This window comes from Setaria viridis, chromosome 2 (assembly GCF_005286985.2).
Source record: "Setaria viridis chromosome 2, Setaria_viridis_v4.0, whole genome shotgun sequence".
Classification (NCBI taxonomy): domain Eukaryota; kingdom Viridiplantae; phylum Streptophyta; class Magnoliopsida; order Poales; family Poaceae; genus Setaria; species Setaria viridis.
The window spans coordinates 1,984,239-2,106,783 of NC_048264.2; the positions used below are offsets into that span (position 1 = coordinate 1,984,239).

General features: G+C 47.2%; 12 protein-coding genes, 3 non-coding genes and 6 pseudogenes across 16 annotated transcripts; 9 read left to right on the top strand and 12 right to left on the bottom strand.

Annotated features, from left to right (window-relative positions):
* The first annotated feature begins 6,817 nt into the window (after window positions 1-6,817).
* On the top strand, window positions 6,818-7,264 carry LOC140221777 (uncharacterized). Its single transcript, XM_072291737.1, has one exon. It carries the CDS (start codon window positions 6,818-6,820, stop codon window positions 7,262-7,264), a length of 447 nt encoding a protein of 148 aa, XP_072147838.1.
* A 7,593-nt stretch (window positions 7,265-14,857) lies between these two features.
* LOC117846281 (ABC transporter F family member 4) lies at window positions 14,858-17,107 on the bottom strand. The gene has a single exon (XM_034727421.2). It carries the CDS (start codon window positions 17,105-17,107, stop codon window positions 15,014-15,016), a length of 2,094 nt encoding a protein of 697 aa, XP_034583312.1. The 3' UTR covers window positions 14,858-15,013.
* Window positions 17,108-17,202: 95 nt separating this feature from the next.
* On the top strand, window positions 17,203-19,161 carry LOC117842987 (FBD-associated F-box protein At5g60610). The gene is made up of 3 exons (XM_072291738.1): window positions 17,203-17,343; window positions 17,665-18,717; window positions 18,796-19,161. Exons 1-3 carry the CDS (start codon window positions 17,203-17,205, stop codon window positions 19,159-19,161), a joined length of 1,560 nt encoding a protein of 519 aa, XP_072147839.1.
* Window positions 19,162-26,035: 6,874 nt separating this feature from the next.
* LOC140220120 (probable L-type lectin-domain containing receptor kinase S.7) lies at window positions 26,036-30,037 on the bottom strand (annotated as a pseudogene).
* Window positions 29,809-31,651, bottom strand: LOC117843404 (uncharacterized). Its single transcript, XM_072292023.1, has one exon. It carries the CDS (start codon window positions 31,543-31,545, stop codon window positions 30,316-30,318), a length of 1,230 nt encoding a protein of 409 aa, XP_072148124.1. The 5' UTR covers window positions 31,546-31,651; the 3' UTR covers window positions 29,809-30,315.
* Window positions 31,652-37,326: 5,675 nt separating this feature from the next.
* Window positions 37,327-39,261, top strand: LOC117845509 (putative disease resistance RPP13-like protein 1). The gene has a single exon (XM_072291749.1). The coding sequence runs from the start codon at window positions 37,389-37,391 to the stop codon at window positions 38,877-38,879; it is 1,491 nt and encodes a 496-aa protein (XP_072147850.1). The 5' UTR covers window positions 37,327-37,388; the 3' UTR covers window positions 38,880-39,261.
* A 2,377-nt stretch (window positions 39,262-41,638) lies between these two features.
* LOC117843308 (putative disease resistance protein RGA3) lies at window positions 41,639-43,953 on the top strand. Its single transcript, XM_034723877.2, has 3 exons — window positions 41,639-42,074; window positions 42,719-42,974; window positions 43,045-43,953. Exon 3 carries the CDS (start codon window positions 43,097-43,099, stop codon window positions 43,811-43,813), a length of 717 nt encoding a protein of 238 aa, XP_034579768.1. The 5' UTR covers window positions 41,639-42,074; window positions 42,719-42,974; window positions 43,045-43,096; the 3' UTR covers window positions 43,814-43,953.
* Window positions 43,954-44,005: 52 nt separating this feature from the next.
* LOC117843306 (wall-associated receptor kinase-like 1) lies at window positions 44,006-47,613 on the top strand (annotated as a pseudogene).
* A 3,754-nt stretch (window positions 47,614-51,367) lies between these two features.
* On the bottom strand, window positions 51,368-53,661 carry LOC117843000 (ABC transporter G family member 5-like; annotated as a pseudogene).
* Window positions 53,662-56,819: 3,158 nt separating this feature from the next.
* Window positions 56,820-56,891, bottom strand: TRNAD-GUC (transfer RNA aspartic acid (anticodon GUC)). Its single transcript has one exon. It is a non-coding gene; the product is annotated as a tRNA-Asp (tRNA).
* Window positions 56,892-58,189: 1,298 nt separating this feature from the next.
* LOC117843010 (DEAD-box ATP-dependent RNA helicase 21-like) lies at window positions 58,190-61,403 on the bottom strand (annotated as a pseudogene).
* Window positions 61,404-66,018: 4,615 nt separating this feature from the next.
* On the top strand, window positions 66,019-66,936 carry LOC117843016 (uncharacterized). Its single transcript, XM_034723564.2, has 2 exons — window positions 66,019-66,372; window positions 66,480-66,936. The coding sequence occupies exons 1-2, from the start codon at window positions 66,019-66,021 to the stop codon at window positions 66,870-66,872; spliced, it is 747 nt and encodes a 248-aa protein (XP_034579455.1). The 3' UTR covers window positions 66,873-66,936.
* A 1,393-nt stretch (window positions 66,937-68,329) lies between these two features.
* Window positions 68,330-71,225, bottom strand: LOC117842900 (aspartate--tRNA ligase 2, cytoplasmic-like; annotated as a pseudogene).
* Window positions 71,226-72,252: 1,027 nt separating this feature from the next.
* LOC117842901 (protein PHLOEM PROTEIN 2-LIKE A10) lies at window positions 72,253-73,511 on the top strand. The gene has a single exon (XM_034723422.2). The coding sequence runs from the start codon at window positions 72,289-72,291 to the stop codon at window positions 73,378-73,380; it is 1,092 nt and encodes a 363-aa protein (XP_034579313.1). The 5' UTR covers window positions 72,253-72,288; the 3' UTR covers window positions 73,381-73,511.
* Window positions 73,512-80,592: 7,081 nt separating this feature from the next.
* On the bottom strand, window positions 80,593-81,448 carry LOC117845834 (uncharacterized). Its single transcript, XM_034726919.2, has 2 exons — window positions 80,981-81,448; window positions 80,593-80,868 (listed from the first exon to the last, which is right to left on the bottom strand). The coding sequence occupies exons 1-2, from the start codon at window positions 81,386-81,388 to the stop codon at window positions 80,743-80,745; spliced, it is 534 nt and encodes a 177-aa protein (XP_034582810.2). The 5' UTR covers window positions 81,389-81,448; the 3' UTR covers window positions 80,593-80,742.
* Window positions 81,449-86,904: 5,456 nt separating this feature from the next.
* Window positions 86,905-93,150, bottom strand: LOC117846350 (ATP-dependent DNA helicase DDM1). Of its 2 annotated transcripts, none has more exons than XM_034727491.2 (14): window positions 92,992-93,150; window positions 91,877-92,430; window positions 91,681-91,773; window positions 90,756-91,102; window positions 90,500-90,686; window positions 90,237-90,412; window positions 89,253-89,509; window positions 89,046-89,150; window positions 88,855-88,949; window positions 88,660-88,779; window positions 88,168-88,287; window positions 87,921-88,019; window positions 87,728-87,829; window positions 86,905-87,582 (listed from the first exon to the last, which is right to left on the bottom strand). In XM_034727491.2, exons 2-14 carry the CDS (start codon window positions 92,366-92,368, stop codon window positions 87,355-87,357), a joined length of 2,421 nt encoding a protein of 806 aa, XP_034583382.1. In that variant the 5' UTR covers window positions 92,369-92,430; window positions 92,992-93,150; the 3' UTR covers window positions 86,905-87,354. The 2 variants fall into 2 exon arrangements, with proteins under 2 accessions (XP_034583382.1, XP_034583383.1); XM_034727492.2 differs by having other exon boundaries at window positions 91,877-92,433; window positions 92,992-93,147.
* Window positions 93,151-98,512: 5,362 nt separating this feature from the next.
* On the top strand, window positions 98,513-98,606 carry LOC117846650 (small nucleolar RNA Z247; annotated as a pseudogene).
* A 6,731-nt stretch (window positions 98,607-105,337) lies between these two features.
* LOC117846665 (small nucleolar RNA snoR8a) lies at window positions 105,338-105,424 on the top strand. Its single transcript, XR_004638392.1, has one exon. It is a non-coding gene; the product is annotated as a small nucleolar RNA snoR8a (small nucleolar RNA).
* A 2,157-nt stretch (window positions 105,425-107,581) lies between these two features.
* On the bottom strand, window positions 107,582-108,766 carry LOC117843026 (uncharacterized). The gene has a single exon (XR_011897462.1). It is a non-coding gene; the product is annotated as an uncharacterized protein (transcript).
* A 2,946-nt stretch (window positions 108,767-111,712) lies between these two features.
* On the bottom strand, window positions 111,713-112,987 carry LOC117843028 (F-box protein At5g03970). Its single transcript, XM_072291750.1, has 2 exons — window positions 112,721-112,987; window positions 111,713-112,686 (listed from the first exon to the last, which is right to left on the bottom strand). Exons 1-2 carry the CDS (start codon window positions 112,917-112,919, stop codon window positions 111,761-111,763), a joined length of 1,125 nt encoding a protein of 374 aa, XP_072147851.1. The 5' UTR covers window positions 112,920-112,987; the 3' UTR covers window positions 111,713-111,760.
* A 2,701-nt stretch (window positions 112,988-115,688) lies between these two features.
* On the bottom strand, window positions 115,689-117,131 carry LOC117843032 (uncharacterized). Its single transcript, XM_034723589.2, has one exon. It carries the CDS (start codon window positions 116,909-116,911, stop codon window positions 115,709-115,711), a length of 1,203 nt encoding a protein of 400 aa, XP_034579480.2. The 5' UTR covers window positions 116,912-117,131; the 3' UTR covers window positions 115,689-115,708.
* Between the last annotated feature and the right edge of the window lie 5,414 nt (window positions 117,132-122,545).

The following is a 122,545-nucleotide window of genomic DNA, read 5'->3' on the forward strand; positions in this document are numbered from 1 at the left end:
TCTTGCACTGTCAAGACTTGTTTAATTACTGTGCAAATGGTGCAGTCGAGCTGTCTACAACTTGGGTTTATGCATCTTAAATCCCTAAATGTCCTCGACTCCGAGGCGTTGCACGCTCATCCTTAATTGTGGAACAGTGCGAGTATTTGAGGATTTGTATGGCCCTGCCGACCACCGCAGGCTGCCGGCTCGGGAGTCCAAAACTAGAGGCTGCGCCGTGCAGCGGGCCATGCTGTCCTGCCTCTGTCCGTGTGCGTACGGCCGGTTCCACCGCTGCCGCCGTCCCCATCGTCGTCCCCGCCGCCGGCGGGAGCGCGCCAGCGCTTCTGACAACTCTCCTCTCCTTGTTGCAGTATACTTTACAGGCGGTAGGCGCCTGCTGCAGTTGACTTTACCTCATCAGAGCATCCCTGACGCCTATTACTCTAACCTCTAAGCTTTCCTGATTGTTCAGGGCCGGCTATAGTAGCAGACTAGCGGTAATGCACAGAACCAAGAATAAAAGAAAAGGAAACGAAAAGAAAGAAAGTAGATAAAGATGTCTTTCAGTCTTTCTTCTCTTCGACGGCAAACGGATAGAAAGTCAAGCTTTGCCTGCGAAAGGAATATATAGTACTCTGCAATATGAACATGGAACGTTTTTCTGGATAATCCTGGAAACCGTTGGAGCGAGGCCGGGAGCCGCCGTTGACTTCGGTGAAACCAGAGCAAATTGTAGTAGGATACGGCGACTGCTCAGGGCGTCAGGCAGGCAGCTGCAGTCTGCAGGCAGAGAAGTAAACATCCACTTGACGATGCTGTGAGCAGGCGGCTCCCCTGCCGCCACGTGCACCGGCTCTGCCGTGCGTGCATACCGAGGAGTACGGCGATGGATTCTACTATTCTGCTAGTGCTGCTAGACCTGTAGGCCATGACCGCCATGACTCGGAGGAGAGAGGAAGGGTGGCCACAAGCCCCAGCTGCTGCTCTGCCTGCCACGTGCATGCGAAACAAACCTCTCGCCTCTCGGAGACTCGGATGGAGGAAGAAGCTAGCGAGCGGGCTGCTGCGGTCACACCTCCTCGATTACGAATTGGGTCGCGAACAATGTTCGGGCTAAATCCTTTAACAGCTAGTTTTTTTAAGCTACAAAAATGCAAACTCAGAGGATTATCCTGTGTCTCGGTTCTGAATTATCACAAATCGCTAACTGCAATACAAACCAAGCAAGAACAATGCAATGGTAGAAAGAAAAACACTAGAAACTTCCAGCTGGAAAATAGTGTTGAACTTAACTTGCTTGTCTTCCTCAGAAGTCAGGAGCTGCCATTAGCAGGATAGAAGCTAAATGAGGAGTCATTTAGCTTATATTATCCGGCTAATAGCAGCTATTAGCGGATAATATAGTTTAGTGTTAAATGGTGACTATCAATAGCTTCTCAGAGGCTAAATCAAACTATAGCGGCAGCTATATCCGACTATTTAAAACATTGGTCGTGAATCGCGATCATTGTCATCAGCAATCCAATGTCGGATGGGCCTCTAGTAAATGGACCGTGGAGGACGACGGACGATTCTCTGCGATCCAAATTAGCTCCCGGCCCATTGTTGTCACCAGATTCCCAGCCGGCAATTCAGCCAGCCAACCATATTGCTGTCAGCCTGTCACGAACGGAGAGAGCGAGATAGAGAGAGATGTTAGAAAAAGAACCGGCTGCACGGTCTAACACTATTTATATGTGCAAATACAGTTAAGCCTCATGTGAACGAAAATGCAATCGAATTGTTAATCGCGTGGCTTAATGGCCAACCATGCTGGCAGGTGGCAAAACTGAGAGACAAGATCAAACCTGATGATCATCGACGACGTGCAAGCACGCCCGGCCGGACAGCAAGCAAACCGGGCAATTATTCATTCTCGTTGTTGAGCAAGCTAATAAGCTATGGACGTATATAATCCAGCTTGTAATCCCCTACTACATACTATCCACAATGATATAGTAGCTAACTAGCTAGGTAGCTGGCTAGTCGGTCGTGATGGGCTGATGGCTGCCATGCCCGAGGCCAGGAGCGCCGTCGTCCTGCTTCTACTGCTTGTTCTGGCCTGCGCCGCCGCCGTGCAGCTGCTGATCTCCGCCGTGCCTCCCGCGGCGGCGGAGGCCGGCGGCAGCCGGCTCGAGGATGTCGGCGTCCCTGCTTTCAACCTCTCCGACCTCGTCGCGGGCTTCAACAACGACAGCGGGATCGACGTACCCGCTCCCGCTCTCACGGACCCCCTGATCTGATCATGCGCTCCTCGGCTCGATCCGTTGGTTTGTCGCTGTTGGGTTTGATTCCGTTTCGCGCTTCCTTCTACAATTAAGCTATTTGGCAGCTCAATTGCTTGCCCATTGCCGTTGCTTGAGACATCTGTCTCCAGTACGTTCAGTAAGAACATTGGAAGCCAGAGGGCTTGACGGTGGCGGATGAGGCCTCCCGACCTGCTCCTCCTCCGCCTCCACCCCCGCCCCGGCCCGCCGGCCCCACCGCTCCAGCATCGGCGGCCACCCAGCCCCCTATCTCACAGCCTGCCGACCTCGCCGCCCCGGCTCCGGCAGCCACCACCCAACCCCTCGTCGCGAGCCCCACCTCTGGCCCTGCTCACCGCGTCCCTGCTCGACGCTCTGGTAAGCCTCCCTGTCTCAGGTGAGGTGTCGTCCGCTTCCACCGCTGCCTCGTGCTGAACCTCCTTAGTGCCGGCATCCTCTCCTCCACCCCCTCCCCCGCCTTGCTGCCCCCCCCCCCCCGCGCCCGGTGTGCACCGTCCCACATCCACCCCACCGCGCATCCGCCCCTGCTTCTCGCCATGCGTTCACCGCCACCCCCTGCCCTGGCGCCCTCTTCTCCGACTCCATCCTCCGTGACTTCCATGTCCCGGTTGTCCACCCCTTCTCCCCTACCTCCCCCTTCGCCTCTCCCTCCACCCTTTGGTTCATTCACGCCGCCGACGCCCCCCATGTAACCTCCTCCTAGATGGCCGCTACCCTCACCTTCTTCTCCTCCCCGACTGACAGGTTCCGGGTCGCGAACCCCCTCCCCGGCATCTTCTCTACCTCAGTCTCCTACCCCTCCGTGGGTACGACCGTTCTCCGGCGGGGCGCCCTCTCCTTTAGCGGCGTTCCCCTCGCCACCTTCCCCTCTCGGCTGGTTGCCATTCAACGGGCCTTTTTTCAAAAGACTGTTGACCTTGGCTAGGTGGGCCCCACCTCTAATGGCCCACCGCACGTGGCCTCCCTCCTTTCTGCTGCACCGGCTCCTGTCATGGGAGCCCCTGCCCCTGACGTGACCGGCACCCCCCCTCGGGTCCTCCTCCTGCGCCGTCCCTGCCTACCCCCCGTCCCATCATGTTTAGGGCGCTGCTCAGGGAGGAGCACCTCTCCGCCATGCCCTCCTCTCCCAGCATGCTCTCTCCCTCCATCTGTGCCGTGGGTTCCGTGCCGGCTCCCCTACCGCACGCCCCGCTGCTCTGCCCGGCATCATTGTTCCCCTACTGCCGCCTGACGCGGGTGCCATGATGGGAAGTGTCCCTGGTAGCCCCTGCCGGCCGACGTTTGCTTCGGTCGCTCGCAACCAACCTCGGTCGCCACCCCCGCCCCCGCCATCCTCTTCAAAACCCCTTTTCCCCTCCCCTTCCTCCCGCCCATGCTGCTTCGGTTGCCTCACCCGCGATCACTCTGTCGCGGACTGCCGTGATCCCGTCCGCTGCCGGGGCTGTGGGTGCTCCGACCACCGCCTCTCCGGGTGTTCGGGCCTCCACCACTGATCCACAAGCATGCCCGGACAGCCTCTCCAGGGGAGCGCTTGCCCCTAGTCGCCACCGCGTCCACCCACACCCTTCCCCCATGGTTGGGTGTCGGCAGGCTCTCTTGGTGTGGGTGCCTTCTCCGCCAGCACCACTCCACCACCACCGTCCTCTCTAGGGATGCCTCCCGGCATGCCCACCTCGCCGGAGTCTCTGGCGAGCCCTACCACGCCCGTCGCTCCGGTCGACTCGGGGGCTCAGGACGACCCGCTGGCTTCGGGGTCCACAAGCTCCCCCCCATCTCGTCTATAGCCGCCACCGGCGACCTCTTCCGGGTGGACGAGCGGGACGTCTTCATGCCACTGGGCAACTGGCCGGCCCTGAACTGCTTCGCCTACGCCTTCGTCAGCCCCAACACGCCCCCAACCTTGCGTCCCTGGTGCGTCGCGCTCTCCTCCTCGGCGACATTCCCCATGGTGAGCACCACCCCATCCTTTCTGGGGCTCGTGGTGCTAGCGTGGTCGTTTTCAACTCGCCCACTGTCCGCGATGCTGTCGTCGATGGGGAGAACATCCCTGTGCTGTAGTTCATCGTCCACTTCGAGCGTCCCGATGAGACGGAGTTCGAGGGCTCCTTCGAGCACGGCGGCTTCACCACCCTCGCTCTGGAGCACTTCCTGCTCCAGCACTGAATAAGATGGACATCCACGTTGCTATGGGTGTCATAGTGAACCCATCTCACATTTCTCAGGTTTGCCTCCTTGGGGTTGACTACACCACCGTCATTGTCACTGCCAAGTACGAGAGCTACTCCGACATCCCCACCTGCCTGCGCCTCAAGAAGGAGGAAAACTCCTACTTCATCACCGACGTCTGCCATGTTCGTTGCTGGGGCGTGGGGCCGGACTCCCTCAGCGGTGACCTTTCTTCTAGCTCGGGCGTGGGCCCTGGCCCTGGCGGACTCCCTCCTCATGTTCTGGGGGTGGGTGGTGCTCCCGGGCCTCTCGCCTCGCGGGCGGCATGGCACCTCCCAACCCCACCCTCGAGGCCTCGCGTGGTGAGGGGGCTCACGAAGATGAAAAAAAATTCTCTACGACGGTGTCGCATCGCACCCTTGGTGCGACACCACCCAGGATGTTGACGCGTGTCCTGCTAGCTCCATTGGGAGTAGACCCATCCGCTTGAGCTAAGGCGTCGTTCCTCCACCGAGCTGATTCAGCGATTGAAGCCTGAGCCACCTACACCTTCCGCTATTGCGCAAAGACGAGGCCTGAGCGATTAGCGAACAAGCCAGCCGCCGTTGCGCAGATTGAATAGCACTCCGTGAAAAATGGACTGAGCCATCCGATTCCACATCGATGCCCTAGCTTTCCACTATGTCTGCAGTGACATACTATAACCAGGCCATCGTATGGAGGTTCTGGGAACATGATTCATACCCTTCTGTCATCATTGCCCACGGCCGAGTAGTGTCAAATGTCAATTTGAATCAGCAGGAGAATCCTACATAGATTAAAGCTGCGGGCACAATGGAAAATAAGGACGCATCCAATTGACCGATGATAGAATTCTCCACGAGATGACGAGGAGCGGCTAGATCCTATTTTGATGGAGCTACCTTCAATCTGCAAAATGGCAGAAGAAGCGGCAGGGTTGATCGCTTACCGGTTGGCTCCGCGGAACAGCAAAAGAAGCGTCGGCTTGATTTTGCCCAGGGCTTGGCTCTCCTCGCGTGGGGTACAATGAGTTCTACAGCCTCGGGCAGCTCGAGCGGACGGGCTACTCTCGATGGGACTAACAGGACACACGTCGATATCCTACGCGGTGTCGCACCAGGGGCGCGGTGCGGCACCACCGCAGAGAATTTTTTTCCCACGAGGACATCCCTGCTCCAGACTCGGCTCAGGCGGAGCCGGCTGTGGCCATGTTGTCCTGCCTCAACTTCCTGCGTCCCATGGCCATGAGGCGCATGTGACCATAGGGAACGTCTACGTCCTCATTGGTGGGCTAGCTGGGAAGCTCGCCTTCTTCAAGGTGCCTAGGCAGCTAGGCTTGTCCAGCCCTCGAAGGCCATCGACACGCTTGGGCTCTCGCTTGTCAACCTTATCGCCATCTCGGTCGGCATCATCAACAGTGCTGCTACCCTCCCTACTTGGCTCTGGGAGCTCGGGTGCGCCATCAATGCTCAACCCTGCGTCTGTGCCGCGGCCGACATGCTACGTGTCGTGCATGAAGAGGTCGCATGCACGCGTTGGCGCCCCTGGCATTCCGCACGTGGACGCTGCCCCTGCTCCCGCTTGACGTCCATGCGCTCCCCAAGCTAAGAAGAGGTTCCAGAAGCTAAGGCGGTGCTCTGGCAAATGCGCACCTCGAGCAGCCTCGGGCCGGATGGTTTCGGCCCCGCCTTCTAAAGAACCTTCTGGCAGGTGATCGGGGCGGCGGTCATGGCATTCCTTGATGCCTTCCACCAGGGGGGCGCTGAGATTGAGTGCATCAATCAGGCTCACGTCATCCTCCTGCCAAAGAAGACAGACGTCACCACCAGCGACGGGTTCCAGCCCATAAGTCTCCAGAATTGTGCCCCCAAACTCGTAGTCAAGATCCTCACAACCTGCCTCAAAGGTGCCATCCCCAGCCTCATCTCTGACATGCTGACCGGCTTCATGAAGGGCCGCTTCATCATCAACAACTTCCTCTTCACCTCTGAACTCCTCCAGTGCTACCACAAGCAGGGAGCCCCCACGATCGCCCTCAAGCTTGACTTCCGCAAGGCCTTCAACTCCGTCAGCTGGGAGGCACTTGACCGCATCCTCACTGCGCGAGAGTTCGGTGATTGGTGGCGCGCGTGGATGAGCAACCTTCTCTCGTCGGGGCGCGCAGCGATCCTGCTCAACATCGTCCCCGGCCCATGGATCCCCTGTCACCGCGGCCTCTGTCAAGGTGATCCCTTGAGCCCGTACCTCTTCATTATCATCGCCGACCTTCTTCACCACATGATCACCAAACCGCCGCCCATGTCGTGCTCCGCCACCCATTAGCGGATGACCTGGAGTGCCCCATGTTCCGGTATGTGGATGACACGCTCATCCTCCTCCGCACCGAGGAGCCCCAGGTTCACTGCCTCAAGCACATCCTCATCGCGTTCGCCGCCGCGACTAGCTTGGTGATCAACTACTCCAAGAGCACCTTCGTGCCCATCCATGTTGATGTGGTGCACGCCTCCTCTCTAGCTGCTATCTTGGGCTGCTCCATGGAGAGCTTCCCCCAGACTTACTTGGGCCTCCCGCTCTCCGACGCCAAGCTATCGGCGGGCGTCCTCGACGAGCTCACCATCCCCATTGAACGGTGCATTCCCGACTGGCGGGTTCACCTCCTCAACCATGACGGGTGCCTCACCTTGACCAACACGGTCATGTTGCTGAAGCCTGTGTACGCTATGGTGGTGATCCGCTTGCCCAAGTCCATGGTGGAGCGCATGGACAAGCCCCGCCGCGTCATGTTCTAGAAAGGTGCCAGCACGTGCTCCGGTGGCAACTGCCAGGTTGCTTGGACCACGGCATGCCGCCTCAAGGATGAAGATGGCCTCAGCATCATCGACATTGAGCTCCAGAACACGTGCCTCCTCCTCAATACCGTCGACAAGCTGATAGCCAGGCATAGCAACCCTTGGCCCAACTAGGTGCGGTACTGGTACACTCCCGGACGGAGGGCATCGCCGACGGCCTCTTGGTCCATGTTCCAAGAGCTCCTCCACACCTACCGGGCAATCACCAACGTCTCCCTAGGCAACGAGGGCTCTACCTCCTTCTGGTTCGACAATTGGTCGACAGCCAGCGCCCTCGCCATGGCCCTCTTGGCGTTGTTTTCACACTGCACCACCCCAGACATCACAGTGGTAGCAACGTTCAGCTCTGGTGTGCTGATGCAGGACCGCCTGAGCGCTGCAGTGGTCGGCGAGCTTGCTGGCCTATCCTCTCGGCTCGCCGGGCTCCACCTCGGAGGAGAGCCTGACGCCCGTCACCTCCTTTGGGGGCTGGAATGCGCCTTCCGTTCCGAGGCGGTCTACCGCATGCTGCAACAAACTGGCTGCTTCATCCCCTTCGTTGACGTCAACTGGGCAAACTTTGCCCAGGTCAAAATGCGCGTGTTCTTCTAGATCCTGCGCCACGACAACATGAGGACAGGAAGCTTCCTCCACCGCCACTCGCCTCAGGGTGGAATTCTGCCCCTTCTGCCCCACCACACCGGAGGATGCCACACATCTCTTCTTCGGCTGTCCCCGCATCGCCGCGTTCTGGGTGACTGTCTACCCTAGGGTTGTTTGATGTGTTTTTGGTTTAAAGTATTTTGAACCAAATCTACGTGAATAACTAAAACTAGATGAAAAGAGAAAACAAGGAAAAGGGAAAGAAGCTAATAGTAGGCTGCATGGATCCCATGCGCGTACTCGCAAGCCGGTGACTAGAGCTATACTGGAAATCGTCGAGCAGCAGAGCGTAGGTTGCATGTGTTAGTGGAGTAAGTCTTCAGGTTGTTAGCTGCATCAAGATAGGGTCGTGTCTCATGCAGATCGTGGAGGGCACGGCATGCACCAGTTGGCGGTTGTGCATGTGGATCGTGCGGCGTGTGCGTGAGACTCGGACTACCAGGACGTCGATCGACGGGTGCATCACGTCGTCGCCTGGGTCTATAAGATTATATAATCGTTTATTTGTTCAATGAGTCGAAATACAGAAAGCCAAAAAAGGACGTTCATGGCCGCAGAGTCTGTGTTTGTGTGTGTCCACTTCGAACTAGCTAGCTTCTCTGTGTGCTTCTTCTCTCTCGCATGAGTTTGTGTGCGAGCTGCTGATCCTGGACGGATCCAACATAACTGAAGCCAATGAACCCACCGACCCAAGGGAGGACGGCCAGAGGAAGAAGCCGAGGAGAGGATCGCTCCTTCGATCCATCCGGCGCCCTCAAGACCTGTATCTGCACCGACCCAGCGGCGCCCTCCACGACCTCCATCGAGCAAGCTTCATCCATCGTTGCCGCTAGCAGCCGGCGGCCGTGCTGGATCAAGGCGAAGCCGGGGAGCACGTCAAGCAAGCAAGAAGGGCGTCATGGTCCCTATCTTCATCGTCGGAGGTGAATTGATCTATTATCCTCCCTCTTTGCCATGCACAGGTGCATGCACGTACGAACAGGTGAGCGCCGGCCCGGCGACGGAGAAGCCCAGAGCTGTACTGGAAATCGTCGAGCAGCAGAGCCCTCATCATCTGCCAACCGACGACAATGATACCGGAGTTGTGGAGAACGACAAGACCGGGCATTGACGAGGCCGCGGCCGCAGAGCCGCGCCATCAGCCTGCTGCGGCGGAGCCATGCACGTCCCGGGTGCTCATCACCGACATCAGCAACATAGTACGTGCATGTGTGCGGCCACCCTCATGCATGGGGCTCGCATGCACGTATATGTGCACCACTGCTACAAGCCTATTTGCAAGGCACGTACCAGATGGAGTTCCCTGGTGGCTCGCGGTCTGCACGTCTACGGCCGCCGACACGTCACAAGGCCGCAGGACGGTGTGGATGAAGCGGACAGAGGGGGAGGGGGGCAGGTCGCAGAGGCCATCAGGCTCTGACGGACGGAGTCTGCAGAGGACAGCACTCGGCCGGGCGCGTCGCAGCCTTGGCACCGGCCGCGCCGCCGAGGCGCCGAACCCAGGACGTCCGTCTACACCGGGCGACGAAGCCCACCCCACCGGCCTGGTGTCCACGTCTACACCAGCGCGCCGCACGAGCAAGGCCTCCCTGCCGAGGACAGAGGGGAGGATCGACCAAGGAGCCGGAGAAGCCCTTCCACGATTAAAGCCGCCACGACGCCGGAGGTCACATCTACTTCGAGAAGGCATCACCTACGACAAGCACTATCTCGATCGCCAGTGAGCCGACAAAGACGAAGACGATGCTGTGAGGCTGCTCGGCTACGCCGGAGACGACAAGACGGAGGCTTCCATCGGGTCCCGGAGGAAGGGGAGCTCACCCATCCTTCGACGACGACTTGAGGCGCACTCCACCAGGATCAGCGTCCATCATCACCTAGTCGGCGGTGCTCCTCACGTCCGTCGTCGATGACTCATTGTTCGCTGTCGCTGCTAGAAGCCGGCGACCAAGCCGGAGCCGAGAAGCTGAGGAGAAGCACGGCGAGCAAGGCGAGCGGAGCTGTGCCAGGGCCATCACCTACCTAGTCCACGCCGTATGGCGGAGAAGCTGCGCTGCTGTGGGCGTCTCTGGACGGCGAAGGACGACGCTAGCGGCAAGGAGGACGGGCAGCGACGATGAGGCGCTGGGAGCTGACGCGGCTGGTGGAGACGGTGAGGACAGCTCCGATCGGAGACGAGCGTCATCAAACTTCACCACGTGCCGATATGCGTGCACTGGGTGTAGCTGCATGCATGTGTTTTGCACTTGCATATGCATGCACGTATAGGATGGTCATGAGCATGCAAGCACCTATACAGAAGACTTTCACGGAAGGAGCATCTTCTGCCCGGTTAGCTCATGCTCATACGGTTCTGTTCCGGTTAACAGAGCCATCTATTTCAAAGCGACCACGTCGATGATCAAGCTGCCACGATGTCGACCCGGATCAGCTACACCGACTGCGCATATGCTACCTCTACATCGACTACTACATGTTGTGTGGCGCCGACGAAGCGGACGACGCGGGAGGGGGAAGCTGATGTTCCAGCTCCGCGACACCCTCCTATGGGCCGGCGAGGCCCCTTCTTCAACAACTTCTACCTCGACGATGCTGCCGGAGCGTTCATGACAGTTCAGCTACACGTCTTCCTCATGCATGCTCTTCAACAACATCGACTACACTGACCGACAAGGCCGGACAGCACGGGCGGGCGAAGCTGATGCTCCAGCTCCGCTACAGTGGCTCACGGACACCGACGAGGCCATGGATGACGCCGACTTCCACATCTACACCAACACCACACATGCACGAAGAACGTGAAGCGAAGACTGAAGACGGCGACTACAGCCGCGGAATTGGAGGTACTTCACAAGCTAGACTTGCGGAGGTAATTAACCGGGAGCTTTCCGAGGGCCCGGGAACCAGAAGACCACATCGCCCAAGTCGGATCTGCCTAACGGCACGCTATGGAGCGCACATATGTGTATTAGGGAACTGGTGTTTGTATTTTATTAATAAAGTTTTTTCCCCTAACCTTTCTCTATTTATTTTGTGTACTTAGTACACTGGCACGCATGCACTGTTCCCAAGGTTAGAAAAATCTTCGTATGATTTTTCTCCTCAAACAGGGGTGCCCCCGCCGCACAACCTGGAGATGCTCGTGGCAAGTGTGCTGCTGCCTCCGGGTTCGCTCCGCAACACAGGCGTCCTCATACTGCTCTGAGTCGTCTGGAAGAGTCGAAACTGCATGGTGTTCGACGGATGTTCCCAAGACCTAGCGATGATGATGGCGGCTATGGTCTCCCATTCATAGCTCTGGACCGTTCGCGCCCCTTGTCGGCTGAATTGCGCTCCGCTCAACTCATGGTGCTCTGCCATTTCTGTGTAATACCATGTACTAGGACAACCTGTAAGCCGGAGGGTCGCGATCCGACATTTTACACGTAACCCCCTGAATTGGATCGTGATTATTAATTGCGATCCATTTATTTTCATAAAACCTCCTAAATTGGATCGCGATTAATAGTCGCGATCTAATATTTTTCATAAAGGTTCCTGGTAGTTTTCAAAATAGTCCCTGTTTTGTTCTACGCCGGCCACATCCGCCGCGCTCCTCGTTCCCTTCCGGCGATGGTGGCGGCGAGTTGCGCCGTGCGGGATCTCCTCCAGCTCTCCGATCCCCTCCCCCTTCCCCTACTGATCCGTGGCCCCGCCGCTGGATTTGGTTCTCGATGGTCCGTTCGCCCAGGAGGACGCTCGCTGTCGGGCAGGCCGCAGGGCAAGCCTCGCCGTCGACTCTTCCCTCGGAGAACAGCGACCGAGCTTCGCTCTGGCACGGTGTGGCGGCGGCCGTCTAGCGTCTCCGTCGGCAGAGGCCTGGCCGTCTCCTCACGCAATTCAGGCTTCAGTGGCATTGATGAATGGGCACCGTTCTGTCAGGATTCGCTGAGGAATTAGCACTGACATTGAGGAATTTTTCATTATATCCCTGTGGGCCATATACTACAGTGATCCACCACTCAATTGCTGACCTTGTTGCCTCTATTCTGGCAGAAACAGCGAAGTTTTCAATCAAGATCTGCTTGATCTTATAGTGGTCTTCATGAACCGCCAGCAGCACACCACCCCTCGTCTGTTGTGCAGGTAAACAGACAAAGTTTTCAGTGAATTGCTGTCCCAAGGTCTCATTGACGATTTGGGCATCCATCTGAGCCATTTTAGTCTCCTGAATGGTAGCTATTGTGCATTGGGTGTCAGCTACAAGATTTCTGACCACACTTCTTCTTGCAGGATTATTCAAACCCCTCACATTCCAATTTAAAATCAGACATCTCTGGTTATTCATGATCAGGGTAATGCTCACAATCTTTCCCATTGACAGCAGAACGAATACTGGAACCTGGCCTGCTGCTATTAGTCACCAACACAAACCTCCTGGCCATTACAGAGAGCACACATTTTTTCTCACTAAAATCAGAGCTGTGGCTGGAACCTGAACCTATGCTATCAGGCATCAACACAAGCATCCCACCCATTACAGAAGGGGGCCTCTCATACGCACTCCATACTACTAAACCTGGGGGCAAGGGCTTACAACACATGACACACACTCCCACATTGTCCCTCACACACGCAGCTACCATGTGAGGGCTCATAAAAGGAGGTACACTAACACCTTCCACATACACTGGACACACTAACATAGGAACACGGCTTCCAACGCAGCTTACAACACACCCCCCACTCCTACAAACTGAATCAGATATCTGCATCAATGGCAATTGCAGCAAGCTCATCAGCTTCCAGTCCACCTCCCAGACCAAACGCTTCTCTGAGTTCCCCAACTACCTGCTGCTCCAAAGGGACCACGAACTGCTCTCTGAATTTTTCGGATGTTTTTGGATCAGGCGTTTTCCCTTGCTGCAGGAACCCACTCTTCTTCATAAGCAGTGCTGTTGCCTGCTCCTCTATGGTCTGAGTATTAGCTCCCCTGCTTGCAATCCTAGCACTTTTCCGTGATGCTGGAGTGGCCGCCTTCCTGGATTGAGTCACTGCATCTTGTAATTTTGCGTTTGGGGCTGCAATCTCCATGAGTGGTCTTGGTACTGGTTTTACAAACAGAAGCTTCCTTTGCACTGTGCCATTCTGACTCAGCTGCGCTGTCAAGGGGCTACCTTCCTGTACTGATGCTGTGTCTGACGCTGCCTCGGTCCTTGCCGTCTTGGGAGCTGTAGGCCGTCCGGCAACGGTGTTCTGAAGGTTGTCGTCGCTGTGATCACCTGGATGCAGGAAGTCGCTCCCTACTGTAGCCGAACCGGCACCGGTAGCTGGTTCACCCTGGGCAATGTTTTCACTGGGAAATTGCATCTCTCCCCCTACTGTGGTCAGTCCGGCACCATACACTGCATCAACACACTCACTGTAGCTTAGCGTATCCTGCCCATCTTGCATTACCAGCCCCCCAATCTTCATTTTTGTCTGCACTTCCCTGTTCCCTAGCGCCTCAAGCACCATGGGGTCCATACTGAGTTGGTCAACCCTGTCTCTATCCCCAACGAAACACTCCACCCCTCCTGCCATCTGTCCTGCCTCCTGTTTGGAACTGTTCACGGACAGTAGCTGTTGGTCCTTGTCCTGCTCAACCTGCCCCCTCAGAAAGCTTGCTTCTTCAGACATTGGGTCCACCGGCGCGCCCTGCTGTGCCAGACTTTCACCAAGGAGGGAACTGACTCCTGTCGTGATGAAAGGAAGCCATTCCTCCTTCCCTTCTTGAACCTGAGCTGCTTCCCCGCCGCGCCTCGGCGTGATGCTGAGTCCGTGGCCTTGCTGGCGTGTGTAATTTTTTTGAAGGACAGGTTCCCACTAGCACAAAATCAAAGTGCCACTTGTGCTTTCAGTCCGTTAGGGTGAGAATTCGTTCCATTGTTATATATGCGACTCGTGCTTCAAACGATGCAGTGCAGCGGCCCTGTTCCTCATGCTGTTCATTCTACTTGTCGATGTTAAGGTTGGTTCTCAAGGTTATTAGGCAAACCACTTGTTGATGCCAAAGAAAAAGTACTCTGTTATTACTGTTAATACCAGTGCTTCAGGTTTTTTAGATGAAACAACTGAAGTATACTGGGTGCAGAGCCGTTTGAGATGCATACTATTCCAAGCTACTCTAATCAAGTGACAGCCATATAATGGTAATCCAGTAGCAATTACTCAATCCTGAGATAAGAACAGAAAAGCATACTTTTATGAGTCGGTGATCGAGCCCTAAAGTTGTCTCAGGAATCTGGTCGTTCAATAGTTTCTAGATGGATCACGAAAACAACCTTTTCTGGCGGGTCGTTCGCGTTCTCAGTAGCACCATGACACAAGCTGCCGAAATTTGTTTCTACCCTAGTTTTGTTTGGAGTGAGTTTGTAAGGTCGCGTCGGTCAGGATTTTTCCTGGCTGTTTAAACTCTTTGTAAATTTTCTCCGTTTTTTCTCGCTTTTAATTAAAAATGTGTCCAGACACATTCACGAAAAAAAAAACTAATTCCCACATGTATCAACACAAGTAAATAATGTCAAGTACATTCCACTCCAGTGAACCAGCAGTTCATGGGCCCTTCAGAAACTTGCCTCCGACGAATATTTGGCTCAGCACGGTCATCGAAATCCCGCACAGCCCCGGATCAGACACCAGCCAATTTAAAATCGGGAAAGGAGGATCGTAGTTCATTTTCCAGCAAATTCAGGGGAGCAAAATTTGTGGGGACAAATACCGCATACATAAAAGCCACAAGCATCAACAAAAAGCTCTGGTGTCTCCCATGCAAAATTCAAAGAAATAGTGAAAAACAAAGATACCATCAAATGATTCTGGCTCAATGAACAGATTATACTGCATGCTGAGAAAGCGGCATGTCAACTGAATGATTCAGACCACAGCAATACAGATTCATATAGCATTTAGCAAATTGTTAAGTAAACAAACACAAGGAAACGAAATTAAGACACACAGCAAGCAATCCTGCACAACCCACCCATTAAGTGAACAAGTTTATAACCTTTAACTTCCAAACAAACAACATTAGTCTTCCACTTCCTTTCTGATTTCTTCCATGAGCTCATCCTTGTAATTCTCGAAGGTTCCATCAAATGTGTACACTGTGCCATCTTGCACGACCCATATCTCGCTCTTAGTTTCATCATCACAAACTCGAGATATCAATCGTGAATCATGGCTAACCAAGACGATACCTCCAGCGAACTCATCCAGAGAATCAGCCAATGCATCAATACTTTGCATGTCCAGGTGATTTGTTGGTTCATCCAGCAGAAGAATGTGAGGATGTCCCATTGCAATCGAGGTAAAGACAACACGGGACTTCTGGCCACCAGACAATTTAGCAATGGAAGTGAGATGGTTCTCTTTCGGTAAACCAAACTTACCAAGCTTCGCACGGACAGCCTCTGCCTTGCTCATCCCCTCCTGATCAGGGTGCATCCTGAGCAGATACTCAACTGCATTCTCCTCCATTGTCAGCACGTCGATAAAATGCTGTGAGTACTGCCCGATCCTCAGCTTCTGGCTCCTCCTGACCTCCCCTTCAGTGGGTGCAAGATCACCGGCAAGAAGCTTAAGAAGGGTGGACTTCCCAGCTCCATTAGGCCCAACTATAGCCACTCGTGTTCCCATGTCGATGCCAACATCGACACCCGACAGCTTGAAGTCGGGACGACCAGGGTAGCTGAAGCCAGCCTCGACAAGCTCTAGGAGTGGCCGTGCAAGTCCAGTTGGCTCAGGAAAGTGGAACTTGACACTGTAATCGTGCCACTTCTGAGGTACTGTAATCTGTTTCTGGCCATCGTGATCATTTGATACACTCTTCCCCTTCCCCTTGCTCTTGTCGGCCCTTGACATGGCCTGCCTGATAACCTTCTCATGAGTAGCCCTGTTCCCACTTCTCTTTGCTGCATTCTCCAGCTTGACATACTTCTCATGCTCCCGGATCGCCCGTGCCCTCCTCTGCTCAAAACCTCCCTCAAAATCATCAAAACTGCCACGGTAGACATCGAGCTTCTTCTCGTGCAAATGAACTATCTCATTGCACACCGTGTTCAAGAAATCACGGTCATGGGACACAACAATGAGCGTCTTTTTCCACTGCGTGGACAAGTACTGCTCCAACCAAAGCACAGCTCGGAGATCAAGGTGGTTGGTCGGCTCGTCGAGGAGGAGCAATGTCGGCTGCATGAAGAGAGCCCGGGCCAGGGAGATGCGCATCCGCCAGCCACCACTGAACGACTCGGTGGCCCTCGCCTGCATAGCCTGATCGAATCCCAGACCTGCGAGTATCTTGGATGCCCGTGCCCGGGCGGCATCCGCACCGTGCAGGTTGAGCATCTCGTACAGCTCGGCGAGCCGCTCGTTGTCCCTCTGGTCGTCAGAGGCCTCAAGCTTGTCGCGCTCGCTGCGGAGCGCGGTGAGCTCGTCATCGGCCTGGATCACCGCCTCGATTGCCGGGCGGCTGTCGCCGGCGACCTCCTGTTCCACGAGCAGCACGTCGATGTTCCGTGGCACCGGGAGCCGCTGCCACGCGAGCAGTTTCAGCAGGGTGGATTTGCCCTTTCCGTTGGGCCCCACGAAGCCGTAGCGCTGGCCGTGCGAGATCCGAAGCGAGGCGCCGTCGAACAGCTTCACGCCGGCCGCGGACACGGAGAAATTCTCGAGGACGATGTCCCTGACGTTGTCGGCTGCGGCGGCGGCGGCCCCGTCGTCGGCCGGGACGCGCGCGCCGACGGCGACGGAGAAGGCGTCGCGGTCGTCGCGTAGCACCTCCCGGCGGACGGCCTCGGCGCGCGCCGCCGCCTCGTGCTCGCGCCTCTCCTTCTTCCTGGCTTCCTTGAGCGAGGGCGCCGCGGCGTTGAGATCGGCCGCGGGGCGATGCGGGCGGGGCCTGGAGGCACGGGCGGCGAGGTCGGCCTCGTCCTCCTCCTCATCCGAGGGGGGCAGGTCGGCATCATCGCGCAAGTAGGACGAAGTGGAAGCCTTGGATGACTTGGGCTTAGAGGGCTTCGTTGCCTTGGCCGGTGGCGCGTCCATGCTAGCGAGCATGGCGGAGACGGAGACCGGCTTGTCCTTCTTGCCGGCGGCGTGGGCGTCCCTGTCCTTGCGCCCCATCGATGCTCTTGCGGCGGCGGCGGCGGCGGTGGCGGTGGATTAGGGTTTGCTTGTCTCTACGCCTCCCCAGATCGGAGCGCGCATATATGAGCCGGATGGGTCGAATTGGACTCGGACACGACAAACACGCATGGGCCCCGCAAGAAGCCCGCTCGGCCCATAGAACTTGCAAAGCAGCAAACCCGGCTCGGGTGTCATCGGTTGGCGGCGGCGGCGGCGGCAGTGGACTAGGGCTTGCTTGTCTCCCCGCCTCCCCAGATCGGTGCGCGCGTATATGAGTCGGTTGGGCCGAATTGGGCTCGCGGACGACGTCGTCGTATTCTTCTTCTTGCTCCACAATCCTCCACCACTCCACTCCCTTTGCGCCAAAAGCAAAACCCCTTCTCCAAAAGAGAAAAAGGAATAAACCCTCCTCTCCCCTCCTCCGCTCCCCCCTCGAGCGTATCACCATGGAAGCTCGTGAGATCGTGAGCCTCGTCGAGCAATCCCTGCCTCCCGCGGACCACGTCGTCACGATGGCCGCCGCCCTCTCGGCCGACGAGGCCAGCGACGGCGAGGACCGCATCAGCGACCTCCCCGACGACCTCCGCCGGAAAATCGTCTCCCGCCTCCCCATCAAGGACGCCGTGCGCACATCCGCGCTCTCCACCCACTGGCGCCATTTCTGGCGCTCCGTGCCGCTTGTCCTCTGCGACGCCCACATCCCACGCACCAAGCATTTCTCTCCCTACACTGCCATCACCAGCGTCCTCACGCAACACCCCGGGCCCTTCCGCGCCGTCCACCTCTCGCGCTGGTCGATGCGGATGTACCCCAACTTGCAGCAAGTTGAGTGGGCCCGCCTCCTCCCCGAGAAGGGCGTCGAAGACCTCACCTTCGTCAACTTCCCGAATTGGCAACGTCTCGCCGCTGACGCGAGCCTGCGCCTCCCCGTCGACATCCTCCGCTGCACCAAAATAAGCCGCCTCCGCCTCGGCTTCTGGACGTTTCCTGGCACCACCGTGGCCGATCTCCCTCGCGGGCCCAATGTCTTCCCCAACCTCCTGGAGCTCGGACTCCACCACATCGCCATCGACACTGAATGCATCGATTACATGATGGAATGTAGCCCCGAGCTCAAGGTGTTCACGATCGTTGCCAACACCAACGGCCGTGCAAGCATCAAAATCCGCAGCCAGAACATTGTTCAGGTCGTCTTCTGGGCGTCCATCAGCAAGGACCTTGATGTGCGTGGCGCCCCTTCCCTCGATCGGCTGATCCTGTGGAACGGGAGCTCTGTTGGCATGTTCTGTTCGCTTATCAACTTATCTTTGGCTTCGACTCTTAGGGTGGTTGGATACCTTGAGCCAAGGATTCACAAACTGAAAGTTGCCGACATCGTCATCAAGGTCTTACTCAATTCCTCTTCTTGTCTTCTTCAAATGTTTGCAGTACCATTGATCTTGTCCTTGCACACTAAATTTCAGGCTGGAACAAGGCCAAGTCCTCTCACAGTGATTCCAAGTGTCAAGATATTGGCTTTGAAACTGCGGTTTGCAGTTCGCAAGGAAGCTGAAATGTTTTTGAGTTTCATGAGATGTTTTCCAAATGTTGAAACACTGCACATCGTGGTCTGTCCTATTCCATTTTCACACTCTCCTCCATTTGCATGTGCATGTACTTAAGCATCTAATTGTGGGTGTTTTCAGTCCGATGAAGCTGATCGCTGCAAGGGAAAACAAACTCTGCAATTTTGGAGGAATGCCGATCCAGTCGAATGCACTCGATCTCAAGTCAAGGAGATCGTGTTCAACAATTTCAGAGGGTATAACAGCGAGTTGTCATTCCTCCAGTTTGTTCTTGAGAGCGCGCACGTGTTGAAGAAAATGCGGATTGTATTGGCCGGTGGTGAACCGAATCATATCACAGAGTTAGTCAACAAGCTGAAACCTCTTGATTCTGCACGTCATGCCATTGAAGATGTTCTGTTGGAGATAGTCGAGGGCGACGGAGGTGATGTGTGGTGCTTCCGCCAAGCATCAGATCCTTTTGTGATTGATCCCTTCAGCTATTAGCTCCAGTCCCAAGGTGATGATATACATATTCCCACTGTTCCTAGTATACTAATTGTCACACATTTGTTATGCATCATATATATACTATGATGGAGTTTTAGCAACTGTTCAGTTAATGCAGCGATGAGGTGTTACTGTGAAAGACAATGGTCTGTGTACTCTGTAGTTCTTTAATCTGGAATATGTTCCTTCTTTCTTCTTAAAAAAAAGAACCTATTACTTCTCTTTCTAATATTGTCACAAATATCTGACATAGGCATGGATATAGCAGGTTGGAATTTTACTTTTGTTGCCCCTATATACTACTGGATATAGCAGGTCATTTCCAATATCTGTCCTAGGCATGGATGTTACTTTTGTTGCCCCTATATGCTTCTGGAATCTGGATATAACAAGTCATTTCCAATATCTGACATAGGCATGGATATAGAATCTTTTGTTAGATAATAAGCATGGATATAGAATTAGATGGGAATAACAGAATAAGCTTAGCTTGTTGACGCTTTCTACAAGTATTCAACTACTCTTACTTTTCTCATCCATAACCATTGCATGGTGTTCGTAATTTGTCTCACTGTCCTACTGATGACGAAATTTCAATTGATGATGACATAAAGAGTGGATTGCCAACAATTTATTTCCGAGCTCTTTGTTCTGCTTTCTACAGTTGCACAGAGCCAACCTTCGATGGATCACAACTTATGCACTAAGTACTTAGAAACTATATGACCCAACCGGGAGACTAACACTTATAGAAAATAGAACTTTATTACAACACAATAATATTACATAAGAGTGTACAATACCCTCTGTTTAGTGGCTAGCCTATCACTGACCCTTTACTTCTACCATACTTCACTCATATGCCATTCCCATAGTTGAATGGTATGGTAAGGAAGAGGGTCCCTATTTATAAGTCCAGGGAGTTCATAGAATAATGATACGTGTCCCCTTCTAAATTTTTCACTAAACAAATATCTATGTTCTACACTATTCTAATTTCTTCATGACAATAACATCTAATGCCTTCTTGGAAAATATCATGGATCATGGGTTATAGAGAAGACTTTAAAAATACAAAAAAATTGTATTGCTTTTCTTCAACAAACAACAACAGTTACTGCACCTGCACTAGCATCTAGTGCTCATCAATTGGCAATCGCATGGGTGTCACCGTGCTTGACATGCCGGAGATTAGATGGTCCAGCACTTTTCGTTGGCCTTTTCTGAATCTCCTGTGCAAGCAGCGAGCGATTCACTTTCAGAGGCTGCTCCCTCGTTCCCAGAATCCGCATTGAATCCTGTCGCGATTCCGCCTGTCGCAACGATGGATGAAGCTTGCTCGATGGAGGTCGTGGAGGGCACCGCTGGGTCGGTGCAGATACAGGTCTTGAGGGCGCCGGATGGATCGAAGGAGCGATCCTCTCCTCGGCTTCTTCCTCTGGCCGTCCTCCCTTGGGTCGGTGGGTTCATTGGCTTCAGTTATGTTGGATCCGTCCAGGATCAGCAGCTCGCACACAAACTCATGCCTATCACTGACCTGTACAGAGCCAACCTTCGATATGATGTTGTTCTGATTTTTTTTTTAAAAAAAGTTGCACAGCATATCATCAGTGAGCTAAGATGTTAAAGCATTGTTGCGTTGGATCTTACATCGTTAAGCATCACAGCTTCGCCGAAAACTTCGGATTTACTAAATGGTTTAGTAGCCTTGTCCATGCAATGCTAGTAAAGACTTTGACTGAAATATGATGTTGTTCTACAGGTTACGCTTGGTTTCTTTTAAGAAATAAGTACCTTTTTGCAATATCTTGGTGGCGTTGGCCTGAAAAACATGATGCTACTTAGTTATCTTCGAAAGTAGGCAGCAATGATATACATGTGTCCACGCTGCTTTCAGCTATGATTCGTATCATAAATCGTGATTCCTACTATATCCATCGCCTGACTATGTTGTATTAGTTCTTATGACATCTGTTGGAGCAAGCGATTTGAATTCGGGAAAATACAGCTTCTGTGTGCCAGGAAGATTTGATATGCTTCTGATTGATCATTTCCTGCTCAAAGTTTTTTATTGTCAGTTTTTTTCCTTACAAAGCTTATCGGCATGTGCATGGAGATATGAGTTGTTGTTGTTGCTCGATTTCGAAAAGTCTTGCGTATGCTTTTGCTGATTTTTTTTAAGCATCATAGCTTCACTGAAACTTCGGATTTACTAAATGGTTTAGTAGCCTTGTCCATGCAATGCTAGTAAAGACTTTGACTGAAATATGATGTTGCGTTATGTAACATCAGCATCTTTTGCTTGATGATAACAGTTACTAAAGATATTCAAATTAAATAAAGAATGCACTCTAGCTGATTGGTTCTTATCCAATTTGATAAGTGTAACTGCTATTTCCTAAGAAGCCACGTTCATGTCATATCGTCGTCTTTGTGAATGAGATGTTAGGGTGTTACTAGTTCACTAAGATCCATGCTTATGAGGTTGCTTTGGGCAATACATTGTCAGTTTTGAATAAAATGAAACCTTAATTCAAGCAAGCCTTGCTCACCGTTGAGGAATTGATGATGGTGAAGTTCTGTGGAATCTAGGAGCTTCTTCTGTGTTTGCTGTGAAGTCAACACATTATTCTTTGCTGAGGGCTAAACTTGTTGATTGCATATTTGTATTCTGAGAGTTAAACTGAATCTTTCTAGCTGGTTATTGTGCTGGGGAGTGATGCTAACTATATGAATCTTAAGTATTCCATTTGCTACTTTCCTGCACAGTTCATTTCTTCGGTATCTGCTCTGTTTCATTGCCTGTGAGCATTCATGTTCAGAATTTGGTTTTGCTGCTAAGGTTAGAATGGTTAAGGCTGGACCAAATGTTATATGGTTTAGTTGAGAAGGAAAGCCATGTTTCTTTCGCGTAATGTGTAATTTCTTTAGTGTCCATTTATGCCATTTTCCTGGGGGATATCTGAGGCAGCAGCGGAGAAAAGCTGGTGAATGCCACTGTCTGTCTTCAGCTGTTTCAGATTGCTAGGTTTCTAACAGCGAACAATTTGCCTTGTGTATGAGTTCTGAAGCATGACACTGAACAATTTGACTGTTCTAGAGTTAATTCTGCAGCCTATTGCACCTGTTCGAAGACGTACTTTTCTGATTCACCTTAACCAGGTTCAGTTATTTCTTTTGTTATGCAAATGGTGGATCGGTTTACACATGTAGTATGCACGTTTTGTCGGTTCCCTGGTATCATATTACTGTCATGTTTATATGCCATCATATTTCCTTCAACCAATGTACTCAGCCAACAATGTGAGTGTTTAATCCTTTCTTCTGTTGCTGAAATATTGGATTGGTATGTACATCTGGCTACCCGCACATTTTTCTGGTACCCTAAAGACTCTGTAAATCATGTTTTTTTTCCTTCGGAAACTCCATAAACCATAGTAATGTTGTTACGGACATTTGCAATCAGGTGGTCTTCGTCATCAAATGTATGCAATCAGCATTTGTCATGAATTGTTATATTATTTTTTTATAAAAAAAATCTCAGTGTGCAGAGGTAGTAAAATGCAGAGTCTGCACGAGTAAATGAAGTGTTCTTATTGTAGCAGGCAACAAACATCAATGTTCTGAAATGTTCGGGCGGGGGGCGGTAGCAGAGAGAATGTAAATGCTGATGTTGCCATTTTGACATCAGAGGTTGTATTCTTCAGGTTTCTCACATCACATGCCTTTCATCAAAAGAAAATATTTTTTTTGCGAGGAGTCATATAAAAATACTTTTAGGATGCCCACGTGGTGGCTCACAATGCTTTTCTTGCTCTCGCCATCGCGATTGAAATATTTTTATTTTAATAGTGCATGGCAGATCCAAATTATTCTTTTTATTTTCTATATATATGAACCTAAGCTGATTAACTTTTTGAGACGAAAAATTCCGCCCGCCTCAAGTACGTCGCGGGGGGCCCTTCAAGGCTTCAATCAAGCTGGCCGGAGATCCTTTCTTTACCCTCTCGCCCCGATCGTCTCTGCAGCCGCCGACGAAACCCTCGGCCGGCGTCCAACGCCACGCCATCGCAGGATGGCGCCGGAGCTGATGGCCGAGCTCGGGGACGAGGTGCTCCTCCGCATCCCGGCGGACGACCCCGCGACCCTCGTCCGCGCGTCGCTCGCCTGCAAGCGCTGGCGCCGCCTCATCCTCGACGACCCCGTCTTCCACCGCCGCCGGCGCGAGCTCCACCGCCCGCCGCCCCCGCTCCTCGGCTTCGCCTGCAACCTCGGCTCGGTCTCCGACTTCGTCCCGGCCTCCTCTTTCTGCTGCCGGCCCCACGCGCGCGGCTGGCGCGCCCTGGACGCCCGCCACGGCCGCGTCCTCCTCCACGGCGCGCCCCTGCAGGTCGGGCGGAACCCGCTCGACGCCTCCCTCGTCGTCTGGGACCCCGTCGCCGACGAGCGGAGGGAGCTCCCCAAGCTGCCGCACTACGCGCGCGCCGACAACCAGAGCTGGAACGCCGCGGTGCTCTGCGCACCCGCTGCCAGCGGCGCCGCCGGCGACCGCAACCGTCGCAGGCCGTTCACCGTCGTGCTGGTGGGCACCAATGCATGGCTCGCAGATGTTCGCATATATCTACTCATCAGATGCTAACTCATGGAGCGAACGGACCTACGCTCAGGGACCTCAATGCGTCCTCCATTTGGCGCCAAGCCTGCTCGTTGGGAACGCACTCCACTTCCTCGATGCGTCCTACCAGATGAATGCCACTACAAGCGCATTGTTCTCATGAGCACGGAGGACGGCAGGCTGGGATTCGCCACCGTGGTGGGCTCCAATCTCTTCATGTGCTCTAGCACAGTTGGTTCCGGTGGAGGCGCGCAACAGAGCAGATCCATCGAGCTCAAGGCGGTGCTCCCTGCTGCCGCCTACTCGAGCTCGGTTGAAGTGGTTGGCTTTGCGGATGGCGCTCGTATCATTTTTCTATGGACAGTTGATGGGATCTACAGTATAGATCTGATGTCGGGCCGTGTCAAGAAGGCGTACAAGGAAACTAGTATCATCATGCCTCCTATCCATGGTTCAGTGAGGGCAAACCGGTTCCTCAACCAGCTAATGCTATTTTCAAAATTTTCAGGCATTTGTGCAGCACAGGAGGGACAAAAACTTGGTGCATCAAGTGGTCGACAAATTGAAGGTGCTCAAGAAGAAATTTGATGCCGATAATAGTTGTGGTAATAGTGAATAGTATAGGCTTTATGGTGATTGGTGACAACTATTTGCTGTCTAAGTGTGCTTCGATGATTCAGTCAAAAAAAAAGTGTGCTTTCCATGCAGGCAGGGGTTTCTGCCTTTTTTCAAGGAATCTGTCCTCTGGTTGTTGTGGCCTTTTTTTTTCCCTAATAACCAACCTTATCAGGTTGCTTTTGTTATTGATTTGGTATTGACACCATAACTTTCAGATATATGGCACTCAAATTCCATCTTGGTTGTGTGCATGACCTGAGAACTAGATGATGTTTATTTTTGTTCAGTTTGACTAAGGGGCACAGTTATAATGCTTTCTCATTAATCAAATAGAGTACCTGAACTGTATGTCTCGCTTGCAAGTTGACCAAGTTGTAATCATGTTGCCTGTCTACTGTACATTGCCACAGGTGAATCAAGTGCTAACTGAGGAGAAGATCTGGGTTGAAGATGTTAACAAGTTTAATTAAGAACAGTGATAGTCATCTTGGTCATATCTTTCCTTTTTGTCGAATTCTTCGTGGGCACGTGTCAAACTATGTTTCAGTTTGATATCTCAAGCTGAAGTTATTTTTCAGTTCATGCTTATAGCACTAGGCCTGCTAATTTATTGTAATCCAACTCTAACCCACACCAATCCACATCATCAAGTTAATTTATTTTTTCAACCCAACTCACCTCATATTTATCTAAACCCAAGCCAATCCACCCTCCTAGCTGATAGAACCCATGAGTTTGCTATAAAAAACCATGGTTTGCTATATAAACCTATGGGCTCATATAAAAAACTCATATATATTTGAAATAAATATGAGTCCGACATGTGGATCCTACGTCAAGAGTCGGACTCTAAAATATCGTGTTCATACCTTAAAATTTTAGCGAAATTGATGAAATTTGTTGGAGATGACAGAGTTTGACTGCCCGCTACTCTGTGCTAAATAGTATGGCTAAACATACATTTGGACCCCGCATTAAGAGCCGGACCCTAGAATTAAAACCTCACGTCCACATCTTAAAATTTTAACAAAATTCATCAAAATCTATTGGAGATGACTCAATTTGACTGCCCACTACTTTGTGTAAAATAGTATGGCTAAAAAAAACATATGGGTTCCACGTCAAGAGCCGGACCGTAGAATTAAAATCTCACGTTCACACTTTAAAATTTTAGCGAAATTGATCGAAATTTGTTGGAAATGACTCAGTTTAAGTGCCCGCTACTTTGTGCAAAATAGTGTAGCTGGACATATATATGGACCCCACGCCAAGAGTCAGACCCTTGAACTAAAACCTCCCTTTCACACTCTTAAATTTTAACCAAATTGATTGAAATTTATTGGAGATGATTTAGTTTAATAATTAGCGAAAAAGTATGGTTGAATTTATATGTGGGCCCACATCAAGAATTGGATTCTGTTTTATGAATTAAACCAATGCAACCCACTCTAAACCACTCCCAAACTATTTCCTCTTAGGAGGAATCCAAACATTGATGAATCAGCCTATTAATAACCGATCTAAACAACTTTCAAAACAAACTCAATCCATTAAAACAATTAAACCCAATCCAATTAGCAGGTCTACCTGGAAGTGATACATACTTGAGTTTGCTTCTATTTCCTTAATCATGTATCAGTAGTATTCGATTCGTTCTAAGATTTCAGACCAATTTGTTGGCAATTACTCATCGCAAACACTAGATCATCCACGGGATCAATTTGTTAGCAAAATACTCATCACAAACACTAGATCATCCACGGGATCTCGTATGCTTCATTTCACTGGTACCAACCTATTCTGTTTCGGTAACCACCTAATTCGTACATAACATGGCTGTACTAGCTAAAATACCTTCAATTCATCATCAACCTTCCGGTGGGGTGATAACCTGTCAATCTGCTGCGGCGTTCATTTTCAGAAGAGATGTGTTCTTTCCCTGCCCGCCGTCATCGTCTCAACCATGAACGTCGATGAGGTCCTGTTGAAGTTACTCGTTGACGTGCTACAATCAGATGTCACTGAGTCCCACCCTTCCGGTGGCCACACCATCGGCGGCTTGGAAAGAGGCATGTCCGGCGGCGGCACCGACTTGGCGATGATCCTCATCGCATCCACCATGCTCGGTCGGTCGGCCGGGTTCGGGTTGCTGCACGCCATGCCGAGCTTCAGAAGCCGTATAGCCTCCTCGGCGTCAAACTCGCCGCTGGCGGTGAGCACGGCGGCGTCGACGGCGGCGAGTAGCTAGGTTACCCTCCGCATGAAGCTTCCACGCCCAATCCGTGACATGCCCGAACTGCACGTCGTCCCTGCCGACTGCCCTCTTCCCCGCGACGATCTCGAGGACGAGCACTCCGAAAGCGAAGACGTCCGTTTTCCTCGTGGCCCTGCCGTTGTATATGTACTCCGGCGACTGGAAACCGATGGTGCCATGGGCACCATGGTCGGTGTAGGAGTTCTTGCCGTCGGCGAGCACGCAGGCGAGCCCGAAGTCGCCGAGGCGAGCTTGGAAGGTGAGGTCGATCAAGATGTTGCTCGCCTTGATGTCGCGGTGGAGCACCATGGGCTCGTACTCATGGTGAACGTACTACAATCCAGTTGCGATGTCCCTGACGATGTTGTAGCGAGTGCCCCACTGGTGAATACAACTCTGCTGCTCATCGCCGCTCCCTGCTGAAGAGCTGTTGGTCTAGGCTGCCATTAGGCATGTGCTCATAGATAAGAATGGGCTCTCCTCTGTTGTAAGACCACTCTGAATGTTTTTGTGCAAAAATAAAATAAAATTTGTTGATATCAAGAAGAGCATCATAAGGTTTTTATTGGAATTTGTACCCCCGATCAGTCGACTATCTTTATAATATAATGATGCATACTACTCCCTCCATTCTCTTTAGATAGTCCTATTTTATCTTGGCATAATGATCAAGAAAAAACTTATCATCCATTTAATTATACCATTAGCTATTCCTCGTAAACAAGCAATTAATCAAGATCCTAGATGCTCACATAGTCAATCTCAGGGTCACACACTAGGCTCGAGACAACCATTAATTGGATGGGTAGTTAGACTGAAATAGAAAAGAGAATTTTTCAAATTTGAAAATATCCCTATCAAAAGAGAATGGGGGAGTATACGTGAGGCCAGGTTGGAAAAAGAACTCATATTTTTAGAGGTTATTTGAATTTAATTATTTAAAAGTTTCCTATTTTTGTTATACCTCGTTATATCATTAGTAATCAACTTAATTAATTATATATATAGGGAAAAACTTGCATAATTATGTTTTATGTCCTTAGAATTGCTCTTGCTCAACCTAGATAATGGTTTGAATAGTCAACTATATATGGTAGCCTCACAACCCAGCTTATTACCTTTGTACGGTTTCCATGATTTTCCTGCGCCTTGGAGTTTGGATTGGTTTCATCATTTAGATTTCAGTCGAGCAAAGAGTAAAAGGAAGGTGGTGGAGCATGAGACTATGCCGACAAGAAGATAGATGCAAGACCTCAAATCACATCTTTTTTTAAACGAACCGGAATGAGAGCTATCAATTATATTAAAAAGAATAAAATCACATCGTATTGTTTATCAATAAAAATACATGCTTTTGCATAAGGTGTAAAATACATGTGTATTTGGTGGAACGGGTGTGTGTGGGATATATAAGATGTGTGGTGTTGATGGATTTGGTGATGGTGTATGGACTTGGTAAAGTGTAGTTACTTCAGTGTGACGTGACATCTCACCTGAAAGATCAACCACAGTTGGTGGGATGAGCACGTTACGTCTCGGCTAAGTGAGTGTTTGGTTCTTTAGAACCTTCTAAAATTTCTGTCACATCGAATGTTTAGATACTAATTAGGAGTATTAAATATAGATTAATTACAAAACCAATTGTATAGATGGAGGCTAATTTGCGAGACAAATCTATTAAGCCTAATTACTCCATGATTTGATAGTATGATGCTACAGTAAACATGTGCTAATGATGGATTAATTAGGCTTAATAGATTTGTCTCGCAAATTAGCCTCCGTCTGTATAATTAGTTTTATAATTAGCTCAGGTTTAGTCCTCCTAATTAGTCTCCGAATATTCGATGTGACATGAATTTTAGACCGGACTAAAGATCCAAACATCGCCTAAGAGTCAAAGATAGGAGTAAATGAAAAAAGGCAGTGTTTTTAGATGGATTATATTACTTTGATCTAAAATCTTTCTTATTTAAAATCAATAAAATTTCTTTATAAAAAAATGGTCTGTAACATATATTTGGATAATGATTTTTAGATATGAACAACAAAGAACATATCACCGGATGGACGGCTCTTATTTTTTCCAAGCACTTTGAAATTTCTCTAATTATTATATACTACCTCCATCCTAAATTATAGGTCGTTTTAACTTTTTTAGATTCATTAATTTTTCTATGCATTTAGATATACACTATGTCTAGATGCATAGCAAAAACTATGAATTTAGAAAGAGTAAATTGCACCCACCATACAACAACTTGTCAGGTGGGTGCAGATTGGTCCACTAACTTGTAAAATACTCAATCTAATATAATAACTTATCAAGTAGGTGCAGATTGGTCCATCAACTTGTAAAATGTTCAATCTAGTACAATAACTTGATAGGTGGGGTGCATATTAATAAAAAACTTGCAAAATGCTCAATTTAGTGCAATAACTTGGCAAATTGGTGCATCTACATTCCAAATTATATGACAAACAACATATTTGCTAATGCTAGGCTAGAGTATATTCGCGTCAAAACAAGTTATTGAGCATTATTTGACAATTAATATTCGTATCGCAATGGTAACGTATTCGGCTAGTACTAGAACCTTCAAAGTTTAGAAAAATTAATGTTATATTTTTGTATTAATTGTTTCTATACAATGATTTAATTTTAATTAGGAATATTTAATTTCATATTGATAAGTTCACCCTCACTATTTTCACATGTTTGATTATTTGCATTTTTTCAGCTAAAAAACCGAATATGTTAATACATACTAACAATACCTTTTACAAATTTCGCATAAATATTTTTAAAACCTCATGTATTTGTTTAGAAAGTAAAAATGAGCTAAAATAATAGAAAGATATGCTTCTTTATAATTGTTTAATACATGAGTAGAAACGTAAAAGAAAACCTAAAATCCCAGGATCTCTCTTATGGACTTTAGTCTTTCGGTTTTCGGTAATATGAATGGTGTAATTCTAAATTTGATTCAATTTTACCTAATAAACAAATATGTTATGAACATAGTTCAGAAGCAACAGACTAGTCATGATCTATGATTTTTATTGACAAAAAATAATAATACACATGTCCATCTCCTTTACTTAAAATGTCATCATTGTAAAGTTGATCTATGATTTTTATTGACAAAAAATAATAATACACATGTCCATCTCCTTTACTTAAAATGTCATCATTGTAAAGTTTGGACTGTAGCCAGAGGTAGTGGGCCACGGCCACTGCGAGACACAATTTCTTCGTATACAGTACGAAAATGGCTACTGTTCATTAGTATTTAGAGCTTACTTTCTCTAATTACTTAGGCTTATTTAGAGCTTACTTTCTCTAATTACTTAGGCTGGCCCCTCCTGTTGTTTTGCTCAAGCTCCATCACTGATTGTAAGTGCACCTATTTGTCAAGTTATTGTACTAAATTAAGCATTTTACAAGTTGTTGGATAAATTGGCACCCACCTGTCAAGTTATTGTACTAGATTGATTATTTTACAAGTTGTTGGACCAATCTGCATCCACCTGATAAGTTGTTGTATGATGGATGTAATTTACTCATTAGAAAAGTCAAAATAAACTATAATTTGGAACGGAGGGAATATCTCATAATAAATGGATAGTACAACTTATGAAAAAAAAAGAGATAGTAGAATTAAGCTTACCGACGAGAGGAACGATATTCTTGGGGCGAAGGCGGTACCTCCGCCAGGAAGTCCTCGTACCCCCGGTTATCGGCCCGGGTGAACTTCTTGACGGCAACCTCCATGAACTCTCCCTTCTTCGCAGCAGGAAGCCTGCACCTGTAAACGGCGCCGAACCCGCCTTGGCCCAGCCTCGTGCTCTCATGGAAGTTGTTGGTGGCCTTCCTGATGTCGGCGAAGTCGACCTGCATCGGCACACCAGGAAGGCACTGCATGTTCTTGGAGAGCTGGTCCAGGTCCTTCTTCCACCTCCGGTACTTGGAGTTCAAGTAGAGGTAGACAGCGGCGGCAATGGCGGATGCTGCAGCCGCTGACCCGAGGACGGAAGACAGTATGGTGACAGTATTGGGCCCCTGTGAGTGCACAGTCTCCGGGAACTCGATCGTGAAGCTCCAGGTATGGAGCTGCAAGAGCTGACCCATGGTGGACGAGAGGGCCAAGACTAAGCCATCCGGAGAAAGGGCGTCTCTGGCATCCAGTTGCAATGTGGCTTCGTCAGGCACCGTCTCTGTTCCTCCATCAAGAACTAGGTAGACAGAGAGGCTGTGCGCAACGCGATCGTAATCGATCCGCACGCCGTATCGTCTCCCTGCATTATTGTTAGGATCATCGTTTTCCGGTGGCTGGAAGGTAACCCGGATTGTTCTTCCAGAATGAAACGCTGTGTTCTCCAGTGTGTCGATCTTGACAGGCTCAAAGCTTATGGGCTTAAAGCGGGTAAAATACCCAGGGTCGCCAGACGGAGGCTCAAGTCTTGGGAGGATGTCGAATAAGAGAGTGCTTAGGCTTTCTACGGTCAAGGTAAAGACGATGCTGAAAGATGCCTCATGCAGGTCCATCCTTTCGTCACCGCGGCGGCTCGTCTTCCATGGATCAAACCATTTGGGGATGACGAACCACCCCGGATCGGTCAGGTTGAACCCAAGCTGAGATGAATTCCTCATGTAGTAGCCGAGGCTGCCTGGTTGTAAGGTCACCGACGATCCGTCGCCGCGGCGGAACAAGAGGCCCTGGTTCATCTGCTCGAAGGTGGTGTTCCAGGAGTGCCTAGCAATCCGATTCTGGTTGGAGCTGGAGCATGTGCATGGTTTGAAGTGGGAGAAGAACAGTGGACATATGATTAGGAGGATGGTGAAGAAGCTTTGGACAGGGGGTAATCCAAGCTTGTTGGTAGCCTCACAGGCCATCCTAGTTCTTAGCTCCAGCCCGGCATGTACTACAGCATATCTCTCCCCAGTTCCTTTGCTTTTTATCTTTTGGTATGGATCAGACTGGGTCAGTCGTGCTGTGGAGTTGGAACCGTAACCGACACAACTCTCACCTCATTTAGAAGCCTGACCTCAGCACTGACATGTACAACTGACCGTTGATGACGGCGAGAAGCGCGTGATGACTTATGACAAACTAAAATGCCTTAAATTTTAGAATGGATATATGCATATGTATTACTTAGCCACCTTAAGAAGGTTTTGGAAGTCCAGTGTTTTTAGGGCAGGTGAATAGCAACTCTAGAATTAATTACCATAACATTTATTTGCGAGAAAATTACCATAGCATCTCGACGTAACTGTTGTAAAAATGATGCGAACACAGGTAGTAGGTATATAAAGTGGAGGTGTGCAGACAATTGAAAGTTGCAGTGCAGTCGCTAGCTACTTGCGTCAATTTTCTCGCAAGCTGATGCTCACTGTCACTGGATAACCTTTCTTGTTTTTTTATGAGACATTGGATAATTTTTGTATATCACAAAAAAGGTCAAATGATGGTTCGACGATTGGGTAAGCAGGTTGAAAAGTCTCGGTTCTAGCTAGCGAAATAGACTTTGTGGTCCCTGAAGTTTAATTCGATTTGGTTCTCATAAAATTAGATTTCTCCACCTAGTCTTTGAAAATTCTCTTGCAAGGTTTGAAACTTTGAATCTCTCCAATATAGTCCATCCATGACATGTACAGGACATCTCAGCACCCAGTCACAGTAATATCAATATGAAATATCCTTCTTGCCCCATGTGAAACCTAAAGGCAAAAATGCCCTACGCACCTTCTCACTCCTTATTCCTCTAGAACAAAAGGAAAACAATATTGATGGATTCCAATCGTATAAGAAAATTTAGTATTTGATGGATTCTAATTCTATAAGAAAATTTCCTGTTTTTCTTTGGAACAAAGGATTGCACCCTATGAAGGAGTATTATGGGATGCATGGATCTATAGGAATTTTGGAGGAAAACTAATGTGAGGTTGTTTTCCTTTCTGGTTAGCCATTAACAGAATTTTTTTGATCCCTTTTCGATGGCTAGAAACAAATATTTATTGATGGAAAATTGAATAGCCAATTAATTTTATTTCCCAAAATTTTGTATTATCCTACAACTTTGGGGAAAGCCTTTTTCCTTTTTTATGTGAGAACTTTCTTTGCCATCTTTCTCACCCTCTCGATAAAAAAGGACAAGTGCCACAGGGTGCCTCTATATGTCACAAGAGGCGACAAAATCCTCCAATGTCACCTTCTATATTTATCACCGAGCGTTATAAGGAACAATAAGGTCCAGCTTTATCATGAAAATCGAAGAGGAATAAAGAAACAACCGTTCCATGCATGCATGCAAGAGAAGACAAAGTTGATGACATCACCCATACGCATGTAGTTTTGAAATTTAAAAAAGTCATAGCTCATAAATCGAGCATCCAAATTGGATTCCGATTGCACCACTGTATTTTCTACGACAAAATCTTCAAAACAAGACCCCACTTAACTATGTTTTGATAATATTTTTTTTAAAATATTTTTTAAATATGAATTATTTAGTTGTGAGTAATGCAAACAAATTCTTGAATACCACGAATAAATTAATATTTTCTAAGAACAAAATATTAAACATGACGAGCAAAAAATAGCATAATGCGAATAAAAAGACTCAGCATCACGAATATTTGATTGTATAGGAAAAAAATAAAAACTGAACATCATGAACAAATAAATCGAATAAATCCACAACGTCGAACAACTTAGTCTAAATGATCCAACAAATAATTTAGCATCACAATCAAATCAATCTAAAAAACAGGAACCACATGTAAACTAGTTATTATTACAAACTAATAATTTAGTTTATATAAAATAATAAATAATTAACATCTCAAACAAATATTATAACATCATTTTTACGGTCAAATAATTTATTTTATAAAGTGAACAAAATATCATGACTGTTGAACAATTTAGTATATAAATCGAACAAATATTATAACATCACGAACAAATATCATAACATCATGAACAAATAAATCTATAAACGTGAACAAAATATAAACACACGTGAATAGATAATTTTATATAGTGAACAGATATGTACATATAAATAAATTTTATGGGACAGAGGAAATATATCTAAAACAACTTGTATAAGAACTCACAAAACTAATTTGATACAAAATAACTACCTAAACATAAGGAAACGGAAAGGGAAAAATCACATTGACATAAGAAGGGAAAAAGTAAACATGAAAGAAGAAAAACATGGAAGGAAATGAATAGAATGAAAAAAGAAACAAAAAATATATGGAAGAAAAAAAGAAACGGAACACGAGAAGGCAAAGTGTTGGAATTAAATAAAGGAACAAATGGAAAGAAAAAAATAAATGGATAAACACAAAGAAGAAAGATAATAATAGAAAAAACAGCCTTCAATAAAAAGGAAAGAAATAAGAGAAGGAGAAAATAGAGAGGGACGTGTTGGGCTTTGACATGCTTGCATGCACAACCACACAACAAAATCTGTAGCAATCGTATGCATCAAAAGAAGAGGAAGAAGAGATAAAAAAATTCATGCAACAACCACTCTGACGTTGAATGATTCACTTTTCTCTAGATGCGTGCATGGTCGTGGGCCCCTGCTGCACTGAAAAGATTATTTGGCTACGTAGTTTACCCAACAGCCCATGTACACGTTCTTTCATGCGATAGATGAAGAAATCATCGCATATGCGATGTATACTAATACCATATGCCAGCAAAGAGAAAATGAAACGCCTGTCGGAGGAGGGAAGACCTAAAGAAAAGGCTAGGTCTAACATTGAACGTGTATAGGCCCAAGGCCCATTTCACGTGTTGCAGGTAGTAGCCGGTCGCGTTCTTCTGCCTCAGCTCACTCACCTACCCAGTGCCCACTGCTCGGGATTGGCAGCCATTGGAGGCGGCGAGCTGTAGAGGAGCAGAGCTTGAGTGGAGAAATTGGTGAGGTGGGGCTTTGCTCTTACCGCCCGGAGGGAAGAACGCGGCGGTAGCGGGGGGAGCAAAAGCCGGGACTGAGCCGGGGTGTACGGTGCAAAATTCGCATAGGAAACTCCACTACGCGCGCCTTCCAGATTTCCACCTCGAGGTATTTATTCATAGACTAAATACCTAGACTCTACTACACGCGCAATCATCTCTGATAATCTCGTATCTGGTTTGGCCCTTGGCCATAATGAAAATGTGCAATCAAATCCCTATCAACAAATGCACCTAATGACGTAACAAATTGATGATGATGGAATTCATGTATGGCGCATTCATGTGGGGCATCTGAGGCAGCAATGGAGAAAAGCCGGTGAGATATTGCTAGGTTTATCACGTGTGAACAACTTGCCTTGTGTATGAGTTCTGAATTATGAGGAAGAAAAGACTGTTGAGTTGCCATGTCTTGGTTCAACATCATGTGGGCTATGGCTTCATGGCTTGAGCACAATACTGAAGAAGTAATCCCTGACATGGTTACTTGTGCCTGAATGTTATATTGTCAAAAGAAAATTATTTTATCAAAAAATTGTCATAAGAAGTAAGCCTAGTAAAGTACAAATTTCTCTCCAGGCTCACTTTGTTGGCGCATTGCAGTTGTTATGTTTGGTTCTTCTCCACCTGAAAGCTTTACTTTTTTTTTTCCTGGGTAGTTGGATGGATAGGTCAGGGAAACCATGGAAACAGCTTTTATCTGCAACTAGTTGCTGGTTGCTAAGGAAGGCACGCAAGTCAGGTTATTATGATAACTAGGATTGTGCCCGTGCGTTACTACGCGCAATAAAACATTTATATTGCAATGTACAGAGCATTCAACAAGATAATAATAATATGAAAATAAGCCCAAATAATTCTGTTATTCCTCTCGCTACTAAATCTGGACAGCATCATTAATGTGAAATCAAAAGTATTCAATTGATTAACGAGAAGCAAAGCTACAAGCATTCCTTACCTATAAGAATAATTTGCCCCATGTCAAGAGAGATTAGATGAAGAGGTCTGGTTATAACAGAATATATCAGTCTGTTGATAAATTACAATATTCTAGGAATAGAGACACAAAATATCAAAATGCTGCAGACAAGTGACTAATCAAGTTCCATCAAAACGGTGCACTCCTAGAAGCCCTACAAAGGGGTCGGCTATTGACAAATCATGTGCTTGTGCTTCATCCACGTGGGCAATCAGCCCAGATCGTGCCCGTGCATTGCAACGGGCAAAAGAAAAATCCACCTAATTCAAATAGGTCGATATACTAATTAAGTATTTGTTTCAAAGCTTTTACCTGAATTACTAAGGGATCTTATTATTGGTTCCACACACAATTCAAATATAACGATGCACTTATTATTTATTTTTGTTAGATAGCATAGCATAAGACACTACTGTCCTACACATTAGGTTCCTCTTCATGGTTATTGTATATATGTGCTACGAGAGATGATTTTTTTAAAGCAATAACATGAGCATGAAAACAACTTTCACGGTGAAGTTTTAAATATATGGTCTCTTTGTTGCCATTCCGAGCATCCTCATACAAAAGTTTAGACTCCATGATCTGAAAAACTAATCGTTACACTAATCCTTCTCTATACAGAAATGAAGGGTATCTGCAATGAACTATGATGTAGAAAGTGGACTTATCGAGAGCAGTGAGTGAAACTATGATGCCAAAGAAGGACCAATGCTTTTTGAAATAACCACACTGACGCCGAGGGTTGCACTCTACGTAAACATATATCCTTGAAGGGTTCATGGAACAAATTTGGCACATGATTGTTAGCACCGAATTCACATAAAAGGACATCATAAGCTTAAGATATTTTGACACAAAATTAGCACCGAATCTCTATTAAGCATTTCAGCTTAATAGAGCAGTATGGTTGGTTTTACATGCATCAGATAATTTGACACAATATAGAGATTAGCACTGAATCTCTATTAAGCAGTTCAGCTTAACAAAGTAGTATGGTTGGCTTTACATCCCCGTGCCGTGACCTTGAAACTGACCACCACCACTCTCATAATTGCTCTGAATATCTACTCCTGAAAATACTACAAATGAATATATCATCAATCTTCATCGTATTAAAACATGAATGAAAGAATGGTCTACCACTGGTCTAGGTGCCTGAAGACGTATTATGCATTACTAATGCAGATTATCATTTTGTGGCAGCATCACACACCTGGTTTGCTCAGATCTTTCACCAACAAGAAAACTCAAACTGATGAATCTTCAAAGTAATGAATCCGTTTTTTTCTGACCATGCTTGACACACATATAGTCGTATTAGAAGACTAAAAACACATTGGCTTATATGGTCTGCTTCTAACCTGAAGTTCATAGTGTACATGATTGTTATCTGGTAAAATGGCAAAACCAATGCTTCAGTCAACACAATTTTTCTAATGTTTTACTAGTCTTCTTTGTGCATCATCGACTTTCTACCACTTTAACTGCTGGTACGACTTGACACTTGTTTCTATCTCAGTGCCCCTTAGGAAAGCTGGAAGAAAAAATGGAGCTGGGAAAAACGCATTCAGTGCTTGTCAATCAGGAAAAATACAGTCAACACATGTGCATGGACTATTGAACTGGACTGACCTGCATGACTTGAACTAGTAACCACTCTTACCTATAATATACATATAACCAGTAGGGGGTAACACTTCCTGTTCCATAAAAAACAAACCACTCTAGAGTTTTTCTTGATACATCTCTACCATTTCATCCCACTCTAGAGAGAGAATGGAGAGTTTTATTTCTGCAATCTTTGGTGAGCTGACCACTAGATCCATAAATTTCTTCATTAGCAAACTCTCCAAGCCGACAACACTAGACGTGGAGGATCGCCTCCGCAGGGTCCTGCTTCGGGCACAAGTTATCATTGACGAGGCAAAGGGGCGGCACATCACAAACCAAGCTATGCTCCTCCAGCTGGTCATGCTGGGAGACGCCGTGCACTGGAGCCATTATGTGCTCGACACCTTCAGATGCCAATTTCACCAAGAGGAGGACGCCAATAATCAGGGTGTGAGTCGCTCTTCATCTTTGTCCAAAGTAAATTCTGCAATGCGTCTCTACAGTAGAGGTGCTAAGACTTTGAAAGATCTGCAAGGGGCACTTGACAATTTGAGCTCCATGATCCTTGATGTAAATGAGCTCGTACTGTTCTTGACGAACTACCCTTGCCTGTACCGCCAGCCTTACAGCATGCATCTCCAGCTGGCCAACTGTATGTTTGGCCGCCAGTTGGAAGCACAGCTAGTCATCAACTTCCTGTTGCACGTACAGCCTCATGGCGCTGATGAAGAATTGGAGGTTCTGCCAATTGTTGGACCAAGCTATGTTGGGAAGAGCACCCTTGTCGCTCATGTTTGCAAGGATGAACGAGTACGTGCACGTTTCTCAGAAATCTTGTTCTTCCACATCCAGACTTTCACAGATGATGAGCTAGCTACTTTTAGAGATGAATGTGAACTAAAACATCAAAATCGTGTGTCTGCATCGAACTTGGAGGCAAGATTGCTTGTTGTTATTGAGCTAATTGGGGATCTTATTAATGAAGAGGCATGGGGTAGGTTGTATTCTGCCTCTAAAAGGTATGCGCCAAGAGGTAGTAAAATCATAGTTACAAGCCGGTTTGACAGTATTGTAAAGTTTGGAACAACACGGGCTTTGACTCTAAAGTTTCTCCCCCATGAGGCATACTGGTATTTCTTCAAGACGCTTACATTCGGAAGCATGGATCCTGAGATGCACCCGAGGCTCACTCACCTGGCCATGGAGATAGCTAAGACGACACTGGGGCGAAGGGGCCACCTTAGCGCAAACATTATTGCTCATTTGCTAAAGGATAACTTTGACGTCAAATTTTGGTCTGCGTTGCTTGCCTTCTTGAGACGGTATTCTCAGAAGCTTGTCTCCCAATTTGGTGGGCATCCAGCTGATAGTCCAAACCAAAACAGACCTGTACTATTTGAGAGAATGGCTACGCCATCTGAATGTATTGTGCTTGATCATCGGTGTCAACACCCTTCAGAAGAGGAGATTCCAAAGATAAAATTCCAAGATGTACTATGTGGGAGCGTGATGCCTCGTGGGAAATTTGATGTCCTAGCATGGAGGTCTAGGATACCTCCTTACCATAGCTATGTCTATACTTGTAAGATTGAAGGGCCAAAAACTAGAGCTGTGAAGAGGAAGCGTTCTATGAAAAATGGAGTAACGAATTGTTAGTTTCTTGACTGTTAGTCTCATGCAGAAAAGATACCTGAATGTGTTTCTTAGGGTGTCACAAATCCTGGGAGAATGGCTACGCCTTCTGAAGATTCCGTGCTTTATCATCAGGGTCAAACGCTTTTCAGATGAGGAGGTTCATATTTCAGAATATAAGATTCCAAGATGTAACTATAGTACTACCTAGTCATCAAAGTGCTTTAGTATTATATTTTCACGAGATCTAATGAATCTCTTGTCGTTGCCTTTCCTCCATTTTGCAGCCCCAGAATGTGGGTGTTGAGGCTGGCATTTTTCCTTTATATTGTCGATTCAGTATGGTGCTTTGCTCTGATTTCAAGCATCTACATACTGTGTTATGCAGTGGTTTTCGTTGACAGCACCAGGATTCAGCACCTGCTGATTTTCCAAGTGTTCAATGCGCAATTTTATAGAAGTGACATGTGTTCAATCAATCATCAAAGGAGAATTAGGACAGAAAATTACTGGGAAACTTAAATTAAGAACTACACGAGACACTCTGCACTCTGCTGACTGCTCGGGTTTGATGAGTGTCGGTGTTGCCTTTGTTTTACTAGTGCAGGGAAGATCGAAGATGGTCGAGGTCATCTCTTGGAGGTACCCCGCCACCAGCGTCTTCCCCGCGCGCCCCCGGAGCTAAGTGTAATATTCCCAAAAACTGTAATATGTGAATGTTTGAAAAATTTGAAAAAATTAAAATCTTTTTGGTTGAATGTTGTGATAGTTTGAAGAGCTATAAATTTAAAATTCTGTTGATGAAGCCTTATGATCATATGTGCTGACCATACGAGGTACCGCTGGCCTCTAGGGAGGTGGAGATAGCGGCGAAGGTGATGTTGGATCAATAACGGGTACATCATCTACCCATTCATCGCCTTGAGTAGTGATATCCATTCCTCCTCAGTGAGACCTTCTAGAACAGGTGATACCATTGGCTGCTCGACCTCATTGGTAGCTCCCTACACATGTGACTGCATCGGCTGCTCCGTGTCAACATTTGACTATAGCATGGGTACATCTTGGCTCGGCCGTGAGGTTTCTAGCGATGCATTATTCAGAACAATATCTCAGCGATGCCACAGTATGTACTCGTTCATTGCATCACCGAGAACCTCAATCCCCTCATCAGTAGGGATGTCAAGCTCGCACGACTCATTCAACATAGTAACAACTTGCACCCAGAAGTATTCTGGCAGGGGTTCCTTTGGTAACACATGAGCTGTTACTACCATGCCGGTTACGACCTCTCGAAACTTATTTTGTTTCCTTCCATAAGGCATTACCAACCTGCATGGTGTATCCACTTGTATGTCGTCTACGGGATACCTCACGTTTGCAATGGAGCCAGCACTACTCGGAGCAACGTATCCTGTGTTGGCAAGCTGCAGGGTTGGTTTTGCCTGCTTGTCGTTGAGCATCGGATGCTGTCAGGTTGGTTATCCCTTGTACTTGCTAGCTGGCGAAGTTGGTTATCCCTTGTACTTGCTGGCTAGTGAAGAACTCAATCAGCTCCTGCTTGGCGATTTCTCTCATCTTCATCTCAAGGTCTTTCTTATAACGGTCCCGCTTCCTGTAGCTTGCTTGGTCGTTCTGAAATGCTTTACCCAGGGTAATATTGATGACATCCCTCGAACATGCCCAGAGTGCTCCGCAATTCTGATTGCGGCGGTTAGCTGATCTCTCTCCTTGTTCGGCTTGGAAAGACCCTTCTTTTGCATCTCGGCGAGCTGTTCCAACCTCTCGTCAAACTCAATTCTATATTACATGTGCCGTTCCAACCTCTCGTCAAACTCAATTCTATATTACATTAAAATAACAAATATAGTATTGTAATGGTTATAATTTGACATAGAATTTTATTCACAAAAATAATCCATTTCTAGTTTTTTTCTTTCTTCCCTCCTCTCTCTTCTAGTTCTAGTTCTAGATCTAGATGACAAGCTAATAAAGCTAGAAATGATGGATAGAAGTTGAAAAAGAAGGTTGGAATAGCACAAACTCACCTTATATAGCCATCTCCTCCAAAGAAATCAAGAGCAAAACCTTCCCCCTTAGATTTGGTGTTTTTGGAGCTTTTCCCGAGCTCCTCTCGGGCAAGCTCCAAATGGAAAGTTGCCTAGGGAAGAAGATGAACATGAGTATTTATGGCGAGTTCTGTGCTAGCGGGCGACATAAGCCAACCACTAGCACAAATCACCCCATCTGTACTGGTGGTGGGCTAAGGTCGACCGCCAGCACACAGATGGATCTATGTTGGCAGTGGGCTTACGTCGCCGGCCAGCACAAAGGCCACTGTGCTGGTGGGTGCTCCCCCGCCGGGCCAAGGAAGCTTTGTGCTGGCGGGTGCCAATCATGCCCGCCAGCACGCTAATTTGGCTGTGCCAGCACAAATCGTTTCTAGCGTAGTGGTACTACCTCCATATCAAAATACTTATCGCTCGTCAAATATTTTGATACGGAGGTAGTATTAGCAGAATAATGCATGACGCTAAGGCATAGAATTTTCATGAGACATAGTAAATTGCTTGCCATTGGTTTAATCTTACACCATTTAGCAGCCATGGAATTGTGGACGTTGAGACTTGCATTTTTCCTTTATGTTTGCAAGTAACTGCATATTTTTGTGGATGTAATTTCATTGATTTAGTCTATAGTCAGCAGGTCGGCAGGCCGGACTGCTGACTCACCGTGTCATGGCCGGCGTTGACTTTGACTCTTCTCTCGCGCCTCTCCTTTCCTCTCGGAGTCTCGGCCAATGAAGTCGCCAACCGCCAACCCCTCCCCCCCACAGAGAGAGAGCAAAAGGCATTTCTGGATCGAGGGCCCAAAGGAATTGCCGCGCCCAAAATTACACGCCCAAGGGCCCACAAGGCCCATTCCACTCGTTCCTCTCCCTCGCCTCCTCACCTGCTCTGCATCGCTCGGGAGTCGGAACTGCGCAGCGGCGCGATTGGAGGCGGAGTCGCCGAGAGCTGCAGAGGAGATGGGATCACGAGAGCCTGAGCGACCGCCGCGGCCAAGCATGCCAGCGTTCGTCTCCACCAACTTCACTGGCCAAGCCGCTGCCTCCGGTCTCTTGCGCGGGCCACAGGCCACCTCGGCCGTAGCCTGCCGCGGTCCTGGCGGCCGGAGATAGAAGAGGACAGTGGAGGGCAAGCTCGGCCAAGCACGGAGGTATCTGCCTGTATCATTAACTTTAGTGCGCACGCAATCATCGCTGGTTATCCGGTACCTGCTTTGGCCCTTGGTCCTCACCTCCCATCTGATGATCTAAAGTTCTGAAGCACAACTCATTCAGCTTTTGTTGGAATTTACTCCATCTTCAGTTCTTTCCAGCCCATCTAATTTCACCGACTTGACATGTGGCAATTGAAAATAATTCGGTAGTGGATTCCAGATGCTGTAAGTGTGCTGGGGACTGCCTGAAATTTGGTTCTGAATATGTATATTTCTGTTTCTTTGTTTTTCCCGAAAATGGATATATAGTGTACTTCCACAAAGAATTCGGTAGTGCAAAGCCTTCATCTTTCTTTCTGATAGCGCTCGGTCTTCAGTTTTTCTTTGACTAAGCTTCACAGTTCATACACATAGACATAGTTCAGCATTAGAAGGCTACAAAGACTTTTCTGATGATATGGTCCAAGCTCTCACAGTCTACACGGCTGTTGCCTGGTAAAAGCCACTACAGTTTCAAATGCTATATTTATCACAAGCTTTCAGACTTGCATCGTGGACTAGCATATCATAGCTTCTGTTCATGCTGCTGCGTTATCTTCCTGACGGAGAGAATCCCTAAATGGAGATGTTCCTTTCTGCAGTCCTGGGTGAACTGTCCACTAGATCCATAAATTTCTTCATCAGCAAAATCTCCAAGACGACACCACTTGACATGGAGGATCACCTCAGCAGGGTCCTTCTCAGGGCACAGATCATCATCGACGAGGCCATGGGGCGGCACATCTCCAACCAAGCTATGGTCCAGCATCTGCACATGATGAGAGATGCCATGCATCGAGGCTATTATATGCATGCTCGACACCTTTAGGGGCCAATCTCATGAGGAGGACACCAAAGGTCAGGTCATTATTAACTCTTCAGCTCTGTCTAGACTAAGTTCTCTGAAAAGCTTATGTTTCTACAACAGAGACACACCTATTTCGAAACGACTGCAAGAGGGGATTGACGAATTGACCTCCATGATCCTTGATGCGAAAGAGTTGGTTGTGTTCTTGACGAGCTACCCTCACCTGTACCGCCAGCCTTACAGCATGCATCTCGTCCTAGGCAACTGCATGTTTGGCCGCCAGATGGAATCTGAAATTGTCATCAACTTCCTGTTGCAAACACAACCTTATGGTGCTGAAGAACTGGAGGTCCTACCAATTGTTGGGCCAATCTTTGTCGGCAAGAGCACCCTTGTTGCTCATGCTTGCAAGGATGAAAGAGTCCGTGATCATTTCTCAGAAATCTTGTTCTTTCAAAACTACAGTTTTACAGATGATGAGCTAGCTACTCTCAGAGATGGATGTGCAAGAATACATCTAAATCATGTGTCGATTACAAACAAAGATAGGAGATTGCTGGTTGTTATCGAGTTAGTTGGGGATCTCAATGAAGATGAATGGAACAGGTTGTATTCTGCTTCTAAAAGGTTTGTCCCATGCGGTGGTAAAATCATAGTTACAAGCCGCTCTGAGAAGATTAAAAAGTTTGGAACAACACGGGCCCGTGAGGCGTACTGGTATTTCTTCAAGACACTTGCGTTTGGAAGCATGGATCCCAAGGTACAACCAAGGCTCACACATCTGGCCACGGAGATAGCCAGTACACTGGACGGTTCCTTCATTGCCGGGAATTTCACTGCCCGTTTGTTGAGGGACAACTTTGACATCCTATTTGGTCCAAGGTTTTGACCTTCTTGAGAGGGTCTTTGCAGAAGCTTATCTCTAGATTTGGTGAGCGTCCAATTGATCTTCTGAAGCAAAACAGACCTGCGAATCTTGGAAGAATGGCTACGCCGTCTGAAGTTTTTGTTCTTTCTCATCAATATGGCTCTGCACAAGACAAGGTTCCAAAGATAAGACTCCAAGATGTGATGTAAGCTGGGTGCCTTTTGAATATGAGTGGGGCTCCTAGTCTAGGCGGCTTTTAAGACTAGTGGGAAATTTAAGTTCCTATCATGGAGGTCTTTGATAGCGCGCTACTTTAGCTATGGTTGTACTTGTGAGATTCTAGAGCTAAAAGCTGCAGGAGTCAAGAGGAAGCGTTCTATGAAAGATGGGGACAAGCTTATGTAGCAGGATAGGTGAATATGTTTGTTAGGGTATTCCAAGTCACAACTTACAGCTAGCATAGAGTCATGATATGTTGTGTTCAGTATAAATAGAATAATGTGTGACTTTGAGGCTAGACTTATATGGCAGGTAATGAAGTGTTTCTTATTGGTTTCACTCCAGATACTATGAATTCGTTGACTTTGATTTGCAGACTTGCCTTTTCTTTCAGTTTCAATTCAGCCCTACAAGACACATTCTGAACCAAAAGAGATCTGCATGTCTGCACATCTTGGGAGAGTGGCTACACCTTCTAAAGATTTGGTTAGCATCCTTTCGGTCTTTTGAACCAAACAAGATCTGCACATCTTGGGAGAGTGGCTACACCTGAAGTTTTGATGGTTGATCGCCAGTATCAGCTTTCTTCAGAATAGACGAGGCGGTCACGGAGAGGCGAGGCGGGGCGGGGTCGCGCCCAGTGTGGTAGGCGCCCCAGCGAGCGCGAACGACGGTTCCGGGAACAACCGCTAAAAAAAGAATAGCCAAGCACGGTGGCTTGCGTCCCATTTCCTGACAGGGCGGCCGCTCTCTCGTCTTCCTCCTCGCTCCTCGGCCACAGCTCACACTCCGAACTCCGGCGACTGGCTCGGCTCCGCTGCCTCACCCGTGGGCCATGGCTTATTCGCTTCTCCGGAGGCGATTCGTGCACCCCCGCCCCCGCCCCCGGTCCTTCTTCTTTGGCTCAGCGAAGAGGAGGGGAAAACTGGATGCTGGGGGTTCCGTGCTTCCCGGACGGGACGACCGTCCGCGGCGGTGGCAGCGGCGGCGGCTAGCGGCGACAAGGTCGGAGGATTACTTGCCGGTGGTGGGAGAGCGAGAGGGAAAGGCAGACAGGGTGCAGTTTGCTCCATCTCTAATTTCTTTCATCCCATTTGATCTCGTCGAATTGGGATATGGTAGAACCCCTATGCTTTTCACATGCCACGAATACACTGATGATTGCTTGAATTTTTCTTTTCAATTTACTGAAGGAGCTATTATGCAATAACACTGTGGGAAGCTACCATTGCACCGAGTGCCCCGACAAAACAAGGTATGATACCACAACAATGCAGTGCATTAAGGTCAAAATACAGAGAGGTCTCCTGCTCGGTACGGGAGTTTCTAACCCTGTTAAATTTTGCAATGAATATGGCAAAAAGAAAAAAATGCTGAGGAGAATAATTGTCTGCTATAGGTATTGTCATGGGTCTTAGTGCTGGCATAGCAATTCTGCTTCTTACCTTGAGTGCAATATTTCTTGTCTGTAAATGGAGAAGAGATATCCAAAAGCGACTGCGCAAGAAGCATTTCCAAGACAACCAAGGCCTTCTACTAGAACAATTGATATCATCGTATGAAAATGCCAAGGACGTGACAAAGATCTCATTGGAAGAGATAGAGAAAAGCACAAACAATTTTGACCCCACGTGTATCCTGGGTCGTGGTGGCCACGGTATGGTGTACAAAGGAATCTTATCTGATCAACGTGTGGTGGCCATAAAAAATCAGTAATCATCCAACAAAGTGAGATCAAGCAATTCATCAATGAGGTTGCCATTCTTTCACAGATAAACCATCGAAATATCGTAAAACCTTTTGGATGCTGCCTTGAAACAGAGGTATCTTTACTGGTATATGACTTTATTCCAAATGGTTCATTATTTCAAGCTCTTCATTCTGCTTCAGATAGCAATTTCACTTTGTCATGGGATGATTGCATGAGAATTGCATGCGAAGCTGCAGGTGCACTTTGCTATCTTCACTCTGCGGCTGCAGTATCAGTCTTTTATCGTGATGTCAAGTCATCTAATATATACTACTTGATGCAAATTACACTGCAAAAGTTTCAGACTTTGGAGCTTCAAGGTTGGTTCCTATTGATCAAACTCACATTGATACAAAGGTACAAGGTACATTTGGTTATATGGATCCAGAGTACTACCAAACTACACAGCTAAATGAAAAGAGTGACGTGTATAGCTTTGGTATGGTGCTTCTTGAGTTGCTCCTAAGAAAGGAGCCCATTTTTACGGATGAGTTAGGGTCAATGCAGAACTTGTTCAATTACTTTCTGTCAGAATTGAAGTCAAGGCCAATCACAGAAATAGTGGATGCTCATATCCGCGAAGAAGCAACTGAACAAGAGATTAAAAGTGTTGCATCCCTCGCTGAGATGTGCTTGAAACTTCGAGGGGAAGAGAGACCGACCATGAAGCAAGTGGAGATAACATTGCACAACTTGCGAATGGAAAGGTTGAATTCATTGTGCCAAGTTGCTCCAGGAAATAATCAAGAGATACAGCTGTTGGTATATTCAAGAGCTAATGGTGGTGGTACTCCTTCGGTTCGTAGCCGAACATGCTACAGTTTGGAGCAAGAGTTCATAGCATCTGCTGAGATTCCAAGATAAATATAATTTGCCTTTTGATCCATCTGCTTGCAGATTATTATCCAGATATGTTGTTATCCATGTACTCATGTACTCTGTCTAGAGCTGTGAAGAGCAAGTGTTCTATGAAACATAAAGTCGGTTTCTTCAGGATCACGCTGCAGAACCAGAAGGATATCTGAACGTTTATTCTTGATAGGGTGTCATGATCACAAGATAAACCTAGCTGGTGTAACTATAGTCGTGCGGTACTACTACCTAGTCAGTCATGTGCAAAGTGCTTTAGTATTAACAGAATGAATTGTGTGGCGTTGCCTTTCCTCCATCCTGCAGCCCCAGAATGTGGGTGTTGAAGCTGGCATTTTTCCTTTATGATGTCGATTCAATGTGATGCTTTGATCGGATTTCAAGCATCTACATACTGTACCGTGCAGTGCAATTGGTTGACAGCACTAGGATTCAGCACCTGCTGACTTTTCAAGTGTTCGTTGCCCAACATTGTAGAATCTGAAATGTGTTCAATCAATCATAAAAGGAGAATGCTGACAGAAAGTAATTGGGAAACTTAACAACTAGGCACGACTACTACTGACGGCTCCATGGTTTGCCTCACTCTGATTGGGTTTGATGAGTGTAGGTGTTGCATTTGTTTGACTAGTGCTAGTGCGGGAAATAAAGAATTGAAGAGTGCTAGTGCCTCACTCTGATTGGGTTTGATGAGGGTATGTTCATTGTGGTTATTTCTCCTGAAGCTGGTGAGTGATGACAGTGGCAACACTAACATTGCAAGAAGGTACTGCCGTGTGGGATGGAGGTGCAGAGTGTGCTTTTTGTTATGTTGAAAACTGAACTAGTGCTCTATCAGGTCCCTACTTAATTTGATCAATTGTCAGCTGGTACTTCCATTTATCGATCACGAGGGAGAACAATGAGGCAGAGGTGAAATGAATCCCAAATGCCAAACATCGCGGGAGTGGACTATGACTATTGGACTGACCTTTCACATGACTTGAACAAGTCATATGTACAGTTGTTAACATATATATATATATATATATATATATATATATATATATATATATATATATATATATATATATTCTTGAATCTTGCAGCTCTTCCTTGAGTCTTCACGTAGAGACATATAATGCCATAACACAGATCACTGTTCATTCTTTCCAGTATCTTCTTGAGGAGACAGTCTCCATATGGATATTCTTCTTTCTGCAGTCCTTGGTGAGCTAACCACCAGATTTATGAATTTCATCATCAGTAGAAGCTCCAAGCTGACGGTTTCGGATTGCCTCAACAGGATCCTTCTCCGGGCACAGGTCATCACCAATATAATGATGCCATGGGGCGACGCATCACAAATCAAGCTCTACTCCTCAGTTGGACATGCTGGGAGATGCCATGCATTATATTGAGGCTACTTCAGGTACCGTTATGATGACGAGGAGGGTGCTAAATATCATTTCGTGAATTACTCTTCTTCTTTTCCCAAAGTAAGTTGTCTGAAAGGCTTCTGTTTCTCCAATAGGAACACACATAAGAGTTTGGTGCTTGCCTTAGTATGCTGGCCTTCAGAGTCTCTGCATTTTGTTGAAGGATTATTCCATTTCGCTTAAATTATTTGTCTGCTTGAACACTAGTGTCAAGTTCTATGAGGCTTGTTTGGGGTGAAATATTAATTCAAGTGTTGGGGCAAGGGAACTAACTGATCGAGCCAGTAACATGTGGAGACTAGGATCTGAATCTGGATGCATGGAAATCCATCACCAGTGATATTCAGGATAACCAAATTGGGCCATCGACCTCCTTTCTCACCACTGGATCGAGTCATTAGAGGAGCTTGCACTAACAAGCATATGCATTCAGATGAGCCAAATTAAGAATGCGTAACAGCCAGTGAATTCAGAGTAAATCTCTGTAGCATCTCATGCTAACTTTTTTAAGCTCCAAAACAGGTTAGAGTAAGGAATGCGCACCAATGTGATACTCCCTCCGTCCCAAATTACTATTCGTTTTGGCTTTTCTAGGTACATAGCATTTGTTACGTATCTAGACATAATATATATCTAGGTACATAGCAAAATTTATATATCTAGAAAAATCAAAACGAATAGTAATTTGGGACGGAGGGAGTAGCTGATTAGGAAATGTGCGTGGACGGAGTGTCGTCGATGGGCTGGGCGAATGTCGGAGAGAAATTTCAGTCGTTCTCGAGTGGGGCCCGCACTACACCAAACTGAATTTGCCTTGGCAGCCAAAATTTTACTTGGCGGTCAAAATTGAGCCGCCAAGGAATATAACTTTTCCTTGGCAGTGGAAGAAAACCGCCAAGAGAATATAATTTCTTGGCTGTTATTATAAACCGCCAAGGAAAATGCGGGTTTTCTTGGCTGTTTATGCAAGCCGCCAAGCAAAGGATGGATTAACTTGGCTGTTTTGTTGAACCGCTAAGAAAAAGATGGGTTTTCTTGGCTATTTCTACGAACCGCCAAGAAAATGATGGGTTTCCTTGGCTGTTTTTAGGAATCGCCAAGAAAATCATGCATTTACTTGGTTGTTGTCATTGGCTGCCAAGTAAACAAGGTATTTTCTTAGCCATTCTTTAATGAGCCGCCAAGTTAATAATTCATTTTCTTGGCGGTTTCTATAGAGCCGCCAAGTAAATTTAATATTTTCTTATATGTATTCTAAGCCAACAAGCTAATTGCCCATTGTATTGGTGTGATATTTCTTATGATACATGCATTTGTATGTTGTACAGCTACGAGGTCATTGTCTCATAAGTATATACACCCTGACTCAATGTAACATATACATCCACTACCCTCTGTTGTTGCTCGACAACCTCTATTGTGTGCATGTCCTCCACTTCTCCACCCTCCGATTCCATGCCCATCGGCACACATCTTTGCGCATACGGTCATCAACTTAGGTGCAGTTGGTACCTCACTATACATGCAGTCGCCTAGTACTAGGAAACTGTTTGTGCCCTCATCGAGGGGCACACGACACTCGTGAAGGGAATGATGGTGAGATTTGCGACACGACTGACATAATCGCTAATGATAGTCTATTGCATCCGGACATCGAAAGATGACTACACGATGGAGCAACCATATACAAAGGATGCACAATATCACCTGTTTGGGCCACTAATGGGCTGAATTTGAATCATATAATTAAAGAAACAAACACACCAGTGAGAAGATAATGAATTATTCTCTAATATGTAAAATCAATCTTGCTAGGCCACATGCCAACAAAAGCATGCAAATACTATGTATAGTTTAATTTGTTTGGGTCCGTGTTTCTCACGTGCTGCATCCGTACTGATACAGAGTGTTTAAACTATATATAAACATACTGTGTATGACAACATGTATGAATAGAATTTGTTGTAGTTTAACTCTAATTACTTTGGTGGCACGTACAAGGAAGTTGAGGGATCCTGATCGTCCAAGCTTCTTGTTGTACTCTCTTCCTTGTCAACGCTAAAACTCTGCCGCGAGCAAATTTTCCATGGCCCAAAACTGGCCCAAAACTGCAACGTGCCCACAAGCGAGCATATCGCATCGCACTCCCGCCCAACGGCGTCAAAAATTCACTCCCACACGCGTAACCGTCTGGATAAGGTTGAACCCTATCTCCTGGCGCCCTCCCCATCCCACACTCCTGCCGCCCTCCCTCCCACACTCCCACAGTCAAAGGCAGCCAACGAAAAGAGTTTACTTGGCAGTCGACGGTAGCCAAGCAAATAAGTTTCCTTGGCGGATGTACCCTTTCCTTGGCACAGTGAAAGTTTTATCAGTATCCTATTTACCTTGGCAGCCAAACCGCCAAGGAAACAATTCTTGGCAGTCAGCTATCAAGGATATCGTTTTTCCTTGGCTCTCTAGGCTTGGTGGGCTTTGCTTGGCGGTCGGCTGCCAAGAACAATTACCTTGGCAGTAAACCTATATTCCTTCGCGGTTTTAGACCGCCAAGGCAATTCCGGATTCTGGTAGTGCCGTGCCCTATTTGGCTTGTCACAGCGATCGCTTTCCTCTTCCTCGTCGAACGTTGGCCACGGCTTGTGCTTCAAACTCCAGCGAGCAGCTCCATTGGCCATGGCTTGATCGCTGCTCGGGCCACCAGTCTTTTCTGTTTGGCTCAGCAGAGAGGAGTGGAGACCTGGAGGGTGGGGGCTCTGCGCTTCGCCGCCGGGATGACCGCCGGTGGCGGCGGCACCCAACGACATCTGGGCCGATCTGGGAGGTTGGTGGGCTTCTTAGTTAAGGTGAGATTTGTCAGTAATAGTGTTGGCAAGGGTGCTCATCTGAGGACTTAACTACCAAATAAAAGGTGTCTTTGGATTTTGGAGTGTGGAATAAACTCTTTTAGCCTCAGTGAGGTTGGTGCTTGTCTTCAGTGTCTCTGCATCGTTTTGTTTGAAGGATCATTTTCATTTCGATTAAATTTGTTAATTTGAACACTCAAGTAGTCAAGTTGTATCTGACTTTGTCTGTATTGGTCGTAACCTTTGTGGGTATGCCCTCACTCCAGTTATTGAGATCCCAATGAAACTGCAACACTGCAATTTCGTATGCTCCATGTCCCTAAAGAATTTCAATTTGATTCAACATCAAGTGATTTGAAAACACACTCTTTTGATTTGAAAACACACCAGTGTGCAGTCGTCATCGGTCAGCAGTTGCCAGCATGCACGCGCCGCGAGTGAAGGAAGGAGAGACAAGGCCGGCAGCTTCGCCGATCTAGGAGGTGGCCACGGCCACGGACCGCAACCAGGCTCCATGGCCCTTGCTCTGGGTCTTCTGGATCGTTGGATCCACACTCGCTGCTCCCGTGGCCCCACTTGTCAGAACAGCTTCTCCTGACCGATTCGGCGTTGTGAAAATTGGTTCTGTAGCATCGAAAGATTGCGACTTCCATAAAATATCACTGAAAAATATCAACCCCGCAAAATACCACTAAAAGGTATAGGCCTCAACTGAAAATACCAAAATACCGATCGGTTAGATTTTAGTGTTAGCTCTGTTAACTTGGATAAAAATACCCCAAACCGGTGCCAGCCGCGGGCGTCGACGGAGGGCGCCGGCGGAGGGAGCCCAGCCGCCGGTCCCTGGAGGACGACCGCGGGCGCCGGCAGGGGCCACTTGAAGAGCGACAGGTAGTGCATGAACACAAGCACCCTGACATCGCCGACCGCGCGATGAAGTAGCCCGAGAAGAGGAAGAAGGAGCCCACGACGCCCTGGATCGCCACGTTCCCTACCACGAAGTTCGGCGCCACCGCCGTGACGCACACCACCACCGAGTTGGCCGTGTACAGGATGAGCCACACCACCAACAGGAAGTAGCCGAACGCCGCCGCCGTGCGCCGGAGCCCCGCGAGCTAGTACACCGGCACGGCGAACACGACGGCGAGCGCCAGCTGGAAGGGCAGGAACACAACGGCGTTGACGAGCGCGTAGGAGGACACGCGGTAGGCCCCCGACGACGTCTCCTTGGCGAGGATGTCGCGCTCCTGCAGGAAGATGGGCCACGCCTCCGTGGTAGAGGAGAGGAGAAAGGTGAGCAGGAAGGCGAAGAGGCCGATGCGCTCAGCCACCTTGTCCTCGCCGAGGTCGTAGAAGATGGAGCCTAGCGCCAGCCCCGCCACCAGCATTCACACCATGCGGCACGCGAAGAGCTGCTGCATCCGCGCCACGTTCTTGAAGAAGTGCTGTGACAACACCGCCACCTCGCGCGCCCAGGAGGATCGAGCCAGCGGCGAGGAGGAGGACGGAGTCGAACATCTTGACGATGCGCGCGCCCGGCTGGTGGATGCTGAGCAGCACGGTCCGGCCGCGTGTCCCGGCCATGGCGCGGAGCGCGCCCACGATCTGGAGCGCGGAGGTGCTGTCGAGGCCGGAGGTGGGCTCGTCCAGGATGAGCACCGCGGGGTCGTGGACGGCCTCCACGCCGATGGAGACGCGCCTGCGCTCCCCGCCGGAGAGGTCCTTAATCCTGGTTGCGGCGGCGCGGCGCAGGGTCAGGTCATCCAGGAGCATGTCCACGCGGGCGTCCATGTCCTTGCCGGGCAGTGTCGCACCTAGGCGGAGTCGCGCGCTGAAGAGCAACGTCTCGCGCACCGTCAACAGCGGGAAGAGCACGTCCCGCTGGGTGACGTAGCCGGAGACACGGCGGAGGTTGGCGCTGGTGGCGGCGGTGCCGTCGACGAGGAGCAGCTCGGGCACCGGGGAAGGGGAGAGGCGACCGGCGAGTATCTCGAGCAGGGTCAACTTGCCGGCGCCACTAGGCCCGACGATGGCGAGGAGCTCGCCGGGGCGCGTGCGGCAGGGGACGTTGCGGAGCACCTGGCGGACGGGCGCCCAGCCACGGGTCCCTGGAGGACTGCCACGAGCACCTAGAGGATGGCCTTTTGGGTGCTAGAGGATGGCCGCGGGCGGCGGCAGGGAGCGGCCTCACCGCCGGTCAGAGAGGGGAGGACGGTGAGGCTTGTGCGAGCCTCCGAGAGGCGGCGGAATAATGCCAGAGTCCTGAGACTCAATTTTTTTGTTGGTCATCAAGCCAAGGGTAAAAGGATTCTTTCATGTTCACGTTATCTACTGAAAAGTGCCAAAAATAAGTTTCCCGTGAAAAAATGTGATGGAATGCAGAGTTTCAGTTAATGTTTACATCTTTCAGTTAATGCAGAGTTTCAGCTCGACGCCCGCCACGGCCGCGTGCTGGCGGTCGCTGTGGAGTCGTTCTCACCCACGGGGACGAGGTTCATCGTGTGGGACCCCGTCACCGACGGCGTGCAGAGCCTGCCTATTCTGGAATTCCGGCGCTTTTCATGGGGTGCCGCGGTTCTCTGCGCAACGGCAGGCTGCGACCATCTCGACTGCCGCGGGGGCCCCTTCCTCGTCGTCGTCGTTGTCACAGATGTGTCACAGAGGCGCACGTCCGCCTCTGAATACTCATCCGACCAAGGTACATGGAGCGAACCGATCACAGTGCAGCACCCCAATGACTGGATCATGATGAGACTGCACCGTGCCCATGTGGGGAATGCTCTGTACTTCAACTACGGGCTGATGATCCTCAAGTATGAATTGGGAAGGCGAGAACTGGCGTTCATCGATCTACCATCAGAATTCCATGCACGGCACATTGTCCTCATGGAAGCGGAGGATGGTGGGCTGGGATTCGCCACCATACAGGAGTCCAAGCTGTCTCTGTGGTCGAGGGAGGCTGGTGCGGACGGATATGCTGGATGGGCACAACGAAGAGTCATCGACCTTGATAAGCTGCTACCAGTTTCGGATTGTAACTTCTCAGACTCACCTTATGTGTATGTTGCACGCCCACCTTACGTGGTTGCCGTTGCGGACAGTGTCGGTGTCATTTTCATAGGGAAGGATGATGGGCTATTCACTGTTCATCTAAACTCCGGCCGGGCCGAGAGGATAGTAGAGTCCATTTCCAACTTCAAGGTTGTTCCCTACCTGAGCTTTTGCACTCCAGGTACTACTAGCATTGCAGCCTTGTCTATCCTTTAACACGTACAACTTTACTTAGCTATGATTGCCAAGTTTCTGATTTATTACTGTTTCAGTTACTAATATGGAAATATAACTGATGTCTATGCGCAATGTGCTATCGACCAATGTCACAAATGGCTTCTTTTATTTGTTATGGACCATTCCTAGAATTGGGTAGACATACTTTGGGAAATTTATTCATGTCTAACTCATGTTTTGGATTGGGAATGGGATCTTGAGTCCTGACATGGTCTAGACTTCGCTGCGGTGCTGGGCCAGAAAGGTCTCCATCATCCATTTAAGAAAAGAAGTTTCTAGTTTCTACGCTTATGCTCTAAATACAAGCATCGCACATATCTTTTGCCACGTGCATTCCTTAGCTAAGATCTATTGGTGTCACTTAACAACAAAGGAATTATGGATTCTGTGTTAAGAAAGGTAGGTGTTTTTCTTCAGTTACGAGTCCTCTTATCTTATTGATCAAGTGTGGCTGTTAACTTGTGGGTATGTGGATAATAAGTTAGTGTTTTTACTTGTTTTCCTGTTTGTTTAGCCTTTCAGAAACTTACTAGTGGATAGGTGTTTTTCCTGTTTTCAATAAGCTGATGATATTTCCTAAATTTGTCAATTTCTGTAGCACTGGATATGGCCTCTACAGGTGATGAGAGACCAAAAGTGGATGCTTCAAGCGCTTCACAAACTTAAGGTGCTCATGTGAAAGCTTCTTTGTCAAGGGGAAAATTTGGTATTAGTAGTAGTGGTTATATATGGTCTTAAGGGTGGTAATTTTTTTTATTCTGCTGCCGAGCTCTATTTCATCATGACTCGCTGATATTCAGGATTAGTGCTATTTCTGTTAGTAGCATGAAACTATATCAGATGTATATGTGTTGAAGAACAATGCGTTTATTAATGCAGACTACCACACCATGATTTAAACCTATGTCACAAATACAATTGCGATGGACCATTCTTAGAATTGGGACTTTGGGAGGCATACTTGGGAATTTATTCATTAATTGCACCTATTATGGACAGAGGATGGGGTCTTGACAACTGGCCTAAAATTTAGGATGTGTTGCTGGGTCAGGAAGGTCTCAGAATCCTTTTAATATGAAAAAATTATTTCTCTAGCCGGAGAGAAACCAAGAATGTGATTACCTATATGGGTTTCTAGTTTCTGCATTGCTGGTACAAGCATAGTGCCTATCTTTAGCAATCAGCATTGTAAATTCATTAGGATATGAATGGTAATCTCATCTATAAAGATTTTGTGGGTTCCCTTTTTTAAGGGAATATAGAAAATTCAAATTACAAAAAAAACAATAGTTAGATCCATAGAAGATATATGCTATGAATAGACCAAAAATTGCTAAACTTACAGAAGAAATTGCGACTAAGTTAGGTGTTTTTTTTTCTGCAGTCAGGGGTTAATCAAACGAGTCTGTTAATTGGTGGAGTTGGCGATAGTAAATTAGCTATATTTGCCTGTTTTGTTTTCCCTTAGCAGCAACGTGCAGGTCTTTGTTAAGAATAAATGCCCAATGCGGGTAATCCTATTCCTCAATCAGCTGATGCTATTTCTTTAAATCTGTTAATTTCTGCAGCATTGGGGCGCCTCTACAGGTGAGAGACCAAGAACGGATTCTTTTTTGAGTGCTTGACAAACATCGGTACTTGGGTGAAGGCTTCTTGGTCAAGTTGGAAAAAGTGTAGTAGTAGTGGTGGTGGTGGTGGTAGTGGTAGTGGTAATGGAAGATTGTATCAGTTTAATGGTGAGACAACTCTTTAGTTTCAGTGAGGTTGATCTGGATCTCAAGTGAGGGTCTTAAGAGGTTTGCCTTTGTTTAGGATGGTCTTGAATTCTTAATTTTTCTGCTTGATCATTGGTGTCAATTTCTGTCAGGCTTTTTGCCTTATCAGTAAGCTTGCAACCCCTGCATTTATCGTAGTCTATGTACGCCCAGTACTTTGGCTTGCAATGAAAGGATAATGTGGGTCTCCGCCACGGTGGCGAGGGTGGTCGACGACGACCTAGATCTAGAGGTGGGTGAGTTTGAGGTCAGTATCCATGGCCGCAATGAAGCTAAGCCGCTAGCTGGTGACCGACAAGGTCGATCAGGCCGCAGTACAACTGGGATACAGCTAGCAGGTAAGATTTTATATGTTCCAAGCTTGTTTGCTGTTCTCAAGCCTTGTGATGATGCATTATTAGGCCATCTGCACGCATGGATTAGCTTGGAATTTGACATAGGTACTACTAATTATATTCGAATCAAGCTCTATGCCTTCACCAGTAAGGCCAGCTGCTCAGCTGGTGGGAGCTCTCTGCCTTCACACTTGGTGTGTTCACTCACGTACCCAGTCACCAGGTTCCATTTGACAAGAACGCACCTTTGTGCTGGCCACTAATCGAAGCATGGTGTTTAAGGAGGTACCACATTTAATTTCCTTCCACTCCGAGAATTCCTGCCAATGCTGTGTGAAGGTATGGGCTAGAAAAAAAAATTGCGAGAGGCTATAGACAAAAATTAAACGCGCACAACTTACAGAAGCAAAAAATAAAAAGAAAATAAGGTCACCTCATCCAAAAAAAAAAGGACCGCTAGAGTGAAGAACGGGCTATAAGCAGAAATTAAACACGTACAACTTACAGAAACAAAAAATAAAAAAAAAGACGCCGTTGCCGGGGATCGAACCCGGGTCACCCGCGTGACAGGCGGGAATACTCACCACTATACTACAACGACTTTGACGCTTGCTTCTCGATTAGGCTCTTGTAATAATATATAATCAAAGAAAAAGATTCCAGTTTGACAATTTCCGAGGCGACGACGGCTTTCGCGAGTTGCTGATGGAATAATCCTTACGCAACGTTGGTTTGCAACGGACAGCATTGTATGATTTACAAAGAGGCAAAAAAAAAGAAAAGAATGCCAGATGGATGTACTTTTAGCGATAGAATAAAGAACTGAAACCTGACCGTTGGCTTGAAGAGAGAGTTCAGGTTGGAAAACATGAACAGTAGTAAGTGGAAGTAGTCAGGATGAAGAGTCACCTCCAAGTGAAGATCCAATATAACAAAAGCACCTTCTCCAGATCCTTGGTACGCATCTGAGATTTCTTCTTAGTATTGCAGAAGACAATGGCATCGTTTTCATACTCCCTCACTATGACCAAATTCTGGCTTTAGCATCACTCATTACCACTTGGCACTACAAATGTTCAGAACAACGTCCTAGTTTATTGTTCCTCAACACAAGCATCATCATACAGAAAATTCAAACACTTGTAAACTTCGCAGAATGTATACTATTTTCTATCATGCATCCACAAAATATCATATTAAGTTATCATATCACATGGATGGTCAAACGCTGAAACTACACAGGCCAAAATGCAGTTTGTCATCTAATGTTCTCTATGAAAATTCTAAACTCATTACTAAAGAAACCTACCATGGCCAAAATGATACATAATAGTTCTAGTTGTACTTGGCATGGGATAAAATAAAATTCGTTAGTACTACACAGTACGCACTGCATTTTACCATATTCTAAACGCATACAGCATCTATGTAAGAAGCCAAAACAATGGGGAACCACTTGATTTCATTTCTTTTCTTTTCTACTGATAAGTCTTGGACTAAAACTAAAAGAAAGAACCACATAGCAGGAAGAAGAAAGAACATATAACTTAGCACAGAGTTGAGACTCAAATGCAAAATCAACCACGTACTGATGTACATATGCAATACAGCATATGTTGTCAGCAATTGTTAAACAATATAATACCTTAATATAACAAGAGCATTTTATAGACAAAACTTGCTGAAATAGAAAATGAGTCACAGTCCGATACACATGTTCAGAGCCAAATTAAATCATCATCAAAATATACTAAACTTATGAGAATATAAACTAAGTTTCCAAACATAGAAGTGTTTGCACCTCAGCTCATAGGTACTAATATAACCTAGATTCATATCTTTCCAAGAAGTTGCCCTCATAATAATAGTACAAAGACCTTCAACTCATTGCAGTGTAGCTTAGTGATTTGCAAAGAGAGTGTCATTTCGTCTCGGAGGTCTATCACGAACTGAGCCTGGCCTGAACTTTGATGCCTCATGCCTTGCAAGTTCAGGTGGCACAGGACTGTTGCCCTGTATAAGCATCTGTTTCAGATCAAAGAAAAAATATCAGCGTTTTGCAGAGTTAAAAATGAAGTTGCCACACCCTTCTTCCCTGCACGCCCTGTTCTCCCAATGCGATGTGTGTATGCCTCGATTGAATTAGGCATCTCATAGTTAATCACATGGGCAACATCAGGAACATCACTACCACGCGCTAATATATCGGTAGCGACAAGAATATTGCAGTGCCGGTTTCTAAAATCATCAAGGCTGGTACCTCTCTTGCCCTTTTAACTTCCATCCATGTATGGTCATGACACGGAAAGCCTGCATTCTCCAGATCGCATGTCAGCTGCCTTCCTAGTGTTGCAGAAGACAATGGCCTTCTTGTCTCCAAGATCTCTGAGTATCGTCTTCTGAAGCCGTGACATCTTTTCAGACTCCTTCACCATGACCACATTCTGGGTGATCAGATCAGTGGCCTTGCCGGCCGGCTTTACCAACCGTCACGACAACTGGGTTCCGGAGATACTTCCTGCTAGCAAGACGCTCCACGGCGGGTGGCATGGTGGCACTGAACATATAGGTAGTCCTGTAAATCCTCTTCTCGTCAAGCTCCTCATCCTCGTTCTCAGGTTTCGGGTTATACTCGAAGGCATCGCGTCAAGGACAGCAGCAACCTGCAGCTCGAAACCCATGTCGATCATCCTATCGGCCTCATCAAGCACAACAAAGCATGGGAAGCACGAAAGCCGCAGTCTTGCCGGAACCCGTCTCGGCAACGCCAATGACATCACGCTGGCTCAGACCAAGTGGAATGGCAGCCATCTGAATCGGCGACTGGTTTCCTGTATCCGGCGTCCTCAACAGCATTGAGCAGCTCATCCCCAAGCTCGCTCTCGCTCCAGCTCCGCATCGGCCGGGGCACGCGAGAGCGCCCTTGTAGGAGATGTCGAAGTCCTCCCGGAAGATCCGCCAGTCCCGTTCGGTCATCTCCTCCAGCGCCTTCTCTGACCAGTGCCTGTCCACGGGCATGTCGATGGCGTCGTCATACGCATCAGCTTCAGCTGCAGCAGCCTTCCTCCTCTTCTCCACCAAACCATCCTCCACACCACAGGCCATGCGCCGCCGGAGCAGCTCTGCGCGGGCCTCCCTCTCGTGCTCGGCCGTCGTCTTTTTCTGCTCGCGGCGGTCCACGCCGGCGAGGAAGCCTCGGCCGAAGAGGAGCGGCGACTGGTGGAGCGCGTGCGCGCCCGTGTCGCGGCGGCTCGTGTCCTCGGCGTCCTCCCAGTCGAACGAGAAGCTAGCGGAACTTGTCCGAGGGCCTGATGATGGCTCGCCTCTTGGGCTTGTTGGACCCCAGGTACTGCTCCTTGATAGCGTCGAGCTCCTCCTCGCGTCGCGCCGCCGCCGATCTCCGTCGCCGTTCCGGGCGGTCCCCGCGCTCCCTGTCGCGGCCGCGTTCAGGCCCTCGCTCCCTCCTCTCGTTACACCCCCACCTCTCCCGGCGGGAGGAGTGCCGATCGCGGTCTCGGCGGGAGCCGTCGTCGCCGCGGCGGCGGCGGTCGCGGCCTCTGTCCCGGTCCTGATCGGGAGATTCCCGAGGAGAGAGGTTGAAGCGGGGCGGCGGAGGCCGCGGCGGCGAAGAAGCAGGCATGTTTTCAACTCCAGACTAGGGCGACCAGTGTTCCAGATTCAAGATTCGAAAAGATATAATGAGTCTGATCCTGAATGCTTTTACCAGATTAGCCACAAGTAACAAACTAATTTAACAACTTTCTGAGTATCCAACTAATTTCAAGCCACAAGTGCTTGAACAAAATTGAAATTAGGTAGGAGTAACATGTTGCATACGAAGTTGTGGTTTTTCATTGTTACATGATAATTTTCTTGACTCTAAAAATATTTCGAGATCAAACCAAACATAATCATTCTAGCCTTTCATTGTAAGCCAAAGTACTAGCTGGGGGGTACTTAGACTACGATAAATGCAGGGGTTGCAGTAAGGCAAAAAGCCTGACAGAAATTGGCACCAATGATCAAGCAGAAAAATTAAGAATTTAAGACCATCCTAAACAAAGGCAAACCTCTTAAGGCCCTCACATGAGACCCGGATCGGATCAACCACACTGAAGCTAGAGAATTGTCTCACCATTAACCTGATACAATCTTCCATTACCACTACCACCACCACCACTTACGTTCGTAAGTTTCTGAATTTCAGGATACATAAGTGGAGAATCCAACAAGACATTTGAGGAATTCTTGCAGTCTACAGGGTTACGCTTGGTTTCTTTTAAGAAATAAGTACCTTTTTGCAATATATTGGTGGCGTTGGCCTGAAAAACATGATGCTACTTAGGGGTGTTTGGATACCTCATGCTAAACTTTAGCACCTATCGCATCGGATGTTTGTATACTAATTAGAAGTATTAAATATAGTCTAATTACAAAACTAATTGCACAGATGGAGTCTAATTCACGAGACGAATCTTTTAAGCCTAATTAGTCCATGATTTGACAATGTGGTGCTACAGTAACCATTTGCTAATGATGGATTAATTAGTCTTAATAGATTCATCTCACGAATTAGACTCCATCTGTGCAATTAGTTTTATAATTAGCTCATGTTTAGTCCTCCTAATTAGCATCCGAACATCCGATGTGACCTTGCTAAAGTTTAGCACCTCGTATCCAAACACCCCCTTAGTTATCTTCGAAAGTAGGCAGCAATGATATACATGTGTCCACGCTGCTTTCAGCTATGATTCGTATCATAAATCGTGATTCCTACTATATCCATCGCCTGACTATGTTGTATTAGTTCTTATGACATCTGTTGGAGCAAGCGATTTGAATTCGGGAAAATACAGCTTCTGTGTGCCAGGAAGATTTGATATGCTTCTGATTGATCATTTCCTGCTCAAAGTTTTTTATTGTCAGTTTTCTTCCTTACAAAGCTTATCGGCATGTGCATGGAGATATGAGTTGTTGTTGTTGCTCGATTTCGAAAAGTCTTACGTTTGCTTTTGCTGATTTTTTTTATGATTGATCTCTTCTGAACAACAAACATGACAAAGCCTGTACACAGGTGGCTTCTAATTTGTTTCAACTTTACCGGCGGCTCCATGGGTGCGCACCAGGCACCATCCTGCCTACTTGCTGGCAAGGGCGTGGAGGAGTTCGGTCTTCGTGAACCGTCCCCGGCCCCTTCTCAATGCTTGACAGCAAGGACATCCCTTGATGAGTAATTACCATTGACAAACAAAAACAATTATTCTCCACAGGATGAACTCGACGAAGGCAACCTCGCTTGAGTTTTCTCGGTAGTCGCTGCTCAGGGAAAACCATTAGTGTGGACTGCGCACATTTGATGCAACTAGTCTTGTTAGTTGCTGTTGGAAAATCGGACCATGTATTTCCTAGCAGGTCTCCTGTCAGAACTTCCGATTGAAGTCGCCAGTTCGTTGATCAGCTTTCTCAGACTGCAAACCAAATCAATCGGTGGTTCAGTTAGCTATCGCTCAGCTCAGCAACAAAAAAATGCTGGTGATGATGCAATTGTATGCGAAATTAATAGAGCGAGCAGGATCAGTTTACCTCCACATGTAAAGTGTCTTTTGAATGAGATTAATGCATGTGTATTGAAAATGTCTAATATGCGGCCCTGCGAGAGGTGAGTTGTATTATTGTAGAGAATCCATGTTAATGATGTGTCTTTTACCTTGTTGTGATACTTTTATTTACCAGCGAATTATGCTGATAGCATAAACATGCAGTTAGTACTTTCTTTTTTCTTTGGAACAATTTAGTACTTTCTTTTTTTGCATTCTGTTTGTACTGCCACGTAAGTATCACCAGGTTATCTTGCACAAACTTGCCAATTTATGTCTGGCACATTATTGTAGTACTTCTTATGCGGTTTGGATAGGATTTTTCTGAACTGAAGTGTTCAATTCAGAGGAGCTACAGTATCTGGTATTAGAAGCCCTTCAGGACTGTCTGATCGTCTTCAGGACTGTCTGATCGAGAATTAAAGGCTGGAATCGCTCGCTACAGTCGCAATGAACAGTAAAAAATATCGGTATATTAAACTGGAGCACTGTTTATGCAGTATTAGCTACAGTGCTAGTTCGGGGTACTGTAGCTTACCTCACAAATTACTATAGCGGATGCTACAGTCCTCTGAATTGAACACTCCAATTCAGATTACCCCGATGCGTACCATTTCTGCCTCCATCCAAAAAATTTCCGCCCTTCACCCTCGTCACCGCCCCCTCTCTCCCCCCCCCCCTGAAGCCTCCTCCTCACTTCACTCCCAAACCCTTTTATTTACCAGCGACCGCGTCCGCACCATGAGTAAGATCGAGAATGTGGCTTGCCTCCTCATTGTTACTTCCTTTGTAGATTTGTAGAGATGGATGTGGAATTTGGCTTGGGTTTACCAGAATTTTAGTTTAGGAATGGGATTCTGTTCTCTATTCTTCACATGGGTATTTCTCGCCTCAGTGCATAATTTGATATTATACTAGTTTGTGATAGAGTTGTTTCCTTCTTCGTACTTGTTGGTTCGAAATTGCTACTGTATGCATGAATCTTGAAAGATATTACGCTGCTTTTAGAAATGAATTCCTCCTCAGTTAAATGTATTTTGTACTGTTATATTGTGATTTCTGGAGGGTGCTGAACTTTTTTTGGATGGATTTACAGTAGGGCTCCCCTACTGTGATAATATATTAGTAATAGGAAAGAAACAGAAAACTGTAAACTGTACAAAGCCAAACAGTCTCTTGTGTTATTCAATAATTTATTGTGGAAATATGATATCAATGAGTTCCCAAAATTTGTTTTTCACTGGATCTTTTGAAAAGAAAAAAGGATAACATAAGGGATGATGGAGGGGATTAATTTGAGATCCGAGAGAGGGAGGAGCGTGTTGGGCCACTGCATGATGCTGCAAGCAAGGGGCAAGTGGATACTTGCAAGCACTCGGTGGAGCATCTCGGATTTGACCTCAATTCTGTTGCTACTGATGGCTCCGGTACGTATGTCCTCAGGTGCTAGATTAAACATTTTCATGTTTTGATTAGTTCAGTTTTTCTGCTTATATAATAATTTGGTTGTTATGTAATTCTTAATCAGAGAATTTGACGATCTGCCAATTGAAAATATGGTCTTTTATGACGTGAATTGTTTATATATTTTATCAGGAGATCATACTCTATAATTGTGGTACATGAATGCTCTTGTTTCTTCTTGTACAACATGGTTTCTTCTTCTTCTTCTTTTGCCTAGTGTCACCTCTCTGTCACTAGAAATGGTATTATACAGTGATGAAGTACATTATAAGTCTGCTACTTTGTTGTCATTGCTATTGGTTGCATACTTTTTGTGCTTGTTCATAGTCTTACCTGGCATGATAGCTATTGCCAGTAAAGGATGTTTATTCTGTATGTATACGTATTGTAACAATGTGCCGGTCAAATCTGATTTGCGGAATGGCCCATGTCAATTGATAGCAAATGTGTTTTCAGTGAACCTCTGTTACGATGTTAATTTTAGCTTCTTCATGGTGTTTCTGTGTGATATGCTCCTCTAGTTATGAAACTGGGGATGTTTGTACTGCATTGTAAATCAGTAATAGGTCTCCTGTGGGCTGTAAATTGTTTATGAACCATTGCTTAGCATTAATGTTTTAACTTAGTAAATCACTAGAGCTATACATAGTCATTTATGATTGCTTGGCAGTAGTGATAGAACAAATCACTTGTTGGTAACACTATTGACAGGTTTGACTCCTCTGTCTTGTGCGGTGTCTCATGGAAAAGCAATTGTAGCGAGGTATTTTCTTGACAAAGGTGCCGATCTGAATAACCAGGATGCCATAGGCTCTGCGCCTCTGCATTATGCTGGAAAGAAGGTTATGCTTCTGCACATCAGTAAATTTCTACTTACATTTTTTAGCAGCATCACTGTGTAGTGCTTTGAAGCAAACAAACCATACTGTATCCATTTTCAGCCATCAAGTGTTCAACTGTTGTACTATCTGGTTATGATAAGGCCACTTTTGTGTCATGAACATTCAATGTCTCGAAGAAACTCATGTGTACTTGCAACTACGAGCCTGATAGTATCTTAGATCTGGTTTCACTAATCTCATTGTATATAGTTTAGTTAAACTTCACTTCTCCTGTATTTCACTAAACACGAATCAAAGGAGTTCCATGAATATGAGCATCTTGTTGTTAAAGCATTGGCCTTATCGGGATTCTTTTGTACTGAGTGGTTAAGAATGTGTAAATCGTATTCTTAGCTCTAACACTATTGCATGTTTTTCACCCTTTCTCTAGGGTACGACGGAATGGCACGTCTGTTGATATCTAGAGGTGCCTGTGTTGACATATCTTCTTCTAAAGGGACACCGCTACATGTTGTTGCTTCGTATGGAGGGTCTGATGTCTTGCAAATTTTATTGGAGCACCATGCAGATGTAATTATTAATATGATGCTTCTACTTGCTTTTGTGTTGTTGAATTCAAGGGAGGGTTTAGACACTTAGTAACCCTAGAGTCTCATCCTGATCTTCTAGTTGAGGTTGGGGTATAGGAACTTGTGTCTTTTAGATAAAAATTATACTTAGTTATCTTGAGCTGCTCCTTTTGTGACTATTTAAGATCAAATAAGTATAAAAATTTTCTTTGTGCTTCTTTATATTTGCTTTATTAGGGCTTGCTTCCTCATTTTCCTTTCTTTTCCATGTTTCTTTCATGCTGGCACACTGGCCTGCGCTTGTTAAATTATTCGTCTTGCATTTCTAAAGTCGCTAGGTGAAAAGCATGCTGGGTTAAACTAATTATTTTAAGCAAGTTATGATGCTTTTTGGAGGGTTTGTGATGTGTGTGTGCGCCATCTTGAGTATTGAGGGTGATGCCAAATGGGCTGTTGGCACTGTATCTTAATGAATAACTGTGAACAATACTCTTTCAATATGCATACAAATTCTTACTTAAAGCCTTTTTTCCACTTCCTGAATTTCAAGTGTCACTTTTCAGTCAGTTTGACATTGGGCGCTCCGGTAATCTTTATAATTCTGTGCTGAATGTCTTTTTTCTTATAACTGCAGCCAAATATGGTTTCAGTAGGTCTACGTACACCTCTAGCAGCCATTCTTTGTGTCGCTTCTGCGTGAAGCTCCTTGTCAAGGTTATGCCCCCTAACTTTCTTTACATACTGACCCTCTATAGGGTGCCTCATTCTGGATATTTCTGCAGAGAATTCAATATTATTTATGAGGTGTGATATCTGAAACATGTTTCCAGTTCTCACATTATATTATATGTATGATCTGGTTGGTGCTGATTTGAATTCTTCAAATCCTGATACTCCATTCGTGATAGCAACTAAGGAGGCGTTTGGTTCGTGTAAATGTAACGTAAACAGATTACGGGTGTTAAGCGATACCCATACACCCATTTGTTTCAACCTCCTTCGCAATCCGATTACCCGCAATCGGATACCGGGCAGTTTCCATCCGATTACGGGCCTCCCTCCCCGGTATCCCGTCAATACCGCTCCCCCTCAGCTCCCCCGTCTCCCCCGACATCCTCTCAATACTCCCATCGCCCCCATCTCGTGCAGGGGAGAAGTGCACCCCTGAGTTTCTGTTTACTGAGTTTAAAGTTCATGTATAGTACTTGTAGATTTGTTTTACAATCCCTTCTAACATGTTATCATTTTGTGCAGCTATGGATTTATCTGAGAGCTCAATAACAATAATCCGTGGTAGGGGAAAGAATAAAAAGAAGTGGACTGTTGCGGAGGATGATGAATTGGTTAAAGCCTTGTATGAGATATCTTTGGACTCAAGGTGGAAGAGTGAGGGAGGCTTTAAGAATGGATATTGTTCAGTGCTTGAGACTCATCTGGCTGAAAAGTTACCTAACTGTGGAATATCTGTTATTCCCCATATTGAGTCAAGAGTAAGGCACTTTAGAACAAAGTTTGGGGCACTGGAGGTAATGCTTAGCAAAAGTAGCTTCAACTGGGATGAGAATATAAAGATGTTTCAGTGTGAAAAAACACAGTATGAAGCACATATTGTAAGGTATGTCTAAACTTTACTTCAATGTAGGTATTTCATTTCAACTTGCAATGCAACATTCTGTGTTGTGCCAAGGTTGACAAACACTAGTGCATTCCTTTGCAGTGTCATCCTGAAGTGAAGGGCCTATATGGTGTTGCTTTCCCTTATTATGATTCATTGGCTACCATATATGGGAGTGACATAGCTACTGGTGAAGGCGCAAAAGGGCTTAGCGAAGCAGTTGGAAACATAGAGAAAGAACTTGCAGTTGAAGGTGGTAACCATCAAGAGGAGGTGGAGGATAGGATGTCTAGAGAAACCCCTAGACGCTCTACTGACTCAGCTTCATCAAGCTTGAAGAGGCGGAAGACAGACAGGAAGGGAAAGGATCATGTATCTGCAACATCAAGTGACCCTATTTTGGACATGTTACATGAAGTCCAAGGTGATCTAAAGGGTATGGCTACAAGTATGGGAAAAATGGCAGCAGTGATGGAACGTGAGGTCGTTGTTTAAGACAAAAATTCCAAAGAGGATCATCAGCAAATGTTAAGAGAAAAGGCAACAACAGAGTTGCGCAAGCTTGGGTTCATAGGGAGCGAACAAGTCAAAGCTGCTAGTGTGTTTGTGAGAATTCCAGACCAAATGAGCATGCTGTTAACGTTGGACGAGACACTGAGGAGAGAATTTATCCTAAACATGCTTGGTATGTGACACTTTGCTATGTTGTTTCAGCTGTTTATTTACTGCTAGTGTGTTTGCTCGTGCATAGGTCTTACTTGTCGGGTCTTGCTAGTTAACAACAACTGGATATGTGATTAAAGTATTTCAGACCAAGCACAGATGGTTAGTTAAAGTATTTCCTAGAGTTTGTGCAGCAAATCAATTATGTTCTGCAATTGGATATGTGGATTCCATATCTATTTAATTGGATATTTTGTTGCAAAACAAAATGGACAATTCTGTTTGCTAAATTTGCAGTCATATCATGCTAACATATTGTATTATATATAGCTCATTGCTTGTAGTTTAAGGCTGCTAATCTTGAGCAAAAAATTCAGTCAGTTATTGATATTAGAAGTAGCATATGGTTGAACATGCTTGCTGAATCATCATGTCTATTATTCTTTCTATAAATAAATTTCACAGCTCATTACTTGTTCTATTTTTTCTTTTGAAGAGGAAGAGAGAAGGAATAGGATAGAAGGTGGATCAAGATAGGGAGCTTGTATCTTTCCGAGTCCACATGGTTAAACTACTATCCTGTGTGAGATGGTTATTATGGTTTTCTCTATGTGTGATACACTTGTGTTTCCTTATCTTGTGTCCTAAGTTAATTATTTCAAAATAGTTAACATTCTTATTTAGTTGCTAAAGAAAGTACTGGTATGTGCATCGAGATCTTACTGGTGTATTCAAGAGAGCATGGTACTCCAGTTACTGCTATGTCGTTCTTGTAATGTTTCAGTATAGTATTGGTTGTTGACAATGCATCACTTACCATGAGGAGTATTTAAATTTGAAAACTACCTTATGATACCTAAGCGGTGAACCAAACAGTTGTAACATAATCTATTACCATTACCGCATCAAACCAAACAAAAGACGTAATCAGTGATTCCACCACAAAACCAGCTGTGATCTGATTACGTTTCCCTTTGCGTTACCTGAGCCCCAACCAAACGCCTCCTAAGTAACAATCGATCTATGGAAATGTTAACACACGCATTATTCCATCTCATATGTCATCAATTTAAAACTTTGCTGTAGAAGCAAAATGGTTGGAACATTCTAGATATATATGTTGCTGATGTACCAATTGACGCCTCATAATCTCCTCATTTTTCTGGATATCTAAACATCCGATTGTTTTAGGTATCTCAGATTTTTTTTGCCTTATTAATAACTAGGATAAACCGATATTTGTATGTATCAAGGTTTCTTTTTAATCCCATAACTAATTGCAGTCCTCCTTAGACGATGAATAACCTTTTGCTCTGCATAACACAGGAGATCATAGGAGTCTTCAACAAGAACTGCATGCTCAGTTACTCCCAGTACAGGAACATCTTCCCGATTTGGGCTCTGGGAGAATACCGGTGCCGAGTCCTCGGCGCTGGCAAGCAGTAACGCCCCATAGACTAGACTGAATGGCTCTTTGTCGCTCTTCCTTGGCACCCCAAGGACTGTCTTGCTGTCCAGCTACTTGCTCGAATGGGAGGGAGGGAGGCCTGGCCTGTCTCATGAATCAGCTTCTGCGAGTCTAGTAGGTTGAATAATTAGCTACGTACATGGACTGCTCCTAGTTCCAATAATGTATATCGAATGGGGGTGAATAATGTAGCTGCTAGTTTCAGGTCGCTTCATAGATTCTGCTGCTCCCTTCTTGTGCAACTGATGATGTATCCTGAGTTGCACTAGTCTCGAAACAGCTTGCAATGTTAGATGTCTTGTGCCATGTAACTACGGGGGGTCCACATGACAGGGTCATGGAGCTGGGGTCATGGCGCCAGCCTCCTGGGGTCGCGAGGGAAGAGCGACGTCTTCGTGATGTTGCCGAGGCCGCAGAAGAGCATCACCACCCGCTCCAGTCCGACGCCGAACCCGCCGTGCGGCGGCGCGCCGTACCGGAACGAGTTGACGTAGGCGGCGATGGTACTGACGTCGATGCCCCGTGCCTCCGCCTGCGCCGCCAGGAGCTCCGGGTCGTGCACCCTCTGCGCCCCCGAGATGATCTCCTCGCCCCGGACGAAGACGTCGAAGGAGCAGCTGTACCGTGGGTCGTCGGAGCAGGGCATGGTGTAGAACGGCCTCACCGCCGACGGGTACCGGCCGAGAATGTAGAACTCCGTGCCGTACCTGTCATGGTTTAATTCTACCCAGGTCAAGCACGCAATGCTGAATCGCTGACAGACTGACAGGAGAGGAGCAGGCTCATTTATACTTGTCTCGAACAAGCTCGCCCAGCTTTTTCTCGGCCAGTGTTGAGGTCCCCCATGGGGTCAACGTGGACACCGGCTTCCTGCAGCATTCGGATGCCTTCGTCGTAGTCGAGCCGCAGCGTCGTCTCCAAGTACTGCAACAAGCATCAACACAACGATCGGTTAGAATCTGAAACCAATCGTGTATCTGAATCTGACACTGACAACATGAAATGCAAATGCTTGCCTTTAACGGTTTGAAGGGGTACTGCCTCTGGATGGCCTCGAGCTCCTTGGCGCAGTTCTTGTTCAGATGATCAAACATGGCGACGAACAGCCGATCCACAACATCGCACACCTGCCACACACAAGAGAATTGAAGAACAATGTGCTCATGTCCATGGAGCCAAACCAAACCATTCCACGTAGATGGACTCAGAAACAGTAGAGACGAAGAAGAACCGGCAGGCAGTCAGGCACCCTCACCTCGGAGTAATGGTCCCTGAGCGCCATCTCGACGTCGAGGCCGACGAACTCGCAGAGGTGGCGGTGGGTGTCGGAGCTCTCGGCCCTGAACACGGGTCCCACCTCGAAGACGCGCTCGAAGCCGCCGCACACCGCCATCTGCTTGTGCAGCTGCGGCGACTGCGCCAGGCACGCCGGCTGCCCGTTGTAGTCCAGCTTGAACACCGCCGCGCCGCCCTCGCTCGACCCGCCGATCAGCTTCGGCGTGTGGATGCCAACGAACCCTTCCGACAGCAGCACCTGCCTGAACACCTGCACGTACGGCAATTTTTTCTTCGGCGTGTTCTTCAGATTGAAATGTTTCTTCAAATTGTTTGACAAAAGATTAGCTAGCTAGCAGTGGATTTTGTGAGTGAGTCCTTCAGCAAATTTTGTAGAGCATACGTTTTCGACTTGGCATTGGACGCGGAAGATGGCCTGGTTTGCGGCGGTGCGGAGGTCGATCACCCGGTAGCCCAGCCGCTTGTCCTGCCCGACATGAACAAGCTGCTCCCCGGCCTGTGGATACATGAGGCACACGCATGTTTGCAGTGAATTTCATCATGCACGTAGTAGCAGGGAATTGCAAGGAGAAGTTGCCGAGGATCTGCAGCCAGGAGCTTACAGCTTTGGCTCTTGCGACATCTTCCTCGCTCCGCGCGGCGGCGTCGACGCTGATCGGGAGGTTAGGGACGGCCCTGCTGATGCAGTGGAGCTTCTCCACCTGGATCTCCACGAGCTGTTCACCAATCACCACATGCGGGCGTGAGCAGGCGTGATCGGTGGCGAAAGAACATTGACTCGGAATCGACAGGGTCAAAACGTCGAGCACCTGCTGGGTGGTGCCGCGGACGGGCTCCCGTGGCAGCGACACGACGCCAGCCACGTCCACCACCGACTCCCGGCTCAGCCCGGCCGCGAACCGCGCCATCCCACCATCGCCGCCGGACACCACGCACTGCACGGTGGCCGCCCCCTGCCGCAGCACGAGGATCGCCACGCGCCGCCCCACGGCGCGCACCGCCTGCACCGCGCCGCGCACGCGCACGGCGCGGCCTGCCGCCGACGCCGGCTCGAACGACACCACGTCCGCCCAGGCGTACCCGGCGCGCAGCTGCCGCACCGCCTCCATGGTGGCCGCGTCGCCGTAGTCCTCATCCTCGTGGCCGTGGAGCTCTTCGCCGGAACCGGAAGCCATGGGTGGTGGGCTCTGCGACGGCCGGCGGCGAAGGCTCCTGCTCCAGAAGGTTAGTGGGAGCTGCTGCGCTAGCGGGTGGTTGTTGTAGTGCACCGCGAACTGGTGGGGCCATGGGTAGTTGGCTGGCTGCGGCCGTGCGGCGGCGGCCGGCGGGCGGCAGAGGTGAACTGGTGGTGGTGTAGACTTGCAGTGCGCGGTGGGCCAGTGGCGTCGTCGCCGTCGTGGACTTGAAAACGGGGCCTTTTTGGAAAAATGTCGCTGCTTCTTTTCCGGCCTCGATCACAGCTGCATGTATCCGATCGAACGGTTGATATGGACCCCAAGTTGGATCGCGATCCAGTTTGGGGGATATTTTGACGGAAACTTCAATCATAGGGTGTAATTTCAAAAAATACTGGTGCCGGGTTTTTTTTTTCTGCTGCTCTGAGCTGCACAGGACTGATCGGACGGTTCAACTGCTCTGAGCTGCACAGGACTGATCGGACGGTTCAAAATCGGTCCCCAGATGGATCGCGATGAATAATCGTGATTCGATTGGGGTAGTTCTGAAGATAAAATATGGAAAGAGGGGTCCTTTTGAAAACTTCTGTATGCAGTTAACGACCCTTCCCTCTTTCCGACGAAGCCAGCGGCGCGGCCCACGGCGGAGGAATGGGAGGATGGATTGGCTGGCGGTCGAAGCTGATCGTTTGGCCGTATGTGTCGCGGTGGAGGGCGGCGTCGGAGAGGAGAAGGAGGCGGGGCTCGCGGGCGACACGCGAGGCGGTGGCATGGGCGGCCGTGGCCGCATAGGTCCAACGCCGCCGCGTCGTCCGCATGCTGTAGGCCAGTAATGACTGTCCCGGCGGTGTGGAAGCCCACGTTGTGGAGATAACAGCAGATGATAAAAAAAACAAGTATTTCCATAGCATCTGAAAAAAAGCGTACAGTGTATTTACGTGTACACAGCAATGGCCAAATCCAAATGTATGTTTCCATTTCCTTATAAAAAAATTATGTTTCCATTTGTATCGTCGTGAGAACTGGCCAGAAAACCTCAATAATTTGTTTGGATGGGCCTCAACTGGGTCGCGATTATTCCATTTCCCAGCGATCCAGCCGAACAAATATGGTGACTGGTGAGCCTTGTAATTGGGCTTGAGTCAAACTGGGCCGGGCTTATCACCGGAAAGAATTCGCCCGCGTGCCACGTGTGCTCCTCCCTCCTCCTGGCGGCCCGGCGACTCCCCCCCGCGTGTGCTCGACCCCCGCCCGCCCCCCCCCAAATCCGCACTCCACCCCACCCACCTCCGCCCGGCGACCCCCACCCATGTCCCGCCGGCGCCGCTGGCTCCTCTGGGCGGGTGCCGCGGCGGGAGCCTATCTGATCTACCGCCACCCGGCGGTGGCCGCCCGCCGCCGCCGCCTCGCGCGCCTCGCCTCCGCGCTGGCCTCCCTCGCGGACGCCGCCGCCGCCGTCGCGTCCGACCTCACGGCCTTCCTCCGCTCCGACTCCGACGCGGTCCCCCAGACCCTGAGGCAGATCTCCAAGCTCGCCGCCTCGCGCGACGCCTCCGCCTCCGTGTCCGCGCTGTCCGGGGCGCTCGCCGCCGGCGTGCTCCGCGGCTACTACGCCGCCACGCCGGGATACGGCTCCGGTGCGTCCCCTGGAACAGAGGTTTCGATGTCAGACCGCGTTCTGGACAGGGTGCTCTCCCCCGACGGGGAGCGCCTCGCGTCCGCCGTCGCCGGCAGCTTCGGGCGCCACCTCGTCCTCGCCTTCTACTCGTCCCCATCGCAGACTTCGATGGCGGACGCCTCGCCGGAGAGCTGGGTTGACGCCCTCACCACGCGGAAGGGCCAGAGGGCGATCCGCAGCTGGGTAGAGGTTTTCACGGCCACCGCCGTCGGCGTCTTCATAGACAAGACCATCCACATCAACACCTACGACCAGCTCTTCGCCGCCGCTACCAACCCCACCTACGGCGCCCGGCTGCAAGAGCTTTTCGTTGCACTCTGCAGCGCCTCCGTAGAGACACTGGTGAAGACATCCCATGGCGTACTGTCCAGTGCCAACGGTACCGGTGGAAATGCTAACGCCAGTGCCACCTCCGGCAGCAGTGGTGGGTTTGTGGTTGGGGAAGGGTGGGTGGAGACTCTGTCAAGCGCGCTGGTGGTGCCGAGCAACCGCAAATTCGTTCTGGATTTGACGGGCAGGGCGACATTTGAGGCAGTGCGGTCGTTCCTTGAGTTTGTGCTGTGGAAACTGCACGCCAGCACAAGGGCTGGAGGTGATGCCAGAGTTGGGGCTGGATTGCGTGCCTTGAGGCATATGAGTGATAGGTCCATGGTAATTGCCACGATCTGCATAGCATTGTGCTTGCATATCTTGAATGGCACATGGCTCTTGGTGCCGACTTGAGCCTGTGGATTCCCTAGTTCTGGTTGATGATTGTACAGTTTATATCTTATATGTCACACTGCTTGTGTGATTGTGTACGATTAACTGAGAATAGTATATACAAAATGTGGCGGAACCGCCTAAATTAACTTGGCTAAAGCACACTTAAGTCGCCTAAACGCGATCATGTACTTTAAACAAGTCAACTTGGTCGTCCGTCGGATTTCCTCCAATAAAACCACGTAACGCAGGATCGAGAAAGCAAAACTCACACGATGGTGAGTGGTTACAGAGATTACAACAGTCCATCCAGATTAAACAAAGTGCATCGATTTATTACAACATAAAGTTCAGAAATTCAAACATAGTTTGTAGAGTGTTCAAGCAGCGGAAATAAAACGAACGGAAACTAAACGTCGATGCACGATATCATGAAGAAGCCGATCATGACATCACTGACCCCTGTCCTCGCCGTCCGAGGAGGGATCCCACTCGACCGTCCAACCCGGAGGGAGCTGGGTAGACCAAGAAGAACTAGCAGCGAACTCAGAAACATCATCCTCACCTGAAAAGAGGTGCCACAAACAAGGCTGAGCAACTATGCTCAACAAGACTTAACCGACCTGTGGTACTAATCCACTAACACCTAGACATGTAAGCTTTTTGGCTCTGGGTTTTGTTTTGCCAAAAGCGACTAGTGTAGGTCCTTACTTTCAACATTTTAGCCACCAGTTCTACTGTTGTTTATCATTCTAAGTTAGCAACTATACTAAACAAGCATAGTTTTCCAAGCAATTAATAACAAGTAACAATATTATATCATCATCATCTTTCATTCTTACTCAGTGTAGCATAGCGATCAAGTAGTCCCACACTGTGAGAGGCAGACGAATCGATTCGAATTTATTAACCATGCATGGCGAACCTAATCCCACGACATCCGCGCACCACGAAGGGTCGCTTCACTTGTCAGCCGTCCCCATCGATCCCTAGGTACGTGTCAGGTCCAAACTTCCTTTGGCATGCAATGCTCCACAGTCCCGGTCTCTACCGTACTATGACCGCCATTGCACCCACATGATGCACCATGGGAACAACGTTCCAAGGATAGCAGGGGTATAAGCCACGTCCCAGTTCAATCAGGTACTAGGCTTCCCCATCCCATACTAGGTATGAGATTAGTACTTTCAAACACTTGATCACGAACACCATCACCTTTCGACCTTAGTCCAATTTCAAGTAGACAGACGGGGCAAACCACCGAGTACCAACATAAGCCCAGCCCCGTCCATCATCCTTATAGTTGCAACGAAAAGAAAATCATTCAACTCCTATAACTCGCGAGTGACAGGAAATCACTCGACTTTTACCGAGTCCTATTTAGCATTGCAACTACTCGACTTCTTATACTAGTGTTCAGATCAAGGGGCACTATATTCATGCATCTATGGTTTCAATCAATTCCTATAAATGTAAATGCATAATCAAAACAACCAATATATTGCAAGTATTTAAACATAGGAATTTATGATCCGGGGCTTGCCTTCACACTCGGAGTTACCGAACTGGTCCTCGGCTTGCTCTGGCACGGGCTCGACTTCGGCGTGGTGTAGATCCGCTACAGCTTCCTCTTCGGGCGTCGGATGCAGCTCGTATGTACCGTCGGCGATGTTAACTTCTACATGAAATGCAGGTGCAAATGATTCAACATGCAAAACCAAGAGTCTGAAAGGCATTTCATATATTATTCCTTTTCATCTTTCTCTAAAAAGGAAAGAGGTTTTCATTAACTTTCAAACCAAGTCTCATAATTTTCCTGTGAACTACACCTCATTCCTGAATTATTCCAAGTGGTTTCATATTTTTATCATCTCTGGATTTATCATTATGCAAAAAGAAAAATCTACCCGTAGATTTCAATTAATAAACTAAAACAGTAACTTAAATGTCTAAGCTAGGCTCTAAACCATTTTTCTAAGCTTTTATTCTCTGAAACAAACACTTGAGAGTTGGATTTACCTTTTTAGCATTTTTCTGTTATTTGCTATGATTTAAACTAGCTTAAACAAGGATTAAATCATATAACATTAATTCTAACAGAGACATGTGTAAACTTATTTTTATATGAAACTACACAGAATATTGAGTCTAAGAAAATTTATCTTGCATTTTTAGCATTTTTCTACACTTTTCTATGCCTTTTTAAACTTTCAGCCTTTTTAGATCTAGGAAAAAAAAAGAAAACCGAGGCAATCTTCCAATCTAGCCCTCCAGTCTATGGGTTAAATGCGTAGAGGCCCTGGATCTTGCGCCTACACCCCTGGACAAAAACCCACCTCAAACATAAATCCCACGATTTTCCCCATAACCCCCTGACTTTCTTTTCCACTCGCAACTAGACCCCTGGCCTTCTTCTTCCTCTGGAACAGAACGCACAGCACAGCAAAACAGACAGGCTTGGCCGGCGTTCGGGATTGGGCCAGCGGCGGTAGGGGGAGGGCAGCGGGGCGGCTTGGGGGCGAGGAGGGGCTGCGCAGCAGGGCCAACGGCTCCCAGAAGCAGGTCCAGAGACGCGGATCGGGGCGGCGCAGAAGGGGCTCCGCGGGCGGCGAGGAACGCCGTCGACATGAGCGGGAACGAGCGCGGAAAGTTGACCCCAGAGGAAATCGAGCGCGAGCATGATGATCAGTGTCTTACCGCGGTTCCGTTTGAGTGGTTGGTTGACGACGAGGATGACTGGAAGATGGTGTTCCGCGGTGAGGCAATGGGGGTGGCGGGTGGAGTTCCTGGAGTTGGGCAAAGTGGGATTCCGGGCGATGGGGTGGATGGCAGGCGACGAGGAGTGTCCGAGGGTGTGGCTGAGGAAGTGGAGGAGCCTCAGGCGTGGGCTATTAGACAGAGGCGGAGGGAGCTGGCCAGATTTCGTCGGGGAACGGGAACCTCTCGAGCTGCCGGTTTGGGGCAAGAACTTTCTGTTGGAGGGCACGGGGGCTTGGAAAGGAGGCAGGAGACTTGAGGAGGGTGGTTTGGAGGATGGGGCGCTAGTACACTGCTGCGGGGTGGACCGGCCACGGCGGGCACCATTGGCGGATAGGGGAGGCGACTTGGCGGGCGTGCTTGCAGGCGGGCGCCGCAGGCGAAACAGGCGTGCACGGGTGAACGGCTCCATCAGGGCGCTGCAGGCGAGGCCGAGGAGCTGTGGCGTCTTGTCTCGGGCGTGCGTTGGCGAGCACGGCGGCGGTGGCGTGCCAGAGCGTCGCAGGGCGCGTGCGGATAGAGCAGCGGCAGGGGGCAACTCGACGGGGCAGCGACGAGGAGCACGTGCCACGGGGCGGCCGGCGAGGGGAGCACGGCGCACGCGTGCTCGGCGTGAGCTCTGTTGCGGGATTTGCGGGATCGGACGATAGGGCAATCTTCGAGCGCGATCTTCTCCAGATTTTTGAACTGCACAACCCCTACTCCCTTTACAAAAGTTGTAGGCCTAGGATCTAAGTTCAATTCTTGTAATTGTCTTGATTTCAAATTCGAAGCCGAATTGAAGATAAAACGCTTCAAAGTTTGGCAAAATCCGAAACTTTCAGACTTGAACACTTCAGCCATTTTTGACAGTGTTGACCAGTTTAGCTGCGTTTGACCTCATTTTTGAAAACCTTTTGTGCAGATTTTGGCCTAAGCCCAAAAATCAAAGTTGTTAAGGACTCGTAGCACTAAAACTTTCATAAAAGGTTTGTCGTGAGCATACATTCGAAAATGTGAGAAAAAGGGCTCCAAAGTTCTGACTTTATTTGATCTGCACCTTTCGGCCCAGATTATTAATTCGATATTTTGACCCTTTTCTGATCAGTTTCAAGAAAAAAGCTAATTACAAAAGTTGTTAGAATTTGTGAGTTATATAACTCTTAGTTGGGCAGATTTTTAAGTTTTTGAGCAAAAATTTGAGTTATGGCTTGAACACGTGCTTAGCTTGTGAGGGGCAAAAGGGGTCATTTTACTTGGGTGCAAAGCTATTCATTGGTTCCATTAAGCTCTAATGACTTCACTTAAGCTCAAAGAAGGTAAATTTTGGCTCATTTGCTACACAAAAGCTGTAAATTCGAAATATAGAAGTGGTGGAGATGGGGAATGGGAAAGGAATTTTAGATAAATGATTCCAGGGTTTCTTGTGTAATAACTCTGGCCGTACATTCAATTAAAAGGATAATGTATTGATATGCTTTTCTCCTATCATGCTAATAGTTTTGGTGAATTCTTTTTTTACAGAAACAACTGTGATTCGGCACAGATTGTTCTATATGATGATGAATAGGGGCTCATTTCCTTCCACTAATTATCAGTTAGCTCTTTGTATTTCATAGCAAATTTCTTTAGTTTCTCTTCTACTTTGATACAACCTCCTCTATTCAGGAGATGTTGGTTTGATTTGTTTGTGCCACACCTAATTTTGATTTCCTCTATTTAACTTTTTTGCTTCTAAGCTGATGTGGATTGCAGAGGCAAAGTAATCTACCACTACCAGAGCTTGTATCATCTTCATTTGCGAATTAGGTTAGAAAAACTCTTTTCACAAAATTCTACTGTTTTTATACCTTTACTCGTGTTTGTCATTATTTCCCCTGTTGCTAAGCTGGCTTTCAAGTCATGTATTGGTAAAGTTTTCCATTTACTCACTTAGCTGTTTAGCTTTGGTAGTAGTGAAGTATGGAGATGTGGCTGTTAATATTTGGGGGCTTCTCTCTACCTTGTTTCATGGAATTGTTTTATTTGATGGAACCACATTATCTGATCTGCTATGCAAAAACCCTTGAGATAATTTACTTGTCTATATCATTGTCCAGTTTATAATTACTCTGATCTTGGTTAGGAGCTCAAGAGGGTTCTGTGTCCAATCCAACCCTAAACCCTAGTTCTATACTGAGCAAGTTCTTTTATGATGAATTGATCAAGAGACCCATCTGTGATCACAGACTATTAGAGACATTCTCTCAAAAATATTTAGTGATGAATTATCCACGGTACTGTCTGTGTCAAGAGTGAATATCCTATTCGGAAGTAATTGTTAGATTATCTCATTATATGCTAGATGTATGGAAACAGCACATAATGACGTGAAAGTTGAGATGTTGATTTGTGTAGGTGTAGGTAGGCGCACCTTATTCCGTTGTGTCATCTGTTTTATTTTATTCCCTATACACTGATGTTTTAGCATGTCACAAGATTAATATACACCACAAGACACAATTTTGCATATATATATATATATATATATATATATATATATATATATATATATATATATAACTCTAATATGTACTGAATTGCTGATAGTCATGGCTTCAATACTTAATAACTTCTGTCTACCATGTATCAAAGAATTGATTTATTTTGTTTTATCATATCCTGGTGCAAAGTTGTGTTTTCTCTCTCTAGGCATCTTGGTAGATAGCCTCCATAGTTCAGAGTTCAGAAATTCTTTGTCCATACAATACCAGAGTGCAGTTCGTTAGTTGTGTTTGACAATCTAGTCTGCTGATTTATGGCCTCTTACTTTCTTATAATTTCTATAAAAGATGTCTCTGGTTGAACTTTGGAGGGTTCCGTATGAGATTCTGCTGCTGCTCTGTTCATATCGTGTTTCTAACTTTGCTGCTGGGTTCTGATGGAGCAGCAGCAATTAGGTTGCCAAACCTGTGACGTTTTCAAATTGTATTGTCCAACAGCATTAAATCCCGTAGTTGAGAAACTGATCCTTAGAAAATCTTAGTGGCTGCAGGTCTCTTAAGAACTTTCAGCCCGAGGGTTGGAAGAAGAACCTACCGTACATCAGCGTTGTTATGTCAAATTTGGAGTGCCTCTGGATCTCCTCAGTCTCAGGTGTGAACACTGACTTTGCACGTCACTCTCTGCCTATTTCTCTCACGTTTCAATATCAACCCCTCTCTAGAACACCCAGATCTGTACGGAATCAAGACACCAGCTACAGGTAACGATGTTCCAGAACCAAAGACCCTTTGTTTCTTCATGGAGAATTGTATTCTGATGGCCTACCTTTCATGATTAAAGATTGTTTGACCTGATGCAGTCTCTCTCTATCCTTGCATGAATCAGGCTGCCTCCTCTGCATTTGTATATACTCATCTGATCTGAGGAAGCTCTTCAGTGGCAGAAAGACTGCGCATCCACGAGAGTCAGTTTGCTGGTCAGAGCCTCGGAGGGAGGGAAGACCACGCAGGTCGTGATCAGTCTTCCATCTGCGTGAACTCCTGAATAGCTCTGGAAAGAGATGTGCAGGTCTAGAAAGCGCATGCTGCCATGGCACGCACGGATTGGCGGTCAACTCTGTCGTCCCCATCACCCCAGTTAATCTGATGGCTCCGTATACCATATCTTCATGGAGATGATACTTGCAACCTCATCTGTCACCGCTGAGAAGAACCAAGACGATACACATCCGCGTCTCGATACGCTGACTGCTGAAGAAGGGCACGTCCAGTCCAAGTGAGGACACGAACGGCTGTTAGCTTCAGTCAGCTACTTAACCAGTAAGCATTGCATTAAGAGATGATTGTGGATAAAGTAATGAAGAGGACGGCATCCATCAAGTGTTCTAGAGAGAGACTATGCTTATCTGCTGCATATCCATCCATCAGCAACTCAGCAGGTACGGTGTCGTCAACTTCGCGGATATTAAACTGCTGATCTGACCCTCTCCGGAATACATAAATATGAGCAAGGTCAATGCTCGCTTTGTCATGGTGTCTAACAAGATTCGGACAAAATCTTGTGGCCGTTGTTTGACCTGTTGCATCTGTCAGCAAGTCATCGCGCTGGACATGCCTGCTCAGGCATTCGGAATATACACTGCTCATGATGCCATGGCTCTATTCAGAGATTTGTTTACCTGCTGTGATTAACTTGTTTTTTTTTCTGATTTGAAGACTGGAAAGAAGTTCACACGATTCAGATATTCGTTGTCACGATCTTTCGAGAAGTGCTTCGATCGTACAAACCCTGGCCGCCTAAATGGAGATTAGCAGAGATTCTGTACGATTTTGTAACTGTGACAAATCCTGAAAGTACGGCCCCGTTTAGGCCCCTCTGACTGAACCAGGGATAATTGAACTTGTTCATGTGAAATTCATGTTTTCTGAAGTTTCCTGGCTCTGAAAATTCAAGATTCTCTGATTCCGGGCATACAAACAGTCGCAGAACAAATCAAAACCTGGAGGATGGATCGATCGCAATGGCATGGAAGCCTATTGTTCAAACTGTTTTATCAAACGCATACATGTAACGCGCCATGCACTGGGTTCACACACAACAGAGAGAACATGAACACATGCATATGCATACTACAAGTTACTACGATCACTAGGATTAAACTAGCTAGTTGTGATGCTCCTGGGTGTAGATGTAGTCGGTGTGCGCTGCCAGCGTGCGCCTCATCATGCACTCGTCCTCGTCGTTCGCCCCCTCGCACCCGCGTTCCCCAGCCGCCGTCGATCCCTGCGCCTGCAACACCGCCGCCGGCCGGAAAACCAGACGCCATCGACCGGATAAGCCACATAAGACGACAGATCAACAGCTAAAGCTAGCTAGAACACGCCGCGCGATGCGTGCGTACCTGATGGCCATGGGAGACGACCGCCGCCGCCGGGTCGGCCCGGCCGGCGCTGGCCACGGGGGCTGACGACGACGCCAGGAGGAGGACGGCGAGCGCCGCCGCGAGCACCATCACCGTCGCCGACCTCGCCATGGCCGTCGTACTACGAATCGAAAGTTCGAAACCGAGACGTCGAAGAAGAAGATCGTGCGCGCTTGCTTGCCGGCCGCTTGCTGTTCTTGGAGCGGATGGGAGCCGAGAGAGCCGTGCGCGTCGGTTCCGGGGGCAGAAATGGCGGGCGGAACGGACGGAGAGGGGGGACCGGTATTTGTAGCCGGGAGCGGAGACGACCGACGACGCATGGAAATCGCGGCGCCATCCCTTGACCCCTGGCGCGGCGTGGCCACCAGGCCGTTTCGCTTCTCGCATGCGGCCGTGCTCGTCGCGTGGCGCGTCACGCACGCCGCGGCGCGGCGTGTGCGGACAGATGTGCTCTGCGGTCCTCCCCCGCTGTACCTACAGTAGTTGCCAGCCGTCACGGCCTCACTGACATGGCTTGTCTAGCGGTGCGGTGGTACCCGGGTTCACTACTTGGAGCCTACTTGTCGGTGACTTCAATTTTTTGGATGTTTCATTTGATATTTTCTTCATGATTTTTGCACAAGACACATGAACAAGTACTGTTTCCATTCCGATACAAATAATATTGTTTGATTTCTTAGCCCATGTAATATGACACGATACCGTAGGCATATGAATAACATCCCATGCAATGATTATTAGGAAAAGAAAAATGCTATATTTACTTAACTTGTGATCTCGATGGTATCCTTGTGGACTGGGATGTTTTTTATTGGCGGAGTTTTATGACGGAACCGTCCGATTTAAACTGCACCTAATCACTATCAGAACAGCAATTATTCAAAACGCACTTAAACAGTTTAAATTCGGTAGTCCGTCGAGTGTCCCTAGGACGTCTCGAATCATCCACAACTTGAATCTTAGCCATACATCAGGATCGCTCCCACGAAGGGAAAGCATCAACAAATATTACATTTTTACATCTATAATGAAGGTACGAATTATTACAAACCATAGATTGAAACAAACTTAGAGTGCAAGTTAAACAATTATAAGGGTTTTAAATTTAAACAAGTCTAGGAAGTAAAGTAATAAGCAACTAAGTTTATTATAGAGTACCGTGAGACTCGTAAAATACCCTAATTCTTCGGGCCTTCATCTTCGCCAGACTACTGCTGTAAGATTAAAAAACAACAACCTAGGATCCCCTGAGTACGAAGGTACTCAGCAAGATTGACCCGTAACTAAAATAAAATTCCAAGGAGTACGATAGCCTTTTAGTGTACTAGCCGACTCAACATTTTGCGAAAAACTTATTACCTATGGAACGTTAGTTTTATCATTTTAACCACAATTAGTTTAACCAAGCTAGGTGAATAAAATATTTTGATCAATCAAGTGGAACTAACATCATACGACAATATTAATTCAAGAAAAATATCATATTAAACTTGATTACTCTACGATACTTATGCGATGATCAAGTGCATTCATAACCGAGAATTACGGTGATCTGGACCGATTTACATCTTGTAGGAGACACCTAATCACCAGCCACGCACAACTGCGTGAGTTGCACATAACGACCTTTCAATTAGCCGTACCCGAAGATCGGAAACATAATTACCCGAATCTAGAGACGCACCCCACATGGGACCCCACGTCTGGCCTGATCTCCATGTGAGTTTCAGGCTACGTCCATGCCTTTCTCCCGCATGCCAAGCACGGGTAAGAATATTTCCAATCAGAGAGACAACTAACCTACTGGACTTTGCTAGTCCCATAAATAGTAAGCAACCAGGTAATATCACTTGATCACTGGTTAAGACAACAAACAGACCTTAATTCATTAACCGAGTAGATGGAACTATGGTTTCTTGATTCCATCCAAGCTTCCGTCCACTATTTTCAAAACAGGCCATTTCCTTAATATAAACATGTACGAACAAATTACCTTAGGTTGCTAAGCGCCAGAGGTACTCAGAAAGAATTGGGGTAGCATGACTATGCTTTGCTAAGCAGGGGACATTTACTAATTATTTTGAATAGGTGGCAAAGATGTCCTTAACAAACAAGGTTGGATTGTGCACAAAAGTAAGGTTTCAATCAACTCTAGACCTAATGCATAAATAGGGAAATAACCAATAATTTGGACACATCAATAATAATTTCTGAAATTAGATAGGTGTAGATATTCTGAGGCTTGCCTGGGGTCAAAAAATATTAGTTTCTTCAGAAAACCCTTCAAGCAACTTCAACACCCTTCTTGAACGCCTGACGATCTTCAGATAATTCCACGAAATCCACTTCACTTCAAGAGTTTTAGGTTCTACAATATGACGCAGGTCACCATTAGAATATGCAAAACTTTATGAAACACTACCCATACAACTTATCTTCATGATAAAGTTGCAACCCAACACTTAAACTACTCATAAAAAATTAATCCACAAATTATTTTCTTAACTAACATAACTTAAGTGTTTTCTTTTATTTAGAAAAAGCATTATAAATAATTTCTAATCTCAAAACCTAATTCATTAATAAGAATTTGCGAATAAATAAAACATTATTCATTTTATACATTTTATAAAGGTTAAGTATTTATTTAAATATCTTTAAATAAATACCTAATTTTTATTATCTTGACCTAGGATTTAAGAATTTTTAATGCATAAATAAAAATAAAAAAACCTAGCAAAATTTGTTTCACTATTTTTGGACATGTATATAAATTATAATGAATTAAATATGAAAACTGGATTTAAAACTAATTTCTAAAACACCTAAATCCGTTTTTCCCGAAAACCCCCTGGAAAACTAAACCTACTCATCTGCGCCGTAACCTCTCTCACTGACGCGCGGGCCTAAACCGAGGCACAGCGCACCCGGCCCAACCCGAGGGTACATCGGCGGGTACAGCGAAAAGCTCGCCGCCAGTGACCTCGCCGGCGACGAGACCTTGCTGGGGAGACTCCCTAGGTCAGCGCTCATCGACTGGTGGTGTTATCGTGTAGGGTGGTGGGCTGTGTAGGGGTGTGCGGCGGCAGCGGCGGATACGGCCGCGGGTTGGCCGGCGCGAAGGACGACCGCGGCAAAACTCCGGCCATTGACTCGCCCGCAAGCTTCTACGGCACCTACACAGGCCTACTGGACTGAGAAACTGGTCGGAAAAGGACGGCGGACAGGTGCTCACTGGAGAGGGTAGCTATGGCGGCCGGCGGACGGAAAACACGGCGAGGACAAGCTCGCCGGTGCTAAGCTGGGGAACAGAGGGCCGTGGGGTGGAGTTTAGGTTCTGGCGGAGAAGTTTCCGGGAGGGGAAAAGGACGGGAGGCGGCGGCGCTCAAGGAATTGACCGGCGGCGGCGGCGGCTTACAAAACAGACAGAGGGCGGCCGGCACTAAGGAAGATGATGGCGGAGAGGGCGCTAAAGTGAAATGGGTTGGACGATGACGGGAGGAATGGGTCGAGGACTTCCAGGCGGCGGTGCTGACGGAGGGAAACGACGGGCAGAGACCGGACGGGGATGGATTTCGCCGGCGACTGAAACACGGGTCGGTTTTGGTTTTGCGGATGGGGAAAAGAAAAGGACGGCGGCGGTGGCTCGCTACTTAAACACCGGAGGAGGCGGTTGTGACTGATTAGCTCGAGCGCGACACGTAGGGAGCTCCGGTGGCGAGGCAGCAGCTGCGTGGCGGCCAAGCGAGCAAAGAGGCGGCGGTGCCGGCAAGCAAGCAGGCGGGCAGCTGACTAAAGGCGGTAACAGGCGACGTTTTGCTTTGAACCCGGCCTGTTCGTCGTCGAATTCCATCCAAAACGATCACCCAAATACCATAATACTTTAACCAAAGTTGGAGAAGGTTTAATCTACTACAAGTCATAGATAGAACTTTTGCCTCAAGAAGCAACATATTAGGAGATAAAATTATCTGAACTTTGGGCAAAACTCAATCTCTTTCTAAATCTGCTCGTCAGTTAACCTTCAATGTTGAAACAGTTCCGTTTTCAATATTTGAGCTCCAATTATAATATTCAAACCAACTATTTATTGCCCAAAAACTGCTGAAACTTGTTGAACTCATGTTATATATTTCATTTTTCATGTTTATGTCCAAGGTATACATGTAAAAATTCTCAAAAACTGGATCCAAAGTAGGCCACTCCTTACTGTTTTCAGACTGGCATTTGCCATTCAGTTAAGTCTAAAACTGTGTGCACTTTCCAAATTTGAGCTCCCAATTAAATTTGAAATCCTTATTTTACCTATCCAAAACAAGTTCAAATTGTTCTCTGAATGTCCAATAGTACTTAGGCTCCAAAAAGATCCAAGTCTTTAATATGAAATCTCTCAGAATTCAAGCTCAAAGTTTAGTACTTAGCACTGTTTCGGACTTCAGTTTATCAGCTAAGTTGAAAATTGCACAACTTTCAAAATTTGAACCTCATTCAAAATATGAATTATTTGTTTTATCTGGACAATAACATATCCAATAGATTCAATGAATATCATAATCTACTTGTGTTCCAAAACATCTCCTAGATTAGATGAAAAATCCTTCAGAAATTAATTTCAAAGTTGGTTGATTGTCACTATTTTCAGACGAGTATTTTCAGACAGTAAATAGTAACTCAAGTCAACCACTTTGACTATGCATTTGAGATGCCTATGACTTAAATTTGACCTCCAACTTGATTCCTTTGAATTCTAAACATCCTCAAATATTGATTCCACATTTGTTTCAAATTTTTCCAAATTTAAATCTTGAATTTGAATTTTTGATCAAATTTGAACTTGGCTCATAATACCCCTTTTTAATCCAAATTTCACCATTAGCATCTTAATGACCATTCTTAGCCTTTTAATAACTCTAGGTATTACAAGCTCTGGCAAGACAATAGCCCGCCTGCAGCAGCCGCCCTCCGACCCCGCCGCCGACCGCCATTGTCGTCGTCGCCCCCGCCCAAACCCCGCCCACCATCCAGACCGGCAGCGCCATCGCCGCCGGCCTCACCGCCCCCGCCCCCGCCCCCGGCCTCACCTCCGTCAGGCTTGCCTGCCTTCCCCTGTCTTGCTTCTAAGCTCGGCAATGGAGGAGCTCACCGGAGCCCAACCCTCCAACCCTGATCCCCAGCCCTCTAACCTTGGACCCTAAATCTGGTCGGAAATGGAGAAGGAGATGAGAGCGAATGGGGAGGCTGGGAGGAGCTATTTTGAATCTTAAACATGTCTGGCATGCAGGATTCCAAGGTGTCAATTCTACCGGCCAACTCAGCAAGGCTAGTTTTAGATATGAGATAAAGGTGAAGTCTAACTCAGTTTAACAAACCCAGGGGTTAAGTAAACCTTTAGTTATTTTAGGGGTTATTTAGACTTAGACCATATATGGGTAGTGAATTGGACTTTTTTCAATTTAGAATTTTATTTTGTGTAATTCACATTTTATGAAAGAAATCTCATATTTTTAAAGTACCTTTTATTTAAGCTAGAAAATAAGGGTCTGTCTACTTTTGTGCCAAATCGAGCATGGACATAATCATGATCATTTCGGGAATATTGATTGTCGATGGTTTTGGAAAGTTAAGTCTTCTCATGGATGCCACTCAAGCAACCCGTAAGACTTCTCGAGAAGCTGCAGTGAGTGTTTTTCCTTTTTTTTTTCAATACATATACATACATATGAATAGTTTCTAATATGCATGTGGTGATACTTGACTTCTCTATGGCAAACAGATGATGCACGGTGTATAATTCCACATAATAAGAGCCCTGCCACATGTATGAACCGACATTAGTATGTATGAACGGACATTAGTCTATTCAATCGCGAATTCGCGACGAAGAGATTCACCTGCAGGGGACGTCCTGTAAAACGTGGATTGGATTAATAGCTTTTGCCGATGCACAAAGGCTAATTGTACTGTGCCAGCAAACACCAGTGGGAATCTCTACGACATTACAGACTGAGTTGAAACAGAACCCATGGCAATACTACCAACCTACCCACGCAAAGCAGCCAGCTTTGCACAGGGCGAACAGTAGTCTCGAACAGCTGCAGCTGTTGCTGAACTTGGCCACAAACGAAATGCAGCAACAGAACAGCACACAGTAAAGTCAGAAGGCAGCTTACTCCGACTATTTACATGGCCTAATCTACGTACTGCTGCAGGCGCAACACCCAGTTCCAACAGCCATACTACACCCAAAACATGGTCTGATCAGCGTGGCCTACAGGCTACAACACCCCATCGTCGGACAGATAACAGAGGCGTGAGGCCAACAACAAAATCACAGTGCAGGCGTAGGTAACTGCTCAGCTGGTGAGCGAGGAGAGCATGCCGCCGCCGCTCTTTGTTGGCACGACAACCTCCCAGCCAGGGCCCTTCAGAGGGATCAGAGGCGCCGCGTCAGCAGCACCAGGTGGGCCGCAGAGGTCACTCCGGTCCATCAGCTTCAAGAGGTCCTCGTCGGTGATGTCGGTCTGTATTAACTTGTCTTCATCAGCCTGCTCGTCCCTCAGCAAAGCCAGCAACTCGGCCTCCTGCATACCCATGAAGAAAGCATGTCAGCAACAATTTCAAGTGAAACAGGCACCTTTGTCATTGTTTGAATTTTTGTTGTTCCTGTTCTTAAGAAACGATTGATTGCGTGCTGTCTGTTATACTGGGGATGCATGGGGATATTACATCTAAGGCATTAGGCTTCGATCTGTCTTGTTCAAACTGTCCCTTGCCGATCACCACATGCTCTAGCTTCAACTTCCCAAAAGCTCTTTTAATGATCCGTCCCTGCAAACATGAGAAGATGAGCAAACCACTGGGGAATACTTAGCCAAGCAATAAGTCTGAACTTTGAAGATGACTGATCATCCAACCGCACCTCGACAGAATGTGAAGTAGCCAGCCTATATACGTGCACTGGGCGTGTTTGGCCAATCCGGTGGCACCGATCCATAGCCTGCAAATCCATCTGAGGATTCTGGAGGGTAAAGCAAAAGTTCAGCGCATTAGAACTATCATGAGTGATTGAATGTACATCCAGTAAATAACAAGGAGAAGACACATCTCTTCCAATGACAGACATTGCAGAAGGATATTATGTCCCATGGATTATAAAAGAGAATTACCCAGTCGCTGTCATAGAGGATACAGGTATCAGCAGAAGTAAGGTTGATGCCAAGTCCACCAGCCCTTGTGCTCAGGAGAAAAATATCCATACTGCTATTCAAGTCATTGAATTCTGCTATCTGCCATAGAAAATAGAAGCAAACAAACTTGTGAGGAAACAGCAATAAAAGACAGCTATCAAGTACTGAATGTTTCCCTCACTGAAGATGTACAAAGGTGTTGCAAAACATCTTTTAGTTTTTAGAAAACATTGTACCATAATAAATAGTAATGCGTTTCAAACAGCATACACACCACTGTACAAATCATGGCATAAATAGACTTGACAGTTGCAGGGGGGGTGGGGGGATTGGTGTAGGAACTTAATAAACAATTTTCTGGCGGGAGATCACAACCCACCAATACAACTTCAATAAACGCAAACAGTAACATGGAGATGTTGTAAAGTAAAACAGTAACATACTGTCACAGATTCACAGAATATCATTTACCTGCCTCCTCCTTTCTTCCAATTTAACGCTACCATCAATTCGGCAAACATCAAGGCCTTTTGAATCTAGGTAATACTCAATAATGTCCAACACTTTTGTCCATTGTGAAAATATTAGAACCTACAAACAGAACTACAGCTGAGACGAAAGATAAAAACAGCAGATATGACACAAGGACTAGAGAAAAGCACATACCTTGTGCTTTTGTGAGAGCAGGAAATTTAGTAACCTGACAAAAAGCTGGAATTTGCCACATTGTTCCAGAATCTTCTCAACAGGTGGATACAAAGCTGCAAGGTCACAAAAAAAAGAAGAACAATGAAGTCAGGAAAACAAGCACATAAAAGCAATAGATAACAACCAGGCACTGGCCAATAGGGGCAAACTTGTTGAATCAAACGGAGATTCCAAAAGATCAGGATGGTTGCAATTCTTCCTCAGTTGAATTAATAGATTATGCAACTTTGACCTGATGCCGGGTCTCTTCAATACTACAGTTTAACAAAAAAAGGGTCAACTTTGGTTACTTAAGAACATACTGATTTACTACTGCAAGTCTACAGGGATATATGCCCACTATTATGCCAGCATACCGATATCTGATTCCTCATGCAAGTAGTCATCAAATGTTTTTTCAACCAAATGATCCTGGATTTGCTTCTGATGTTCAGTCATGTTGGCATAAATGATTATCTCTTTCTTTCGTGGAAGCATCTGTTCTACATCCTCCTTCATACGCCTTAGAAGGAATGGACGCAAAATGGCATGAAGCTTTGAAACAACATGAACCCTTCTCTTCTCTTCAGTTTCTTCTTGGTGTTCTTCATTTCCTTTCCCAGAAAAATCAAACCTTGAAAAAAGATAGTCATTAGCATGACACAGGCAAGACAAATCAAATATAATACATGGAATATTTAAAAAAAATACCCATATGTCATAGTGCCCAAAGCCATATAACATTTCAGAAACTAAACAGAATATAAATGAGCAAACAATACAATATAAATTCCTGCTAATTTTCAACATATATTTAATGGATGACATCCTGATATCCATCTACAATATAAATCAGCAAGTACTTATTTCTACTCCACATACTTGCATTTCAGTTTGAGCATCAGAGCATGCATATAGCCTGAAAATTTCACAGTTTAACTAGGAAAGGGAAGGATCTGGTTGCAATCCACAGTGAAGCAGCATCATACACAGCCACAGGAGTGTTTGTTTGAAGAGTAGCACTTGTATCATTGTGCAATTACAGAATTTATGGATGCAATACATGGTAATGGAAACAGCTTTAGTAATTTTAACAGATTCCTTCTGTGCTGATTTAACGGTGCATGCCAAATTATCAAGACAGGATATGAACAGGATATAAACCATTGGCAAAGTAAACCTAGATAAAAGCTGGCCCACTGCTACATTGGAATAATTATGATTAGGACCTATACAAGACATTTATGCATCAAGGTGGCAATTGGTCACTGATGAATACAACTATTGCCTCTAGTGTATTGTATTTGCATTTCTGTGCTGAAATTGAAAGGTACAAATAGGAAAGGCTAGGTGAATTATACCACGACTCAAATTCCTGATGTGATGAGAATATATCAGGCAAAATGAAGTTCAATAGTGACCATAGCTCTGCAAGATTATTCTGCAGGGGTGTCCCAGTCAAAAGGAGCTTATTATCCATTGTTATGCGCTTCATCTCCCTCAATAATTTGCATTTAGAATTTTTCAACCGATGCCCCTGGAGAAAGAAGCATGAAACTGGCATGTAAATACAGAAAAAGGGAAGAAATCAACACATGGGCAGGGAATATGCTTTTTCCATCACCTCATCCACAACAACATACTTCCACGTATGGTGAGCAAGAAATTTAGCATCTGACATGGCCATCTCATATGAAGTCACAACTATCGGAAAATCAGGGCCAACAGTTTTTGGCATAAATTTTCTTCTTATCTCTGCCCGGGCCACCTTATCTCCATGATAAATGATGCTAGCCAGAGATGGAGTAAACCTGAAATCAGGTGTTGTGACATTAGAACGTCAATGATATGGATGGTGAACAAATATCTTGGATAGTTACCTCGAGATTTCATTCACCCAGTTCGAGAGAGTGGACAGAGGAGCAATTATCAAGTATGGACCATGCATGCCTTTCCCTTTCAGATGAGCAAGAAATCCAATTGTCTGGATAGTTTTCCCAAGTCCCATTTGATCAGCCAGTATCCCATTTAGCCCATTCTGCCACAATGATATAAGCCACTTCACACCCTTTATCTGGTATGACTTCAACTTCCCACCAGTCAGTAACGGCACAAGATTGGCCTGCTCCTTTTCCCACCTTTCTTCTTCGGAAAGAGTACAATTTTCTGCAAGGCGATCTTCGCGGGATCTTGTAAGCATGGCTGCCACTGCTGTCTTAGCCTTCTTCTGGATAATGATTTATTTTTGGTTGTCAGAACTAACAAAAAAATAACATAAGGTATCCATTAATAACAACTATTTGTCAATTTTTTCCTTATATATTAACTTGGATATTATCCTCAGAAAATATTTGAATAAGTTTCATAATCATATAGCCATTCATTCAGTAGACACCACCAACTCCAAACAACTGAAACAAACCATAGAACGTTATCCTCATATCATGACCCTTACTGAGGAATGCAACTGCGTCCATGCTGCACCCATCTTTGAACAACCTTTTCAATTATACTTTATGAGATTGTTAGCTACAACAGGACGACGCTACAACTAAAATGATGAACAGCACAGCACTATCCTAAGCATGAGTCCAGAAGCAGTAGATGCTTCTGTTAGTGGAATCGATATAAGCAGACTGAATATAGTATTTTAGTAGAGTAGATATGTCAAAGACAACGGAATAATGTATGAATCCAGCACACTAAACCTGCATGCATGTCAAAGTCTCCATGATCCAAAGACAGGCGGAACAACACATACTGAAAACTACAAAAGATGGGATAATTTACGAAGCCTGCACTCACATCATTATACTGTGGCTTTGCTTTCCTCTTCCGGCCACGTCCTTTCTTCTTCTCTTCTACCTCTGGCTCTTCAGCTTGAGTTTCAACACCTTCCTGTTTAACAATCGGATAACACCACCATCATCAGCAAAAGAAGCAAAACACTACAAGAATGAAAAACATATAAACAGTCAACGCATAAGTGAGATTTTCATACGTCAGCAATTTGATCCATCTTCTCAAGAAGAAACTGGGAAAAGAGTTGTGTCTTCGTTAGCAGCTCATCTAACTTGTTATACCGTGTCTCAGGATCGAAAGCAAGTCTTGCAGCTTCTTCCCTCCTCCTGGCTTCCTCCTCTTCCTCTACCTTGAGCCTGGCCTCCTCAAGCTGCTCTTCTTCCTTTTTCATCACTTCCGTGATAAGGGATGCATCACCATTCTTGGCCTCCAGGTCAATTGGTATAGATGAACTTGCATCGAAGAAATCATCATCAGCCTTCTCCTCCTTCACAGGTTCCAATAGCTGCTCTTCCCCCTCCTTAACGACATGGAGTGTGTCACTGGCCTCAGACTCAACAGGCAGAGACAAGCTTGCATCCACAAAACCATCAGCTCTCTCCTCCCCTTGCTTAATTGGCCCCGTAGCAGGGGAAGCTCCCCAATTCTTTGTAGGGATGGAGTCAGCGTTGGACAAGGAAAGCGTCCCCATCCTCAGCAGCCAACTGTTTCGGGAAAACTTGAATTCGACCACCGCTCACGGTAGGAAGAGATCTGCTAAAGCAAGTAAGGCGTAGGTTCAGTTCGGTTGCTGGAAATGAATTAAATGCGAGTAATCATTAGAGCAATTCCATTTCTCGCTGAATTAGATCTTCTTCACCTATAAGCACACAAACTAAAAGATATGCCCACCATCACCATGTTTGAAGCAAAACTGCAAGACACCTAAATGTTTTTCCCACGAAACGGAATAGTTTATTAAAACTGAGGGACGCACAGCAGAAACACGTAATAAGAACAAGAGATTTAATAGAAAAGGGAAGCGTTTTCCTGCACAGTAACTCCCCTAAGCGTGACCTGTGCAGCTGTGCTACTCCCCACCCCCAACCTTGGGTTCACCCAGGACGAATTCCTGTTTCGCCCGCCAATACGCAGCAAATCCACAAGGGATTAGCCGCTCCGACCAAACGGGGGGGCAATGCGATACTCTCCATCCAGATTATCGGGGTTAGGGTTAGAGAAACGGGGCCCCCGGTTCGAGGGATTCCGGGGGGGGGCGAGAGGAATCAGAAATGGTAGGGGGTAGAGCCGGGGAGAGAGCGCGGCGGAGCGCACCTCGCATAGGCCGTCGCGGCGTCGCCGCCCTCCCACGCTCGAGGGAGAGGGAGCGAGAGAGCGAGGCGCAGTCCGGGGAGTGGCGGTTCCGACGAAACGGGGAACGGACCGAAATGTGGGGTCTAGTGCTGAGGGCGAGGCGGGAGGTTCCGAATTTTTTTTTTTCCTGGGTGGGAGGGGAAGAGGGCGGGAGCGGGGGAGGGCGCGCCGCCAAAACGGCTGCAACGAACTGGGTGGGCCTCGCGCGCTTCCCATTCTGGATCTGCACAGGTATGGAGGCCCATCTAAACAGCCCGGTCCGGTGAATTCAATCAATCGAGTGGTCATCCTACCAACTGGGCCGGATTTTTGGGCGGGGAGGAGCAACGTGGCCCACGGTCCAGCTCCTCTGTGCCCCACGTGGCCTCGCTGCCGACCTGGCCGACGGCGACCGGCCGGCCGGTGATCGGTTGCTGCCTGCTGGGAGCCTGGTACATGCTTTAATTTGTGTCGCAGCAAAAAAGAAAAGCGAGGGTGCTGAAACACCTGATCCGGAAGCCTCCCTGAAGCGTCGTCGTCGCCAGGGTGCCACACAAAAACAAAAGAGTAAATTCCCTGATGCTATTAGAATTTTCATGGATTCTCTCGATGTTATTAAAACTTTTCACTTCCCTCCACTGCCACTAGTCTAAATTTCAACTTCTCCGTTAAGTTACACTCGCTGACAGGTTGGACATTTAGACTAGTGCCAGCGAAGGAAAGTGAAAAATTTTAATGGCATTGAGGGAATTCACTCAAAACAAAAGGACCACACCGGAGACGCGTGTCGAAGCGGGAGCTGGGAGGAGAAAAGGGGAAAGATGGAGCTGGAGCCATGGCTGATCCAGCGAGCCAATGGATCGCCGTCGCCGACGACCTGCAAGGAGAGCGCAGCGCCACACGTAGAGACGTAGAGTACATGGCCGGGCCCTCCCGGCTCCTGACTGGCCTTTGTGCAGGGGCAGCTAGCGTACTCAACGACCGGTCGGCAGTCGTGTGTCGACGTCGCCTTTCTCTCTGCTCGCCACCCAGCTGGGGTGCATGCAGAAAAGGCGAAAAGATGGCATGGAAGTAGGAATGGAAAAATGCAGCTGCAGAAAAAGGCGAAGCTAACATTTTACAGAGCCTTCGGATCAGAGTCGGAGAACCTTCCAATCTTCCATGCATGGTACTGGTGCAAGCTATCTAGTGTTCTGCTGCTTCTTCTTCTTCTTGCTCCGATCCGTCTCGATAGTGAGCGATGGATCCTGCAAGTTCTAATAACGGGAGAAACAGCCATGGTGATGATCGGAGGCGATCGGGCACTCCATGTGGAGCTGAGATTCCGTAGGACGACTTTGATTGGATTGTCACCGTCCAAGAAACTGTAGTAAACTTCGGCTGGCCCTTGCATGCAAATGGAAAGGCAATCAAGTGCAAAGGCATCAGAGATTTGAACGATCTCCAGAATTCCAGAAGACTTCTACCTTACTGATGGTCAGAGCTCCTGCCAATTTGATTTTTAAAATTTGTATATGCACGCATGATCTGCATATAAAAGGATGGGGACTCGAGACTGCATCATGGTGGGCACACTCTGTGATGCAAGTCCTAAAATATACTATTACCAGAGCTTTTTTTTTTCCGACAGTGCACCTGGATCATGTATCTTTCGGCGCTAGGTTTATTGGTTGTGCTGCTGATCGAAGCTTGCTCTAGCTTCTGGGTGCCTTCTCCATGCATGTACCGAACTGATATGATCCATGGCTTGCTACTGCCTTTTCAGCCTCTCGAGATCGAAAATACGAAGGCCAAATCCCCAAAGAACCAATTGAATATCCACAGCTCGATCCAGGAAAGGTATCCCCCCCACCCAATACGCTCAAATAATTCCGAGCTTTTCTTTTCACAATCAAGCAATGCAAGGAGCAGTAGTTTTAGTTGACGAGCAAAATATATAATTAAATTAAAGAATAAAGATCCTTTTCGAGATCGCGCGCCTTTTCGCCTTGCTTCCTGTCTCCTTCTTCAGACCAGCATCAGCCATCAGCAGGGTACTCTTCACCAAGCTTAGCAGGTCGATTCCATCCACGTGGCGACCGGCCAAGCTCCCCTGCCCGGTGCCATGGCTCCATCGGGCAACAGGCACGCGGCGCGGGCTGCTGCTTTTTGAGCAGTGCATCGAGCTCAGCCAAGTGTCGAGCGCTGGACGAAAGCGAAGACGCTCACTCCACTCGGTCTGGTCGGCCTCGCCGGTCGCCGTCGCCATTGCGTTCGGTGATCGAGGAGAATCAGAGGTCGAGAGCAGCGTCAGTGTCGCTGTCGCCTCGCCTATAAATTCGGGGAAGCTCGGCTTCTTCGTCCTCCCTGCACACCAGCTCTCTTGTAGTTCCTGGCAACAGCATCGTCTACGCGTCCTCGCACAACGATGTCCCTGGACGAGGCCATGCTGCTCGACCTCGACTTCGCCGGCGCGCCGCCTGGCATGGACGTCGCCTACGGCTTCGGCTTCGATTTTGACTTCGATTTCGATACGGCGGCGGCGTCTGGTGCTAGCGGCGGCTTCGATTTTGATACGACGGAGTGCGGCGCTGCTGCGGGCACTGGCAGTGGCACCACGTCGCCACCGGTGGACGCGTCCACGAAGGCTGGCAGCAGTGGCATCGACGACGACGACGACGAGGAGCGGCTGCGGAGGCTGAAGCGGAAGATATCGAACCGGGAGTCGGCACGGCGGTCGCGCGCGCGGAGGCGGCAGCAGGCGGAGGACCTCGAGCGCGCCGCGGAGGAGCTCCGGGCGCAGAGGCGCGCGCTGGCGGCGAGGCGGGACGCCGCGGCGGCGCGCGCGCTCGCCGTGCGGCTCGACAACGCGAGGCTCGGCGCGGAGGCCGGCGCGCTGCGGCGCCGGCTACGCGAGGCGCAGAGGCAGGCCGTCCTGCTGCTCGCGCTGGCACGCGCCCAGATGGCGCCGAGTGCGGTAGGCATCGGCGGCGGGCGCGCACTACAGGTTGTGCCGCCGCAGCCCGCCGGTGGCAGCGCGACGGGGATGATGACGTCGTGACGCCAGACCGGAGAAATCGAATGAGTTTCTGGATTTGTAGAAGGACACGTGTCCCGTCAAGTGTGGTGCCTGCTGCGTTGTGTTGTGCTATCTGTGTTTTGAAGGTGTCATTAACCTCTACGGTGGCTGCACGGAGTTTTTTTTTCCCCCTTCTATACGGTGCTCACAAAAGAAAATTCATTTTCTTTTACGATTTCTTTTGTTAGATCGGGATCTTATCAACTAGCTGTAGCAAAATTACAATCGAGTTATAGGCATCACAATACCGAATCGGTGATACATGCAGCCACTCACACTTTGAGGAGGCTAGTATGCATAGGATGACAAGTGTAACATGCCAGATAATTTGATAACCATAAATATGGGGTTCTCTCTCACTACGTCTCATGTGCGCCATATTATAGGCACACCATCGTTCTATTTTATCTTTATCTTGTAGTAGACAATAGCTTAGTACATGCCACCACCTTCCTCTCGTAGTGTTTCCCAGCCTTTTCTTTAACAACGCTTCCTCCCCTTTCATCTCCATCAATCAGAGATTAAATCCAGTGTACATGGGTTAAATCCAGTGTGGAAACACATGGGGGCTCAAGCCACCCTCCTTTTATAGAGATTGGAGAGAGAATAGGGAAGGAGGGATGGAGGAGAGTTACTCAACATCGAGTTCATTCTCACACGAATCTTCAACCAAAACCTGCATAAGTTCAAAGCCCAGCACAATCAAATTACTGAAAGAGGTAATTACATTGAGACCCCTCTCGCTTTACCTTTATTCAGCAAGCCCTTTCTCACAAGAATCATCTTCCTCTCATATCTTCTTCCTCGTGCATCCCTTCGTCGACCACCTCCCCCACCCGCATTATGTGTTGCCCCTTAGCATTCAGTGTAGCTGCCTCCTGCCACCTTGCTGCCACTGCCTCCATCCACCTGCTGCGGTTGGCGGCGACTCGCCGCTTCATTGTGCCACCCACAGACACCACCGCTACAACACGTCCCCGTGCCTCCCCTAACCACTCTGGTTAGTCTCCCTTAATGCTGACCCTTCCCATCCAGTCTCCTCCACCATTATGATGGTGCCACCTTCACCGCCCCTGCTGACGACCATTGCCAGGTCGACAACCACCTTAACCTTCCCTTTTAATTAGTCCTGCAGCCACCAAATTACCCACACCCAAACCCTGAATCCCGAACTCTGAACCCTAACACTAATATCAAGCTCTACCAGAAAATCGACGGAGCACCACCACAACAGAATCGAAGGTTCTCATTCTTACTCCCTACATTGGAATTTCTTACTTTCTTAATCTTTCTTTCTATTTCCTCCACCCCCTTCCCCCTTTCAACAAGGATCAATTTTGAATCAAGAGGGCTCTTGCGTTATGCTTCTCGTTCATTTTAGTTTTCCCAATTACCAAAAGATAGCAAATTGCCCATGGCATTCGCGGTGTATGGAAGTATACCAGTCGATCATTGACGAGCCCATGACCATCCATACTGGACAGAAATCGAGGGCATGCAAGCAATTCTCTTTCGCCAGCTCAAGATCAGTAAGCCGGGCCCCTTCGCTAGTCAGCTCCATCTCTGCTATGATGAGTTCTTGAAACCAAACGTACACCTGGTCTTCTAGAAGACTCCATGAGCCGACTACTACCAAAAATACCGAATTGAGTGTTAGAAGTTGTTAAGATATTTTGTAAATCGAGTACCTATCTTGTTGGACTCGGTTAGCTTAGGAGATAGAGTTCAGGTGTTGAAAATATAGTCCGGATGCTTGGATTAGCTAAAACTCTAATGATGTATCCTATAGGGTTAGGACAGGACTTAATCTCCAACTACCTGCAGTTATAATCTCCTTGGGCTATTTTATTCCCCCTATATAAACATGCACCGTGGCAATGCCGGGTAGGTAACCACATTCTACCAATCTTACATGGTAATCATAGCAACTTCTTCCAAATACATCTAGTGCTCTACCTCGATCACCCAATGGCGTCGTCATCAACATCAAGCTCGGCGTCCCTAGGTCATCCCGTCTCGGAGAAGATTACCCGCGACAACTTCCTACTATGGAGGGCGCAGATCCTTCCTCCCGTCCGTGGCGCCCAACTCGTGGGCATCCTTGACGGTTCTACTCTGGCGCCCCTGAAGAAACTTGAAGTGGAGCAAGACGGCAAGAAAATTGTCGTCGCCAATCCGGAGTATGATGCGTGGCTGGCAAAAGACCAGCAGTTGTTGGACCATCTGCTCAATTCCATGACAAAGGATATCTTGGTCCATGTAATCTCCCTTGAATCCTCTGCAAAAGTCTGGAGTGAACTTGGGAGGTTGTTTGCTGCAAACTCCAAGGTGTGGATTTCAAATCTGCGTATGCAGCTTGCCAATCTCAAGAAAGGCAACATGTCCACGGCAGCCTACTTCAAAAAGATGACAAGCATCGGGGATGAACTTGCTTCTATGGGTAAAGCCGTCGATGATGAGGAGATGGTACAATTTATTATAAACGGCCTTGATTTTGATTACAATCCAATTGTATCCTCTATACTTGGTCGTGTTGACTCCACATTGCTGAGTAATCTGTACTCCCAGCTTATGGCATATGATATGCGCTTTGAGATGTATCAGGAAAGTCAAGGAGGAGGGGCGCACTTTCAATCCTCTGCCAACATGGGCGTGGGCGCAATAATTCTCGTGGTCGCACGGGAAATAGTCATGGGGGACGCGGTCATGGTCGTAGCAATCCACCTTGCAGCAACAATAGCAACTCAAACTCCTCGTTCAGGCAGCAAGGGCAAGGCGGGCCAACCGCAAAACCAATCTGCCAAATCCGCAAAAAAAAAGAAAGGTGGACATGAAGCTCTGTGATGCTGGTACCACTATGATGAAGACGAAGATCAACAGAACAACAAGACAGCAAGAGCAGCCACCACAGGATACGACATCAACACAAATTGGTATGTGGACAGCAGAGCAACTGATCACATCACCAGTGAGCTAGACAAGATGACTATTCGAGATCGCTACAATGGGCAAGAACAAGTGCAAACTGCAAATGGCGCAAGTATGAAAATTAAAAACATTGGGCGCACTACCTTATATACCCCTGCTAGAAATCTGCATCTTGATGATATCCTTCATGTACCAAGTGCTCACAAAAATCTTGTCTCTGTTCATCGATTAACTTCCGACAATAACACCTTCCTTGAATTTCATCCCAACTATTTTCTCATCAATGATCAAGAAACAAAACAGGTACTCCATCAAGGTAAATGCAAAGGTGGCTTGTATCCGCTCATGTCAAAACAAGAAGAAGCAGATCCGAAGAAGCAAGCGTATGGAATCAATAAGCCATCTTGCTCTTCATGGCATAATCATCTAGGATATTCGTCCTTCCCTATAGTAGATCGTGTGCTTAGAGATAATGATCTCCCTTTCATTAGTAATAAAAGTACTGAGTCCATGTGTGATTCCTGTCAAAAGGTTAAAAGTCATCAGCTTCCTTATAGTGTTTCCAACACCATATCAAAAGCGCCCCTTGCTTTAATCTTTTCTGATGTGTGGGGTCCGGCGCCCGTTTCTGTTGGACGGAATTCATACTATGTAAACTTCAACGATGACTTTAGCAAATACACGTGGATATATCTCCTGAAGAAAAATTCAGATGTGTTTCAGGCTTTTCACAATTTTCAGAATCTGGTTGAAAGGAAATTTGATAGGAAGATCATCTCTATGCAAACAGATTGGGGTGGAGAATACGAGAAGCTTAGCTCCTTCTTCACTAAAATCGGCATCTCTCATCGCGTCTCTTGCCCGCATGCTCATCAGCAGAACGGATCGGCTGAATGCAAACATCGTCACATTGTTGAGGTTGGGTTAGCTCTTCTCGCTCACGCTTCCATGCCTTTAAAATTCTGGGATGAGGCTTTCCTAACCGCTACATACCTTATTAACCTTCTCCCTAATAAGGGTCTCAATTACCAGACTCCTGTTCAGCGACTCCTAAATGAAACACCCGACTACAACTCCCTTCGGACCTTTGGCTGTGCGGTTTGGCCAAACCTGCGGCCATACAACACCAGGAAGCTAGCTTTTCGATCCACCAAATGCGTTTTTCTCGGCTACAGGCCTATGCACAAGGGGTATTGTTAAGCCAAAAAGGTTGTATGATGGGATGATCAGGTATGGTCTATTTTCTTCCACAGGAGAACCGGATAGTGTTCAAGAAGCACTGGGTAATTCCCAATGGAGAAAAGCTATGAAGGATGAGTATGATGCATTACTCCGGAATCAAACATGGCACCTTGTACCACGGCAAGAGGGAACAAATGTGATAGACTGCAAGTGGGTATACAAGATTAAAAGGAAGGCAGATGGCACAATTGACAGATACAAAGCCCGGTTGGTAGCAAAGGGGTTCAAGCAACGGTATGGTATTGATTATGAAGACACCTTCAGTCTAGTTGTTAAAATTGCTACTATTCGACTTGTGCTATCTATTGCAATATCCAGAGGTTGGTGCCTAAGGCAACTAGATGTTCAGAACGTGTTTCTACATGGTGTTCTGGAAGAAGAGGTTTATATGCGACAGCTGCCAGGCTTTGAGAGTGCTAATGTCCCACACAACGTATGTAAGCTTGATAAAGCCATCTATGGGCTAAAGCAGGCGCCAAGGGTCTGGTATTCACGTCTCAGCTCAAAATTGCTAGATCTTGGGTTCAGAACTTCCAAGTCAAATACCTCTCTCTTTATTTACAAGAAAGGGCAAATAATAATCTTTATGTTAATCTACGTTGATGACATTATTGTTACCAATTCCTCACAGGAAGCTGTTGTGGCGCTACTCTAGGACCTCAAGAAAGACTTTGCACTAAAGGATCTTGGGGATTTACACTACTTCGTGGGAATTGAAGTTAAAAAGGAAAGAGATGGTATACATCTGTCACAAGGTAAATATGCAAAGAATGTTCTGGCTCGGGTTGGTATGGAAAAATGCAAACCATGTTTGACTCCTCTCTCTACAACCGAGAAGTTGTCTTGCCATGAAGGAGTAGCGCTTGGACCTGAAGACAATACTCGCTACAGGAGCATTGTGGGTGCCCTTCAGTATATTACACTCACAAGACCTGATTTGGCCTATTCAGTGAATAAGGTTTCTCAGTTTTTACACTCGCCTACTACAGTTCATTGGACTGCAGTTAAAAGGATCCTAAGATATGTCAAATATACCTATGAAGTTGGATTAAAAATTCAGAAGAGTAGCTCATCTCTTGTCAGTGCTTTCTCTGATGCTGATTAGGCTGGGAATACTGATGACAGAAGATCCACCAATGGCTTTACTATATTCTTTGGAGACAATCTTATTTCCTGGAGTGCAAGGAAATAGGCGACTTTGTCGAGATCCAGTACAGAATCTGAGTACAAATCAATGGCAAACACTATGGCAGAAGTAATATGGTTGGAGTCACTTTTAGCAGAATTGGGTGTGCGTCTGCAGCAACCACCATTTCTTTGGTGTGATAACTTAGGCGCCACATATTTGTCAGCCAACCCTGTCTTTCATGCAAGGGCAAAACATATTGAGATAGACTTTCACTTTGTTTGTGAACGTGTAGCAAGAAAGCAGCTACAGGTCCGATTCATACCAACAGGAGACCAGTTTGGCAGGTGGCTTTACAAAGGCTCTTCCTGTTCGCAAACTGGAGAACTTCAGAAACAATCTGAATCTTCAGGTTAGCAGAAGTTTCGATTGAGAGGGGCTGTTAGAAGTTGTTAAGATATTATGTAAATTGAGTACCTATTTTGTTGGACTCGGTTAGCTTAGGAGATAGAGTTCAGGTGTTGAAGATATAGTCCGGATGCTTGTATTAGCTGGAACTCTAATGATGTATCATATAGGGTTACGACAGGATTTAATCTCCAACTACCTGCAGTTGTAATCTCCCTTGGCTATTTTATTCGCCCTATATAAATATGCACCGTGGCAATGCCGTGGCAATGCCGGGTAGGTAACCACGTTCTACCAATCTTACACCAATCTTACATTGAGGGCACGTGGCAGAGCACAGTAGCTGAAAGAGGAAAGAAGATGGAGCCAACGTAACCAATGGATCCGACATCGTCCGAAAGAACTCAGCACCACACAAAAGAACACATGGAAGTATGGAATGGCCCCTCCTGAACTCGCTTTTGCATGGCAGCGTAATGTGTGTACCACAAGTCGTGTCTGTGTGATCAGTATCACATTATATTTTCTTTTTTGCTTTCTTCACCCGATAACGTCAGGAAAAAATGATGGTTGCAGAAAGGCAAATAATCCTTTGAAGAAGAAACTTCCATCACGCAAACGCAAACGCAAACCTACTATTCTTTGGAACTTTTAAAGTCACTTTTCAATGTTGCAACCCGTGATCGTGAAAAATGTTAAATTTCACTCATGACTTCCAGTACACAAATAGACCGATGATACGCAGCTTTTTGTTTTTTTCTTAAAGGAAATGATTATTCTTCATCTCAAATTATTCTTCGTTTTGGTTTTTCCAGATACACAATTTTTGCAATGTATCTAGACATAATATATATCTAGGTACAAATTAAAGACTATCATTTAGAAAAGCTAAAACGAATAGTAATTTGGGACGGAGGGAGTAGGAGCCGATTGAGCACTCTATGCCTTTGATTGGATTCTCACCGTCCAACGGAAAAGTGAAACATCTTTGAATTGAGCACTCCATATTCTGATGGATTGACCGATCTCCACAAGTTCAAAAAGTTAGAGCTTCGCAGATCATTGTGGTATACAATAACAATTCTCCTTTGAGTTTTTTATACCTCAGTGCTATTTGCAGTCTACAATGCATGTTCTGCAGCATTATATATAGTGAGCACTCTGATTCAGTCCTACTCCATGTTCGTTTTTTCCCCCTTGTAAAGATGAGAGTCCATGTTGCGCAGAAGCACGCAGAACTTGCACAAGGTCACATGCTTGCCTGATGACGGTATTTGTATATATACTACGGCCGGAGTACATGCATGCACACTATACGATGTAGTGTCATGTATATAGCCCCAACTACTGAAAGTATTTTTGGCTAGTGCACTTGATCACATCTTTCGGCGCTAGGTTTAGTTGTGCTGTGTTGCTATGCTTGACTTTGTAGTGCCTTCCTGCACTGCACCAAATTGAATCCATCCATTGCTATCTAGCTTTTGGAGATCGAAAAGAGCCTCGTATTGGCAAAGGCCAGACCCTGAAAGAACCAATTGAAAACAACTCACTTTATTTAAAAAAAACAGAAAGAAAAACAACTCAATCGACCAAAGAAAAAAAAAGGTATTCTCGCACACAGTACAGTATGCTAGCTCAAATAATTCGTAGCCCTCTCTCTCTTTTTACAATCAAGCACTAGTTTTAGCTGACGATCCTCCATTAGACAAAGAGCCTTTCGATCGCCCTTCTTCCTCTCCTGCTTCCTGTCTCCTCCTTTGGATCGGATCAGCATCAGCAGCAGTGTCCTCTTAACCAAACTTAATTAGTAGGTCGATTATTAAGCTCCTGCTCGGCCCCTTCCACTGCATGCATCTGTCAGGGAATTTTGAGGAGTGCATCAAACTGAGCCAAGTGTCGAGTGGGGAGCAAAAGAGGATACCATTAGTTCCACTCGATCTGACCACTCAGATCGGTCGGTACGGTCCCGCTCTCGCAGCTCGCGTTTGGTGAGGATCGGATCGGAGAATCACAGGTCCAAAGTAGTGTCAGTGTCAGCATGAGGTGATGAGGTCGTCCAACTCCGACCGAAGAGAGTGTCGGTGAAGAGCGAAGAAGACGACGCGCCTATAAGAGCTGCCGGGGAAGCTCGATCAGCTTCTTCGAGCTCCTCTGCCGGCATCCACACGTCCTCGTCGCGAAATGCTGCCCCCTGGACGACGCCAGACATGGACGTCGGCTTCGGCTTCGGCTTCGGTTTAGACACGACGACGTGCGCTGCTGGTGGTGGCTTCGATTTCGATACAACGAAGTACGGTGATCCCTGCCACGGCAGCGGACGACGCATCGACGACGACGGAGGGTGGCAGCGGCGTCGACGACGAGGAGTAGTGGCAACGGCGGCTGAAGCGGAAGATATCGAGCCGGGAGTCGGCGCGGAGGCGGCAGCGGGCGGAGGAGCTCGACCGCGCGGCTGAGGCGCTCCGGGCCCAGAGGAACGCGCTGGCGGCGAGGCTTTGACGCCGCGGCAGCGCGAGCGCGCTTGCCGTGCGTCTCGACAACGCGAGGCTAGGCGCAGAGGCCGGCGTGCTGCGTCGCCGGCTCGGCTTGGCGCAGAGGCAGGCCGTCCTGATCCTCGCGCTGGTCCGTTCTCGTCTCGCGGAGACCTACTACGGCGAGGGCGCTGCCGGGGGTGTACCGGCCGTCGTGCAACCACAGCTCGCCAGCAGCGCGGCGTGGACGACGGCGTGGTGACGTCGGAGAGATGGAACGAAATTTGCATGTTCGTGGAGTTTTGCCTTTGGAAAATGTGGTACATGATCGTGTCGTGCCGCCCTGTGTATAGCTCGGTTCATGATTTTTTTTTAACAACGACACCCTCGGGCAGAGACAAAAGAGAGAGAGAGACGAATGCAGCGGCCCGTGCAATTCGGCCCTGGACGTGTGTGCATTTCGCGGTTTCGCCCCTGGGCTTTGGGCCGTACGGGGCCTAAAATTCTCTCCGCCGATCCATCTATCGTTCATGGGCCGCAACCCATGGCAAAAACTAGGGTTTCCCTTCCGCGCCGCCCACCCGCCTGCCCCGCCCGCACTATATAAACTCCCAGCGCCGCGCCTCTTTCCCCATCCTCGTCGAATTGGCGAATTGCTTCGACTCGCGCCGCCGCTTTTGGCTCCTCTTCCTGCCTGCTTCTCCGATCCGAGCAGCGCTTGCTCTCCCCAGCTTGCCGGGCTTCGATTCGTTCTAGTGTTTTGCATCATTTTCGCTTCTCGCTGTTTGTTCATTCTTGGCTATTGTGTGGTTGGGTGATTATGGTGTTTGATTTGGGGAGCACTGTCCCAATGGCCGGCCGCTGCTCCCCATCGGCGGATCCCGGTCTCTTTCTGAAAACGAAGCTCCCGAGACGCAACCCGGTGGCGCTTTAGAGCCCCCATCCGTTGATACGCAGTCGGATGCGGGGTTACGCTCGCCTCTAAATTTCTGTCAATCTCTCGGTCGAGCGGTTCTGACCAGGGATTCATTTGGCGTTTTGATTTTGCCCTGTTTGCTTCGTTGGGAATCTGAGGAAGGAAATTTGTGATGTCGTGCGGGTGCAGTGATTATAAAAACATTCCTCGTACTGATGGGAGATCCCCCGTGATCGACTCCTATACACCCATAGAATCTGAGCACTCCGCGTCCACTCCGCCTATTCCTCTGCTTTTCTTTTCTTTTTGTTGTTTCGTGTTGACGTTTTCTTCCTGTGTTGCAATTTTAATCCTGTGGTTAACGTGTTTACAAATGCTGCCAGTTTCAACTGTAATCTTGTAAAAAGAGCTACATCAGCACCAAATTTTGGATATCATTCAAGCACTGATGTGAAAAGAAGCACTAAATCTGCTGCGGACTTTCGGTGAAAAACAAAGATAAATATTTTCTTTTTGATGGTCCACCGATCAAAATATATTTTACTAGTGGTCTGAACTGAGCATTGATGTAAGCGAACACTTATGCTACAGTTTTGTTTTTCTAGTAAAACATGCTAGATCCATAGGGCCATACCTTGAGATATTTCCAAATGCTGAAACAAAAATACATGTTTCCGTACCTAATGGCGGAAAAATATATCTAGGCTGAGTAATTTGCTAATTTCTGGAAAATCTGATTCTGATGCAATTTGAGGCTTCTGGTGGGCCGGATCTGGATCTGCCAGTAAAGCTCAGCTCGTAAGCACTTGATCTCTGGCTCTCTAGGAAAGAGCGGTCCAATATAATGTTTTGTACTGGCTGTGTACAGTTGGCTGGGTACTGGGCTTGCCCAGCTCTTAATCTCTGGGAAAGAAAGGCCCAATACTGTTACAGTGGGCCGTGGGCTCCCTTCGGACTTGCGAAGGCGAGTTCCACTGCCGGCGCGGCGGATCGTGAAGGCGAAGTAGGCCCACTACGGGTGACATTTATAAGCCCGGAGAGAGCCAGGGAAGGAGAGGGGCGGAGACCGATTTGGGCGTGCAGGGGAATCCTTGGGCCGCCCGGCGTCCAAGCACAACGAGCGAGGTGAAGTCGCTGGGCTCAGTCCTCAAGACGCAGCTGGCTGATCCATGGCCCATGATGCGTCGCCAGCAGCAGGCAGGGCCATTATTTGCTTGATTGAATTCCCAGAGAAACCGTAGCACATATGCAACCGCAGGTGCTTAAAACTCGTCATGTTGTGAAAGAAAGGAAGACAAGACCTCCATGTACCCTCTTTAACCGGACAGCTTCCACTTGTAACTTGAAAACCTCTTGGCGGGCATAAAGGAACCCAACAATAATGCGAATGCTGTTTTTTAAGAGGACAACGGCCAGTGCCGGCCCTGGCCCCTGGGGCAGGGCGGACAGACGGGGCGCGGCCCGCCCCAGGCCCCGGAAAATTTGGCCCCATCCGAAGTATGTATACTCTATACGTATGTGCAATTTTCTTTGCATGCGTGTGTATTGATCTGCTGAGCTAATGAGCTGAAAAACTATGTTACTTTTGAAGCTCAACGAGGCCCAATAAGTCCATGTAGGCTGCTGCAGCTCACAAATGTATTGTGACTGGAACCATCGAAGGCCCGAAGCGTCCCTGTGCTTAAATAATTTCTTGTTCCATGTAGAAAAGGAGTCACACTAAAAAATAAAGAAAAAATCTTGTTCCATGTAGCGGAACGAAGCATTAACCAAACATCAACTGAAATATGTCTGGCATATACTAGACCGAAATACAATCTCTTGGCATAGGATCATGATGAATTCAACAAGAACAAGTAATTCTAGTTTTAAGTAGCTGATTTGAGCATTGGCCAAATAGTAGGTGAAATGTGCCTGAATACTAAACTGAAAGGCAACTTTTCAACATTATGACCAAGATGTATTCCACAAGGCAACCATCATTGATCGTAATGACTTGCACAATTTGTATGTAAACTGTTCAAAATAAAGTAAATGACTTGGTAGTAGCAGCTCCCAGCGAAACCAACAGTGGACTAAGAGATCAGTTCTCTTTGTTAACTGTAACAGCGTGCCGCGTGCCATTATCTGAAAAGATAACAAGCACAAAACTCATAACCAACTCCAATTCAGCATTTCCACTTTGGTGAACTACGTGCTAGACTGCTAGTACTAACTCCAAAGGTTACAAGACTGAACTTGGGATGTAAGCTTCAGCTATGTAGGAAAATAACAGATTTCTTTTTACAAGAAAATCTGAAGCAAGGTAGCAGGATAACACCATATCAACAAATTTATATCATGTTTGGCAATCCTACCTACACGGTCATGGTCCTTAAAAAATTGAATCTCATAACCAAAAAATATGTTATGTTTTCCAATGCCTAATTGTTCACGAACCAGAAGCAACTGACTACCCAAACATATGAAGCTGTAAAATTCAGGATAACAGAAGAAGCAAGAGCTAGTACCATACCAGGAGTGTAGAAGCTCATGTAGGGTAAGACAGAATAGTAGACCCCAGGTTCGTCAACCTTCCTCACGCGCTCAAACTTGAGCTCGATCGTGAATAAGCCAACATCTGTGCTCACAAAGATGACACCCACACCCTCTGCGTAACCAACCACATATGCTACATCACCGTCGCAGGGCTTGGCCATGGGCATGATTTTCTCCAGGTCGATGATCCTGCACCGCAGCCATTCTGCAGCTCCCTCTGCATTCACCTTCATTGACCAGATATGAAGCCTGGAATCCTCAATTCCGGCGAGCCCCAATGAACTGTCCTTCATCTGCATGAGGGCTAGCAAACCACAGTATGCTTCTGGATCTGGTGGTGGTGGGTCAATCACAGACAAGCAATTCTTGTCCCAATCATACTTGACAATTGCAGTGCTCCGCGAAAGCGTGAAGTAGATTTCATCTCCTACGATGGTGCCACGCCTAGGCTGGACGTAGACGGCACCGCCATTACGAACAGAAGTCGGCGTGCTCCATGCCCCCGTCTCAGATGAGTACACGCTCGCCCATATCTTGTCCACGTACCGCGTCGTCGGTGGCCACGAAGACAACGCGAAATGGGCCGCCGTGGCAGTCGAGGTGGTCGCAGCCGTCGGCAACGCAGAACACCGCGGCGCTGTAGGCCATCCAATGGATGTGCGGCTCGCGCAGGCCGTGGAGGTCACCGGTGACGGGGTCCCAGACGAGGAGATCCACGGCCCGGTCTTCCAGCATGTGGATGAGCACGCGGCCGTGGCCGCAGTCGAGGGGGCGCGTGCGGCGGCCGTCGGAGCCCGGGTGGGGGAGGCGGGCATCGACGTGGTGGAGGCGAAGCGGGGCACGGGGTGCCCGTCGAGGACTTGGAGCCTGTGGAGGAGGCCGAGGAGGGGAGGGACGCCGTGGAAGGCGGGGTAGCGGTGGAGGAAGGCGGGGTCGCAGAGGACGCGGAGCCACGGCTTGCAGACTAGGGCGGCGCGGAAGAGGTGCTCCGGCTCGTCCGGTGGGAGGCGGATGAGGATCTCGGTTGTGACGTCGTCGATCAGCGCCGGCGGCGGGCGTGGCGGCGCCATGGTCGGCGGATGCGAGGGTTTGGGTGGGGTTTGGACTGGGGAGGAGTGAAGTGACACTGTGACAGAGTGAGACAGCTTTGACTCTGTCCCTACCTGTGTGCCTGTAAAAGGATGTTCTTCAATATATTCCAAAATGACCATATCTCTTTGCTGAAACCAAATTATGAATCACATCTTCGTATTGAAAAGTAAATATGGTGAATTAATTTGAAAAATGTTCACATGATGAAGGGAACCAAGTACATGGTGAACCAAGTATCTCCATGATAGCCGGAAGCGGGAGAGAGAGAGCGCGCCGCGGCGGCAGAGCCCGCGTGTGCCCGCATGGCGAAGGCTCCACCCGCGTGTGCCCGCATGGCGACGGCGGAGCCTTCGCGCGCGCAGCCTGGGGCTCGCCCGCGTGACCGGGAAGGAGAGGGCGAGGTCGTGGCGGAGCTCGCGCCAGTAAGGTCGCGGAACGGCGCCAATAGGAGATCTCGGTTGAGGGGGCCACCGGAGAGGGTTGCGGGGCGCCGCCGCGCCTCTGTGTTCTATCGGGAATGAGGTGGAGGACCGAGAGGAGACCGAGTCGAGTGAGTGGCCAGTCTTCGTTCCGGAGGGGTGGAGGTGGGGAATGATTCCGAGCCGTGAGTAGAGGGGGAAAATCGAACCGGGCGTGTTTCCATTCTAGACCAGATCTAACCAAACAACGAATCTAAGCCATGCCTGACTCCATTCGAAACCGTTCCAATCCGTCTGGATTGAAACCGGCCGAACCAAACATGCCCTAAAGCAACCCGTGTCAAAAAAAAGAAAGAAAAAGTCTAAAGCAACTAGAGGTCTGGTGGCCTGATTTAGAATATGCCACTAACTCCTAGCTCTCTGCATCTCTGGAGTCTGAAGAATCAATACTGTGTAGTGCGTACATGCCCAAGTACAGCCACCGGCCTAACTTGAGAGAAGCAAAAGCCAAGCTATGTATAACCGAGGGGAGGTCATCTGTGATGGAAACCAGGATTCATTTCGTAGTTTTCAAGTTAGAATATACTGGTGTCATAAGGAACCATTTGGCAGGAAATCGCCTGTTGAGGCAACAATCATTCTGGAGGCCAGTATTGCTTAATGAATTGCAGCAATCAGCCTGCTTGGCCTCACAGCAGGCCAACTAACAATTCAAGGAAACGATAGCAGATTCATATGGAAAATGCTTACTCTTTAGGAAAGCAAAACATCAGCTTTCCAATCTGCTAGGAGATATTCTCTGATACATTCACAAATGATAAATGCTTTGTGCTGAAACTAAATTATGAATTAGATATTCGCATTCCAACGGTATTTCCAAAGAGTGACACTACTACTTGACAACCTCTTGGCAGCATGAAACCAACACTGAATGCCGATATAATTTTTCAGGAAAGAAGAAAACAACAGATCGACTCCAAAAAATTTAGTTCCATGTAGCTAAGTGAAGCATTAACCAAACAGGAAATGTGCCTGACACACGAAACCAAGATACAATTTTCACCATATTGTTCAGGACGAGTCAACAAGAACATCCACAGTTGATCTAATAGTGTTGCACCATTCGTGCTTCAACTAAACAAATATAAAAGGTTCATATTAGTTGCTTTGCAAGAAGCCAGCAGCAGCAGACTCAACCACTTAAGAAGACAAATTCATCCATGTCGCAAGATCTTCCTCTTAAGCGGCACATCAGACAACAGTGAGCCTCGCCAGCAATGACAGTCTACCACGATCTGAAAAGATAAGCACACAAATTAAAACTAACATTCCAACTCAGCACTTATAATTTGATTTTCTATATATGAGTACTAGTGCCAAGGGTTTACAAAACTGAGCTCAAGAGATATGTGAGAATATAACAGAAAAATTCTGAAATCCTGAAACAAGTTAACAGCATTAAACGAGACCAACAAGTCTTCGTGCATATTTAATTTTTCCACCAATGTATGGTCCATGACAAATCAAATCCCATAATTCAAATTAATGTGTTTTTAATTGCAATGTCATGTGTTCAGTTTGCATTAGCACGCACAGATGATCAGTGTCAATCTCGGTATGTGAAGATAACAACTATTAGTTACAGTATGACTTTGTTTGGGAAAAAAAACCAACTAAGCAAACATATGGACACAGTAAACAAAATGCAGGGCAACAGATAAATACAAGGTTGTATAAATATTTAGAAATCTCCATTCAGATAAGCTTATTTAACAATCTCCATGGTGCCATTTTCCTTGTTTGGAGTATTTAAGTATTGTTGGTTTTGGCCTTTTGGGGTTTGTTTGGCAATTACAAAACCCCCCCTAAAGTTACAGATTTATTACAAGTAACTCCCGTTCCAGCCTACAATATGCCTAGCATTCTTTTGCACCATGTATTATCCAAAATGATGGACAAATTGTGAAATCAGGTGCTGCACAACAGCTCAAAAGAAAATACATGACTTGATAGTAGACCTCTGAAAGAAACCAACACCAAAAGAACCAGAGATCAGTTAGCCCTTGCTAGTGATAACTGATAACAATGTGCCATGGTCTGAAAGGACACCATGCATTAAAACGCATAACCAACTCTAACTTAGCATTCTTCCTAAAAAAAACTCTAACTTAGCATTCAACTTTGGTGACCTATGTGCTAGTACTAACTCCAAAGGTGGCAAGACTGAGCTTGAGATGTAACTTCAGCTATGGCAGAAAACAGCAGAATTTTTTTTTACAAGAAAGTCTGAAGCAAGGTAACAGGATAACACCAGCTAGATCAACGTAAGGTAACATGATAAATACCAGATCAACAAATTAGTATGCGCATATAGCAATTCGATCAATTCATGGTCAGGTTCCTTAACAAGTCAAATCTCATAACAAAATTACATTCAATTTTCCAATGTCATATAGTAAGATTTCTCTACCGTATGCAAAATTGTATTTGCCAAGCTCTAACTGAGAGTATACGTAACAAATATTACTTGCATTATAATCAATTACTCACAAATCAGAACCAACTAATGGGACAGGGAAGGGCTAGTACCATACCTGGAGTGTAGAAGCTCATGTACGGTAGGACGCTAAAGTAGACTCCATGCTCGGCAACCTTCTTGACCTGCCCTGACTTGAGGTCCATAGTGAACAGGCCAACATCTGAGCATATGAAGATGACATCCACACCCTCTGCAAAACCTGCGACGAATGGGTCGTCATCGGAATTGGCAATGGGTATGACTGTCTCCAGCTTGATGGCCTTCAGCTGTACCCATTCTGCAGCTCCTTCTGAATTCACCTTCCTTGACCACAGATGAAGGTTGGAACTCTCAATGCAGGCAAACCCCAGAGTACTGCCCTCCATCACCATGAGGGCAATGCGGTACACATTGTGCGAGGGTGGGTTAATCATGGATAAGCAATTGCTGGCCCAGTTGTACTTGATGATTGCGTTACCCCTCCGAATTGTGAAGTAGACTTCATCTCCAATAAGGGTGCATCGCCTAGGCTGGACATAAGGTGTGTATATGTAGGGTATATCTGCAAGTGCATCTCGCATATGCTGGGCATAGACTTCACAACCATCGTCAAGTGTTACTAGCGTGCTCCACACACCCGTCTCCGACGAGTACACGCTGGCCATCACCGCATTCTTGTAGTCGTGGGTGGCCACGAAGACGACGCGGAAGGGGCCGCCGTGGCAGTCGAGGTGGTCGCAGCCATCGGCGGCGCAGATCACCGCGGCGGTGTAGATCAGCCACGGTATGCCCGGCTGCGGCAGGCGCTGCTGTTCGCCCGTGACGGGGTCCCAGACGACGAGATGCCAAGTTTGCCAACCCCCGTCCCCCGCGTGGAGGAGGACGCGGCCGTGGCGACAGTCGAGGGGGCGGAGGCAGTGGGGGTAGGGGGAGAGGGGCGCCGCCGTGGTGGGGGAGGGGGGGGGGGGGGGGGGGGGGGGGGGGGGGGGGGGGCTCGGGGTCTCCCTGCACGACCATGAGCCTGTGGAGGAGGCCGAGCAGGGGCGGCGCCCGGTGGAAGGCGCGGTAGCTGCTGCGGAAGGCGGGGTCGCAGAGGACGCGGAGCCAGGGCTTGCAGACGAGGGCCGCGCGGAAGAGGTGCTCGGGCTCGTCCGGCGGGAGGCGGAGGAGGATCTCTCCGACGAGCTCGTCCATCAGCTCCACGGGCCAGATTGAGGTGTCTCACGCTTCGTCCCGCTCAATATGGTTTAACTAATTTTTTTTCCGAGGATAATAGTGTTTTTTAAAAAGAAAAGACGATGATCATCTTAAAAAAGGAAAAAAAAATATGATGACTCATGACTGCTACAATTTCTTATTCGAAGAACAAAATATTGAATCATACATGGGGACGGAGGTACTTATTCAGTTTGATAAAAAAAAATACTTTTGGAAACCATGAAGATTTATATTATTCCACTAATCCACTGGTATAGTATTGTAATAGGGAAGTTATTTTTACCGTCACAGCTGCACTCTGCCATAACACCCGCTGCTCATGGTGTACCACTGTTGCAGTTCGTCGTTAAAAATTAAAGCCATTGGTACCAATGTCCTTTCATTCCATGTGTTCTTTTGCAAGTACAACCTGTTTTTAAAATGGGAAGTTGAGGACACTTTCCATCGAGTTGTAACAATGAAATCTCACACGAGTTTGAAATTTCAGAGAGCACTGAAGAAGTTCAGAACAAGCAATTCTGGCTGCTGACGCCCAGAATACAAGCCATCAAGGCATCAACTCTGCATGCAGCGAATCATTAATTAGCAAGCATTATGGAAGTTGGTCATCTTGCTGCCTGGAAACAGAGCAAACATAACTGACTCCCTACTGAACTCTTTTCGAATATCATCAGAGCCCATCATGGTCATCTTGCTGCTCAATAATCAGTATAGCCCAAAACACATTAGACAGTACACTTAATTTCTATTTTCTTGAAAACAAAAGAAAAGGGAGAAACGCAAAGCAATTCAACTTTGTCATAGAAAAAAAGGGGAAAACATGACTTCTAGGTAACATCTACCTACAGTATAGCCTAGCAGCCACCTCCCTAAATTGCCATAGGAGAAACAAGAGCTGCTTCTTATGACAGCATACCTTTCCAATCATGTGTCCGGAGACTAGTTGACAAAATTCTCGAATACAAAAAAAAAACAAATACTGAATGGCATTTTTTTCTTCAGAAAGTGGAAAAGATAGTCCACATAGTTTTAGTTTCGACTCGAGCATTTAACCAAACAGTAACCAAGGCAAAACATGCCTGAATCTACAGAACAAAAATACAGTTTGTAGCCAATATGATCAGGGCGAATTCAACATGACAACAACAATTGAACCTGATGACTTGAACCACTCGCAGTTAAACTGCTCAACAGATAAAAACACCAACATATTAAACGGAAACACAATTTTCTGGTAACAAGATAAGCATCAGTTGAAAAAGAACCACAACAGATCACAATGACTTGCACCCTTCAGTCTGAAACCCCTCGACTGAAAACAAAACAACCTGATAGCAGTAACTCCGAAGAAGCCAACATCAGCAGACACAAGATTGCAATGCATCATTGCTGATAAGAAGCCTTCGCTAGCGACAACAATCTGCCACGATCTGTAAAGATACCAAGCACAAAACTCGTAACCAACTGTCCAACTCAGAATTTACAGTTTGATGTGCTACTGTACTTAGAACAAGTTCCAAAGGTTACAGGACTGCATAGCATGATACATTTTAAGGAAAATCTGAAGCAAGGTTAACATATAATACTAAATCAACAAGGTTACCTAAATATTTAGCAATCTCTATTTAACCTAGCAGAGACTTTGTCTCTTCATCAACTATTCGTCCAATCAACGGCACTAGTGATAAGGAAACATTTTATTCCAGGGATATTAATGAACTAATGATTCAATTGGCCCTGCTTCCCATGGACAGGTCCACATGCCACATGATAGCACAAGGTTTGCAGGCAGAAGAATGACCAGATCAGAGTCCAGAATTCACAGATGGCCGCAGAAATAAGACGCAATTTTATTTTATGACAGCATAATGACATTATTTTCCAAGTTTTTTTTAATGAAAGTGAAAACTATCTGAGCTCCACAGTGTACACCTGTTAAATTATTTTCTTCAGTCGTCTATTTACAAATGATAAACGTTTTGTGGATAAACTAAGCTATCTTCAATTGTTTGTCCAAAAAAGTTGGATACCGCTACTTGACAACCCATTAGAAGATGAGATCGATATCAAAGTCATTAAAATTTCTTGAAAGGTAAACAACATAGACCACTCATAGTTTTTGTTCCAAGTAGCTGCGTCTAGCATTAGGCAAACAGTAACCGAGATATGCTCCACATATTTATCTGAAGTACAACTTTTCAACACGGATCAGAATGATCAATGAATTTTACAAGACAAGAACGATTGATCATAAGGACAATTTGAATGTAAACTGTTCAGCAAAGAATAAACAACATAATAGTAGCAGCTCAGAAAGAAACCAACAGTAGCAGACTGAGATCAGTTATAGTCCTTACTAGTGGTAACAATGTGCAACAATCAGAAAATATACCATGCACAAAACTCATAACAAACTCCATGTCAGCATTACATTTTGAACTATATGCTAGTACTAACTCAAAAGGTTACAGGACTGGGTTGAAGATGTGAGCTTCAGCTATGCCAGAAATTTATAGAATTTATTTTTCTAAGAAAGTCTGAAGCAAGGCAGCAGGATAATACAAAACCAACAACATGTTTGAACGCTTATTTAGCAATTCGACCCATGCATGGTCATGGTCTTCCACGAGTCAAATCTCATAACAAAAATTTTGTTCTGTTTTCTAATGTCATATTAAGTTTTCTCTAGCTCACATAAAATTGTCTGTAAAGAACACATACTATGCTACTTACATTACAACTAATTGTTCACGAACCAGAACAATCTAATTAAGAAAACATACAGAAGCTGTAAAGAAAATGCAGGACAATAGACAAGCAAGGGCCAGCACAATACCTGGAGTGTAGAAGCTCATGTAGGGTAGGACACTAAAGTAGTCTCCAGGTTCGTCAACCTTTCTCACCCGCCCTGACTTGATCTCTATGGTGAATAAGCCAGCATCTGTGCTTATGAAGATGGCACCCACACCCTCTGCAGCACCAACCACAAATGGTACCTCACCAGGATCAACAACGGGTATAATTGTCTTCAGCTCGATGAACCTGCATTGCACCCATTCTGCAGCTCCTTCTGAACTGACCTTCCTCGACCACAAATAAAGGCTGGAACCCTCAATGCAGACAAACCCCAATGAACTGTCATCCATCACCATGAGGGCGATTCCGTATGCATCGTGCGGTGGTGGGTTAATCATGGATAAGCAGTTGTTGCACCCGTCGTACTTGATGATTGCATGACCCCGCCGAAGCGTGAAGTAGATTTCATCTCCGATAACGGCAGCTCGCCTAGGCTGGACATAAGGTAAGTGGTAGTGGTCTTCTTGAATGGCATCTTCCATATGCTGCACATAGCATTCACAACTATCGCCAAGAGATGCTGGCGCGCTCCACACACCCGTTTCCGAGGAGTACAAGCTCACCTTAACCAGTAGGTCATGGTCGTCGGTGGCCATAAAGAGCACGCGGAAGGGGCCGCCGTGGCAGTCGAGATGATCGCAGCCGACGGCGGTGCAGAACACGGCGGCGGTGTGGATGAGCCAATCGATGTCCTGTTTAGGCGCCAAGTGCCGGTCGCCCGTGACGGGGTCCCAGACGAGGTAAACCAGACTCTCTTCCCCTTCCCCCCACATCTGGACGAGGACGCGGCCGTGGCGGCAGTCGAGGGGGAGCGTGTGGCCGCCGTCCGAGCCCGGGTGGGGGAAGTCGGGCATCGATGTGGTGGAGGCGAAGCGGACGGGTGGGGGACCTTGCAGGACCTGGAGCCTGTGGAGGAGGCCGAGGAGGGGAGGGGCTCCGTGGAAGACGCGGTACCGGCGGCGGAAGGCGGGGTCGCAGAGGACGCGGAGCCACGGCTTGCAGACGAGGGCCGCTCGGAAGAGGTGCTCGGGCTCGTCCGGCGGGAGGCGGAGGAGGATCTCGGCGGTGACGTCGTCGATCAGCTCCGTCGGCGTCGGCGGCAGCGGCGCCATGGTGCGCTCGTGGTCGCCGGATGCGTGAGGGGAGTGGGTGGGGTTTGGGTTGCGGAGAGGCGACGCGTGACGGCGTGAGCGAGACAGCCGGTTGGGCTCGACCAAGGCCCACACATCTTTTGGCCCGTGTCACGCAGCCTGGCTCACCAAAATTTGTATTTGAAAATGACAGCTACTGCTACAAAATTCTCTTGGAAATGTATATGAATACGAGAGCAATTGGATCGGCATGAGCAGGTTGTACACTCAAATGTGACTGACTGCTGGGCCTGGGCCTGGACCTGCACGTTTAGGAAACGTGAAAGGTGTAATCCCTCTGTGATTTCCTTCCTCTTACGCACAAATTTCTAGGCTCCCTGTTTCTGCTGCCATTTGAGCTCGATTTCATTTTTTTCAACTTTCGTAAGGCAAGGTTAAATTTCAAATTTATTTATTTCGCAAAAAAAAAGATCCTGTTATAGGAGGACTGCTCAACAACTTCCATAAAGATTTTATTAAAAAAGGAAAAATATAAGAGTTCCATATCTCTTAGAATCTATTTGCAAATGATAAACATTTTGTGGTGAAACTAAGTTATGACTCGTGTATCACCAATTGTTTTTTAAAAAAAGGTCTGATGTTGCTAATTGACAAGCCTTTTCAAGACGAGAAAAACATTAAAATCTTAAACACTGAATGCCATTTTTTTTTCAGAAAGTGGAAATGATAGTCCACATAGTTTTAGTTTTGACTCTAGCATTTAACAAAACAGTAACCAAAATATGCCTGATCTACAGAACAAAAATATAGTTTGTACCCAATATGATCAGGACGAATTCAGCATGACAGCAACAATTGAACCTGATGGCTTGAATCATTCACACTTAAACTGTTCAACAGATAAGAAACCAACAGATTAAATGGAAATACAATTTACTTGCAACAAGATCAGCATCAATTGAACAATAACCAAACAGATCACAATGGCAGATCGCAATGGATCAGCAAAAGAGTAATAACTGCATACGCTGCTCTCCTTGAACATATGAATTTTTTTTCTGAATTTCTTCGACCAGAAATTTATCGTTGTAGCTACTGCTGCCCGCTGGTGGACGCCGAGCTCTCTGTCGCCGGCGAGCCTTGTTGCGGCGCCTCCGGCGTCTACATCCCCGCCCCGATGTCGACGCCAAAGAGAAGTACTCTGCCGGGCGCCGCAGGCGGCCTGGATGCAGGGGTTCTCTCCACCGCTGGCCGCGCCGCCTCCACGGCCGGCGGTGCAGGCGGCGCCTTGTCGGCTTCGACCGACGACAGCGCCAGCGTGAGGTCGGCGACGGCTTCCGGGGGCGGCGGAAGTGGCCGGACAACGAGGACGCGCGGCTTCTTCTTCTTTGGCACGATCGGCGGGCCGGTCCAGTGCTTCCTCTTGTGGCCGCCGAGCTGCACCCCCGTGCGGAACTCGGCGCCGCACTCGTTGCACACGTGCACCCTCTCCGGCCTGGGGTTGCGGCGGCCCGCCGGGGCGGCGTCGCCGTCTGCCGGGAGGGGTGCCGCCGCCGCGGCGAGCTCCCGGTTCTTGTGCCCGACCATGTGGCCGCCGAGCCCCTGGTGGTTCCGGAACCACATGCCGCACTTCTTGCACGTGTACCCGTTCGGGTCCTGCCGTCCTGCAGCTCCTGCAGCCGGCGGCGCGACGGGCGGCTGCTGGTGAACATGTTGCTCCCGTGCAGGCGGCGGCTGCGGCGCGATGGGCTGGTGGTGGATGACGGCTTCGGTTGGCGGATTGGCGGCTGTGGCTGCTCCTGCCACAGCTATCTCCATGGCGTCGTCGTGCGCCGGCGGCGCGCTGCTGCTCTGACCGGAAAGATTGGCTCTTGCAGACGCCGTGGACATGGATGACACGTTGGCCAGCGGCATAGGCTGCAAGACAACCGTGGGCTCCGCAGGCACGTTAGCCGTGGATTGGACAGGCTCGGCGCTCGGAGAGACAGCCACAGCCGCCCTGGCCGCCGGTCCCGAGCAGCCTCGCTTGCCGGTGCCGCCCCATCCCTGCGCGACGGATGAGGACGTGCTGGCGCCGCCGTCGTCCCCCGGGACGACGCCGAAGCTGGTTTCGCGGTCGCAGTCGCTGACGGTCTCGTCGGACTCGCTCGGGGAGTGGCGGTTGTAGTACTCCTCTGTGTCCGTCTCCGATTGGCATCCGGCGGGGTCGAACTCGCCTTCCTCCAGCTCGTCGTCGTCCAGCTCGGCGTGGCACCGGCGACCGCCGCGCCGCCACCGGTCGTCTTCCGCGGAGCCCGACGCCATCACGGGCACGTCACGTGCTAGAGTTCTCAGCCGGCGTGGCGATGTGAGTTTGTGCTTGGATTGCTTCACTTCGCGGTCCTTTTTATTGCCGGTGGTCACCTGCGCTCCCCGGACGCGTCGCGGCGGCAAGGACTCGAGTCCGAGGCCGATACGACGACGACCACCTGCTTGTCAGCGTCACACGGCTGCCGTGGTCGATCCCGTGGCGGAATCGAACAGCCGCGTCACCCAGTCCTGCTCCTACTCGCATTCCTGCACACGGACAGTACCAGCTGGCCATCCGAATCCGATTCGGTAATCGGGACGGTGGGTGACCTTAGAGATGCAGCTGCAAACTCCACAGGCCAACCTCAATCAGTCGATGCAACTTATTTCACGAGTCCTTCTCCTTCACCTGAGTTGAGGATCCATGAAAGTGCTCCAACTCCAACCAGGGTTTTAAATTTTTAATCCGAATTAAACCAAACTTGGGAAGTTGGGAGAAGGTGACCGTTGCTTTCTGCTAGCTTCAATTTGGCCCCAAAATGCCAGGATGGAACTAAGGCAACAATGCGATACGATCGACCAAGGTTCACGGTTACGGCGTCGGCGGCGAGTATTATCACCGGTATCCAGAACTAGTATCGCCATAGCTTCATCCAAGGCTTGAGGTCACAAACACCGCTTGCGTTTCTTAGTTGAAGTGCCCAGCAGATGCCAATGCAGCACCCCTTCAAATCATCAGCTAGCTAGGCAAAAACCAAAAAAGGACATGCCTAGGAGAAGCAGATCATGACCACCAAAAAGAACTCTTTCCCAAGATGGATTAAAGCATTCAAGCATCACCCTCCAGGCTCCCACTAAGGGGTGTTTGGATACTAGATACTAAACTTTAGCAGTGTCACAGCGGATATTCGGATGCTAATTAGGAGGACTAAACATAAGCTAATTATAAAATTAATTGCAAAACCCCTGGGCTAATTCACGAGACGAATCTATTAAGCCTAATTAATCCATCATTAGCAAACGGTTACTGTAGCACCACATTGTCAAATCATGAACTAATTAGGCTTAATAGATTCATCTCGCGGATTAGACTCCATCTGTGCAATTAGTTTTGTAATTAGCCTATGTTTAATACTTCTAACTAGTATCAAACATCCAATGTGACAGGTGCTAAACTTTAGTAAGGGGGAGCCAAACGGGCCCTAAAATGACCTGTAGGCAAAAACTGGTTATCATATATATATTCTGACACATTTATTTTCCTCTTGACTTGCCATGCAAAAATACATGGCACAAAAGCTAGGTAAGTATATGTTTATTTTCCTTCATTCTTCCGTGTTTGCTTGCCTTCATGAACTCCCATGAATGTGCTCCTGGTGCTGTATGTGGTAGTGGTGGAACTGTATAAGCTGAGAAATAAAATTCTTGTTACATATATTACATATTGTCCATGTTTACATAGTACAAAACAGATTTGTTAAGAAAAGAACATGATAGAATTACCTACTTACTTCCGCATTGGGTTCCAGCTGGCACCGGTTTGTGGCACACTTCTGAAAGATGAACAAGCTCAAAAGGACTTATTTTCTTCTCGTCCTCAGTTTGAGGATTGTACAAATGCAAGTCATGTTGGACTCTTCCATAGCATGGGTACAAGGGACACTGGGATGGACCCAAAATCCCCAATTTTGAGAGTTTCCAGGCATTTGTGCAAAACTGATACTTTCTCGTCGTAACCAGGGGCGGATCTAGGTCCGAGCTGCCCGGGCTGCAGCCTGGGGTGAGCCTATGTAGCCCCTTTAACATATGTGGTATTTAACTAAAAAATTATGATCTCAATTAGAGAAAAGGAGATCCAGGAGGCGTGAATCAGCAGCTCAGCCCGGGCGCAGCCCTGTTCTGGATCCCCCTGATCGTAACAATCTGTCTCTCCCCAAGTTTGATGTGCTGTGAACATGCTAAAAACTAAACCAAAGACCAGGATGTGAAATATAACTTTAATAGTCATCTTGTACCAGCATGGTGTTGCATTCTCTAAGTCTAAGAATTGCTCATGTTGTATCCTACTACATTCGGATATCATGCTTGCAAGGCCCAATTCTATTTATATCATATGAGATGAGCATGAGTACATATTAATGTCCAAGATTACTCAAACGGATATTACCACATTTAAAATCTGAGTCAAAAAGATAAAAGTAAATGTTTGGGAATCTTTGAAGAAACTATGAATCCAGCATTAAATTCGATAGGAAATAATTTATTGGATACCTTTGAACCTATGGACAAACAAATTGGAGAACATTATTTAATTCTGGAATCTCGGTATTTCTTATTACAAATTATACCAGATTACTTGTTACAAATTGAAGGAAACATGCTGCTACATATTTTTTTAATTGGTACATGCTGCTACATTGATACAACATTAAGCCCTCTGTCGTGAAACCAACTATAATTTTTTTCTCTTTTAGAAATAAAATTATTTTTATGGATAGATCAAAAATGAAAATATTTGACTTTGGACAAACCAAAAAACAACCAACCAGGTTTGGTCTAAAGGTGAACAACGTCCAGAAATACTTGGATCTGTTCATTTTATACACCAATTAGACCTCCAACGACTATTTTTTTAAGAAAACGTCAGGAGCTCTACCCTTCATTTAGATCCAAACACGCCCCTGCTCGCAGTCCCTACTCGCGGTCCTGCACATGGACGGCACCACACATCACTCTGAGTCCGATTCGGAAACAAGACGCGTCACCTGAAGATGTAATTGCAAACTCCACGGGTGATGCAACTTAGCTCACAAGCTTACTTCACCTGAGTTCTGAATCCATGACGACCAAGTGCTACCACAAACAAGATTTAATCCAGCATGAGTCTAGATACCAGGATCGAACTACAGAAGTACAGAACCAATACTATACAACCGGGGTTCACGGTTTCACCGCCACCCATTGTAGATAATCGGGACCATCAGCATATATAGGCTCATAGGCTTGAGATCAAAAACACAACCTCTATTTCTTACTTAACATCCTCTGAATAAAGGTAGAAAATGATCAACAGAAAATAAACCACTTCAGATCATAAGCTGTGCTGGAACAAAGATGCCAACGCAGGCCCAATCCTGAGCTCAGTAAATGGTTTAGTAATACACGGGCATTGGACTAGCTCTATGCAAATATGCAATATATATATCTTTGTCAAAAAGGAAATTTTGATAGATGATTATCATATCACAGCATTTGTTAGTAGGTTTTCAGTTCCATGCTAATTCTGCATCTTCACCAATATACAAAATAGCAGGTTATGGGATTTAGCGTAGAGTTGTGCTCAACCGCTATAGCTCCGCTATAGCC

Bases quoted from the DNA above. Each gene is read 5' to 3' on its own strand.
- LOC117842901 (XM_034723422.2), top strand. From the start codon at position 72,289: ATGTCCCGCCGGCGCCGCTGGCTCCTCTGGGCGGGTGCCGCGGCGGGA.
- LOC117846350 (XM_034727491.2), bottom strand. From the start codon at position 92,368: ATGGGGACGCTTTCCTTGTCCAACGCTGACTCCATCCCTACAAAGAAT. The intron at 89,510-90,236 runs GTATAATTCACC...TCTTTTTTCAAG, and splicing joins CATCAGGAATTTGAGTCGTG to GTTTGATTTTTCTGGGAAAG. The intron at 88,020-88,167 runs GTAATTCTCTTT...TTTACCCTCCAG, and splicing joins TCCTCTATGACAGCGACTGG to AATCCTCAGATGGATTTGCA.
- LOC140221777 (XM_072291737.1), top strand. From the start codon at position 6,818: ATGTTCCGGTATGTGGATGACACGCTCATCCTCCTCCGCACCGAGGAG.
- LOC117843032 (XM_034723589.2), bottom strand. From the start codon at position 116,911: ATGGCGCCGCTGCCGCCGACGCCGACGGAGCTGATCGACGACGTCACC.
- LOC117845509 (XM_072291749.1), top strand. From the start codon at position 37,389: ATGGAGAGTTTTATTTCTGCAATCTTTGGTGAGCTGACCACTAGATCC.
- LOC117843404 (XM_072292023.1), bottom strand. From the start codon at position 31,545: ATGGCCTGTGAGGCTACCAACAAGCTTGGATTACCCCCTGTCCAAAGC.
- LOC117845834 (XM_034726919.2), bottom strand. From the start codon at position 81,388: ATGCGAGAAGCGAAACGGCCTGGTGGCCACGCCGCGCCAGGGGTCAAG. The intron at 80,869-80,980 runs GTACGCACGCAT...GCGGTGTTGCAG, and splicing joins TCGTCTCCCATGGCCATCAG to GCGCAGGGATCGACGGCGGC.
- LOC117843308 (XM_034723877.2), top strand. From the start codon at position 43,097: ATGATCCTTGATGCGAAAGAGTTGGTTGTGTTCTTGACGAGCTACCCT.
- LOC117843028 (XM_072291750.1), bottom strand. From the start codon at position 112,919: ATGGACGAGCTCGTCGGAGAGATCCTCCTCCGCCTCCCGCCGGACGAG. The intron at 112,687-112,720 runs AGCCCCCCCCCC...CCCCCCCCCCCC, and splicing joins GGTCGTGCAGGGAGACCCCG to CCCCCTCCCCCACCACGGCG.
- LOC117842987 (XM_072291738.1), top strand. From the start codon at position 17,203: ATGGGTCGAATTGGACTCGGACACGACAAACACGCATGGGCCCCGCAA. The intron at 17,344-17,664 runs GCTTGTCTCCCC...AGCGACGGCGAG, and splicing joins GCGGCAGTGGACTAGGGCTT to GACCGCATCAGCGACCTCCC. The intron at 18,718-18,795 runs GTCTGTCCTATT...GGGTGTTTTCAG, and splicing joins TTGAAACACTGCACATCGTG to TCCGATGAAGCTGATCGCTG.
- LOC117846281 (XM_034727421.2), bottom strand. From the start codon at position 17,107: ATGGGGCGCAAGGACAGGGACGCCCACGCCGCCGGCAAGAAGGACAAG.
- LOC117843016 (XM_034723564.2), top strand. From the start codon at position 66,019: ATGGATTTATCTGAGAGCTCAATAACAATAATCCGTGGTAGGGGAAAG. The intron at 66,373-66,479 runs GTAAGGTATGTC...ATTCCTTTGCAG, and splicing joins CACAGTATGAAGCACATATT to TGTCATCCTGAAGTGAAGGG.